Raw genomic sequence first — 143,621 nt, forward strand, 5'->3', positions numbered from 1 at the left:
TACACTTTTATCTCAAAGCACAGTTTGCTTATAGCAGGTGGTAGAGGCTGGCTGTATATATGTTCCCTGTTCCCGCTTTAGAGTGTAAGGCCATTTCTTCTGCTTCTTCTTGTGGCTGAAAACAAGCTGGCTCATGCATAGTCCAACTCTGCGTTCCCATTAGTAGAGATAAAGAGTGAAAAAGAGGGTTGTTACCCACCTCCTGCTGTTCAATGACACAAAACAAGTCAGTGCTTAATGTGCAGATGTGCACATCACAGAAACGTTACACCAGAAGAAAATCATACAATAAACTCTACTGAGCTGTTGGAGGCTCGTCACTTGCCAGCAGGGCAGACCCTTGGCAGCCCTTGAGGGGAGCTCTGCTGTGGTGTTCCTCTCTGCCGGAGACACTCATGCTTATCCTTTCTCTCCCTGTCTTTTGACTCTGCATTTCGAGAAGGACGACTTCGATATCCAACTTCAGCAAGGGTAGTTGGGCTGAGGTCTCTGAAAAACCACAAAAGTGATGGTTTATTTCCTTGCTGAAAAGCATATGTTTTATTCCACATCTAAGCAGTACTTAAGGCATGTGAAGCTCCCACCTCCCAGTTGGTTAAGTCCCATGGCTCTTGCAGAGGACCCACAAGTGCAGCTGAGACCTTTGTGACCCACCTGTTTCTGCACACAGGGCTGTCTCGCAGGTAACGAAGCAGCCTGGCTGTCAGCTAGCAGAGCTGCTGAGCAGCGCAGCCAGCCCTTTGGCGTGCAGAAACCCGAAGTGCCCTTGCATGCCGTGCTTGCAGATTCACTGCCTTTTGTAGGGGTTGAAAGACCTACTGAATCCAGACAGGGACAGAGCGCTGTCCTCTGGCTGTAATTCTCAGTTTGGGCACCCATATCTAAGACCAGGCACATAATGGCCTCTTTAGCCCTTGAGGGCTGTTCAGACCCTTCAGACTCCCTCACCAACTGCAGTACACCTTCTTGCAGAAGTCCAGCTAACTAGTAGTCTGGGGTTATGTTCACAGGTATAACATCACACATGCAGAAATAGTGTCTTCGGAGCATTTCAAGGCTTCGTTCATAGTTTTTCAGCATTTGTGATTTTTTTTTTTTTCCTGTTTACATTGTAATGTATTAATGTATGGTAGAGAGCTCAAAGGTGCTTTCTCTTGTTCTTCATTTAGGTCATGGCCCCCATGTGCTTTCAGCAGAATAGAGGAACACTGATTCCTAATGGCCTGACATTTGTCTGGTTGAAAAGAGACAGAAGGCAACACTGAGGAGCCAGTGGTAGATTTCATGTATATTGAGGCAGTCTGTGTGATGATTTCAAGTGCTGTTCGCGCATGAGTCATCCATGGAAGCTGTTCAATTTAGATGCAGGTCATCTTCTCCTAATGCATGACAAGCTACATATGGTCCCATAAGTCATACATCACGATACTTTCCTCTTTTGCAACAATATATAGTATTTTCAGTTCCAGTACATCATACAAAGAGATTCTTGTATGAAGCAGGAGTACAAAACTGCAGCCACTTCATACGTAATGGAAATTGAGTGATTAGCAGAAACAGGTTATTTTTCTACTTCCTTAAATGTTGCACTCCATTTGTAATGATCAGTCCATGTCCAATAGTTTAATAGCATTAACTACCATTAGTATTTAACCAGGGCTTTTTTCTCAGGTCTTCATAATTTGATTTAGCAGTGCTCAGGCTGTTAGGCATAACACATTTAATAGTGTCATCTGTTGTGCAGTGAGAAAAATCCTGAAGATTTAGTAGCCCACAGTAAATAAAAACGGAGCCCAAAGGCTGTGGATAAAGCCAATACTTTCCATGGAATACAAGAAGTGAAAGAAGGAGTCTTAAGCTTTAAAACACATGCACTCATCGCAGTGTGCTCGAGAATGAACACTCATTGATAGCACTGGAGTGCTTGCTTTCATTGCAGTGCTAATTCAAATAAACCACTATCCAAGCAAACTCATCTTGAGATAGCCTGTAATGTGTGTCAACACAGTAAGACTCTAGAGCTGCACAGTTACACTGCAGAGTAGCTGAGATTGTACCCTCATCTTGCAAAAGTGATGACAAATCTGCATTAAAATATTCCTTTTTTTCTCCCTGCCGCAGCTGATATCACTTGGTGTCATTGAAGTCTGAATTGTGTCTGAGCGAACCTGTACTGGTGACACAGCTTCACCTTCTACAGGGGGGGAAGGGCTGACCGTCTGGGTGTAGGGACCTCTTCAGCTGGATCTTCTGGTGACAGAGTACTACCATGGAACCACCGCCTGGTGCATCAGTGAGGACAAGCCTGGGAGCTCATAGATAACTGCAAAATGAGCTTCTATACTGTGTGCTGTCAGCCTGCCCCTGCCCTCGTGGGAAGTCCAGTACTAACACATCTGTATCTTTGCTTCTCCCTGCCCCCTCTGGAGTGTACTCCCTCTTTTCCCCTGTCTTGTGTGAAATCCCAGGATCAACCGTCTTGTGTCTCTAAGGATCAGTATTTTTTGCCAACCATGGCTCTTCAGGAGCTCCAGGTAGTTCAGCATCTTTGAGACTTTCCTTCTGGGGCTGACGGCAGCAGGCACACACAGTGACTCACGTTTGGTCAACCCCTGCTCTCTGCAGGGATGGTCTAAATCAGTTCGGTGAAATAAAGTGATCAGCTGGTGCGCAGAAAAGCAGAATTGTGCCCATTACTCACGCTGAGCTTAAAGGAAAATGTTGGTCAAAGGTCTTCATATCTCAGCAATAATCTCCTAGAAACTCTGGTTGATAACATCTTGTGCTCACTCTTTCCTCCTTGTTTTCTTTTTTTTTTTTTTTCTTTATACAGTATAACATAGCAGTCTCCAGGAGAGATTGTACCATTACAGGCTTGCAGCTCTGGAGCAGGTGTTTGTTTATTGCTTGGTCATTGAAAACCGCTGTGTGATTGTCTTTTTTTTTCCCCCCTAAAATACCATAATTTTTATTCCTCCTTGTTAGGAGATATGTTAAATTGTTCAAAGGGATATATTAAAATATTCACTGTAGCGAAGGTTTAATGAACAGAAAACTTTGCACTTCAGAGTGGCTTTCCTAATGCTTAGATTTCCCCTCAGTATCTGAGCAGGGTCTTTGTCTTCATTTCTGCTTTGTTCTTCCTCCTCGTCGGGGCCTGCGTTAGGAGTTCGCTCGGAGCTGCTGCTGTTAGTCAGGTCCGGATTGAAACCTTTGGGGGTCTTGACTTAGACGGCAGGATCAGCTGCCTGCCTGAGCCGTTTCTGTGGATTCATGGGCCACTGTGATCTCAGAAGACCCAGGCAGGGTTCACATACTGTTGACCTGATCAGTGGTGAAAGTTCAGGCTAACACGTTAAAGTACAACATGACTTACCCGTGCACCTGCCTGTGCATTTACATCGAACAGTCCTAAGGCACCTCTACTGGCGAGAAGCTAGTGGGCAGGATCAGCAGGCAGTCTTCCTGACAAAATAATATGTCTGAGTTCTTCTCTTCAGTGTCCCAAAGAATTTTAATGCCTCATGTGAATAGATGTTATTCTTTTTTACTTTGAACAACTGATTGATTTTTTAAATGACAAAATTTCTCACACCAGTTAATGCATACTGGTTTTTGGGTTTGACTGCAAAATGCTATATTTGCTTGCTTGCTTTTTTTTTTTTTTTTAAGCACACTTGTAGGATATCCTGTTTCACAGACCAGGCTGGCAATTGGAAGCAAATGTGTTTGTAAAACAAACCCTAAAATCTGCAGAGTTTGTAACAGAAGCATGATACCAGCATAAGCACTTCTATCAAAACACGTGGAACAACTGTAATAACCTTGAGTTCTTCACGAGAGAAAGTAGCAACAGTTTATGAAGCATTTTAAATTCGTTTATTTCCCTTTTGAATCAAATTTAGGTCTCCTTCCTCTCCACTAATATAAAAAAATAATGGGACTGGACGTGAGGCAGTTGTTCTAGACAGTCTCAGGATAAGGACAGTCATCTACAGGGAGCCGGTCTGTGGCTTTTTCCCATACAGAACAGGTGTGTCACAGGGGGTTTGGTTTCAAGTAAATTGAAATTTCAGAACTGAAAACTCCTAACAAGCATGAAAGGCAGCAAAAATACTAATTAGCTGCTTTCTCTTTCGCAATAATAGACTTGCAGATTTCATACCTATCACTGAAGACGCCCAACTTCATTAGCTACAGGGCGACAGGAGGTAGAAGAGATCAAAGCCAAATTATTTCTTTGCATTATTAGTCAGGGATGCAACATCTGTCAGGAACAGAATGTCTGATAGTGCTCGCAGGTATTTCTGTTCTCGGTTTAAAAAGAAACCAAATGGTATACTCAGTCTTATACTCTTATTCAAAAAATCCTTAGGAAATTTTTCATATTAAAAACTGCTACTTAACTATTTTTCAGTCCGTAGAATGAGTCATTTACCACCAAGAGTTTAAAAAAACCCCACAGACTGACAAGCTTTCTAAGCCTACCATGTTAGTACATAGCAAATTAGATAAAATCAGTAAACATCAAACTCTTTCACAAGCTTGCTTTTAAAAGCTGGATTTCCTAACTCCGGGGAAAAAACATTGCCCCTGTGAATGCCAAAACACAGTTCTTTTTGTCTTCTCTGTAATGAATGAGGAACAAATGGACACGTTATCCCTGTGGAAGTTGTCACAGAAGTTAAGTCAGCAGTTAGGGTTGTGATTTTGGAACTTATTTTACTTCATAATATGTTTACTGTATTCCAACCCTGCTCATTAATTAGAGATGTTTAGGGTACGTGTGACTCGCCAGCTGTACGGTCTTGCCTGAGGACATGGGATTTTCAGATTTTTTCAGCAGTTGAACTCCAGTTACTACCAAGGGATGGCATGAAAGGGACTTCCTGGAAACTGTTATCATCTGAAGGGATGGAAGGTAGACTTGGATCTTATTATAGTGAGTCATGTCTGGAACAGACGTGAAACAGTCTATGAGGAACTACCTCCTGCCCCGGCTAAGGCACAAACGCTAGTACAGCATAAACAGATCGCTTTTTAAATGGCATTAAAAGCAGCGTATGAGACCAGCATTGTGCAATTTACACTAGCTGGCTATTATTTGGGGGCTGAAGTTTCCACTTTTCCTCAGGCACGGTGTACAAAGGAATTGAATCAGTCACCCTCCGTTCAAGGGGAAATAAAAGTCCATCGTCCTTCAGAGGACCTCGGGTTTGAAACCTTCTTGGTTAAAAAGTCCTCCCAGCACAGGACCCATAACAGTACCTGGGTCTCTGCAGAGGTAGTAGCAGCATAAGAGCTGATGACTTAACACAAAAAGGGGAATTGCAGTTATTAGTTATTAGTGGCTGTCTTCACTGGGAGCAGAAGTAAGGAGCAGCTAAAACCGTACAATTTTCCTGTACACTTTTAACTAGGTAACGGGAGCCGGAGTTGGCGTGTTCTTGCATGTATTTGCTATGGGTGGAAAAGGTGCTGACTCCCGCATCTCCTTGAAATCAATAACGTGGCTCCCCTTGTCTTCAGGGGGAGCAGAGGCCGAAGCTGCAGATGCTATAGGATAATTATAAATGAAACAGAGAGTTGCAGTATGCAGTAAACCCCTGCGTGGCTGCGATTCAGGAAAGCACTCGGTGTTCTTTGTCAGGGGAGTAAATCATGTAGCAGCAGGAGACATCTTCAATGTTTTAAATGCTCCTCAGGAAAACTAAACACAATTTGGACTATGCAGAATTATGTACTCCATACCTTCATGGAATTTTTCCACCTTTGAAGTTTTTGGGGTTTTTTTTACCACAAAAATAAGCTTGTTCCTTCTTTTAATGTGTTCCAGTGTGCATTTGTTTCCACAGCTGATCACTGAAACCCCAAGAAGGCAACAGCTGTTATGAATGTATAATCAGACTGCCCAGCTAATTAGTGGTTTTAAATGGACTTGGGGCTTTTTTCCCCCCTCTCCTTCTTGTGATTTCAGTGTCAATGACACTGTTAAGAAATTCCTAATGAGGAAGACTGTTATATAAATGCTTCGTAAACTAGGTCTTCTTTTATATTCAAAGCATAACACACAATTAAAACGCACCATGGGCAGAATCATAGCTTCATTTAACTCATCTCAGCCTACCCACTCTGTGCTGAAGTGAATATATCCTGCTTTTCATTTGATGTGTCCTGTTGTGTTAGATGTACCATACTGATCTAAAAATGGTAAATTCTGTGGGTTCCCAGAGTTGTTAGCAGAGCCAGACGCTGCATGCATGCAAGACATGGCTCCACACAGCTCCTCTAGTTAGAAGGAAAAAGAAATGTGTAAAATGATCTCACTTGTCCTTTCAGAACAGGTTTCTAATCCATTTCCTTGCAAAAAAACCACTGAAAATAAAATTTTCCTATTAAAGTTGTCAGACTATTACTCATTTTTTCTGTAACATTTCCCGGTTTATTCATGGTGTGATTACAGTTAATCAGGGAATAACACTGCAATCTGTGAGGACTTTTTAAAATTAGTTGGAAATCATTACTTTTAAAAAACATTATTTAGGACCACTTCTCAACATTGATTTTTGAAAATACTGATTTTTTTCAAGAGTTTTTCCTCCAAAATTATGGGTTTTTTTAAGAATGCAGTATTTAAAGATAGAGTGTTATCTTTAAGAATCACTAACCAGAGGCTGAAATCTTCAGAAAGCCTTCCTCTGATAACCTCTGCCAAGCAGTGCTGGCAGGTAGGGAAAAATAGAATCCAAACAAAAAATGGAAACCCTGCAGATTTTTTAAAGCACGGCAAAATGTTTAACAGTTTGAAGTGTAAAGGAACCTAATTCCTTCAGTAATTTTTAAGGCAATATATATTTAAAGTAAATTTTTGGTTTTCAGAAAATGGAAAGGTTTTAGAAATTAGGAACCTAATTTCTTTGGTAATTTTTAAGGCAATATATACTTACAGTAAATTTTTGGTTTTTAGAAAGTCCTTCTGTATTGTGTGTGATGTTAACCAGACTTAGAATACAGAGTTATTTCACTCCTGTTTACTGCTGGGGGAGAAAGGCTACATAAGCTTCTGCTTACCATACCCAGGCCCCACAAGCCATGAATGAGTCTCCCTATAGAAAATGATTACACTTGCTTTAGAATCTCTAATGTTTCTGAAACTGCTAAATACTAGTTTATTTATTGCCTTCTGTTTTCTGAGACTTTAGCACTTTCATTTTCCATGCTTTGACCTGCAACCCTGAGAGATGAGTAATTTTTAAAGGGGAAGTGGAGTTTCTTCACTGACCACATAAATGCAAGAGCTGGGCTTTTATGAAAGGTGACCCGAGATTATGAAACTGGTGATGTGCCCATCCAAACTGGTGTGGCTGAGAGGACAGCCTTAGAGCATGAGAAGTGCCAGGTGCTAATGAACAGAGTGAAGGGAAGGTAAATAATTCTGAGCTCTGGCAATCCATCCCAGCAGCCAAGTATCTGCATCCAGAGTTCAGCTTAATTGTTGCTTTTCCTTGCAGGTACCAAGCAAATGTTTTCCTACATGTGCCCTTTTTTTAAACGTGATTGGCTTGTCTGTATTGCTGGGCAGAGATTTACCTTATTTACCTAAGGTGAGTCTATCTGATGATTTCTGTCCACTTACCACCTGTACCTTCCTCAAAACTCTTCTTTTTATGGTCTTTTAGATAAAGATTTGGTATTTATGTGTCTCTAACTGTAAGGTTATACATTTTTTAATATGCTGTTGGCGTGCTAAGTATATGCAGTAACAAAGGTACACACACTCTGACCTGTATGCAGGGGCTAGACTTGTGGATCAGAAAGGGAAAGAGCTTTTCCTTTCTTTTGGAAGTGATATCCCAGCTGTTGTCATTGCAAATATTGGAGCGGTGCCTCTGTAACTCACTAGGTAAGCCCTGCTGATCGATTAGCTAAGCTGTTTGGCATGGACTTTGATTAACTTTTGTTCAAATTTAACTTTCTCCTGGAAAACCTAGCTGTTTGTTTTCTGTTGTTGCTAGAGTTGTGGCTAATAGATCTACATTATAAACATGAATAAATAAACGATTGTATTGATATGGATTTTTGTTTGGCATCAGCAAGCTATATTCATGACTACTACCAACAGCTGAAGCAGCCAGATGTGTGTGTACGTGCGTGGTTTTACAACCACGTAGGCTTTTGCACAATAAATCCATCAGTGCTGATTGCTTCCCTTTCTCTAAAAGGCCCTGCTTTTTCACTTCATTTTGCTGTCTCTAACTCTAATTCAGCAAATAACTTTTAGTAAAATCCTAAAGAGTAGGACATTTGTGACTTATATAATTTAATGCATTAGTCACAAAATAGCAGATGAACTTGTTAAGGGTGAGTCATGACTTTATTGCCTGCATCTTCTAGATGTAAAATGGATCTTTGTGGGTTGGGGTTTTTTGGCTTTTTTTTTTCCCTCCAACCTTTTTTATTCTGTTCTGAATGACAGATGCCTCATCTGTTTTATGGCTAGGAAGACATACTGTTTGAAAAAGGCACCTGCTTTCTTGCCGGGTTTAGTCTGCAATTTTTACTGTGTTTGCTCATTACTGCCTGTAAAACCTCACCCTTTTTTTTTTTTTTCCTGAGCAAGTTGTAAATATGATTTCAATATACATCATGTTTAATGCAAGGCGACTCTATCTCACCATTTTTCAGAGTGCCTTGTGCACACCTTGCAAAGCAGGGAGAGCACCTCTAGATTTGGGGGGGATCCAGCTGCCACTGGTGGCATATCAGAGCAGAGCTGGGGAAGCATGAGTGGTATGGTCTCTCACTGGCGGAACTTTCTCTTCTCTGGAAGGCATAATTTCAGTTTCCAAATTAAAAGTCATTTTACAGAGGTTTATCACCTTGGGGTTGAAACGGAGCCCGCAGCTTGAAATTCAGCCTTCTCTCACAACACTGCTTTGGAGTGTGGCAGCTGAAGGCAGTGATTGCCCTGTTACCCCGACTATTTATTTCACACATTTACCAATGCACTTGTACGTTTCTCAGCACCCAAAGCTGCACGTAGTGACTAAGCTGTTGCAACACCCTGCCAGCAGAACGAGAGGTCTTCCTTCCCCTCTGCATCCCTCCCGCTGCCGAGTCCCCAGATCTCCCTTCTGCACGCTGCTACTTACGGGACCGTCAGGGAGCTGGGGCAGCTGGTAGCACAGGGCCAGAAGAGGAGGAAGGAAGGGAAAGCTTGGGCAGGGGAGAAGATGCCGTGCCCTTTTGATGGTTCTAAGATTGTCTCATGCCAAAGCCATAGGGCATGTGGTTTCACCCCAAGTTTCACTTTTCCCACCCCATGGGTGATTGATTGATGAGCCTTTCACATTGCCACGCAATACAGAAAAATGTTTTTTTGAAGACTTGGGAAATACAGCTGGGTGCTAATGAGATTTGAAGGCATGTGATGAAGGCAACTTCTCCTCCTCAGGGGAGAAGTTGTCACAGTTTCTTCTCAAGATCGCAGACTTTTTTTACAGTCCCCCCAGATACACCCTAAAGCCAGAGGCAATGTAGCTTCTTCGTGGGTTAGGTCCAACAGATCCCTCAGGACGAAGTCTGTGAGTCAAGCAAGCTCTTACTCATTTCCATGGGCATGCCAAGGAGTCTGTTTTTCAAGGCACATGCCTTCCAAGTAGTGCCATCAGAAATAATTGTAAGTGATGCAGCGCTCCCTTCAAAACAAGCCAGCATTTGTTAGTCCGCTGGACAGGGCTGGCAGTGTCCTTTGATTAGAGGCTGAGTCAAAATTCAGATTATGCCTACGAATGCAGGACTAGCCACGCAACAGGCTTTGCTATTCCCAGGAAACGTCTGGCTGCTTTCTCTCCCTCTGTGTGCCTGTTCTTATGCATCTTTGCCTGCTATACTATGTCCTTTTAAAATTCAAATTACTGTAATTACTCCTCGGTTATCAGGCCTTCTGTTATCTCCACCATGGTGTTTTTCCCTCAGGAAAACAGCCCATTCAGCTCTTGACAGACCATTTCATACCAGCCTGCCCTGGGTACTGTTTGCCCACTGCTCTCTGCAGTCACGGCTGGTGATGAACTGTTTTCCCACCTCTCCCCTGCCCCCTGCCCGGAAGCATGCTGGAAGCTGGAGAAGCACAAACATAGTTCAGAAAAATAATGCCCAAAGCCTCTCATGCCTTACTGAGAGTTTACATAAGGGTGCATAAGTTTTGCATAAGACAAGGAGTTAAATATTTCCAGTTAATATATGCAAATGGCACAACACTGCAGGAATCTGCAAGCGATCAGCTGCATCCTTGAAGACCAGAGCCTGGGGTGCTGAGGGGAAGAATGTTGCCCCTTGTGCTTACATACAGTTTATGGACTTTGTGAAGACTTAGTAAAAAAGGTGATGTTGTTAATAGTTAACCAAGTCGATAACAAGATAGGAAAACCTGTTAATGAGTGCGGCTAGAGCAATCTGCAATATGATGCATGATGTCCACATGATACACAGACATATCCCAAGGAGAAGTGGGCAGAGCATCACAAGCGGCGTGCAAGGCTTCCTGACTCACTGCACAAATAATAGTCAGGGGAGTATCACTTGGAATGATTCCTTCCAAAAACCAGTGTTATATAAGGACAAAATTCACTCTGGTTGTGGTAGGTTTGATTTCATCTTTCTCTGCCCACCCTCGGGGTGAGAGCAATAACTTGTGCCAGGGAGCCCTTGACTGGGCAACATCCAGGTCCCTGCATGTTGTGTTGACTGGACCCTTTCAGTATGCAAACACTACGTCATAGGGAGCACAGGCAAAGAAAACTGGTTTGCCCTGGGATGCGGCCCTATGGCGTTCAGTCATTATCCCCATTTCAGCCCTGCCTCTGAAGAAGGTGGCTGCTTTGCTTATGGCCACGGCCTAAGGGCACTTTATTCCCTGCTTTTCCATGAGAGAGGCAGATCAGCTTCTCAGAGACAACCCCACTATCTGTGCCACGTTTGTGCTAGCCCCGCCAGCCTGTGCATCACAGCAACATTTCTGCTCATTAGCAGGGCATAGTTTTGAGAGACCTCTGAATCGTCATGGGCATCCTCTTCTGCAGGCCCGGGGAAGGGCTGCCGCTCCCTCCCGCCTTTCACCGCCTGTCTGTGGGCCTCACTCAGCAACAGCAGCTGACGGTCTGTTCAGAGGGAGCTTTCACATCTGTCTGTAACCATAGTGACCAGCTTGGTCCCAGTGGTTTGGGTTTCCAGGAGCTAGAAATGCAAGTGCATGTGTAATGTTTCTCTTCTGTGGCACCTTCTCCCTTTCTGTAAAGTACCTGCATGTTCTCCTCATACTATGGTCATGCAGTACAGCAGACTTACGGAAAGCAGTTCCCCTCGTCAATTTTAAAACACTTCTAGAGCCTCTTTTTTATTTGCAAAGGAGAATCACTTGGCTTCCAAAGTATATTTGTAAAATAGCATGACTTCTGTGACCATCCTTCATCCGCTGGATTTATATAAATAGCTTCGGTAAAAAAAAATACACGAAGGATTACTAATAACAATCATCTTAAAAGGTATCTGTCTCTTCTTCCCTTTTGTATTACAAACTGCGCATTTGCTGGGTAGTTTCCCTTTGCATTAAGAAGACTCAATACTGCTGCTTGGCTTCCTGCCACTTTTTGTTGCTTAACTCCTTTTGATAATTAGCAGCTCTACTGTTTGTTAGGTTTGTATCAGTTTAATGAGGCATCTCCACTGGGCACTGTTAAATCTGTCTCTCTTGAGCAGCACTCCTCATGTTGACTGATGAGTTTCTCCTGTCTCTGCAATCCCGTTTAGTCAAATCCCAAGCATCTCAGCCTGAAATGTAGCAGTCAGGTTACTACGTTGTAAGTAGCGCAGGAAAGTGGCACTCCCCATTCCTCCTAGTCGGAGGCTGACCCCGTAGCCCCCCTACTCCCATGCATGAGTCCAGATCCCACAGCAACTCCTGTGCAGGGAAAACACCATCCTGGCCACTGAAGGCTTTGCCCATCCCTGGGGATCTGTGGGCACGGTGGCACATGGGTGAGCCCCCAGCCTGAGAGAGACACACTGATATAAACCTTTTGAAGAGAAGCTATATAAAAGCACCAACTTCTTTGCAAATTATTTGCGTAATGAAGTTAGAAAGTTACTGAGTGTCCGAGTGACCAAATGAGGTGATGTGGGTTCTGCTGGGGCAAGGCAGCACAGCCTGGAGAATTATTTTTCTGCCTCTTGAGCTCTGTTTGGGCTGTTAGGCTGATTATACTTAGTCTGTCGTGTACACAGCTGCTATGGGAATACATATTTACATATTCGCTAAAATAAATATACCAGCTTTGATAAATGCATCTCTTTTCAATGAACCTGACCAGCTAGCATAAATTAGTAGATGCTAAAAGCAGAGATATTAAGTAGAAATTTCTCACTTTGTGTGTACAGTAGATGCCAGTAAACTTGTCACCTTTGCCATGATAGTGATACCTATACCGTAAGCGGTCTATAGGCTATAGTCTATAGGCTAACACAATGCTTGCACTGTGGAGATGGAGGAAAGGAGGGGTTTCCTCAGGACAGTTAGATTTAAAAATGTGAATTTAATCCTTAAACAAGACAGAGCGTGTAGCTGTCACACAGGCAGAGCTCCCACCATCCCAGCGATCTGCAGCTCCTCGCTCCCCTCGTTGTCCAAGGCTCAGTATTGCAGTGACAGAGCAGCTCTGGCCATGCTGAAATCTCTCAGCTTCCATGGAAATGAACTGAAGTGGAAAATACTAAACACTTTCCGAGAGTTACTTGACACTGCAGGCTGAAGCTGTAGCAGTCTGTCTTTTATTTATCTTTCATTTGCATGTTGGCCGTCTTGCTGAATGGACTGTGGTGTGTACTTACGCTAAGGCCACTCTGAATCACTCCGGCATTAAGATGTCCCGATAACACCTCGGTCTAAATGAAGGTGCACCTGCGTAGTGGCTGTATGGTCTGCAGAGCCCAAACTACGCTTGATCATTCTGAAAGGCTGGGCCCAAACCAGCACATGCTGCTCCTTTGCTGGGGGCTGTCAAATAAAGGCGTTCATGAAGTGACAAGCTAGAAGTTACCATAAAATCTGATAAATGGAAGGAGGAGGCAAAACAGAGAAAGCAAACCTAATTACCTGCACACTGTAACTGGTCACTGGCATTCTTATATTCCCTTCAGACAACAGATTCCTTTTCAAAGAATAGACATACAGCTTATGATACCTGATGCTCGCCACAAACTGGAAAGTTTGGAAACCGAACCTCAGGGCCTGTGCCTACTGAAGTCTGACTAATGCTTTCTGTCTTTGTTACACTTACTTGATCCACGGTTCAAATAACAGCTCAGAAACTGACCACATAATGTGATAAAAGGGAGGTTTGTCTGTATCAGACATAACCTTTGCGTCTCTTGTGCCCAGTCTCTCCCTGGGGGAACTGGCGTAGCTTGACAGGACATGAACGATAAAAGAAATGAAGTGTTTCCAAATATTTTACCCATCCAAGAGCCATCTTTGCTCAAAGTTACCCTACTGCTGTTTTCTCTTTATTTTCTACCAACATTTACAAAAGGGGTTTCTTTTTATGTACATTTCAGGGAGCCTTTTTTCGTAGACCACTTTTAGGCAAACTCACTAGCAGGCAAGTGCATAGCGGAAATAACACATACGATTTAACCAATGTTAAAGTCACATGCGACAAATAATGAATTATGGATAGTAGAAGGCAAAAGAGAAGTCACAAGCCCAATGCAGCATTTCAGTCCTGTTTACAACTTCGTAAACATCGTAAACGATGGTGCTTAGATTCAGATCTTTGCTTATTTGCCAACAGATTGGCAACCTTTCAGGTTTCTGTGAGCCAGAAAGGAATGTCACTGATTTCCCTTTTCTAGTTCTTCCTCTCCATACCTTCCTTTCCAGCCTAATAAAAGCAAAAAGGAAAGAAGAAAACTAAGAAGATAAAAGAGACAAAGAATCAATAAATGTCCTTTAGCTGAAACTTCAAAAAGAGCAGCCACTAGCCAATGCACGCTGCAGGGGTGCCACCAGAACTGCCAGGAGTTGCCACCTTTGCTGAAAGACTAAGCACACAGAAGAAGCAGCGGGTGCCTGCGAGAGGCAAACGGCTGCAGCACCTTCGCCCCGTCCCCCGGGGCTCCGGAGCTGAATGAGGCGCACAGAGAGCCCTGCTTCTGCTCTGTGTGTCTTGTGGTTTAACGCACGGCTTTGCTTTCCAAAAGCCTCCATTTAGTATTTCTCACAAGTGTTTACGATCACATGTATTAAATTCGTATGTGGGCATGGGTAGAGGAAACACAAAGCACGTTTTGATTAGTTGCAGGAGAGTCTGAGGCTTGGAATAAACATATCACCTCAGAATTTGTCATACCCCCTCGTGGGGACCAAGGTTCTGTCTTTTATATATAGCAATCAGCCAAAATACATAGTTGTTTGCTTTGCGCCTTCTGGCACAGAAATTGGTGTGATACTGATCTAACGCCATCTCTGTTCAGGGTCATGCTGCTCAACATCTGCTCTGCACGTGCCAGCCTCTGTCTCCCTGGCACCAGAGGCAGAGCCGGCTGATGCAGGGAGCTCATTTAAGCAGAAGCAGGGAGGCAAAACGGGCTGACGTTGTGCTCGGACTGTGCTGTGTCCCTGCTTACCCCTGCTGCAGGTCGGCTATCGAGCCAAACTCTTTGCCGTCCCTTTCTCTCACTCCCTTCACTTCCAGCCAGCTTAGCTGCCTGTTCTTCCACTTGTCCTTCATCCATGGCTTGCCACCTTCAGCCTTTATTTCCCACTCTACCTCCTTTCCTCCCCTGGATAAAATTGCGATGGTCTCTTGACTGCTCTCTCCTCCTACCTTTTACCAGCGGACTATCTGCAGCACAAGCCCCTTGGAGCAAAGGCTGCCTTACTGCCAGTTTGTGCAGTGCCCACCAGCCCATGCCCCGTGGGAGACAGCCCTGCCTTCCTACCCGCATGGATGCACCCACATGGATGCACCAAGGTGGTTTTGGCCCCTGCTGCAGATGCTGTCTCTGAGATCACAGCTCACAGGGGAGCTGCCTGATGATGAGCATCTTCTTCCAGCGGTAATTAATTCTGTGACAACTCCCTTAAGTCTTCACCGCTCTCTTTTACCCCACCTCTGCTCTTCTGCAGCTCCATGGCTGTTCCACGCTACACCTCCAGCTGAGGAAGGCGCTCCCTGTTCTCCTGCCCAAGCCTTTACAGGCTCGGTGGCAGCCCCGGGCGTGATTTCCTCACGCCCCTGGGGCTGGTGATGCAGAAGTGGCATGGGAGGAGCAGGGACAAGCCACCCTGTTTCTCACAAGCGAGTAGAGCTGTCCCAGGCTGGTGGCCCCTTTCTGCTCCGCTTTGCCAGGCTGTTGCCTGCTGCCTCCTCACCCACCCGAGGTGAGGGAGCTGCCTGCCTCCTGCAGCAGCCCCGGCTGGCTCAGCCTGTCGGAGCGGCACTGGGAGACATGAGACACGGGCCGGCATCGCCTCCCCAGTGCCTGCTGGCATTGGCGGCTGCTCGTCACCTGTCTGCCGGCTTCTGGGGCGCGACGTGGGCCTGAATGGGGCTTGCCAGGCTTGCCTCCGGAGCCCCATGGCAGCCAGTGCCACAGAGATCTGGGGGCTGCCCTGGGGCTGAAGGGGCACTGAGCCCCACCGCAGGCAGCAGAGCGGAGTCTCGTTCGCCCAGGCTCGGGAAGACAAAGCAGAGCGCTCGAAATTTCCAGGTGTCCATTAAATCAATTTGGCATCCATTAAAATCAACCAAGATACTGTTTTCCTGCTGGGGTTTGGAGGGGGTCTTACAGCAAAGAACAATGCTGGGGATGGGTCTGTGAGGAGTGGTCCCAGAGGGCCGATGCTCACGTAGAAAAGGCAGAAGGATGCCTCCCTCTCTCAGGACCTTTCCAAAGCACTTTCCAGTCCTTTGCAGGGACTTTGCAGTGGTTTGTCATCCTCCCTCTGTAAGCAGCAGCCTGGCTCTTGCTGTTACCCTGGGATCATCGTCACCTCCGCTCCCTCGGTGTGGGGACATCAGAGGTTCCTGAGGGGCAGCTCCTCCTACCCTCTGCTCCAGAGCAGCCAGCAGCCAGAGGCAGCAAAGCTGTCCCCTTGTTCCTGTAAGAAGTGAGGTGAGCCTGATGCCTGTCTTGCACCTCTGCCACACGGTTGATTTTCAGGATCCCGTACCTTGTACCTTGGCGGGGCAGAGTCTCAACCCTGAGCTGCCTGGGCAAGGCGCTTTAACCCCCGGCTCGGAGCAGGCGGCCACCCTCCGAGGTGCCTGCCCACGGAAAAGCCACAGCAAAGTGAGCCCAGGTACTGCTCGGAAAGGCCGAGCAAACCACACTTTATCTGCAGCATTTGCTTCTTACTCATGACACGATGCCGCTCAGCCTGTAGCCTTATTGAGTACTTTAGGAAGACGAATACTTTTTGGCAGTACCAGCCGGATGATCCATACCTATTTGGAGGCAAATTTCATCCTGGAAAGTGCGTGTGTAGCTAGCTGCCCGAAAGGAGACAAAGGCAAAGCTTTTCGCTATTACACAGAATGATTTTCTTCTTTAAAATGATGCAATTATAATGAGCCTGATTCACTACCTCTCTTTAAAAAGTCATACACCTTCAGAGGTAATGATCTCTAAATTTTAATTCCATTTCTAAGTGACTTGGTTTGACCTGTTTTGCTAGAAAAAATAATCCTGCTCATGAATACCATCTGCCCATTCAGACTGCTTGTGTACTAAATAATATCTTCAAGGCTGGAGCTTACGGCTTTAACTATCACATGATACATAGTCCCATGCCTCTTAATCAGAGCATCAAGTGATTTATTCAATGTGCTTTTTTATTTCCTGCCACGGCCTGCCCTCTCAGAAGTTTCCAGCAGCTCGAGGCAGCCGGAATCCACGCTCAGGGCTGTCTCCTTTCTGGCTGGCAATGCTTTTATAAGCGGCAGCGCTTTCTGTGTGAGCTGGCAGTGTTTCTCCCCTTGCAGACTTCCCACAAGGTGGTGAACGGTGTCAGACAGAGCATATAATCCCACAGCAAACGCAGCAAGACCACCACTCCCCCACCCCCCCACCGCCCGCCTCCAAACACTGCAAGCTGCTTTAAGGCAGGAGGTCACTTATTTGCACCACACCTGGCACAACATGGCCCTGAGCGGGCCAGCCTTTAGGCAGCATCGCCGTGTAAGTGTTATTAGATTGGCAAGATGGCATGAGTAAAACAACTTGGTGTTTCCGTGTCGCACTGCTACAGAAAAGCTCAGCCTGTAATAGATTCAGGCACTGGCGTTTCTGTATTTCCACGGCTGTGACCTGCAAATGGCATCTCAGGTGTGGCACTGGATGCTCACCCCAAGCTCGCTTGTAAGCTGAGCAGCTGCAGTGATTTAGATGCACTCAGAGCATTCATATAGTCAGATTTTCTGCTGGAAGTGTAACTACACCTAGTTACCCAAAACCTGATCCAATCACCAGACTTTAAATCCAGTGTTTTGTACATTAAAGGTGCTCCTGACACTTTGCAGCTCTACTGAAAGGACGATTCAAAGTTCTATTCAAAGAACAATTTGGCCAACAATGGAGGAATATTACGGAAAGCAGGGAAAAGAGAGATTGTTGGGTCCCTACTTTTAGATGTTTGTTTTGTGTAGGACAGGGTGCAGTGACTTCTTATTTCACGTCAGCTGTAGCTGAGGTTTATACCCCAGACCCACCTTTTATGTGAAACTGCCGTTTGCCACCAGCGCGGACTCACTGCGCATCCAGCAGCGCGCCAGGCAGGGATGGAGAAGAGGGGATCCTGCCCGATGGTGTGCGCTTCTTGGTGGGTCTGGGAGGCAAAGGTTGGAGGGCAAGGGCATGAAGCGAAGTTAGAGCACTAACCAAAATTCAGCCTTCTTCTAGGCTTGAAGGACAGACCGTGTGCAGGGAAGAGGGCATGATGCTGTGTTCCCGTGGGAAACGTGTCTCCAAACACATGGCAGGTCTTGGCCTGACGGGCTAGATTAATGACAGGCAATGATATTATACCATGCTGACTCAAGGGCTCCTGGGTAGGTCCTACATATAAACTACGTTTCCCTAGCGTTGATCACAACATGACCTGTCTTCCATCACCTCTGGCACTGATTTTGGTGGTAGAACCACTGATGACTTTCCCACTGACTAACTCTCCTGGAGCATCTGTGCCACGGTCAGAGAACAACAGGCTTTCCCTCTCCCTTGGATCACTAACAGACACGTTTCTGCCTTTCCTTTCTGCACTGTAGGCCTGCCTTTTTGGGTCAAAGTGGTTTGTTTGTGAAAACTTTGCTTGTGAAATCAAGGGCCTCGCCACATTAAAGATTTGGCATAGTGGACAGAGACCTTGAAAGCATTTTTTCCCATCTTAAAAGTTCTTATAATCCTGTAAGCTAAGGAAGGACGTCACTCCCTCTTTCCTAGGGCAAACAGAGACCAAAGCAACCGAGGGAAAAATTGAAAACCTGAACATTGGTCTCCTGACTCGTAACTTGCAACTATAATCACAAGACCATCCTTCCTCCCACTTTAGTAATAAAAAGCAGCAACCAAAAACAGAACGAAATGAGACAAAAATGTTTCTTTTTCATTGGTAAGTGCTTAAATATTAAGATTAGGGATGTGGGCTGCTATTTGGTTTTATTTTAGATCAAGGTGAAGTTAAGGAAGGGATCTTCCTTAGCATCTCCTTTCAAAATGGGTATCTCCCTGACTGTAGGTGCACAATTTGATTCTGGCCATTTTATGAAAATGACAGCTTCGACCTGTGGCTGAGTTGCACTGTGTTCATCCTCCGAGCAGAATAGAGGAGCTTTGACATTGTCCAGGGTCAGGAGGGAGGCTGTTCCGAGGGCAGTGGAGCATACAGCCGAGGATACCGCCCCCAGCCTTTCTTGACTCTCAGATGACGTTCTGCATGTTTGTGTTTTAAGTAGAACATCACACTGGCGCTGAAGAAGCAGAGCCCTCCAGGATGAGTCATTTGTGTATCCTGTGATTGTGGTTTTATTTATCAGCCTGCCAAGATAAAGATTAGCAGCCTCTGAAGGATGACTAAGAATTGTGATATGTTGCAGCAAGATCAGCATCAGCTGTCTACGTTGGTATTATCTTCTAGTTGGTATTATCTTCGACTTTTTGTAATCTTCCTCATCCATCTCTTAGAGTTGTTGTGTTAACAGAAACAGACATCTAGCTTTCTTAAAGGGCCTGGCATTGCTATCACCGGCCGGGACAGCATTGGTGCTACTGAGGTGACACTTCTTGTGACATCCAGGGTGTTAGGGCATGATTTCCTGAGCATGTTCAGGACGAGTAGGATGTGTTAAAGCAGCTGGTATGCAGCCTGCATGCCACAGGGGAGAGCCTCTGGTCTCCAGTATTGCCTTGTGAAAAATTCATATTCAAGAACGGACCTGGTAAGCCAGCACTAGCGTAAGCAGCCCTGACCTTGCTTGTGCATGGTAAAGACATTATTCCAGATGCCAGGGCCTTTCTTCTGTCTCCATGGTGTTCACGTCAATGCTGCCTATAGTCATGGTGACTTGGACACCAGTCCCAGCTACCTGAAGCAGCAGCCTCTTCTAATTTTCAAACAGGAGCCCTGTTGTACAAAGGGAGAGGGTGGAGTGCCATTATAACCTGCTGGCCTACTCAGTCCCCCAGTGCCAGCACCAGTTTAAAGTCTTTTTCTTAGAAGAGGGATGGAGGTAAATGATCAGCTTTCATTTTCCGCCGGTCATGGATAGCTGGGAGATAGTTGAGTTGATTTCAGGACACACCAGAACTGTGTAGGGAGAACCAGAGATTGAAAGATGGCTCCTGAAATTCATGGTGTTGTCGTCAGACACCTTCAAGCAGCAGCCTGATGGGCTGCACCTGAAACAGCTCTTTGCAATGTCTTTTAGATCCAGACTCTGGCCATAAACTGATGTTCCTGGGTCCCAAAATGAAGGATAGCAACTGCAGAACTGCCAGATGGGAAAATTAATGTAACTGTGTCCCCATCAGGAGCTTAGCACTGCTGCATCACAGCTTTGCCAGCTGGAAAAGGAGCACGGGAGTGGCCACCTGAAAACTTCTGTTTCCCTCTTGGCAGTATCCCTCAGACGGTGGCTTGTGGCTGGGAGACCTGCAGCAGCGTTTGGGGCCGGAGGTGAATAGTGCAGCAGCACTCCAGGGAAATGCAGGTAGATACGCTCCTCAAGCAACCCCAACAGGGACTTTAAACCATCCGTCTGACCTTCTTCCCCAACAAACGCTGGAGAGCTGTAACTTATACCGATGGGTGGTGGTGCAGATGTTGGAGGGCTATTGTCAAAGGGCTGGGACATGAGTATCACATGGCTGGACACACTGCCTACAATAGTAGCCCATATACTCTCTTTCCACTGAACTACACTGGAGCTATTGTTACCATCTTGCTGAGCATCTGACTGAACATATACAACAAACACTGATGAGAATTACTTCTGACCGCTTGGGTAACCACGTATAGTTTACTTGTGTTTTCAACTAACTCTCTCAGCAGGATGAAAATTAGTAGAAAGTGCTGAAGAAAATGGCTGAATAAATTTCTGGAGCCAATAACTGATATCTGATACCAAGCTTTCCTCAGGAAAGGAGCTGGAATGCATGAGTCAAGTAAAAGTTATTTAGAGGTACGATCACAAAAAAGTGTAATGCAACAGTCAGGAGATCAGTACAGAGAGAATCCAGCAGCCTGTCAGGTAACGGTAATTGTATAATGTGGTATTTGCAATGAATGCATTTAAAGGCAAATATTAGCCGACCCTTCTGATAAAAGATCGGTTTTATTTTTCAGCCAATGCATAGGCTTACAAGCAGCGTAAACCAAAGCTATTCATAGCTGTAATATACTTGTGGGAATCCCAATCATTTTCTGTAATAAAGATAGCCAAAAAAATACCTAGTGCAATAAAAACTGATGATCTATGTGATGTTTTATACCTCATTAATGATTTGGTAGACAGTCTTACCTTCATTCAAAGTGAGTAATATGCAATTTATTTTCTATTTGTTGCCAGTATAAAATACTTGGAAAGAAAATCCCAAATACCCTGGGCTGTGAAGTATGCACAGTACTAAGCTGAGCTAATGAGAACATCCTGCAACTAAAAAAAGAAAGAACAGTCTTCTGCGCATCAGGAATAACAAAAGGAGCGAGAGCTATGATCATATTAGATTAAGCTGTGCAGCCCCTTACTAAGTGCTGATCAATAGAGACGGATTTAGAAACAAACGTAAGTCATTTCCAGTAACAGAAGCAAGCGGAGGGCTCAGAAATAGCATAGCAACAAACATGTTCTGCCTGGAGGATGCCATTTCCATCACTCCGGCTCCACTGCCGTCAGCGGTGACACACGCAGGCCGTGGCGATGGTACCCATTCAGTGCTGAGTGCATGAAGCATTCAGGCTTCTCTGTTCCCAAATTACACATATTTGCAATCTGGCCTGAGCAGAAGCGTCTGTTCCAAACTGCACTCATGGCAAGATTTATGTCCTACCTGGACCAGAGCCAGCAAGTGACAAACTGCCTTTGTACAACACGCACATAGACTTGAAAGCCTGATGCTCTCACTCTATGTCAGAGGACCATTTCCAGACTTTTGGATGCTGCAGACCTCTGGACCTTCATCACGTGGTAGTGCTTGTCTTCCACTATGTTGGGCACACCATCAGGGTGAGCAGGATCTAAACTCTACCATGGCTTTGGACCTCTGCGCTCCTGCTCAGCATGTGGTTCCTCCGCCTGCAATAGTCACTTACCAGAGTGAGAAGACCCCCCTCCCCACCGCGGTACAACTGCATGGGTCCTGGGTCTTCCTGGTGGCCTAAACACACCCTGTACCAGACCTCCAACCCTATGGGCACTCTGGCTTCCCGCTCCATAGGCAAATGATAGCTCAGTAAGTGAGAAGAAGATAGGCTTGTACAAGTTTCTGACAGACCTGTGCATAGCTTAGACGGCACCTGATGCACACAGCTCTAGGTTACCCTCACAGCTCACTTCAACCTCATGAATCTGGGTTTTCTTCGGTTCATATCAGTCCTTCAGTGAGCCCAGAGGCGTTCCTTTCCTTCTTGAGCTGGCTTCTTCTATCATCAATGGAGGGCAAGGGAAAGGGGCACTTTCAGGGGCCAGCTCACCCCACTTATGCAACATACATAATATTATAACATACATAAATAAGTATTAGGATGGACTGATTTGTCTCCTGGAGGTTCTTATCTCTCCTCACTGACTGTATAAGAATTTGTTTTAGACTGCATGTCTAATTTATTGGGGGGAGAAGTTAGATGAGACAAACCTCAAACCCTGTCTGCCTATTGCAGATGTCCGGCTTCCAAGCAAAACTCCAAAGAGCCATTAAAACTTTTACAAATGCCCGGGCAGATGTACAAACAGATTTCCTGGTCATCTGATGAGATGGAGATACTACGGCACCAGCGCAGGAATTGTTTTAGGTTTCTGTGTCAGACAGAAAATTCCACTGTAGTATTTCATAGCCTCCTGTGCCAGGTTTTGTCTCTTTGAAATTGAGAGGCAGCTTTCTCTTGGTATAAGAATAGGAAGGGCTTTTATATCTGGAGAATTTCCAAGAGCTTGCCAAAACTGAGAAGTCAAATTAAATAGCGATTACATGTTTTCAGCAACGTCGCACTGGCAGTGATCTGTTATCTTCTTCCTTCACACCAGCTGCTCCTTGCACAGAGATTGCCTGAGTTACCACTCAGAAAACTACAAATCTGGAGTAAATCTTCTGAGGTTCAGGTGATGTGGGCCTGGTGACTATAAATGCAGACTCAGGCACAACACAAGTGTGCGCAGCCAGCACCTATGTTGTTTAGTGAGGGCATGTTTAGCACTTAGCACAATCTTTTTAGCTGCCTGCATTGTTTACTCACCCTCCTGCACCATTGACAGAAAAAGCCTGCAGGAATCCTTTTTGCCTTTCTTTCTTTCTTTCTTTCCCTTCTTTTCTTTTTTTTCTTTTTTCCTTTTTTTTTTCCCCTCCAGCAGCACTGCAGACACAGCAGCGCAACCAACTCAAAGCTCTGCCTTCAAGGGGAGGCTTGAGACTGGCATGCAGACTGAAATCCAAGTGGACGGTGCTGCCCTTCATCTTGCCGGTGTCTGTCCCCCTACTCCCTTGTGGTGGCACAGTACTCATGACTACGCTGTCAAACAGGTCGGCAAGCTGATCTGGTTGAAAATTTGCCCTAGAAAAAGAGCAGATTGGTTTTCAGCTGGGTCAGTGGGCTGATCCTGCTGACTGCGAGGTCAGACAAGCACGAGCGCTCCCCTTCCAGCACCTGGGCTTAGTGAAACCGTGCCCCGAGATGTAGCTGTGACTAGGCAGGAAGTAAAAACACCAAACATGCCCAGCAAATATTTGAGGCAAATCCCAAGACCATATCGTACTGACAGGAGAAGACATAAAGGTAATTCAGTATAGGGTTTATATTCATATAATTGTAATGGGTAAATTGGCATAGTGATATGTGGCAGGGGCACTCAAAGAAGCAGTCTAAACCATCGATTCTTCATGAGAAACACAAATATGACATTGACAGCTCATCTCAGTGCTCGGGGAGCTGGTGACCTCTCAGTTCTGGTGGTGCTTTTGGCACCTGGCTGCTGCCAGCGCCTTCCCAGGGCAAAGGCACTGTCCTAAAGGCTTGGTGGCTCCGGGTCTCCCCCCTCCCATTTAACTGAAACCAGCACACCGGCGTTAGCCGTGAGAGAGCTGGTGCCTATGCAGGTGGGATCAAGTAATTTGGTGGTTTAGAACAAACATAATTCCTTTATTGTGACTGGAATAAGGGGATTCTGGCCTTGCTGTCCTGGCAGATGAAAATTTAGGAGACATCTAAAGCTGCAGGCTCAGATGTATGTGCAGATTTTGATCTGCATGGTTTGATCACCTTTTTCTTTTTTTTGATGTTGTGCTTAGAGAAACATCAATTGGAGACCAGAAACTTTTCTTTGATAATCAGCTCAGATTTGCTCATTGAAGGTTTTTTTGGCAGAACAGGACAGAGTTTTGAGTTCACGGTCCTCTCAGTTCATGAATGTGGCCTTAAGACTGAACTGTTCCCTTTTTCTGTGCCTATACACAATACTCAAGCAAACACAATGGAATGGCATATTGGAAAGCTTTTAGCCTCTTGCACCACTTAGCACAATCTTTTTAGCTGCCTGCATTGTTTACTCACCCTCCTGCACCATTGACAGAAAAAGCCTGCAGGAATCCTTTTTGCCTTTCTTTCTTTCTTTCCCTTCTTTTCTTTTTTTTCTTTTTTCCTTTTTTTTTTTTTCCCCTCCAGCAGCACTGCAGACACAGCAGCGCAACCAACTCAAAGCAAAACAAACCAAAGCAACCTCCAAATTCCAAATCTCTGCAGGACAGGCTGCTTGTGTGAAGCTGAAAAGGAGCCAGAGCATATCAGCAAAGAAGCTGTGATTTCATCCAGCAGCCTGACAGAAACTCCGAGGCTTCACTGCAGCAGTTTGTGCAGACGCAGCATCATCCCTCTGACTGGGTGCGTGTCAAATGCTAGCAGAGGAGTCCCCAGAAGGAGGATGCCCATGTAATTCTGTGTCACTGTCCCCTTGCTTTTTAGTTGCAACTCTCTGAGGAAACCAGGTATGCTCTACAGGTTTTTAAACAGTTTTTATTCTTTAGGATGATGCTGAATTTCCAAGGGAAGGGTAAGCTGCATGGGGAAATGGGGAAGGTTGATGAGAGAAAGAAAGGTCCCCAAGGAGGGTTATTCCCCTCGACGTGGAGCGATGGCAGTCAGGTTTCTTGAGGGAGGAGGTGCAGGAAAATCAGCCCGAGCAGAGGTGGCTGGGGGACTTGCCTGGGGTGCAGGTTGGCAGGGATTCTGGCGAGGCTGGCATGAGGGCTCAGGGGTGAGTAGCAGCTGTCACACGTGCTTTGGTGCTTGTCTGGGGACTGATCGGAACTGGGGGCTGATATTTGTGATTTGGATTCTGTGAGTCAGGTCAGCAGACAGGGAAGAGCCATGGGCCAGGTGGGGAAGAAGGTTTGGGATGGTGTGGGCTGGGCTGGGGAAACACTGAAGATTATAGCAAACCCGTTTGCAGCAGTGTGACTCTGGGGTGACTGCTGAAAGCAGGAGAGTAACGCTGACAAAACTGTGCACAGGATTTGGCCTTATAATGCAAAAATGAGAAGAGTTGGCAGAGGGCCTGGAGGGGTGCTGGGAGCCAGTCTCTGGATATATAAATGCTTGTGTTTCTAAAAAAGTCTGTGCTGGTTGCTAGATAGATGTCTGAAGCCCTAGGAGCATGCATCACCTTTCAGAGGAAACAAAGAGGCTGTTGCATTTCAGACAGTCTCCTCACTGAATTATTTAATGCAACTAAATAACTACAGAGCTCCACCGAGTTACATAAAACTCCGAAATTGCCTCATTCCCTTGCCTTGAATCAATGCTCTTTTTCTCTTTCTGAATGCTGCATTATAGCATCAAATGGTGGCTTGGAGCAATGCTCAAGATACTTGGAGAAAGAACAGAAAACATAGTAAGATGAGCATGGAGGGGAACTGACATAACGCTGTCAGAAAGGTTCAGACCGCTGCTGGTCGTGGGGAAATGACAGCATCTGAAATAGAGCATGCTTTGTGCCCTCTTGTTTCTTCCAAGCTAGTGCCCGTCCAAAAATGCTAATCTGGAGGCAGCACCACCTAAAGAAAAGCAGAAAAGCACAAAGGCTGAGTGTTGTTACAGTGACTACTTCATGTGCTGGGTTTATTCCAAAGCAGGCGATGCAAACCCTGTGCACCATCCACACCACACCGGCTCCCTTCTACCCTTTTGCTTGCTCAGCATCATCATTCTCCCTGTCAGAACCCCCGGCTGTGCCAGAGCCGAAGCTGGTGTACGTACCAAGAGGGAACCAAATGCCTCTAAATGTCCATTCTCTGGAGTTGCTGGGCTGGGGGGAGCAGTTTGTCCCCATTAGAGCATCCCTAAGAAAATGTCCCATTTGCAAAGCCGACAAAAGCTCCCATGAACACCGGGACAGGTGGGGGACAGGCACTGAACCGGCCTCTCACCTTCCCTGACACCACGCCAGTACCTCCTGCACAGGGGGACAGGCAGCCACGAGCCCCCCAGCACCAGGACAGCATTGGAGAGCAGCTCCGTGACTGCTCTGTGCTTGCTTCACCCGCAGCTAAGGAGCACCCCGAATGCTCCTTAGCATTGCATGCATGGAGGTGGGTTACTGCTTCTGAAGGTGGAGACATCCAACGCTCTAATCAGAAAAAAAGTGTCTGCAAACAGTGAACATTTACCTTTGCTGAATTACCTTTCCTTTTCCAGCAAAGATAATTCACTAAGAAATTCATGGCTAGACTGGAAACAACAAATTAGATTGCTAATCAGAAATCACAGGGAGAAATGCAGTATGAGTCTCATGCAGGAGCAGAAATGTTTTGGACAGGTTGGTTTGTTTATTGTTAAGTAGAGTTAATATATTTGCAAAAATCATGGTCAGTTTGCCAGAAAATTATTATCTCATAATTTAGTCATAGTGTTGTGATTAACAACTTTGTGTTGTTGATCTGGCTTATGTATTTTCCTTTAAAAAAAACCAACAAAAACTAATCAATACAGAGTGACATCCTTTTTTTTGTGAAAGACAGAGTTTTTCTACTGAATCTTTCTAATGCTACATTGACTGTAATGAAACTCATGAAGTTTAGAAAGGCCCAGCTTTAAGAAAAAAAACAAAACAAAAAGAAAGACAGATTATCACAATTATCACAAGAAATGCTTTACGTTTATATTTTGATATCTGACCTGAAGTGACCATAAAGAGTTGCAGAAATATTGAACAAATTGGTAGAGACTATAATATGTAACATAATTATCAGGTGCATGAACATATGTGATATAATGCGGAAAAATCAGTGTAGCTTTTGTAGAAAAAAATATCTCACAGCTCTACTGGAGATTTTTGGGAGGAGGGAGGAGAGTGGAGTCACCAATGAAGACTCAGAAATCTGCCCTTGGGCTTGTGTTGTTTGACATAGAAGTTACCTGGAAAATGAAGCATAGTTTGAGGTGAAAGAGTTTCCTGGTGGTGAGTAACTCTAGGTAGCAAAAATGAAAGTCAGCTGAGAAAAGGATTTCAAGCTATGAGTTATTGGGTTAAAATGGCAGAAAAAAAAAATCAGTGGTGATAACAGCAAAGGGAGGCACCCCAATCAAAACAACCCTAACTCAGCCTGCAGAGAGAGGAGTGCTGAAGAGATGAGCCTTATTGCTTGGGTGGAAGAGAGTCCTGAGTTACGACACACAGTTTTATGAATTGTCAGCCCAGCGCTCAGTGGTGGAGGAGGAAAGGGTCTACAACATTAGGATTTTTAAAGGAAAGAACAGAGAGGAAAACATAAGCATAGTATGCAGGAAATGTACGGTGGACTCACATCTTGAATATTGTCTGCAGCTCCAGTTCTGTCACGCTAAAAAGAACAAGAAAAGGTTCAAAGAAGGGCAAGAAAGCTGAAGCAAATACTACACAGCGAGTGATTAAATAGTTTGGGACGCCAGCACGAAACAAAAGGAGCAGAGGGGAGATTTGACAATAAGTCTTAAAACCATGAGCAGCACAGAGACAGGGACTAGAGAGTGATTATTTCCTCTTTCGCAAAGCAGAAGAACTAGAGGAAGTCAAGAGAAAAGGGCAGGTAAAAAGTCCAAAACAAATAATAAGAAGTGCTTTTTAGCCAGCCGTGTAACTGAGCTTTGGAACGCTGCAGAGCTTGCTTGGTGCCCAAGCGTTACATGGGCTCACACAGCTACTGGACAAATCAATGGAAGAAAAATTAATCAAGGTCCATAAACCATGAGGACGCCACGTCTGTCCCAGCACATTATTGAGCCGCAGGCCGCTGCGAGCTGGACCGGGTACCACGTCCCCATACGCTTGTCCTGTCGGTGTAGCTTTCTGCAGGCAGCTGTGACTGATGCTGGGCTGAGCGGCTCTTCAGTCTGACCCAGTCTGGCCATTTTTAAGACACAATTGGAATTCATCAGAGAACTGAAACAGTGAAAAAAAGCCATGGAGGTATCTGCATTGAAACAAAACCAAGAAGTACACACACACACCCCCCTACACCCCCCCCCATCAAACCGAACAGCCATGAAGAATGGTTAGCTGTCATAAGAATAATGAGCAGTATCAGACTGTTTCAACTGTGTCCAGGCAAAATGAGTCATTTCTTTTTTCTTCTGAAAGGAAAAAGGAGAGAGATGCCAGGAGTGGGAAGAAGAGGGTGAAAGAATTCAGCATGAGAGCTTGCCTAAGCTTTACCCAGAGAAATATCAACTCTCATTGCCTCTGCTATACAGGCAACGGTGTTTGGATCTGCGCTTCCCAGATCTACCACTCTGATTATATGCTCCTTTGAAAGACAGATTGTTATCCTGACAAATTCTAGGGGATTACCTTTATTATGATATGAACAGATCAGCAAGTCCTGACAAAAATGTACCTATGGCAACAAGGTCATTTTCAGGGGCCTCCTCATGCTTTTGTGAATTACCTAACTTTGGTTTTGCTTTCTCTTTAGAAAATATCCACCCATCCTAAATGTTGCAGTCCAGTATTAATTCAATGTTTTAAGAAGACCAAGGCAAAAATTCAGAAATGGTGTATAAGTGGTGAAAATGAAAATCTACTAGGACTTTTCCTATGAAACGGTACTAACAGGAGATTTTTAAAATAATACTACTTCTTTCTATGAGTTAGCTAATTTTGTAGTGTTTCTTGGGAAAAAATAAATATAAGGTATTTGTTACTGTGAACTGCAGCTATGCATTTTGCAGTGGATTAGGAAGATAATCAGCTAGTCCAGTATTTTCGCATGGGCTGCGGATCCAGCTAAAAATAATGGTGGACCACATAAGGGCACATGAAAACTGCAGCCTGACATGCATTTTATGGAGATTTCACCTCAGTTTCACCTTTTGAACTCAGTTCAAGAACACATCCTCTGCCTGATCGTTTATTGTCAAACAGGGACAAGCCTTTAGACGCTGGTACAGGCACATGATGGCGTGTAACTGGAAGAGGCTATGGTCTGGTCTAGTTCATACATTGGAGAGCCGTGAGAAGGTGCAAATTAAAGTTCAGAGTCCTGTATATAGCTTTTCATACCATTTGCATTTCTCATTAGGCTTTTCCTTTCTTTGTAGAGGGAATTATTCTAGCTTCCATCATTTCTATGGAAATTTATTTCAATCAAGTTTTATTACATCATCCAAACTCACTGCAGTAAAGGCAATTTATTTCTCCCTCAGCGCACATTGCAGCTAGTGATTTTACCTCAACTGTTTTTGAGTAAACTTTAAACTGGATTAGTTCCTTCTAAATGGGAAAACCAAGGCTGGTCTTGTCTGATTCAAACTCACTGATTCAAATCTGACAATGAAAGTATTTTTTTAATTCTTTCATGTAGATTAGACATTGGACAAATTCCAGGGTCATACAGTGTTACAGCCAAGCTATGTGGCTACCTGCTCTTCCATTCTGGAAATGCGAACTAGAACCACCAGTAAACACATCCTTATGACCAGGAATTACCGCAATGAAAACTCAAGCATTACTGGGAATCAAGTTGTGCTTGCAGGAGGCAAGCCTAAACAAGGGTTACAAACAGCTAGGGAAGGCTTCCGTCAACTCCTGTGCTGTAAGCTCCTTTTGGAATGGCTCCATTTAATTCCACCTTTGATTTCTACCCCCTGAACGACACTTTCCTTTTCTCTCTGGTCTTTCTATACCACTGCAGTCAACAAGTCAAACATGAAGAATGCAGATATGAAATGTGACCAGCCTGGATTTGTTTGTCCTTGAATTTATCCAACAGCTATCTCCTCCAACATTGATCTGGAAGTGCATCTACTCACACTGTTTCTCCTCATGATATAGGCAGACCCACATCTAAACTAGTACATTTTCTTAATAAATCCCTCAGACCATTTGCTGATTCCCTAAGTGCAAAACTATTTCACTATTTCATTCACCCTTTCAGATTTTTTTACAGTAGCACAGGAAAAAAACGGAGTAATATATTTCCTTGGGAAAACAGACCATTATTCATTCCCTGCTGAAAGACTGTTCATCTCAGCTGACAAAAGATGCCCTTTCCACAAACCTCTCTGATTTAAGATTGTGGATTCAAGATAGCTCACATGCTATATGTATTACTCCACGGGTTTTATTATTGACTTTATTATACCATTAAAACATAGGTAAATTTTCCTAGACAGGTAAATACTCATTGGAAAGGAGCAAGGGAGAATCAGACTGTAGAAACGGCCCAAAAAATCTCCGCCTCACATTATCTTTGTGGTGCTCACAGCTGAAACTTTGAGAATGAGAGTAGATGCAGCCTTATGAAAAAGGTGCCGTGGGCACTTAAGAAGTTCTGGGAATGGACAGTGGCTCACTGACCCCTAAAATTTTGGAACCATTGACCTAAACCCACTGTCCGTGAGCATTAGCACCACATATTGAAGAAGTTAAATACCAGTGTGACTGTGCAGGTCTCAGGGCTGTGGGCTTATTCTATTGTCCAGGAGAACAGTAGGGAAATAGCACTCATATCTTTGTTTCTCACTTGTTTTCCATCTTACTACCTTCTGCATGTATCCAGGAGAATTATAGAACCAATTCAGGAACAATTCTGCCAAAAAAATTTATAGATTTCAAGTGAGATTCAGATACTGTTTGTAGAATAAAGGGAGTTATCAGTGAAAAACTGGAAAACTGAAACCCTCAGATTAAAACTGAACAACAGGCATGCTGTCACATCTGTAGCAGGAGCTTTAATTGCTATAATTAAAGAAAATCCACATAAACTGAAAGATAGGTTGCACTTTGAAGCATTCAAGTGAGAAGAACATTACTGGTCTGATATAATCTTTAATTGCACCTACTTATCTTTCTCAGCAATTTTTTTAGTCCAAACAGTTTATAAAGTTATTTTAGCATACACTGACAACTGCTTCAGTGCATTTCAATTTAAGCTATGGCTAGCTTCCCTTCCAAAGATTTTAATAGATAACTTGCAAAAATTCACTCAGATGTTTGCATGTGGTGGCCAATTCTCACCTGAAAACACTTAATTTCAGTAAAATTTATGCTATCAATCTGAAATGCTCCTGTTCTTTGCACTTTAAAAGCTAATATTCCAAGGGTGAGTTGATGTACTGTTGGCCATTGACTTCATTTTTATTGCTGCTGTTTCAGTTATGCCATGCAACCGCACAAGGCGATGTATGGTCTGCTTGAGAAAACCATAGACAATGCGTAAATGTCAAGCACCGCGTTGGCTCTGCCCGCGTCTTCTGCTGAGGAAAACTGGGCTGAGGTACCAGCAAAAAGCCTTGGAGTTACTGGCAGGCAGGAGTTTCATGGGAGAGGCCAGTAGAAACCTTTGTCCTCCTGCCACTGTCAGCCCCAAGGAGGGACACACATCCCTGTAGTAACCCTTATGCAGCTGGAAGATCTAGAGGAAAGACAAAACAGAGCTGTCTCTTCTTTTTGAAAAATAGGAAGCCTTGGTTTGGAGGGAGAAGAGACTTCTTTTCTTGGCTGCTGAGAACAAGGTGGCTTCATGTGAGCCTTGGTGTTTGCTTCAGGGCAAGGACTCCCCGAGCCCAGGGTTGGGAATTTGGGCTCACTTTCCTCCCCAGTAGCTGAAGTGCCAGCTGGGATAGGCTAGATCAAATCCTACCATGTTCTCCAGGAGTTTAAAATAAACTGGCTTTAAAGTAGGATTTAGTCTGCCTGAATTAGCAGCTAAGTGGCATCTAAACTCCAGGGTGTTGAGTGAACCCATTTTCCCAAAGTCCTTAAGTTCTCTGTGGCCACTGAAGAGAGCTGACTGCCCTTGAAGGGTGCCACTTGCCTCTCTGGGCTGAGAACCGGCCATCCGGAGGGTGGGCATCTAACTGGGGACATGGGGCGCCACTGGGGCTGTGCCATGTACCCTCGCTCGGCAGCAGAGCAGCGCGTCGGGCTCCTTGCCCTTCCTGCTTTTAGTGTAATACTGGTGTCATCACCTAGGACTCTTTTTTTTCCAGGGATTTATGACATTTTCAAGTGCAGAAGTATTGTCCAGGTGCCTAGCATCCAGAGAAAGGTGCTGTCTCGGGGCCTGCGCGGCTGGCCCTTGCAGAGGGGAGTTGCTCGCTTGGCTTGGATCAGAGGTGCATTTAGCCCCGTACCCGGTGGGGACCAGCATGAGTAACAGGTGCCGGGTAAAAAAAATAAGAAACGTGGCCGTAAACAGGGAAAGAATCGGAGAAACAGGGTATACAGGCGGATTGAAGTTCCTATTTGCCAAAGACTTAACCGCTGTTACCTCATGTGTATCTAAACTTAATTTGGCAGGTGGGTCCTGGGATCCCACTATCCAAAGCATTCCCAAGATCTGGCTCTGTCCATCCGTGTAATCCTTGCAGGCAGCCTGGCTTAAGTGTTACAAACCCAAAACGCCAGGGAGGTAGGCAGCAGGCCCTGGGACGGTGACTGAAAGGCGGTCGCAGAGCTGCGGCGAGCCTTCACCAGCCAGGGCAGCGGGGCCGGGGAGGCCTGAGGCCGCCGCAGGGATGCCTGGAGGCCGGGGCACTCCTGCACCCTGTGTGCCGCCTCCTGGTTTCAAAAACTGGGGAGGTTATGCCAAACCTAGGGGCGTGTGCGTGAGGCACGCACGCATAAACATCGCCTGTGACATACTGGTGCCCCTGTCAAGAAATGAGTCGGTGCCCCGGCCGTGCCAGGGGAATTCCTGGCGAGGGCGAGAGCAGGGACATGGAGTCAGGGCACGTTACTGATTTATTCGCACACATGAAGCGGCCCTGACGGGAGCCGACCCAGCAGCATGCCGGGCAATCCGCGCTGCCAGGCATCTCAGCCAAGCGCCAGAGCCCAGCTCTGCAGCCGCAAAGCTCGCTCCAAGAATTTACTTGGAGCAAATATCGGAGCGTGAACCCTTCCCGCTGCTGGCACAGCCCTTCCCCTCCGCAGCCCTTCATCCTGAGGCATACGGCCCTGCAGCCCGGCCTGGGGAGCGGCTCGCAGCGGGCAGGGGCCTGCAGCCGCTGGCAGCGATGCCAACGTGCACACCGGGCACACCTATGTCAGGGAGAGTGAGGGTGCTTGTAAGTGTTGACGTAAAAACCAGGGGTGGTGGGCTGAGGCGGCCCAGCCGTTAGGTGAGGGGCACCGGCCCGTTAGGTGAGGGGCACCGGCCCGGTGGGCTTCGGGGCAGGTGGATGGCCAGGGGGAGGGCAGGCAGAAGGAGGGCAGGCAGGAGGGCAGGCGGGAGGACAGGTAGGCAGGCAGGCGGGAGGAGAGCAGGCAGGCAGAGGGCAGGCGGGTGGAGGGCCGCAGGCAGGAGGGCCGGAGGCAGGCGGGCAGAGGGCGGGCAGAGGGCGGGCGGGCAGGCAGGAGCAGGCAGGCAGGCTGCCCGGCCGTGTGGCACCCGCGGGCGCACGCGCTTTCCCGCCCCGGCGCCGGGAGCGAGCGGAGCCGCCGGCCCCAGGCACCGCCGGTCCCCCCTCCCCGCGGCGCCTCCGCCGGCGCCCTCCGCCCCTCCCCGCCGTTGGGGGCGGAGCGTGGCGGCAGCGGGCGGGGCCCCGCGCGCCCGAGGGGCGGGTGACGCGCTACTGCCGGAGGCGCGCGCCCCTGCCCGGAGGGATTCCCTTCTCCCCGCCCCGCGCTGGGCCAGGCGGCGGCGCCGATTGGCTGGGGGTGCGCGCGTGACACCGCCCGCGCGTGACGCCGCCCGCTGCCCGCCCGCGCGGCCGGTGGTGGCGGAGCGGCGGGAGCGGCGGAGACAGGTGGGGCGAGGGGCGGGGCGGGGCGGGGCGGGCGCCGCGTTGCCCGGGCGACGGGGGCGGGCAGCGCGGCGGGGCGGGGCCGGGCTGGGCCGCGCCGGGCGGGACCCTCCCGCCATGGGCTGCCGGGACGCTGTCAGCGGGATAAGAGCGGAGCTGGCGGTCGGGCGCGCCGGTTCCGGCGGGGCGAGGAGTGGGTAAGGGTGGGGTGGGCGCCGCTGCGGCTGGGCTGGGGGCACGCTCGCCTGGTGCTGTGGGGCCGGGCGGGAGGCAGGCGGCGTGGTGGGCGCAGGCCCCGCCGCCGGTTTCGGCGAAGGGGCGGGCCGCGGGCGGGAGCCGCGGTGCCTGGGCCGGGGCGGCCTGTTTGTCTGTCAGCCGTCGCCTGCCGCCTCGGCGGTGTGGGGATGCCCGCTGGCGGCACCGGGAGGCGGAAGACGCGGCCGCCGGGGCCCGGCCCGGGGAGGCGGGAGGGGTGGGTGCGCGCCGAGGGCCCCCTCGCTGCCCAGGGGCCGGCTCCTGGTGTGAGCGGCGGGAGGGCCGCGGTGCTCCCGGGGGCCGGTGTGAGGCGGCGGCAGGGCCGCGGTGCCGCTCCCCAGCCTGTGCCCTGTGCGGGTGCGGCGGGGCTGTGCGGGGCCCCGCACGGCGCCGCGCTGCCGGCCAGGCGTTTGTTGAAGGCAGCAGATAACAGCTGAAGAAAAGCAAATGTAGGCTGTTCACGGAAACGCGGTGGCGTCCGTGGACGTGGAATACAACAGCTGCGGTGCTTCGGCACCTAAATAGCTTTTTTCTATTTACTTATTTATTTTTTAAAAATCTGTTAAAAGAGGTCGACAGTGGAGCAAAGAGAACTCCTCTAGGTATTCTTTGAGCATGGGGAGAATGTGTGAAGATACTCTTCCGAGGGGGGAAAAAAAAATAAAATTAAGAATTGGACATTACATGGTATCCCTGAATGAACTAAAGAGGCTGCCTTTTGCTTATCTATACAGTGAGAGAGAAGGCAGGGAAAGCAGGTGCATCCCTGGGTGTGAGAATAAAACTTCTTGTGTAAAAGAAAGCAGAGCAACTGAAGAAACTCAGAAAGCAGGTCAGATGACTGAATGTGGTGGCCTAGGAGTTTGAAAAGCATCTAATGTGGTTATAAATGGGAACTGGCAGGAGAAGAAAATCTGGATGGGAGACTTCCCCCTCCCCCCCCCCCTTTCAGTTGTAGTGCCACATGAATCAGTAAGACTTCCATATAAGCATCTAGAGGAACTTGAAGTTAGTGTCACTGACGGAACTGTACTGTTGCCTGTGAGGTGGTGGGACAACCTTTGACAGAAAAACCAGCAGGGAGATCAGTTTTAGTCGTGGGTATCATAAGCTTACGCTAGGTAGCAGGAAGGAGATGTCTGGAACACTTGCCCTTCCCGAAGGGAGGATGTGAATTTGCTTGCTTGGACAAGAGACCATGTCTGTGTGGAGCTTTTTATCGTAACGGGGCTACAGCATGGTCAGGAGTCAAGAAAATGCTGAGTCTCCTCTTTGCCTTTAACTGTAGGCTCACAGCAGTAAGTGCAAAGAAGAAAGTATCTTGGCTATGTAAGAACATCTGTGGTTTAGGGGCTCTGAGTTTCTGGTAGAAGTTTAAAATAGAGTGAAGATTGAGAATACTTTCATATGTTGTCATAGAAAAGGAAAAAATCAGCTTCTAGGGTATTTTATTTTATTCTTTTTTTTTTTCTTCCTCATTGAGCTTTGGATAGAGAATCTTGCAAGCTAAAAGCAAGGACCTTTCAGTGCCTTGCTTCTACAGGAAAAAAAAAAAAGATTAAGAATAAATGAGACCTCAGGAAGTCAGTCATCACTTGGTTTGTAAGACTGTATGCAGATTTCTTAAGAGGAGCTCTTTTAGTGTCACTCCCTTCCTGCTTTCCTTCTGTCTTTCCCCTATTAGTTTTTCTACCATACTCAAAAGACAGCTTTCCATTAAAAATGTTTAATTAATTGTAAGAAGTTTTTTCTGTTTAGTAACCATTAAATTCAGATTCTACTTAGAGGCTTCTTTTGCTTCTTCCTTTCTCTTAGTCCCTGGCAGGTTTTTCATGTGCTTCCAACATCAGTTTTCCATGCAGTGTAAGACAATAAGGAAAGAGATTGTAAGCATCTTGAACAATAACATAGGATCTGTTGGAAAGTAAGACACTTGATCTGTAAACATTAGAAAAGAGAAACTGCATTCCTAACACTTGCTGAAAGTAAGTTACTGCTTTTATGTAGTTCTTTTTACAGTTAAGCTCAAGGAGCGTAAGCAAATATTATGAAATATGAACAAACGTTTCAGGAAGCTATCAGTTCTGTGTTATTGTCAGTGATTTCTTTAATAGACCATGGTGTGTCTGTATTAATACACAATTATACACCCTTGCAGCTTGCACAGGGATCTAATTCCCTTCATATTGGAAGAATTTTGCCATTGTCATGGTGGTGTAAATAAGATGATGCACATAGATGAATGCTGAAGCAAAACTGGTTTTGATACCTGTCTTTTGCGGGCAGAAGGGGGCAGAGGGAACGTAGGGTGAAATGATTATTTTGTAAGAGGATTCTGTTGCACTAGGGAACACTTGCTGTCCAGAACATGCTTGCATGTCCTCTGCGGGGTGAATTTAAGTTCTTTGGAGTGAACAGCTGTCATCAATGAGACCTCACTAATACCTGTTTTATTCCTTTTTGAGGAGATGTCAGGCTGCATGGGCTTCCTTAGTGAAGAACTGCAGTAGCTGTTGCCTGAGATGTCACTATTTAATATTGTTGATTCAACTTTAAGGTCATCTTTTCTGTTATGTTTGCTGGAAAATTGGATTAGAATGTTGGAAAAGGATTGTAATATGCAGTGGAGAGGGCTCTATGTATATATGTCTGGGATTACTTTGACTCTCGCTTTCTTTTGCAGTCCAGAGATGGTTGTGAGAATGTCAGTTGCTTTGGCAAATTATTGCTTGATGGAGAATCATAGGCCTTTAGACAGTAGCAAGTAATTGAGCTGGTGTCATCAGAACTATCAGCCCCTGTGACAGCACCAATCTAGAGATGGAGTTTTTTAGACTGGGACAAGATCAGGTAGAAGAGATTGGTGAGTGCTTCTGTTTTGTCGCCTGGACTGATTTGTCTGAGCTGGCTAAGCTGATCGAGCAGCTTGTTACTGCTGAAGGGAGAGGTTGCCCTCCTGCCTTCTTCCCTTTGACAGTGACAACTGCCTGATCCCTCAACATGGCAATTCAACAACAACAAAAAAATCCAGCGGAAAAAACTAGTCATGAGTTGTCAGGTGGGCTGAGCTGTCTTGTGTAACAGCACCCTAGCTGCTCTTCCGAAGATGGGGGCTTTTGCTTGGACTCAGTAGCATGTCTGCTTCAGCTGTCATGGTCATTTCAGAAGATCTAATAAAGCAGCATTAGATCCAGGTTTTATTTTCTTCTGTTCAGATTCAAGCGTTGCATTTGAACATGTCTTTCAGTGACTTGTTGAAGTTAGTGCATGGGAATGCCTTGCCTCTGGATAAAGCACTCTGTACAGAATTGATGCTGGAATGTGGGAGGGGAAAGGAGAAAAAGATGCTGTGTGCAGTCCTGAAGCTTTTTTTTGCTGGTAGCTCTTCATGGTTCCTGTTTGCAGCCTGGGGTCTGATTAAAATCTGATTTTTCTGGCAAGTCAGGTTTTTTGGTACTAACTACTAGAATGGAAGTGTAAGTCTTGTTAGTGTGGCTTTTGGGTAACTGTGCTGTGAGCTGTGTGAAGATATAGCTTAAATCTGATGCTGAGTATGAGAGCAAGACAGAAGAAAATTAAATGCTAATTCATTAGTTCATGTATGTTGAAGAAGGAATAGGTATGTAATGCTGTAGTGAAGTCCTGGGGTAGTGCTGTATTTTGGTACCTGTAAGTTCTATTGTACCTTTGTTCTGGATATTTCTTTTAAGTTTCGCTAGGCTTTTTAGTCAGCACTGCACATTTCATTATCTTTCATGTTCTGTAGCTCGGATATTTTGTGGTTTCGGTCTATTACAAAAGAGCAGGGCTTCCATTCTTCTTCTTCTCTGACTTCCTTAGCTCTCTTCTCCCCTGTAAATAACTCCCCACTGCCTGCTGTTACTGTGAGAGCGATTTTGCAATGGCCACGTAGTGGATAAGCGCTGAAAGGGTTGTCTTCTGCACTTCTGAGCTTGTATAGTTCACTGCAGGCATCTGGATCCTGCCCTGTGGTGATTCTGTTTTGTGTGGGGTTTTTGAGCCATGTGGAGCTGAGGCACTGAGAGAATTATTTTAAGAGCTTTTGTGAGCATTCTGGATAATTTGAAAGGTGGGCAGTGGAAAGCAGAAGTGATGAATGGTGGTTTATGAGAGATGGTGGAAGACTAGTGCCTGTTAGACTGTTGGAGTGGTTGAGCAAGCATCTGACAATCTCAGCAAATCCTTACATTTATATGTTCTTTGACCTCTCTTTCTGCACCCAGAAAATTGAGCTTTTTTGACTTCAGTTAAAAACATTGCCATACTCCATGGAAAAGTAAGGGAGCATCAAATACTAAATATGAGGTGGGAGGAGAGGGTTCCTGCTGCTTCAGACTTCTAACAGTAGAGAAAAACCTTTCTGCTTTCCCAAGAGAAAAATGGGAAGATGAAATACCAGGAGAAATTACTGTCAGGTAGTGCCAAAAGCAAGGCTTCATTGGAAGCATTAATACAGATTTTAAATTTGTCCAGTTTTATTTTAGGAAACACCTGGCTTCCTCTATTCCTCTTCAGTATTGTGGAGGCATTTACTGAAAATTCATGTTCTTGGGGGGTGAGCAACTGATTTAGTTAGGCTTAATTCAGGGAAAGAGTGAATTAAGGAAAATGTGTAAGACAAGGAGATATTCCTGATAGTTCACAATTGCATTACAGGAGCTGATGGAAGTCCAGCAGTATACTTTTGTTATAATATTTTCAGTTGAAATTTGTCCATCCAGTTTTGGTTCAGTAATTCAGACACTGAAATAGCTTTAAAATTAACCAAAAAGTGCAAGTCTTTCTCTTTCCTATTCTCTTTCTATTGGAAAGCAAGAGTTTAGTAATCCTAGTTTTAAAGAATTGAAATCAAACATTCTTATGGCTTGCCATAGAGAAAACAAAGCAAAAGCCCTAAACTGTGAAACTTTGTGTGCTACCCAAGGTGTGTATTTATCTTTATATTACTTGCATCTTTCAATTTTAAGGGGAGATTTGAGTCACTGAAGAGTGTGTAGTTTCATTCCAGTTTCAATTAACAAAAGATCAAAGGAAAGCAGAATTTCCTTTAAGTGTCTGGATATATAGATTAAATGCTGTGTTGGGCCTTTTTAACTCCAGAAGGTACTTCTAATTAATCTAGACCTATTTTTAGAAGCCTAAATTACTTTAGTTACAGAGTCAGTTTGATTATTGGAGTCCTGCTAAATCCTTAGCATTTGCAGAAAAAAGGTATCATATGATGTTTGGTTACTGAACGTATGTAGCCTTCATCTGGCACACTTCATTCGTCTCCCCAGCTGTCTCTCAGCAGTGTAAAATCTTGTTTGTGTGTGCATGTGTGATAAGATCCCTAAACTATAGGTGCTTTAAACGTAAAGTTTGTTATTTTGTGCATTGTGGGTGGATTTAGGGGTTTCTCCAGTGGTTCACGATTTTTTTTTTAGTATCTGCCTACCTAGTAATAGGTATACTGGGAAACTTCATATTCTTAGTCATTATTATTATGTATTAAATATATATGAAATTAAGTGTAATTATTGATTATAGTTTCTCTGTTGGAGTCCATACTGCTTGACTAATTTCAAGTCCTGTTTAAACTTCACAAATGAAATAAAAATGCTAGCTGTTACTTGCATCCCTCCTGGAGAAAAGCTACCTGAAGTGAGATGTTACGTGAGTCATTTTGCTTGTAGTTTGCTTGATGGTTGACTGGGTCTTCTGGGGCCAGTTCAGTGCAAGAGGGGTCAGTGCAGCTGGAACAAATCGCCCCTCTGCAGAAAAGCCTGGGAGAAATACAGGGTCTGCTTCCCTAAAGCAACCAAATCCGTTGGCACTTTGTGAAGAAGCTGGCAAACAGCTTAACAGGAATAACAGAGTATGAAACTCTCAGATATTTAAGTAAAAAAAAATTAATACCACCTTCAGAATTGCTACCTGCTGTCTTGTCTGCATCTGAGTACTATAGAAAATATGGACTTCACTGACCAGTTTTAAAGCTCCAGAAGCAGAATTAGTCTTCTGCCCATTAATGAGCTCTTCTTCCCTCTGATCATTGATCTTCCCCTCTTATTTATTTGCTCTTAGTGGGTACTTTAGACACGATGCCAAAATTTGTCTCAAGCATTTTGCTTTCTCGTTTTAATCATCTACTAAGCTTTCAGTTTCAGGAATATCCCTTCAGCCAGAGTGCTTCAAGATACTGCTCAACATTTTTTTTTACCTCTTCTATTTCTCCTGAGTATTGGGTACAGTCTTATAAATTACAGAAAGATTTGTATGGCCCTCCAGATTGTGATTTGAGTGGTGTATTTGTTGTTTAAAATAATCTCCAAGTAGATGTAGTGTGGTCACAACTACAATGTTTTTCCTGGTTGTACTGGAGACCACGCGATCTGCCATACTGCAGATTAATGTAAGAGGGTATTCACAAAGTCTGCCTGGTCTGGTCTGTGTAGGGTCGCTACTGGAGAGACCCTGAACTTCTGATTTACTTTCTGTAGTAGACTGCTTCTGTACTTTTACTCCACAAAGTCTGTGGAGATTTAGTCATTGTTTATTACTGTGTAGCCATGGCTGTTGAGGCTTGCTTTGTAGTCTGTTTGTGGGGATAAGTATGGAACTTAAAGCATGGAAGAAGACACTTAGGACTATTACTGGTATATATTTTAATTTGGCAAAGAACTTGTTAGCACTGTGAGTAGTGCTTGGAACAGGTCTCGTGTGGGAGCTATGCCATTTCAACCTTTTCACTGCTGAATTTCTTTTGAAGAACAATTTACTGGTCTCTTTCATAGCTTATTTTCTGCATAGATTCTGCCTTGTGGTAGAATATTTGTCAGTTCCTTTCTGTAGTACCATGTGTTTCTTAAGGTGGTGTCCTCTGGCACTTTAGATAAGATCTGGAACAGATCCTTGTCTTCAGCTCTGCTAACAAAGCCTGTCTCTAGCATTTTTTTCTTGGTGTTGGTAACAGCTTTGTATTATTCAGTGCATTTTAGCCAGTTTCCGTGATAGCAAGCTATCTGTTTCTAGCACGGTTAATTTTGCAGTGATTATCTTTGAAGCCCACAGCTTTCCCTGCACCTGTTCTAAGGAATCTTTACTCTCTATGCCTGCCATGCACTGGTCTGCAATATGCAAATGTTAAATGAACTGGAATGGATTTAATGTGGCTAATAACTGTATTGTAGTTGCTGACTTTGGATAGTGTAAAACCACAAGCTAAGCATGAACTTGAGTATAGCACATGTACAGGGTTAATGCTTTACTTGAGTGTAGGTGGTTGGTTGAGAGCCTGTCTTTTATTAGTGCTGTACTTTTTATCTTGTAGATGAATCATCTCTCATCTTTGAACTTGATTTCAGGCTCAACAAGAATGCATTCCCAGGTGTTTCATGTTGTTTGACTAAATAAAATTCCATGTTAAGTCACGAAGCTGTTCCAAAGGACATGTGTGATATGCAGCTGGCCTGTGGGATTCCTTGCCATTAACACTGTCTCAGTGATGCTTCATCCAGACTCAAAAGGAGGAAACTGTTGATATCTGCTAACTTGTGAGGGGGATACAGACCTTCATAGTTCAAGGCAGAACCTCATAATTTGCTAAATTTTAGCAAGAACAACTTCTTTAGCATTGATTGCTTTATCTTTGTTGCCATGTTCTTAAAGAAGCACACATTTGGTATTGCATTGCTCTGTTCCATTGCGACAGCTCGCATTGGTCATTATCAGAGAGTGCTTCTTAAAACTTTGCACTAAAGACTCCAAAAAATCGTGATCTAATAATTTTTTCCAAATAAGGGTCAGATATATTAATTGGGTATTTTTATGTGGAAAATATGCAATGACATAAAAGTAAAATATTCAGCTGGCAGAAAAATAGCACATCTTATTTTCCTTTCCCCTTTTGTACATGATGGTACATGTTATCGAAGTTTTTGATACTGTGTTGTATGAGTAGATAGTTGGCCTTTACTTCTAGTCCCCAAGGTAATAGTACTTTCCAACAAGTAAATATCAAGCGCAAATAGGGTTTGCTCGTGCTATATGTATTAAATCTAACAAATTCACTTTTTAAGCATTCTGATATTACAGCATTGTAATGAACTCTACTTGTAAAAGCCCTGTCATGAATAAAACAGGTAGTACAAGTCAGGTTTTTTGCAAGTAGACTTCAAAATGAAGAACAAGTCATGATGTGAATACTTCACAATCAACTAGGGCAAGAAGTTGTAGTTTAGCTTAAATGTTGATTAAATACTGTTTGTGTTTCACTGCTGTGAATGTTTCAGTAGCTTATGGTGCACCAAAAGCTGCATCAAAAGTCACTGAATTGACTTTAATGAGACATTTTTAAAAATTACTCTCCTGACAAAGCAAACCAATTCACTAAGTTAAGCAAAGCTGTTGTACAGGATTATGCTAGGGATTTCATGTAAGGCATGGAAAGCTGTTGTCTGTGTTCCACAAGGTATTACATTGAGCATTAGTTGTTCTCACACCACATTTGAAAGTGGAACTAGGGTGAGGGGGTGATGTTAACCCTCTCAATCTCTAAAGCTTGCTAGGTTTGAGCAGTGTGTAGTTTGGCCCCTACCGTACTCTTGTACAGGTGCTGCTGCGTGTTCTCTCCCTGATTTGTGAGGCCCTGGTAAGCTGGGGCTGTTGCTGAAATCGTAAGTTTTGCTACTACCTTTGTCATGATGGGTGTCAGAAGTAGAATATTCATTATAATCATGATGTTTATGGTTTTAACATTTGGAGTTAGACCTCTAAAATATCATACAAAGTGCAACTTTTATTTGTAGATCTCTGGTACATTGCATGTATGTGGAAAAGTGCAGTTAGTTTGCATCTGAGCCAGCTTCCTTTTGGGGTACTCAGATGCTGCATCACTCGCTCTTTTCTTGCCAGGTTATCTCTTCTTGTTTTGGTAGTCCCTGTTTGGTCAACATTTTTAATGCAGTTTATTATATATTAATGTTGTTCTTGCCTTGGTGTCTGGTCACCTGTGTGTTGCTGCTAGTTGATTTTTTTTTAGTCAGTAGCAGTTTCTAATAAACTTGCTGTTTTGAGTTAATAGTCTCCATTGTCACTGTAGGACAAGCTTATACTCTTCAGGGCTGTTAGTAGATTTTCTGTTTAAGGGACTGACATCTGTCCGATACAGACTAATGAAATGACAAGTATCCAGTAGAAATACTAAGGATGTATTCATCAGACTTCATTTAATGGAAGTAATGTCCTAAGATTACACCTTGGAGACTGTTGAACAGGAAAACTGAATTGTGGGTAAATGGGATTATTTTTTTTAGTTGTATAACAAATTAACATATATATACAATATTCTTGTTTACATACATTTGAGTTGGGCTTCTATCATTCAGAGCTGCTGTTACCAAGAATTGTGCTACAGGAAAGTGAGATTCTAGAAATGGGCATGTTGGGGAGAGCAGACTTAAACACTTATGGGCCAGAATATATCATGGGAACCACATTAAACTCTAGCAAATACATTTTAAGTTACCTTTGAAAAAATGCACTTGCCAAACTAGGCAAGGGTAGTCTGGAACAGACTGTGTCCAAAGAAATTACCGATTAATTTCATTTCTTTAACTTTCAGAATTGCTGAGGCCTGAAAATACTGTGGCAAATGACAATTTGGGGGTAAGGAAGGGTTTGGGGTTTTTCTTCACTTACCTCACATTTGGTGTGGTGTACCACAGGTCTGGGTCTCCCTCAGAAGAATGACATCTCTGAAACTGTTTCTGAGAGGTTGACCTGCCTGTATGTGTAGTGCTACTTTGTATCTCTAGGTGCCTGTAGCCTTGGGTGTATTTGCTAATTATAGCTTTGACTTGTTTATATATATATATATATGATAGGTATTTTGGACAGTGCCTGTTTCTTTAATGTGGCCAAATCTAGCATGGCATTTGTCTGATCTTGTTTGCTTTTTTCCTTGGTATTCCTATTCTACAAACAGGAATGGTTAGTTTAGCCATCCATGTCGCAGTGTTTCTTGACCATACACAATATGAAAATGAGTATTTTTATTTAAGGACTACTTTTTCAGAAAGCACAGATATAATTCCTTAAAATACTTTTTTCAATGTAAGATACAATGCTTTCACATCCACTTACAGGTAGAAATTTTCTGCTTCTCAGGTTCATAGATTAAATTTTGTTTTAATACCTAGGCAGCAGAACATAATTAGACTACATGCTTTATAGGAGGCTTAAGATACCTGCCAGAATCAGGACTTCCAGACTTCAGGTATTGCAAGGCAAGCATCCCATGTAGGTGAGGTGAGTTAAATATACGTTTGATTTTACACAAGTAGTATTAGTAAGATTATATGCACGTAAATACAGTTGCATATAGAGCAACACCATTGCTATGAAGGTCTCAACACACTTTTCAGTGTTCATGAAAATAATACTTTTTTACCATATTGTGAACTTGACACACTTTTCCCTGGTTAATTAAAAGGATAGTGCATGTGTTATCCAAAAGTGCTAAGTGTTTTTATTTTTAACTTTATTCGGGGAGAGAGCCTCTGAATAACTTGTTTGGAAATCATACTGATCTAATGGATTACACAGAAGACTAAAAGCTGGTTATTGAACTCCTTGAGGAAATAAAGGACTTTGTCAGAAGTAGAACTGTGCCAAGAAAATTGATATCTACCCACAGTCTTATGATAAACTCTGTACGTTTTACAGAGGTTGCTTTTCAAGTGCAACCCAATGGCTGGAGCAACACTACCTCAGTATGTTTTAATAGGTTGTCTGCTTCTGTAACTCTGAATAGTTAATAAATAGTAGCAAAGGACAGCAGAAAGTGTTTGAAAATGTATGTTAGGAGGTCTTCTGCAGAGCTCGAGTGTTGTCTCAAGTATGCCTGTTTTTAGAATGAGCAGAACCTGAAGTGTCTTGGTTTTGCTCTTGTTTGCTCATGGTTTTGACTATCAGAGTTGTTGGACGGTTAGCAAATGTTCACTGCCTTTTAGAAGCTACACTTTTGACTGATTGCCTTGCATTGGTAAAACAAGGCATCAAAGTGTCTCAAGCTTTCTGCTGATGCTCTGCTTGAATTTCAGGTTCCTGTTTTCTTAAAGGCTTGTGTGTGGCTCCTGGCGTGTAACCTATTTTGGCAATGTCAGCTGGGTATTTGTTTCTAGCCTGTTTGAAGTTTTGAATGATATCAAAAGGACAGAAAAGCAAGAATGCAGATTTTTGGCAATGCGTTAGTTTGAGGCTTTACTTGCATATCACCACAAGTACAGACCTCAAGGCAGCACTGCAGGATATGTTCCAGTTTTGTTCCAGGCCATGCTGGATACATTTTTCTCTATCGCACTCTGTCATGCTCTGCTTTCTTTCCTTCTCCAGCTTGCAAAGGGGAATTAACTGTAGTATTCCCTTAGCTTTATTGTTAACACATTTCTTTAAACAGAAGGCACTCAAATTTGGTGTCTGCTACCAACATAAACTTAATTTCTTAAATAAACCTGGCAATCTGTGCTACAATTGCAAAAGCCTGTTATGGCCTGTCTTAGTGTTAATAACATGCCAGTGCTCTTCATTATCCCTGTTGTCCTCTGCTAACAGAAGCTTGAGCTTAAACTGAAAGTTTTAACTCCAAAGTAAATTTGATTAATATCATTATATCAACAATTATTTTAATGTTAAAATCATTGAGGAGGTCACAAGCATGTTCTCCAGAACATAAATGTTAAGTAAAAGTGATGAGGCTGGGTTAAGTATTTGCTAAATGGCATGAATACATTTGTACCATTTATTGGCCAGTGGTGACTCTGATTTCCATATACTTTATTCTAGAGAATGGGTAAAAGGGCTACAAGTTCTGAACTGGAGGCCAGAAATAACTGGATTGTACAGTGGCTTACAGAAACTATGGTTTTTTCGAAGTGTTAATACCTAGTAAAAATGCAGCTTCATTGTATTCTGTACTCAAAAGGACTTGCAGTCATGCCATGCTTAATCAGTGTTTGTCTCTTAGAAACAGAAAATAAATAAATTAACAGCTTCCTGTAGCTCTGTTCTCTACTCCTCTTTGCATGATCTGTAAAATACCTTTTGTAAGGTTTATTTTTCTTATGAGACTGGCTATCATTCCTTTAGTGGAGTAAGATACTCGTACAACCTGGTGGACAAGATGGCTTTTATTGAAGGTGACACGTGAGGTAGCAGGTGGCTCCTAGGTGCCATGTGTACGTTCTTAGGTACATTATTGCTTTGTTTTGCTCAGTCAGTCAAGCCTGACTATGCAGCTGTATGAACAGCACCCAGCAGTATGTTCATTTTAGACTGGTATAACTATTTACTGATGAGCCATTTGAAGAAATTTATTGACATGTACTTCACAACAAATAGAGGTGATTGAAGTAGTTTTGGTTTTGCTAGTACTATAAAATTAACATTTTAACAACTTTTTTTTAAAAAAAGGCTGTGGGGAGGCAGGTTTATTAGAGCACTAATTTGGGCTGCTCTGTGGAGACCACTACCACTCTCCTTTATTTTTGCTGTAGCACAACAGTTACTGAAAGTAATAATTTAAATCAGTATTATGGTATTTTTACTTCATTTGGCTTAATACTGTATTTTATTACAATGCTGCTGTAGTAATTTAGTAATTACTACTTCTTACTGTATTATTGGAGATTCCAGGCCTTTCTGGACAATGCATTGCTGAAAAGATAACCAAGTAAAAGGCCCGGTTCACTCCCATCTGTATACAGAATACTAGCTCAACCCTAAGCTTTTGTTGCATTTTCTTCATTCCCCAATGTCAATGATAATACTTGGTAATCATTAGCACTATATAAAGTTAGTTTATTCATGACTCACTATTCGAGACTGCTAAATTTGTCTTATTTTTAAGTTCCATCCTTTAAATTATATAAATGATATAATAAATGATTTATAAATAATAATGATAATAAATGATATATAAAATGATTTTGGCATTTTCTTTTAAAGGCTTAAAGTCCACTGAAGTAAGTACAAGGCGCTCCTATACTTCAGGATGCTCAGCTGGTGGTCAACTTAGTAGAAATGGAGAGAAGTTCGGAGAAAATAAGAGTTACAAATGCAGGAAATAGATTTATACTACAACAGCGAATAAATAAGTCCCTTGAGAGCTTGTGTAGAAAGGGGCCAGAGGGCGGATGTGATGCAGGTTGAATTCTGAGGATGATGGAAAGATGGGAATGAAGAGGGCGGATTAGATGTGAATGTCAGATCATTCACGGTTAAGTGATATTTTCTTAAAAAAAAGCTTGTGGGTTTTTTCCTTTTAGAAATAAATATTATTTGTAGGGATAGGTTTTTTTGTAAAATGTGATAATCATATACTTGTAGTGTGAAATGAAATTTAAGAGTATGATTTGTTAAAAAAAATTTTTAGGGCTAGCTATGTGAAGCCCTGACACATTGTGTATTCCACAGCTGTTGGTGTCCTGTTGGGACTGTACGCAGCAGTGGTAAACTGAGATTCTGGTGGGTTTTTTTCTGCTCTTTTATGGCTTCGTTCATATGTGATGTTTTAGGTTTTGGGCTTTTTCCTTGTTGAGGTGACCTGTCTGAAGAGAGCTGAAGGTACTCTTAATTTACTACAGGTGTTTTGTGTAGCATCTGCTTCCATATTACCAGGCACCACAGCAGTTAAAGATGTGTCACTTGAAACAAAAGAAAAATTCTGCAGTAGAGTAGTTCCAACTTAAAGCAAATTGGCTGGCATACATTCTTGGAGTGAGATGAAATGCTGTGCTGTGTAGGGTGTAGTATTGACGTACCACAATCTACAACGGAAGGGTGACAAGCAAGCTGAAACCTTAGAGGTGGGGGGTGGGTTTTTGTAAAAGCAGGGCATTTGCTTTGTTACAGCCTCAGCAGGGCAAGTCCTTATCGTTAACTTGAGTTCTTCTTGAAAATGCAATGTGCTTTTAGGTTCTCGGATCACTTGTCAGGAAACAAATATCACATATACAGCTTTTTTGGACACTTCCTAAGTATTTCTCAGTTATCCTTGTATTGTTGTTCTTTGTCTCTAGCTTCAAGATGGGATGAATAAGGAGGTTATCTGAAACTGTTTCCAAAGACATTTGTGCTGTCAGTATGTTTTAGAACTTAATTGCAGAAAAAGTAGGTACAACTGAAAAAAGCAGCTAGCACTTGTTGGAACAAGGCCTTCTAAAATAAGTGTTTCATTATCTAGCATGGTATCACTTTACATTTTTTTCTGCACTGTAGAATTGAGAGCATTTTAATTCCTTACCTATTAAATATTTAATTCTTGCATTAAGAAGACATGCTTGATGTCTTTTTGCATTAGCATCCACAAAACAGTACTTCATGGTACCACTGACGTTGCAAATTAGCTTGTTTGCTGCATGTGGTAATAGGTGTTAAATCCATGTAACTGCAAGCAACGCAGGAAACCTGGAGGCTGAAGTTTCAGATGGAAGGGCAGTAAACAGTGATGAACAGCAGATTGTTACATCTTCTAGTGGTCTGGTAGAACTGCAAACCCACTAGGTGCCAAAGCTATTCAGTTGGAACGAATTTTGAATGTTAGCCTTATCGGTAAGTTGGGTTTCTGTAAGGCTGTGGATGAGTTGTGTTGTTCCCAAGCATTCAAAGCGGGGGCAATTATTAGGAGCTTGCCTGGGGAGCCTACAGTGTTTCTCTCCTTCCTTAAGGAGGTCGTTCATGTCATGGTTGTGCTCATTGCAATTTAAATTTAAAGTTGAAGTTTTTATTTACTTGCCACTAGAGAATACAAAAATAATGAATGTAATCTTTTTCTTCTTTCTCTTTCCTGTCCCCATTTCTCCCCCCCCCCTTAACTGTGGGTATAATATGTGTTTTCTGAGTGGTGACCTAGACCTCTGTAGTTGAATGTTTTTGAGGCAGTTCTTGGTAACCACCCTTTGCATTCCCATTGATAGCAAATGATTTTTTGTCTCTTGACCACGTCTAGAGAATGAGGTTTTAATGTTTAGACGACCTTGCAACTGGAGCACCCCAGTTCGTGAATGCTTTAGTAAACATGGTTTGCACAGTTCATCTCTGTGTATGCCTGATGTGTCAGTGGATGTAACTTTTCAGAATTTTAGGGCTTTGTTAGAAACTGGACTCAGTTAAAATGTGCTTAGTGTCATAGAACACAAGTATTTTAACACTTCAAAAAAACCAAAGTTGGCAAAGGAAGACTAGTAAGTCCTGTTACCATTGAATGGCTAAGTAATTAGCACTTGAAGATTGAAAATGGTAGCAAGAAATGCTGAGAGGTTGTAGAAATAACCATTGCCTCTGCAATTATTGCTCTCTCTTACAGGAAACAGCAGAGAAAGTATTCAGCCAGTCAGATAAAAACATACATTAGAATTTAAAGCATATTTAAGGAGCTTTTCAATCTTGTTTAAGTAAATGAGTCTTTCAGGAGAATTTAAATAGCTTTTTCCTGTTTGTAGGTTTGATACACTCTAAAGATGTGAGGGGAAATGTAATAACTAGAAACCTGAAGTTTTAAAATAAAACAATTACTAAACCTTTTGGCAGTTTAGCTTCAAGCAAGGAATATGGGATGCTGAGGCTTTATGGATGCATACTCTCAATAGCAATAATTTTCCCTGAATTGTTACAGAATCTTCTTGCCCTTTGTGCAGTGCACATGAAGACAGGGCTGGTGTATATTGCTTTGTTTTTCACTTTTTTGCTGAAGCATGTGTTAGGGGTAACTGTCTTAGTATTTCTGCCCATTCTGGAACAACTTGGGAGATTGCTTTTCCCCAATATGATCTTAATCTTTTCTTCACACCTAATTACAGTTATAACGGGTAGTTTAAAGTATTTATCTTAGGGGGGGAAAAAAGCAGTGCCTGTTCCGATCCTCTGTTAGGATCGGAGGGGGTTAGAGGGGTAGGGAAGAAGTAGTAACTCTTAAATTGCTTTAGTAGACTGTACCAAGCAGATACAATGCTGTTCCTCTCTGATATTACTAATTACATCTTCCCCAGCGCTTAATGTATTAAAGAGCATTTATCTGTCAGGACAAAATAGAAGGACAGTTTAAAATGCATCTATGTCAGCACCTGACTGCATAATTCAATTTCTCATACTACCCATCACTTGTACCTAGAGCTGCAAGTGCTTCAAGTATTATGTATCAGGTAGTCATCACTAAAATTCGTACTGTTTCTAGAGAGAAATGTTTAAACTTGCATGACTAGCTCATTTTACATTTTAAAAACTATTTAACTTTATTATGTTAACTTCCCTTATATGCACCAATTATTTTCTCTGTAATGGAATTTGTTGTGCACAATCATAAGCTAAAAGCGCAAACTAGAGCTTTACAGCTCAAAACCACCCCCAAACCCAAGGATTCCTTAGAAACTTTAAATAGCTATCATAAAATGAGTTGTAAAACCAAAATAAATTGTCTATTTGTAATTATGTGTTTTTCTCTTTTTAAAAACAGGTGATCCAAGGGTGATATTTCCAGCATATATTTGCTTTTTCTTCTAGATAGAGGATAAATGTGTTAAGTTGAAAAAGTAATTCTGGTAAGAATTTTCCTGTTACTTCTGCGGTGAATGTAATTATAAGTATTCAGTCTTGCCGCTAAAAGGAGTTTTCTGTGCCATTAGTGCTAGTGAACTTGCTCTTCCTTACAAGATTTTATATTTTACCTAATAACTGCATGTGTTTCTTGATCAAGCAGTATTAATCCACCCGTTATATTTAAATGTTATATCGGAAGCTATTTGGCTCTCTTTTTGCATGTTCTGTGCTTAGATATGATGAAAATATTTGACTTCTGAGCATTTTGCTTCAGCTGTTCATACAGAAATAAAAGGAATTAAATATGCCACAGTATGCATTAAGTGGATTTTATTTGGATTAAATGTTCTTGTTTCTATAGCAGCCATTACAGATTTTTGGTTTTGTTTTGCTTTCCTCAGTGATCCTCTTGAGTTTTCTACAGCTGAGTCTTGCGTTTCTTGTCTCGTTTGATTTAAAAGTTGTTTTAAATGTTTCAACGTGTACTAGTGCTGAGCAATGGAAGAATTCTGTGGCACAAGGGAAAACAGAAGTAATTTTTAGAAGATAAAGCAAATAGATGAAGTGTGTGAGTGCCTTGTGTGCATTATCTGAAGTAAAATCAATCAGTTTGAGAATCAGTACCGATGCTTTTGGTATTTTCTCCTGAACATGTGTACTAGAAGTATATCTTGAATTCAGTGCTACAGCGTACTTAGTGCCATCCTCTCGGTTTTGCTTGAAGGAAAACACAGTGATAGCTGGTAAATCTAAAGCATTGTATTTCTGAAACTCCCACATTTATCTTAACTCATTATTTTTTTCCTTTTTTCCCCTTGAAACAGTCTGCATATTGTTAGAATACATAACGTGGTAAAAGGTGTAATGTGTTCAAATAAACTATTAAAGAACACTTCCTGTATAATGCTGCGTAAGAGCGGCCTGTTTTCCCCTTGTGCTTCAGCTGAAGAAGCAGGTGAAGGTTGAAACTTGCATTCAGGTTACAAAGGAAAGCTTCAACAGTTGTTGGCTTTCATTTATGCAGTGGGAGGGAATGCTGTGTGTCATGGGCTTTTACCTGACAGATTTATAAAATGAGTTTTTGGGGTTGTGAGCTGTTAGCTAAAGTTTCACTGAAATTCTCTAAGCTCATCCTTCCCATTCCCTTGCACCCTGCATTGATACATGGATCCCTCAGTCCATGCTTTGGAGGTGTATGATACAGGGAAGGAATGCTCCTCTCTTCCCCTAGTCTTTTTTTCCATAAGGAATGTATTTTCTGACGGATTTAATTTCTGTACTTACAGCTCAGACATGAGCAGTGCCAGTAACTCACTGGCACGGGAATTCTTGACTGATGTCAACAGACTGTGCAATGCAGTGGTACAGAGGGCAGAGGCCAAGGAAGATGAAGAAGAAGAAACTCATATGGCAGCACTGGGACAATACTTGGTTCAAGGCCGTGGGTTTATTTTACTTACCACACTGAACTCTACTATTGATCAGGTAATAGTTTTTTTTCTTACTTGGTTATAATTTTTGTATTGAGTTTTGACTGTGGGGATCTGTCTGGCTCCTGTTCTTCTTGGTGCTGGTTTTCTTGCCTTTTCGTGGTAGAGTGTATTACTTAACTGTGAAGACTAGAAATTCAAAAGGATGTGTTGCAGTTGCATTCTGTCCTTCAGCAAAAACAGAAAAATAGCTAATCATAAACCTGTTTGCCAGTTGATATTGATGGTTGTTGAACTTCTGACAAGGTAAGGCGTGTATGAAGATGAAGCATGGTAGCTGGGTGGAAAGAGGCAGTAGGTTAGAATTTTCAAAAGAAATGAGTGTTTGCAGAACCTCCAGCACAAACTGACAGTTCTGAGTTTGGGAAAGGTCCTCCAGGTTTAAGGCAATAAAATAAAATACGCACCCTTTTATTTTGAGTCATGAGATATGTTTTTATTCCTTAACTTGTTCTTGAACATAATAAGAAATTTGTAACTTTAGCTTGAGAGAAAGAGAGATCAAGAGATCACTTCAGGTGATCAGTTTACACTATTTTTTACATAAAGTCTAGCATGCACTCCTGTAGCTGCATATGTCCATTTTCTTCTCTTCTTTCTCTTTCTCCTCTCCGACACTACTGGATATGTACTAACCAACAGGTAGGATGGGATGCACGTTAGGTCTTTGTGCTTTGAAACTACAAATCCCAGTGTTTAAAAATAATGAGCCAAGTCAAACCTGGTTGAGTTTATTCAGCCCTTGTCCTGAGTGGGGTGAGCTGTTAATGTTGGTGAAATTCATCCTGGATGTTTGCTTTTCCTTAACGAGGTGACTTGTGCTAAGACTCTAGTCAGGTCTGCTGGCTTGGTTTTGGATTCCAGGAGGTGCACTGGCTAAACAGTAAATCCACAAGACTGCAATTATATGTAGTAGGTAAGAAGAATCCTTACTGCTTCTACAGCTGTGGGTTTTTTTAGGTGTCGCATGAGTTCTGCATAGTTGCTGTTAATGGAGGCTTCAGAACTAGAGCAGCTGGAAAAACAGCTGGTGCTCATGTCAGAAGAGAATGGGGGAGTCCATGTGCCTCTTCCAACAAAACCCTACTTCTGAAGTAGAAGAAAAAAGCTTGTAGCCTTCCTCATGCAACATCACAAATCAGCAATTATTTTCTAAGGAAATAGTGTTTTTTTTAAGAAGGTAGGGGAACAGGAATTTGATTGCTGAGAGTCAAATTCTGGAAGTATACCACTGAAATTCAAAAAATTGATATTTTACTTTTACCATTCTTATTGTGCTTTGAATGCCATATTCCTCATTCTCAGCAAGAGTAATTAGGAATGTGAATACCTTCAGTAGCAGAAGAGAATTCAGGGAATGACTTTGAAAGAGCTTAGTTTTCAGGTCTAACTGTATTGTATCAATAGCTCTAGGGTTTTTTAAATGCCATTTAAATTAGAAGTCTCATCAGACAAATATTAACTATTTAGTGTATGGCTATCTATATATAAAACTGAATATATTTGTGTTATATATAACCATTTAAATTGCTTATCTCAATGCATTTTAATTGCTACCATAAATTTTTGCAGAAGGATGTTGCTTCAGCTGCATATCCCTGAATGATGATAACTAACAAAATGCTCAAGTCAGCTTTTTGTGTTTGAAAATTCTTGATCTTTAGGACTGAAACAGTTCTGATAGTGCTGTCCATAGCACACATAAGGGAATTGTGTTTGAATTCTGTGCCTTCTGCTGTTCCTCTCTGCATTGTATTTCTTACATGTACGAGTCTTAGAATATCAATAGGAGTGAGGCATTTTTTTAGTGGTTTTTTTGTGTGTGTTTTTTAAGAGTAACCTTCCCTCTTTCCTCCCATATAACTTCACTTCTCTAATGTGAGTTGATAACATCAATTAATAAATGTAATCTTTTTTCATTTGCTTAAGGGTATCCCTTTGGAAAAAGTAGAAAACTTCCCATAAAGTGTGTTGAAGTTACGTTTTTGCAACGCAGAAGTTTCAGACTTGTCTTGGGCTCCATGTTGGCATTGTTTAACTAAACATGTTCCTTGCTTCTGACTTTTCTGGTTTTGTTCATTGGGTGAGGAATTCCTTTAAGAGTGATTGGATGAGCTTTGTATAGAAACAATTGCAGAGGTGTAATAAATATCTTAGATGCTTTCTGATTGGCTCTAGTTAATGATTATAGATAGCACTCTTTGCAGTTAGGTCACTTTTTCAGCACATAAAACAGCAGGAGGGCATAGGGAACTGCATGTTGAATAGGCTTGCAAAATAAAGGTCAATCTATTTTAGAAGTACAAAATGTTTTGTCTTTTGTGTTCTGCACATAGGAGCTGACATGTCGGGAAGAACTTCTCACCCTCCTCCTGTCACTTCTGCCATTGGTGTGGAAAATCCCTGTTCAAGAAGAAAAAGCAATAGGTATGTTTTAACACTTACAGTGTTAAGGACCTAAAAAGTGGTTTATGTATTACCACAGAGCCTAGGAATCCCTTCTAAAGAGTGGCAGTTAATTGTAGTATGTAACCCTCTTAACATAGAATGGAGATGTGGGTTCTGCAGAGAATTTAAACTGAAATACCAATGTTCTGTCAGCGTATGAGGAAGATCAAAACTGTACAGAGAAGGTAAAGTCTTTTGGTCTTTGTGAAAGGCAAAGCTCGCATTACTCTGCACCTGAACTTGATGGTGGTGAGACTTTTTTCAGATGATTTTGGGGGGAAAAGATATTTCAAAGAGTATGTGATAATTTAGCTAATGTGAAGTGTTTCATGATGAGTAGAAGGGGAAAACATACAGATTCTTCTTAAAAACAAAGTGATAACATGCTGACACTAGAGACACAATGGGACAGACTTTTTCTTCTGAAATTGAAGAAACAGGAAGTGGAGAACAAGCTTAAAGCCAACAACAGAGTATGAAAGAAGTGCAATGTTACCAGGGAGGCAGGCCCTGAAAAATAGAATAATACTGGATGATCAGCACTAGGCTGCGTTCCTTAGAACATACGACGTTCTGTGTCAAACTGATGTGCCAATTGAGGAATCAAATCACAAGGGTTCAACTGCCAAAGAGTCAGTTTAAAGTGAATTAAAGTGAAAGATGATACAAAATAAACTGTTCAGTACAAGAAGTGAACAGGAAATGGGAGCGATTTTTCCTTTGTTTCTTTGTTGGAGTTTGTTTTGTTTTGGGCTCTTGCATTTGTCTGATGCGTTCTTTTCCTTATTAGAGGATAAAATAAATAGGATGAAGTTACCTCTGTTTGAGAGGGTTCCTAAGGATTCTTACCTGAAGTTCTCCCAACGTTGTTTTTCTATTTTAAACCCCTGCAAATTGAAGGATTTTTTTAATGTTTGTAGACTGGGAGTATCTTTAAGTGCCAGTTTCATAGCACTCTTCTCTAACAAACTTCCCTGCATGCTCAGTTGCATCGTTCTTTCATGCTCCTGGAAGCATGATTGAATTGAAGGAGTGATTTGGTTATCTTATGAGAGCTTAGTGACTTTTCCAGGGTTAGTTTAAAATACTGTTGTATAAATAGGTTTTAAGACGTTCTGGGTTTGCTCTCTACATAATGTACAGTGTCTGCTTCTCCAAATTCCCTCTCATAGTGTCGGTGCAGTAAACATGATGTAGCCAGTTGTGCACTAAGAACTTTTTTCTTTTTTTGGGCTGACACAAATCCACCTGTATTAGGCAGCTTTTTTCATTCCCTGCAGGAAATACCCTTTGGTTGATGAAGTACTCCTGGTTAATTTCCTGCTTCCAAAGCAGGTGATGTTTCCTTCAGCATCACAATTATGACTTCATGGAACAGCAAGGCACAGTCCATGCTTGCACATGGAAGAATCTTTTCTTTCAGTTTGATTAATATTTGTGGCCATTGTGTAGGCTTTTAGGGTTTTGTATGGGGTGGGGGCTGTTATTGTTAACTATAAAATTTTTCGAAATACTGAACTTACTGGATGGTAGATACTTGCAGTTGTTTTACGCTAGGTGTTTTACTGCCCAAAGCATCCAGATACAGTTCTGTCACTGCTTAAAAATGATGATGGATTTAATCCAAGAACATAAAGAGTTCAGCTGCTTGCTTTCTCAACAACGTGATCTGAGTTTACAGGTACAAATGAACCAGTAGTACCTGCATTTTATTCCTCAAAATCTTCTTGCTGATTCAGTCAGATTTCAATTTTATATTTGCTATTTTATACTGTGTATTTGAAAGTGTTTTTTTGGCTTGGCTTTTGTGGGAATATTCAGCACCCTAAACATTATTCCTTTCCATCTCCCTCTTGCCCCTGAATATTTTAAAATTCATTACTTCTGTTTCTGCCTTTTGTGTTGGGAACAATTAATGCTGTTAATTAATGTTAAAGGCAGAGGTCTGTATACTTGAAGGTCTGCACTGTTTCTAAGCAGAGAAATTTTTTTTTTCTATCAGAACTAGTACGCTAACAATTCATGCATTCTAAGAGGACTGTGAGTTAATGCCCCCAGATCCTGTAGCAGCTGAGTTGCAAAAAGTGGCCAAGTTGAAAGACCACCTTTCCTCCCCTTAGAGTTTTTTATTTTCACTTGTTGTGGGATAGGGCTGTTTGGCAGTACTTATAGTGAGACTTTGAATATATCAAATGGTATATACAAAGTAAATATTGCTTAGAGTAAGTGTCTAAAAGTGCTTCCATAGCCAAGTAATAGAGGAGATCTCAGCTGGTATCCTGCTGATTCATAGTTTACTTTTGTATTAGTCTGTCTTAAGTTATCCAAATTTAAATTGAATGTAACTGGAGGCTTGTGGCTATATTGTTCGTTTATATCCCATCTGTAACAATCCAAAAGGCTTTCAGACTAAGCTTTCTTACCATTGCTTACCAAAAGAGTCCTTTCATCTACCTTGATACCATCATTTCTTAAGAGAATGGAAAAGCTGTGCCTAAAAAAAACTTATAGGAAACTTTCTAGCACATTCTTGTCTAACCCTAGTTAGAAAATGAGCTAATCTGTCTAGGCGTTGAAAATAGCCAGTATGGTTCCTAAATGTGAATTGTTGCTGGCTTTTTTTAATACTGAAAATATCGGGCATAGGTATATGCAAAACCATGACCTATTAAGATATGAATGTTTCATATTTTTAAGCTGGAAGTATTAAACTGTAAATATTCCTGAATATTCTTTTAATGTTCCTTTGTTATTCTGTTTCAACAGATTTTAATATACCCTTTACAGTAGACATATGTCTGACCAAAGAGAATAATTCAAGTTCTGTGAAATCTACTCAGGAAAAACTAGGCTTAGATGGAAGCACTCGTTCACCTCTTCAGACTTCTGTAAAACTAAATGCTCGATCTCAAAAAAGTGGACGTCTGCGCAAAACCACCCATCGTTACTCTGTGCGAGATGCAAGGCGATCTCAGCTGTCCACTTCAGATTCAGAAGGCAATTCTGATGACAAGACTACTGTAGTAACAAAACACAGACGCTCCCAGTTACTGCAGCCTTTTTTAACACATCCAGTTAGGGGCAGCTACCTTGTAGGGAGAAGTGATTGCCTACCTGCAGAAGCGGTACCAAATTCTAATTTTGATGCCCCAAATCCAGAAAGTTCCAGCAAAAATATTCCAGCACATGAGCTAAACCCAGGGATTCTGAATGAGCCAGTTGCAGGAACTGCTGAGAGCAACATGGATAACTCTCCTTTTGACTTATGCCGTGTCTTACTGTCTCTCCTAGAGAAAGTATGCAAATTTGACATTATGCTGAATCACAGTTCTGCTCTTTCAGCTAGCGTGGTGCCCACTTTGACAGAGTTCTTGGCAGGATTTGGAGACTGTTGCAGTGTTAGTAACACAGAAAATGAAGTAGTTTCTGCAGGGTGGACAGAAGAACCTGTGGCTCTGATCCAAAGGATGCTCTTTCGAACAGTGCTGCATCTCATGTCTTTAGACATTAGCAATACAGAAACAATGCCTGACAATTTACGAAGAAACTTAACAGACTTACTCAAAGCAGCAGTAAAAATCAGAACTTGCTTGGGAAAGCAACCCGATCCTTTTGCTGCAGGATACAAGAAAACACTACAGCAGCCAGTTCAGGATGACTATGTATTTTCTAGGTATCATCACAGAGCCTTGCTTCTACCTGAGGTCATAGAAGGGGTCTTGCAGATTTTGATCTGCTGCCTACAGAGTGCAGCCTCCAATCCGTTCTACTTTAGCCAAGCTATAGATCTGGTTCATGAGTTCATACAGCATCAGGGCTTTAAGCTGTTTGAAGTTACAGTGCTTCAGATGGAATGGCTCTGTATGAAGAATGAGGGAGTAACGGGGGAAGCCTCAGAGCATCTGAAAGCCCTAATCAACAGCATCATGAAAATAATCAGCACTGTCAAAAAAGTGAAATCAGAGCAGCTTCATCAATCAATGTGTACGAGAAAGCGGCACAGACGGTGTGAGTACTCTCACTTCATGCATCACCACAGAGATCTCTCTGGGCTGTCTGTATCTACTTTTAAAAACCAGGGTTCCAAAAACCCCTTTGAAACTGCTGATGGAGAAATTCATTATCCTGACAGATGCTGTTGCATTGCTGTTTGTGCACACCAGTGTTTGCACTTGTTGCAGCAAGTTTCTCTGAGCAATACCTGTGTTCAGATTCTCTCGGGTGTACATAATGTAGGAATATGTTGTTGTATGGATCCGAAGTCTGTGATTGTCCCGTTGCTTCATGCCTCCAAGTTACCAATATTAAAAAGCTTTCAACAGCACATACTGAACATCCTTAACAAGTTTATATTGGATCAGCTGGGTGGAGCAGAAGTTTCTCCAAAAATTATACAGGCGTCCTGCAATATATGTACTGTAGACTGTGATCAACTTGCTCAGCTGGAAGATGCCTTGCAGGGCAGCACTAGTGACACTGGTCTTGCATCTAGTTCCTCTTGCAGAGTTCAGGGAATTCTGCCTAGCACTGGATCTGAAGATATGTTGTTGAGATGGCATGCACTGGAGGCTTATCAGGACATTGTTTTTGAAGAAGACAAAGTACGCGGCATGCAGATTGCAACCCATATTTGCCACTTAATTCAAAAGGGAAATGCAGTTGTCCAATGGAAACTATATAACTGTATTTATAATCCTGTGCTTCAGAGAGGTGTTGAGCTAGCTTGCCATGCTCAACAACTTGGACAAACTACAGCTGATAAACACACACGTAGTTACCATAGCCAGTATTTGCCTTCTGAAGTACTTCAGATTTATTTGCAGACGCTCCCTGTGTTGCTTAAATCCAGGTTGGTTGATTTTCTGTTTTTTAATGGAAAACATGCTAATAACATGGAGAGCTTTTTAGATTTGTTACTGATCAGAACAGTTTTATTTGGGCTGTAGGGCAGCACTTGGATATCGCAGGGGTGGCAAAAAGGTAAATGCTTGAATAACGTAAGATGTAATCCTAGATTCATAAACCCCAGAAAGTGAGGGCTCTCTACTGATGGATTAGGCCTTTAACAAACCAAAATGTGTAGAAACAAATAAAAATCTTTGTACAATGTGACATGCTCTTTGCCTCTTGATTCCTCATGCTAAAGTCAGTCAGGAATGTTGTACGGATTGACATGTCACTGTTCTGTGGGGATAGTTTCCTGATTTGTTTCCCTTTCCCTTCTAGAATGGTCTTCTTAGAAACCAGCCACCTTTCAAAAATAAGGCTTGAGAGGTTTACTTGCTTAAGTTTCTTAATGTTACTTGTGTAAGTTTCCTAATTTACAAAATCCTGTTCATTTAATCATAGGGTTTTTTTTTAAAAGGAAACAAATGTACAAACATTCTTCCAAGGCATGAAATGGAAAATTTTCTATTTATTAGTGAATTGATGAAATAGTTGTGTAATACAATATATATTCAAAGCTTATTCAAAATATGAATGTGTCCTTTTGTGCAAGAAAGGTTCTGATCTTTTCTGTTGGAGTCCTGATGAACGGAAGTGAATTTATTAGGGTTATCTGGGGCAATTGTAAAGAATAGATCAGTATTCCAGGTCATGCAAACGATAGTCTTAATATTTTTAACTCTTACCCTAACCTAAACTGTATTAGGAACCATTAATTTTTGAAAGTGCACTGAATGGCAAAGAGGCAGGAGAAATAAGATTGAGGTTTAAAAAAGGGCAAGCTAGCCTATTTCCTTCTGACTTAAAGATGGGAATATACAAGTAAATGATTCATTTGATTCTAGAGTGTGTAACTCGGTTAAACTAAAAATCTGACCCTGTAGGAAGGAGATGGGAGGGTAAGGAAGGTGAATGTCTATAAGCAAATATCGTGCACCAAGACGCTTACAAATCCTTACCCCAAATTCTATATGAACTCAGTGTAATACTTGGAGTAGAAAGGAGGGGAAGACATACCTGGAAACAAATACACTGAAAGGTTTTTTAACATTGGACATCCTACTGTAACAATTGCATAAGAAGTTGTGCTTGGAAAGTTTTCCTGAATTCTGTCTTGAAATACATTGTCCATGTAATAATAGACATAGCTAGTAAAAAGTCTTAAAACTTCAAGTTTATTTGAGAAGGAATCTCTGCTTTCTGGTGAAATGACAGGACTGAATGTCATACATCATTGATCTAAATTTTAGAGGTAAATCAATATTTCCTGTATTGCATCTTACAAAAAATTGAATTTTCTACTACCAGATGGATGATGCTTACTTGGGATTCTAGAATACAGCAGACAAGTTCCTCTTCTCTAATTTACAGTTTACACTAATTCATAGAGATTACTGTAAACATGAACGGTCCTTGGTGTTGCTCAGGTGTGTAGAACAGGGTTATTTTTGGATGTGTAATCTGAACTACATGAATTTGTGACTAATTTATAAGGTAACTTATATGCTTTCTCTTGCAGGGTAATTAGAGACTTATTTCTGAGTTGTAATGGAGTGAATCAAATGACTGAGTTAAATTACTTAGATGCTTTAAGAAGCCATTCTTTAAAAGTGTTAGAGACTTTGATACTCTGCCTTGGTGATCAGCAGAAAGACCAAGCAATGCCAGAACTGGAAGGCCTGAACAGTGAACCAAAGGAGTCTACGTCTGACTTGCCTGCTTCTCTTTGTAGCCAGCATGCCGTTTCAGAAGTTCCTCAAAGCCTAAGCAAGTTTTATGCTGGCTTGAAAGAGGCTTACCCAAAAAAGAAAAAGTTTGTGTGCCAAGACATACATGTCAACACAATAAACCTATTCCTCTGTGTTGCTTTTTTATGTGTAAGTAAAGAAGCAGATGGTGATCTGGATTCAGCTAATGACTCTGAAGATACATCAGGATATGACAGCACAGCCAGTGAGCCATTAGGCCACAAATTGCCCTATCTGTCACTGGAGAGCCTTACTTTGCCCTCTCTGGAACATATTCACAGGGCTGCAGATATTTGGTCCATGTGTCGTTGCATCTATTTGTATAGTTCAGTTTTCCAGAGACAGTTCCATAGACTAGGAGGCTTTGAAGCATGCCACAGATTACTAATTCTGATAATTGAGAAACTTGCAAAAAATAAGGAAAAGGAGCAAGAAAAGAGGGAAAGAGTATTGAGTGAAAGCAGAAGTTCATATGGGAGTCCTCATGGTGAGCTTCTCAACAAGGATGATGGGACTCTTCAGTTGGCTAAAAGAAGGGAGGTGCCACAATCGGAGCTTGATAGTGCTGACAGTCTTGCTGGTGCAGAACAGCTGGTGCCTGAATGTGTCTCCTGTGACAGCACTTTGAGTAGGGAACATGCTTCAGTTACTTCGGTTGCCAGTCTTGAAGGGCTAAAGGCTACTGTAGGAGAAGAGACTGAGTGGGCACTTCAAGGTATCAGACTCCTAGAAGCTCTGCTGACCATCTGTCTACACAGTGCAAGCACCATGCAGCAGAAGATGGAAGTGGAGATGTTTCATCAGGTACTGTGCAACTTCCCTTAGCTTACTTTACTCATATTTGTTACATACAGTATTATTTTAACAGTAATTTAGTCAAAAGTAGTTCTTTTTAGGGATGAAAAATAAGCTTGTGCTCTTATGGTACCATATTTTTTGTGAAGTACTGAAAGCGTACAGTTAAATGATGTGCTCGGTAGCCAGGGTAGCGGTCAGCAGGCATGAAAGAATCAGTGTGGCTGGATGAACAAACTGGCAGTTGCTATTTCTGGGGAGGCGTTTTCCCATGTGTCAACTCGTCACTTTTTGTGTTTGGTAAGATGCTGGTAAGGATACTGTACCCCTCTGCTTGTTCTCAAGGTGATCTTTGTTCTCTGCTCTTTTGGGTTGGATCCCTGTTCATGCCAATTCCCTACTTCTTGGGGGCTGGGAGAGAGCCTCCCAGAGTAGCAGATCAATCTAGGCCAGATGAGATTTTATTTTTTTCCTTGTTTACTTTTTTGAATTGTATTTCTGGTTTATTTTTGATATATTTCTTATGGTTTGGGCCAGCGCTGACAATATGGCTAAGGGTTGAACTCAACATCAAATGCTGTTTTCTGAATTAGTGTATCTTGAATCCCAGGGAAGGCTGTGATCGTGGCAGATGAAGATTCTGTTTTTCTGCATAAAATTCCCCTAGCAGAGGAAAAGGATGGTTTCCTCTGACTACAAAGGCAGTAGTAGATGTTAACAACTATGAATTGCTGGCTGACAGTACCTGTTTTTGTGTTGGGTTTTTTTTTTCTGGTCAGTTATGGCCTGCTTTTTCTGTTGTGTTTTTTCCCCTGTGTAGTCTGCTTGTCCAGCCTCACATATTCCAGAGGGTTTCTGAGCTGGTAGGTTTGGAGCAATAGGAGAGTCTTTGGGTTTTTTGAAATAGTATTCAGTGGAGATTGTGTATAGCAGAGGAACACTGAAAGCTGCATAGGCAAGGTGTGAGTGTTAGACATAGTTACTTAAATACTGCATTTTTGATGATTGTTCTGAGTGGAGCGTGGTGCCTGAGAAAGAGGAATACTAGAGGGCACTGGTACTGAAAGGACACCTGCAAAAACTATTACTTAAACCTTAAAGGTGAAGTAATTCAATGTTCCACAAAAAGCTGTTAATTTAACGAAGACACCTTCACTGTGCTTTAATGTTTTAATTGCTTTCTTGACTTTTACTTGACAGTTTGTTACAAAAGCAGGAAGTATTAGGTACAGGAGAGAACTGGAAATTGGGGTTCTGTCTGGGCCACTTGCTATTTTTGTGAACTTGGACATGTTACCCTCTGTCTTGTTAACTCCTAATGTTGTGGTGTGGTTTGGATGCACTGTGTTCTTGAACCTGTTTCAGAAATGTTTGTTTTTGAAACAGTGCTTTTGCTTGGAATGCTTGAGAAACAGCATGTTGCCAGATTTTTTTAGTGTGCAGTTTGCTTAACCAACTAAATCTCTTGTCATGACAAACACGATAAATCTTTCTTATTGCAAGAAACTAGATGAAATGTGATGGCTTTAGTTGAGAAGTCAGATTAGTGTAGTTGGAAGAGGAAGTTCTTAAATGAAAGTACTAGACCATTTCTGTTAGCCAAAGCAGAACAACATGAATCAAAATGTTTGTCTTCCCCAAACCACAGAACACCTGCGTGGATGATATCTTACTTCAAATAAGAGAGCAACTTGCTCAATCAAAAGTGATAGAAACGGACTTGGCAAAGCCTTTGTTTGATTCACTGCTTCGTGTTGCGTTGGGCACTTTTTCTGCTGATCTGGATCATTCTGAAGAAAAAACTGAAAAGGTATGAAACACCAACACAGTAGTCTAATTCTGAATACAGCAAGGTGTCCTCAGTCAGGTTTATGTTGTTTGGTTGCTCTGGCAGTTGAAGATTAATTCTCTTGATTCTCCTATCTAAGAATGTAAGTTTAATGCTGGTTACTGATACAGTCCCCACATGTACTTCTCAGAGATGAGTCATACCCCAGAAAGGAGCAAGCTGTGTTATGCTTCATGGACATACCTGAAACTTAATGTTCTCTTCACTCTTTCATCCCACAGCACTGTGACAAATTCTTAAAGGGAGAGCTTCAAACAGGGATGTTGACTGACCTTAGTGGCTGCACACATCTTGGTTTTTGAGCAAAAGTCAAGGTGCATGTTTATAGTGATAGTGATTTTTGGAAACAGTTATTCTTAATGCATTGGCCACCTGCTTATCAGAGCTTTGGTCAGGTAGTTGGCAAGAACAATCCATCTTTGCCAAATCATTTTTTTTTTTTTCTGTAAGAAAGAAGTGTTCTTAAAAAATATATCAAGTGTTTTTGAAAGCATGTGATTAATCTATTCCTTTTACCATTGGGCTTGGAGAAAACAGGCATCTGGAAATTTCTAAATTAGTTGCTTTTCTGACTAAAGATGGTAAACTTGCCTGATGTCTTATACAGATCCACTATGCTGAAAAGGAGCCTGTGTCACAACCTGGAGATATTTCTGAAGAAACTGAAGAATCACAGTGCTGTAGTCTTAAACTTTTTGCTGAAGAGGAAGGATATGAAGCAGATAGTGAAAGTAACCCTGATGATAGTGAAACCAAGAATGAAGGTAAGTGTGAACTTTCTGAATATACAAAGCAGTCTTTATGACCTAGCAAAGCTTGTTCACTTGAGAAGGACAAAAGGAAAGGTGAGCATCAAAGACCTTTAACAGGTGGAAGCAGTTTAAGTCTTTTATTTCTAGTAGTGTGCAGTTACAGATGGAGAGATGATGCATATTCTTACTGAGTGTTACAGGAACTGTTTTGTCTTGGTTGTATTGATTTATGTGACTTCTGCTCTAAAGTCATGTTGTTCAAATGTATTATTGTGGTCTAGAAGCAACTTTTTCCAGAGATGCTTGTCAGTAGTTCGGAAATCAATGCTTGATTTTTTTTAAATTGAATATTATAACTGGTAAAAATGAAGTCATCTAATTACATCATAGAATACCAGGTTGGAAGGGACCTCAAGGATCATCTGGTCCAACCTTTCGTGGTAGAAGCATGGTCTAGACCAGATGGCCCAGCACCCTGTCCAACTGAAGCTGGAAATTGTCCAGTGTTGGGGATTCCACCACTTCCCCGGGGAGATTAATTCCGATGGCCAGTTGCTCTCATAGGGAAAAATTTTCCTCTTGTGTCCAATTGGAATCTCCCCAGGAGTAACTTGTACCCATTACCCCTGTCTTCTCTATGGGACTCCTTGTAAAAAGGGAGTCTTCCACCTTTGTAGCCACCCTTTAAATACTGGAACACAGGGATAAGGGCTCCCCTGAGCCGCCTTTTCTCGAGGCTGAACGAACCCCGTTCTGTCAGCCTTTCCTCTCACGGCAGGCTTCCCAGGCCTTTGGCCATCTTTGTGGCTCTTCTCTGGACTCGGTGCAGCCTGTCCACATCTGTTTTGTATAGCGGGGACCAAAACTGAACACAGTATTCCAGGTGTGGCTGACGAGTGCCGAGTAGAGTGGGATAATGGCTTCTTTCTCTCTGCTGGTGATGCCCTTGGTGCTGCAGCCCAGCGTCCTGACGGCTTGCTTTGCCGCAGCAGCGCACTGCTTGCTCATATTGAGCTTGCTGTCCACCAGGACCCCCAGGTCCCTGTCCACAGAGCTGCTCCCCAGACAGGTGGATCCCAGGCTGTGCTGCGCTCCTGGATTATGTTTTCCCAGGTGCAGGACCTTACTTGCCTTTAGTGGACTTCATAAGGTTCTTGTTAACATGTCTTCCTGCAGGGTAGCTCTCCCTTCTGAAGCATCCACTTCCCCACTCAGTTTATCATTGGCAAACTTGATCAGGGTACACATGATCCCATTATCCAGGTCAGTTATGAAGATACTAAACAGTGTTGGGCCCAATACTGATCCCTGGGGGACCCCACTTGTGTCAGGTTGCCAGTTTGAAAAGGAGCTATTTACCACCCTCTTGGTGCAGCCTGTCAGCCAGCTCCTCCCCCACTGCATGGACCACTTGTCTGGACCATAACACATCAGTTTCTCTAGGAGGAGGCTGTGGGAAACCATATCAAAAGCCTTGGAGAAGTCCAGGTAGACCATGTCCACTGCTTGCCCCTTATCAACTGAGCAGGCTAGTTTGCCGTTGAAGGTGATGAGCTTTGCCAAGCACTATTTGCCCTTGGTGTATCTGTACTGCCTTTTCCTAATCACGTGCTTTATTTGGCTTGTGATAGCTTCCTGATGATAGAATATATCTTTTATATTCATTCAGTGACTGATGGTGCACATCTCTTGCTGTATTCTGTGTAACAAATTCTGAATGCTAATTTGCTTTAATGTTTTTCTTTGTGCTGAACATCTGGATGCTTATGTTCTTGTATGAGGTCAGCCTGAGCAGTAACGGCCTTTGATACAACTGCATTCAACTGTTGTTGTTTACCAGTGTAACTAGGCTTTATCAACAGATACACAGCACTCAAAAACCATTTCTGGATTAAAAGCTTAGCCTGTAATATTTCCATGAAACATTTGCATGAAACTTACCTCTATACCAAGTAACTTAAGTAATGTTTTAGAGTCTCTCCAAGATGTTAGTGGAGAGGCTTAAATGTGGGGATTTCTTACTTTTTTTGGTTATCTTGCAGGTATTCTGCCATGTGTGTTTTTTGACTTAACTAAATAACTGCTTCCCCTGACATTTTAACAGAAAATCATTAATTTTAACCTCCTTTCTGGGCAGGCTTGGTGTTCTGTGTAGATGCTTGAGGTTCTATTACATCTATTTTATTGTCATGTTTCATGAATTGCATATTTCAACATTACTGTGTGTGTCCAGTTCCCAGGAAATGAAGGCGCATAGTTTAAGAACATGTAATTGGAGAACTGCATCCTTGCCCTTCTGTATTAGCAGGAAAATATGAAGCAGAATAGAAGATGATACTAACTTCTGAAGACTATTTTTGTTTTGTACCTATGAGAAGGTTGGAGAAAGCATGTGCTTGAGTGTTCTGCTTAAATCATGCAAACTGTATTCAGCTAAGTAAGCTTCAGTAAGACAAGTATTTTCTTTCAGGAGCAGACACAAAGGCAGAACCAGGATGTTCTGGTCCTTCAGGTTACTTTAATGACCTATCTGAAAACATCAATCAAGGAGAATTAATGTATCCTGAAATCTGCATGTTAGAATTAAACTTGCTTTCAGCTGGTAATGCAAGTTTAGATGTGCTTGCTCATGTATTCCAAAGCTGCTTGAAAATCATCAGCCAGAAGGAGAGAAATGCCACTGTACTTATAGAACAGGTAAAAATGTTATTAAACAAAGGCAACAGCTTACAGTTGTATATCTTTCTTCATTTTTATAGTACCACTATACCTAAGAGTGACCTCAGAAGTGTTCTTGCTTGTTATGACATTTGTAACACCTGAAGCAATGTAAATGAATGATGTTGTCAGCTGTGTTGCATTTAACAGAAACTATAGTTACTGAAAGATATTTGACCTACAAAGCTTTTGAGTTTCACAGTTGCCTTACCTTATCAAGAATGTTCAATCACCAGAGCCATAGATACAGATGTAATGACTGTCAGGCTGTTTAAAAAAAAAAAGGAAATATCTTCTTGTATAAGTATGTATGTGAACATTCTACATTTTTGTGTATTTAATATGGGGTTTGAGAAGCTCTGTGATGTATCTCAAATATTTCATACTTTTATTCTCCGTAAGTTTGTTCGAAATTAGTTATGTGTATGTTAGTGTCCTCATGATCCTTTGGAATTTCTGATAATTAGCTTCTCTTTTTGCCTTTTAATAACTAAATTGAGTATGCCTCTTTCGTGAAAGAGGAAAGTAAGATTAAGTAATTTAAGCTTAAAGTGCTTTTTATATAATCAATTGACTAAGAAGCAAAGTTAGTGTTTTACAGCTTAAACCAAAAACAGGGAAGGAAATTTCAGTACTCCAATTCTTTGTGTGAATTATTAGCTTTAAATTGCTAGTATACATGTATTTGTCTTTTCTGAACATATTAAATAATTGCAAATAATCTCATTCTTCAGTATAGTTTAGAAAGAGCAATCTATCAAATTAATCAATTTAGACAATTCGAGTTATCTTTAACTAGATTTTTCAATTACCTTTAAGATGTAGATTTAGCAAATATAAAAAATATTTCCATAAATTAAAGTAGCTGGAATTGACTTTAATTTGAAATCAATAGTAGACAAGAATTGATTGAAAGAAATTCTTAGTTCTTGAGCTGGTATGTATGTTGCAGATACCAATTTCCCCTATATTTTTTAACAGGGAGCTGTTAAACATCTTTTGGGAGGATTTCTCAACATACTGACACAAACAGAATCTAGATTTCTTGGTGAGTTCAAGGTCTAAGTAACTTAAATATTTTTTATTAATTTATAGACACTCAGTTTTAGTTCACAATACAAATGCAAAATTGACAAAGCAATTTCATGGGCATATGTGAATTTATGCAGCTGCTGCTTTAACTTGTGACAGGTATCCAATGTAGATACAGGGTTATTTCTGAGCTAGTGGAAATCTGTTATTTAAACACATGCTGACAGATCTCAAAATAATACTTGAAATCACAAACACTAGGGAAACGGTGTTACAAACACTGTTTGGAAAAATAGCAGCTATCTTGCTGATTGAATCAGACTGCATCACAGCACAAGCTTTATTTCAAATTTATTTGTAACACAAGTCTTAGTGATCTCTTGATTGAGTTTTACTTCTATTTTGAAAACAGGTAGCTAATCCAAGAACGTGGAAGCAAATTAAATGCTTGCTTTAAGGCAGCCTCACATAAAGAGGTTGCCCCATAGCAGGAGATGATGTAAACCCATCCCAGGACTTTGATCCCTGGCTTTGTGGGGAGAGCCTTTGCAATGTAGATGCTAGGTTCCCAGACTTTCAGCCTCCACGCTGCAAACCTAGGAGTGAGGCTTGGTGTAGCCTTCTAGATGCGTTCAATGAAATTTTGAATGACAGTGTCGGGAACTGCTATTGGATCTCTCTAGGATTCATCTTGTAATTGTTACTGCTTCCTGAATGTGAAATGGTTTTGCACAACACTCTGAATTCCAAGTTAATCTTTCTTTGTAATAGTATGGAATATGAATTTTTAAAGCTTTCAAAAAATACTTTTCAAGAATTTTGTCTCCTTATTTTTAGCATGTCAGATGGTGCTGGTAGACCTGTTAGTTTCCTTGATGAGTTCACAGACATGTTCAGAAGAGCTAACTCTTCTTCTGAGGATATTTTTGGAGAAGACACCTTGTACGGTATGTATGGAGTAGCACATAGCAGAATTTAGAGACTTAATGAGAAAAATGAAGAAAAAAATATCCTTTTCTGTCTAAAAGTTTTGGGGAGAGAGGAGACTAACAGTAATGTTCTAATGCATCAGAGCAAATAAAATTTGTTGTTGGAAGAATTCATTACCAAACATGAAAAGAAATAGAAGATTAGAAAAGAGAGTTTTGAAGTGTGGTTGTAGTCCTGGGAACTTTCTTCAGCACAAGAAAACAAAATTCCTCTTGAGGAGACTGACGTGGTTATAGATGGTGGAACTCTGTAATACTGTAAAATTTCAAGTAATTCCTTCAAAATTATAAAACATCTTGCTATTTCAGGAATGCTTTAGCAGCAGGAATTACCTTCAAAACTGTCTTGTGTTGGTTTGTGTAAGTCTGGAAACTACTGCTTGTGTGGGATATACTACTGAAATACCTATCTATTGGTTTGTGTGGGAGTCTGTAGAGAAAACAAGTGGAAAGAAATAAAAAATACTGCGGAGTCTGAAATAGTACCAAACCAAACAAGGAGACAAGTCAGTTTTTTTGAAGGTAGCTTGCAGTAATTGGCTAAGTAACTAGAGAAACTTCCTGGCTTTAGGGCTCAGCTAGTTGGTGATTCTGCAGTAACAAAGTGATATCCTGTGTGTGCATGCTTAACCAGCCTGAAACCTGTGGCAAAAGCTGTGGTCTTTTGAGGTGTAAGTGAACTGTTCGCATGTAACAAATGTGAGATAAGATTGTGCAATGACCACCTGCTGTGGTTCAGCTGATTCTTGTGCATGGTAACTTGAAGATTGGTCTGCCCTGACTAAGTCCCCAAAGCTGTGGGCCACAGTCTGTTGAAGTTACTGCTTGATGCTTTGTAGGCGTGTGTCAGTTTGGATGTGGAAGTCCACCTCTGGGGAAAACATGAATCCAAACTTAAATGAAGAGTGGGGTTCTGTTTAGTTAAATGACACTTGACTACATGGTGTAAACAGTTTGATATTTTTTTCCCTCATTTGTTTGGTTTATTTCTTCTAGGAGATACTACTCAAGGGTGTATTGAAGATTATAGAAACTAATATTTATATGAACCCCTTACAGTACCTTGCCTTCCCTTTGCTACATGGCACAAATTTCACTAGTTACTCTTCGCAGAAACCTGCTGGCACTTCCAACAGCAAAACTCCTGGACTGTTAAAAAGAGTGAAACTTTCACAGAGTAAGAAAGAGGCAGATGGTGAAAACTTGAGTCATCAGCTGCTTTCTTCTTGGCATGTAGCCCCAATTCACTTGCCTTTAGTTGGACAAAACTGTTGGCCACACATGTCTGAAGGCTTCAGTGTGTCTCTGTGGTTTCATCTGGAGTGTGCTCATGAAACAGAAAATTCAGCGGAAAAGGGGAAAAAAATAAAGAGAAGAAGCAGACTGGTAGCTGTAAGAGAGAACAGCTTTGACAGCACAGGTGAGGATATGGTACTGCCTGTTTCTATTGAGGTGACACTGAAGGATTCTGGTTACAAGTATTACTAATCAATATCCCATATACAGAAGGTTGGATTTTTTTCTTACGATGGATATTAAACAGCAGTGGTAATGTTTCTGATTTTTCTTTGAGTACTGTATCATATTTAAATATAAAACATTCCCTGCCTTGGTCCTTAAGCTAGATTAATACCTGCTTCCTTAAAAATGTTGTATTCTCATCGAATTTGTAACTTCAGTAAGATGTCTTTCTGCTACTTCGTGTTATAATGAAGAAAATATTAAATGCTGCAGCTGAAAGGTCATAGGAAAAGACTGATCTCAAGTTTATTTGGTCTTACGTATTGATGAAGCAAGTAGCTTTTGTGTTCTTTAATACAGAGCTAGTGCATCTTTGTGATTTAAGATTTAAATATTGGAGCTTCTACCTAAAAGGTGCTCTGAATGCACCAAGTCAGAGCCTGAGGCTGACTCAGTAGAAATCCTCTAACTTTCCTTGTGTGTGCCATTGTAAATGTCAATAGCTGTACAGCATTTCTCTGTTTATGCTCTTGGAGAGACTCTCCTGCTCTCAAGCATTTTTGAGCAGAATCTTCTGGATTATAATCTGTTAGAAGAAAAATTCCATATTTAAAATGCCTCAATCTCAACACTTTAAATACCTTTCATGGTATACTTTTCTTTTTTTTTATTGTATTTGAATAAAAGGAGGGAAAACCCAACCCTGAATCTTGGAACTCACTAGAGCTGCTTTTGTTAGGTCTGTGCTTTTGCTTTGTAAAGTAAAAATATTGAATGCAATATACACTTAAAGGGTAGTATGATTTGTGAGGAAAAATCTAAAAATGTCTTGGTGCACACTAATGCGGCCAGTTCAGCCTAGGAATATAATATGATATGGCGTGTCAAAGGCATAATTGAATTAGGGTGTATTCATGCTTAATGAACGTACATGGTTACAAACAAAAACACGTGAAGTCCTGAGTTAATATCAAGCTCCTGTGTTTAGGTTTATAAGGGACCTAGGTCTCAAGATAGTTGTGCATATTGGTCAGCTCACCTTAAGGAAAAAAACCCAAGCAACAAAAAAAACCAAACCAACCCACAGCCAAAAACCCCCCAACCACATATACAAAAAAAAATAAATCTGCAGTACTGGAACTATTTCCTTTCACATTTGGTAACTCGTAGGAAAGTTCTTGTTGTATTGTATTATAATTGTGTATGAATATGTTTATAATTCTAGAAGAAACAAAGACTGCAGGAACGGAATACCTAAGCCTAGGAGATAAGCTTGTTGAAGATGGCTGTATTCATATAATTTCACTGGGTTCCAAAGCATTGATGATACAAGTCTGGGCAGACTTGAACACTGGAGCATTCATATTTCGGTATGGTGTATTAGTCCAAAAGTGGTCTTGTGAACATATGTATTGTTACTTTCAGTAGCATCTTGCGGAGAATACTGGTGAAGAATAGAGAACTAATTTCTGTAGTAGAATTGTCTTTGCACACTGTTGGCAGCATCAAGTAAGTTTATTGCATACAGATCTACAGGTTTACTTGCTTAGTATTAGTTTCTAGTTTTGTTTTGTGTAGTCATCTATGAATAATTGCCCAAAGCAAGATCAGTCATGAATTGCTACCTCGTACCGCGTTATATTTCTATTTAAGTATTAATGGAATGACGCAGTAAATATGTGAAGCAAAAGCTTTTGTAGCTGTAATTTTTCACACTTTGGGTGTGAAAATTGCTGCTGTTAAATACTTACTATGACAATCTTAGTTTTAATTTTCTGAACACATTTTAGCCCTAATCTAGTTCTCATAGGTAATATCCTTAAAATAGATTTAAAGCTGCAGTTTTACACTCTATTTCAGTGTTCAAAGCACCTGCATTTTTTCAATAAACTGAATTTAACTTATCTGTAAAATTGAGATAATAACATTATCTTAAGTGTAAGCAGATTAATGCAAACAAGTTAAATAACTTAAGTTGAAACCTTAATGTGAGGATTTTCTTCCCTAGCTTATGTTGAGCACTCTAAATATAACATTGTGATCAAAAAAAAAAAAAAAATTCAGTGAAAGTTAAGGAATGCAATTGCAAAGTAACAGGCCAAAAAATGGCAGATTTGGGACTTAAAATGCAAATTCAAAACCACACACACACTTTTTCTTTTCTGTTGTTTTCATAGTATGTGCATGGATCCAAATGATGAGATGAAAGCTGGTCTGCTGGCACAGGCTGAATCTCCAGAGAATGTTTTCCTTGTGGGCAGGTGGCAACACTTGGCAATAACCTATCTGCAGCAGCCAGAAGGCAAAAAAAATATCCATGGGAAGCTGTCGCTATGGGTTTCTGGTCAGAGGTAAAGTATACATTAATTGTGCCTGGGTGTTTGTAATATTAAAAAGATGTTCTCTGATAGGAAAACATTGCACTATTTTGACACAAGCTGAAGTTATAGTTGAGTAGCCTTCTGGGAGTGGGAGAAGGGGTGTCTTATATTGCTAAGAATTCCCTAGAAATAGCCAGAACTGTCTTGATTGCTTTGAGAATTTTCAGTTCATACCATGGACCGGTGCAGAGATCGGTGTTTTTCTTCATCGTGAATATAAGTGAAAGGGGTAAGTACTACAAGACCTTGAGTAAGATCAAAAAAAAAATAATCTCTGGCACGAAGTTAAAGTAGGCATAATGTTTCTGGTTAAGAATCTGAATTAAGGGGGTATAGTTCAGGTACTGGCAATGTTGTTGTTGAAAGCAGGAATGAAGAGGAGATGGAGAGAAAGCAGTCATTTTGCTCCACTGAGAGAAATGGGGAAGGGAGAAGTTAAAAAATATTTCAGGCAAGATCTGAACTGGCAGTGGGAAGTACTAATTTCTTCAACTGAAAACTTAAGGTCCTCGCTCCTGAATGAGGTACCTGATACTAGGTTGGGCCTGTGCCTGCATGAAGTTACATCAAAAGGAATTTTTGAAATATCACAGTTTCTTTCTTTCTAAAGTCTGGCCTATGAAGGCTTCCTTTGTCCCAAATATGAAACAGGTGGTCAAAAAACTGTGTTGTAAAACAACCAGATGCATCACAAAAAAAATTCTTCACTATTCCTCCAGGATTTGGTCACTAAACAGGCAATGTTATAAAGACAATCTTAAAACTAGCTAAGAAAAAAGCTGTTGCGCAGTTGTTCTTCCTGCAGTTACACCTGAAATTAAGTATAAAACTTCTTTCACTTTGGTCTTGAAATGACATGGAGTTAACTGTTTAAGCAACTTGATTTCTTCCTGCCCGTTGTTCAGCCTGTGCACGCTGATAAGCGATAAAGGCTAAATATGGAGATCTTGTGGTATGTTTAGTTTCCCCTGTGTTCTGTGCATGTGCAGTTAATGAGGCCCCTCTGCATATAGCTAGTTGCTAACTTGCTGATAGTTGGGCTCTTCCAGGAAGCTTCAGATGATCATTACAGTCCAATTGGTCTGTTTGTGTAAATGTACATAAGGTTAATGAGAAGTTTTCTGAAGGCATCAGGCTTATTGCCAGTGGCTGTGCAGCACGCTAGCTCGGACAGTGTTCCCTGGTATAGGCAAATCCTCAACATGGTATTTTCCAGCATGTGTGAACCACAGTTTTCATGATGTGCATTAGTGCATATTCAGAGGTCTCTGACTTCTAGGAATAGTAGAAATTCTTGAAAAATTGTAGTATTTTAGAAGTGTGTATAGTGTTATATATATATATAGTTTCTTTGAGAACAGAGAGGATGGAGAAATTTCAGGTGTAGGGAGATCTTGACCATATGGCAACTGTAGTTGGAACTCTGTTCTGTGCAATAGTTGAATACTTAGATCATTATTTAACTGAGTTTTAAGGTGCCTAGAAATAGAGGATGGCTTTAGTAATTTAATATTGATAACAGCGTGGTTTCTCATCTTTTAAATATTACAATCTATTTTAAGCCTAAGCTGAATACCTTAGGTAGCAATTTTGATCACTTAATACTTACACTTGTTTCTTTATATGTATTTTTAGGAAATGTGAGATTAATTTAGATTATGCGCTACCAAGGAAATCAAGTTTATCATCTGACAGTAATAAAACATTTTGTATGATTGGCCATTGTACATCATCTCAAGAAGAATTGCTTCGATTGTCGGGTAGATGGGATCTTGGGAATCTGCTTCTATTTAATGGTACATTTGTGCGCTTTTTTCTTGAATAAATCTTCATTTCCTCTTCCCCCTTCAAGTTCAAAGGCTTAACTTGATATTTTTCAACATGCCAAGCTTTTACAGTAAAAGCAACAATACATTCTCTACCAGCATAATGTATCGGGGAGAAAGTATGCAAATTTTTCAGTATTGGGTACTTCTGCCACTGTTCTCTTGCTTTCTTTTTAGTGCTGTGATTGGCAATTCCAGTTACTTTGTTTCTTTAAATCTCTTTAAATACTGTCTTGGGGTAGGGGATGGAGGGGTGGTGGTACTTGCTTTGGTTTTTTGCTTTTTCTTAAAGCACACAATCTCTCCCAGCTGGAAAATTGATTTCACTTACCTGCTTCTAAACTACCAGTTTCAAATTACTTAAAACATAGTAAAAAGCAAACTCCAAATGACCAAATACTGAGTTAAGCATGCTTATTTCTGAAACTGCTGAAGTTATTTTGGGGTTTTCTTAAATGTATAATCTCTTCCCTTTTGGGGAAGTTTTATGCAGGACTTCTGGGTGTTTGCTTAGTGCTGAAGGCTGGAACCTTGCTGGTCATCATCTGACATTTCTTCAGGTGCAGTGACCCGGTCAGGGCTACTAAACAAGTGAAATCAGTTTGTCAGGGTGTGTGGTGTATGCAGATGTTGTGTGTAGGTACAGCATATTTGTGCAGGCCATAGGAGAGATGCTTGTCATAAATGTGAGCTCCACCTGGTGAATCGACGTGGTCTGATTGCCATGTGCCTGCAGCCAGCAGAACCGATGTACCCAGAGACTGTTGGCTTTACTGCTGTACAGTTGTCACGTACCCATACATCACAGACTTGGGTCCTTCTGAATGCTTCTTTAGAATTTGCATTCTCACAAACAGTTGACCTGCGACGTGCTGTCTGGAAAGGGGAGGAAGGTTCATTTCACCTTCTACTTCCTATATATTTTTATTTTTTCCTCCTTGTTAGTTGTAGTAAGCTTTTATTGTTGTTGCATCATTCTTGGTCACTTTACCCAACTCTCCATGATGATGTAGCATGTTGTTGCTATCTGTACTCTTGCTACGCTTGGAAAACTTTGCGGAGGCTTGGATAGATGTTGTTGCCTTTGCCACTGAATTGATCCGGCCTGCGATGTGTTAAAGTCACTGATCTACAGTAGCTAATAGCAAGCGCCAGCTTGTACTATTTCTCATCATCAGGGCCTACAAAAGCCAGCTAGTGATAATCTTTGTAAAGTCTCTGATGCAATCCACTAGCCAATGTATGAATGTTGCTTTATTATATTTTAAAAAGTGAACAGCTGCTTTTCTGGATTTTAGGTGCAAAGATTGGACCGGAGGAGGCATTTTACTTATACACATGTGGGCCAGACTTCATATCTGTAATGCCTTGTAAATATGGCAAAACATTGACTGATTGCTCTAAGTACATAAGTAAAGAGATTCTGCAATGTGAGCAAATGAAGGAGCTCTTCATGGCAAAAAAGGAAGTGGATGTTGGGCCTTTAATTGTAAGTTTCTACTTGAAAGTTGTTCTTAATTTCTTAGAACTGATTAAGCAACTGGAAAAGTTTCCTGCTGTCTCCTGAAGTGCTTCACTTTCTCAGAGCAGGAAGGAGCAAATCCAGTTCTCATTAAAATCACTGCAGGGTTCTTCCCACTTATTTCAGCGGGAGCTGAACTCCATTCAGGGTGGCCATTGCATCTTGCTTTAGGTGGGATTCTGACAACTTCTAGGTGTTCCAGCATCTATAATACTGTGTATTTAATCTATCAGATAAGCAGGCACTTCCAGATGCCCTAGGATGAACACATAGCTCTTCTGTCCATTAACGTAAAGGTAGCTAAGGACGACTTAGTTAACCTTTTGACATTAAAACTGAGAAAGGTTTTAGCTGCCTTTAACAGGAAACAAAAGGCTTCATCCTAATTCTTTGAGGGTTTTGAGGGAGTAAGCTGGCTTCAGGTTTGGCTGAAAAGTCTTTTTCCTGCTGGCAGGTCTTAGCTCTTACCTTTCCTGACTGTAATAGCCATGCCAGATGCAGGTGTCACCATAGTTACACTAGAAAATATAGAGCTTTATCAGTGGAGCCTGTTATATTTGGGGAATTGTCTTCATGCACTGGTAATTTCTGCTGTATGAGTCGTTTCCACTAGGGGGATTTTTGTAATCTTGTTCTACAGTAGCGCTGTAGGCAAAAGGTCATTCTGTCTGGATGTGATCCTTGTAAACAACGGTACTAAATTTTGAATATGTTAGGAAGGAAGGAATGGAACAGTGAAAAGCCTAACAAATCAGTCATGCATCTTTCAAGCTTATTTTGCCTTACAAAACACCAAATAAAAGAGAGAACAACTGTGTGCTCGAGTGAGGAATTAATCTCTACACTTTTGCATAGAATGGAAGTGCCTTAAATGTAATTATTTCTCTGTTTTAAAAAACCTCCCAAATGTAATCATTGCACGTTTTCTGTGAAAATGAGTCTGTTAACTTCCACAAGAGCTTTAGGTTTGGTCTAAGTCTCTTCATCAGTAACGAAAGCTCTTCTATTGAGATCCTCTTATGGCAAAGCTGATTAAAGGATAGACGTAAAACAAAATTTGGAGAAATTCTGAAAAAAATAGCAGATAGCTTCCTATTTTAGACTTGCCACTTTAGAAGGAGAAACAATTTGCCCAGTACCTCTGTATGCTCATTTTCTTTCAACCTTGTAACTTTTCTGCAAAATGGTTGTAATTATTCTTCAGGTGGTAAGAGGGGTATCCTTGGTGGTATTTTTTTAGTGTTTTCTTAACTTTCTAAGCTGTAGCTGTTGCATACATTTTCTAAAATTTAGGAATCCTCTTGGGTTTTAGTGCATATGCATCCACACAAAACTTAAGAGCATGCTCATGGTACAGTAGAAATGGGCTGCCAGAGTTGCTGCTGCTTGCTGTTAAGTAGCTTTTGCATGTGGCTTTTTGGTTTTTTGGGGGTGATGTGGTTTTATATTAAACTTCTTTGGAAAAAAAAAAACCAACCAAACCCAACCCATCTTATAAGTTTATTTCTTTGATTTCAGGAGAGTCTTGCTGTTGTTTATACCACATGCTGCCCTGGTCAGTATACCATATATGAACCTGTTATTAGACTGAAAGGTCAAGTCAAAACTGTACCTTCTCAGAGACCTTTCAGTTCAAAAGAAGTTCAGAGCAATGTATTGGACTCTCATCACCTGAAAACACTTCAGTCTGTTGAATATAAAACTCTTCAGGGTATACTACATGAAATCGGAGGAACTGGTGCATTTGTATTCCTCTTTGCTAGGGTAAGAGGGCTGGAGGAGGGGGGGGTCCATGTATGTGTTCTCCCATATAAAATTTTCCTTGGATCTTGGGTAGCAAATCACGTATTCTAACTGCCTTGCTCTAGTCTGCATGTGATTTCTTTTTTTCTTAAAGAAAATATGTAGAAAATACCTGTGGCTTAACACAGACTACACCATGCAGGTTGTCTTAAATTGGAAACTTAAATCTATTACCTAATGTTTTTTATAGTATTGCTAGAATGTAAGGTGTGGTGCTGCATTCTCATTTAGAGATGGGGCTCTTAAATGTCAGGAGATTATTTTGGGGAGTGATGTAGAACTTACTATATTTTTGCTCTCTAATTTTTAAAGGCACTTAGTTGCCTGTCTTTAGCACTTTAAACACAGGATATTCACAATGCAGGTATGGATAAATGTAAAACTACACAGCATGCAGAGCTTTTTTTATGGAATAAATAGTAGAGAGCTTTGAGACAACCGTTCACCCATGTTCAAAAGCTTATCCTAAGAAAAACTGTGACTTCACAAAATATTAAGGTTGTCAGCTTTAACTTAGTTGCTACTTAGCCTCTCCCTGTAAAGGTCACAGTTAACATTTGTGCTAGGAGTCTCTGAAGGACTAAATTTAATTCAAAATACTAATAGAGGCCTAAAACTTGCGTGGTTTGTGTGCCTTTGGCAATGGTAGTGTTATGAAAGGTATGTGGAGGGCAACCAGTGCACATGAGGCCAGAGGCAGTCAGGTGTTCAGACATTATGAACACATTATGAAGACATTGCCTGCTGTAATTTTAACATCGGTAGTGAAATCTAAGGAGAAGATCTTTATTCATGTTATTGTATTATGTAAATTTATGTGAAGCATGTGCTACATATCCTGCTGTAGATTGTGTCAGTAAAGCAAACAAATGATAGATCAGCTGTCAGACGATACAGGTATATGTGTGTATAACTAAATGCAGCAGAATTAACAAGTACACAGTAAGGAAACCTATAAAAGGCAACCACATGGAATTCCATTTATGTGAGAGCTCCTTCTTGTATGTTTTTTGGTAAAAATACTATTTGCTCTTTCTTGGGATTTAAGAACTGTAGGAAGCAGAGAGAAGAATGGTCCATGCTCTTCATCTACAAAATTGCTTGTCTCTTATGAGCAAAACAAATCTTTAATGTTTGACACTTCCAGGTAGGGATAGTCTTAGATTTTCAGGAACATCAATTTAAATCTTCCCTTAAACATTTAGGAAACATAATTTTCCAGGGTGAACAGAGTTTATTCTTAGTGGCTTATGTATTTCATAACCTTGTGATTTTGTACTATGGCAAGAATAAATTGGTGCCTTCTACTTAAATTTTATTTAGAATGGACTTTCTCCTTAAAAAGGGATTCTTGTAATGGGACTACTTTTCCTTAGCAGATCATAATTTACCACAGTAGGAATTACCACTGCAGAGAGAATATCTGCATGTACATATAGGAAAAAATGAAGGTTATGGACATAACCTCAAAATCTTTAAAACAGATTTAATCCAGAAGCTATAATTTAAGTCTGCAACAAAGCATTTTTTCTAAATGTGTCTCATTTAAACTGTCTTATTAAATTTGCCTTTTCAGGTTGTAGAGATTAGCAGCTGTGAAGACACTCAAGCTTTAGCGCTACAACTTATACTATCTTTAACAAAATACAATCAACAGAGGATACAGGAGATGGACAATTGTAATGGCTATTCTATGATTCATCGAGTGTTGATCAAACCCAAGTGCATTGTTGGATTTTGCATGCTGAAGGTAGCGCTCTGTAAACCTGATACTTTGTTCAACATTAGCACAAATTTATAAACTTCTCTGTGATTTTTAAAGCTGTTTGACGCTGTCTTCACAAAGGAAGAACAGCGATTTGGAGCAAGTTAGGGCTAGGAATGTTTTGCTTTGAACTAGAAACTCTTGATAGGTGCGGAGAGAAAAGTGTTGAAAGACCCTGATTTCAGGAGATGGGGGGCAAAACCCAACTTTTTCTGTGAGCAAAGATCTTCAAGTAAGCTGAGACGCATAAGCAATTAATAAAAACATTTGAGCATGCTTGAAAATCTTTTCCAAAAAAATTGTGCAGGGGTGTTAAAAGAACAAAGCCTCTTAAATATCTCCAGTGGGGTTACTAAACTTGGTAACTGTTTTCAAAGCTGACCAGATAGATAGAAGCCTTCACTTGGTAGTTTGATATATCTTTAAAGATTTTTTGAAAAATTGGATAGGACTACTGCTGTGTGTTTGACACTAAAATTTTTTCCCCCTCTTTAAGACTCTCCTTGAAGGATGCTGCAGTGATGAGATTCTCTGTATAAATGAAAATGGGCAATTCATGCTTGACGTGGATTCTACTGCAGTTATCAAAGATGTTCAGTTATTAGAAAAGCTGCTGCTTGACTGGAAGATATGGTCTAAAGCAAAGGTAATTACTTTCGTTTTGGAAAGATGTGAAGTCTAAAGGTCAGTATTTTAAAAACAGAGAAAGTACTATGAGGTCAGAAATGAATTGCTCCAGTTAAATGTCAGTAACTACTAAAACTTTCTAAAATTAGTGCTCCTTATTTTTCTTTGAATAGCTGGGAGTAGCATCAAGCTCCCATTATCTGATGCAGGTAGCATGAGTGTATTGAATTCTGTAAACAAAGTGTACATAAACAGCTTGTCAGTTGAATGGATTAATTTTTTAGGGAAACTTGTTACAACTGAGGAAGCCCTGCTTCCCTCTGGAGTTGCTGTTGGAAATAACCATCCAGTGTTAATATAGTAAATGGCAGGCAAAACCAGTTTTAGACAAATACTTTTTTTAGCTTAATTGTTAAAAAGCACTTAATCTTCTGTGAGCATCACTTTTCTGATAGTTTCTAGTTCTGATCTGACCATTTGCAGATAAACTTAGTCTTTTTCTTAGGTGCAAAACTGTCTTGGTTATGTTCCTGAACAATTTTGTTTTCTTATTCTCAGTGTGTAGATGGAGAAATACATTTCTGAAGCAGTGTTCCTGTTTTGTTTTTCCAGCAAGGTGTATGGGAAACGCTGTTAGCAGCTCTAGAAATCCTGATCAGAGCTAATCATCACCAACAGATGTTTAACATTAAACAGCTATTGAAAGCGCAAGTTGTACATCACTTCCTGCTAACTTGTCAGGTTCTGCAGGTACCTTCCCTCTGAAATCCTACTTTGTGCTTGACAAATACTCAGGTTTACTTGGGGCAGGGGAGGGCCGGGGATGACTGAATGATACAGGAAAAAACTACTTAACTACTTCAGCAGACTGTTCTCCATGCTTCCAGACCTCTTTACAGCAACACCACCTGAGGAAGATGAAACTGATGCTACTGGGTGCTCTGTTTACTGCTGGGCAGAAGGGGCAAGAGATTTTAACCATCTAGTATTAGTTGAAAACGCAGGCGTGAGGTTGCTTGCACAATCCATGCATGAGCAGAGGCTGAAATGAACTGTTGTTATCCCAAATCTGAGTTCTTCCCTCAGTGTGTAAGAGCTGACCTACGCAGAGCAGAGATTTATTGCATGTCTGCGCAGAGATGGGTGCTAGGTGGTAAATCCATAAAGCTAGCACAACTCTTAACACATGGTTAAACCCTTTATACACTTTGAGTGCTTGTTTGCAATTACATTTAGTCACACTTAATTCTCACCGGTTCTTAAGAGCATCACCTTCATTTGAAGGTACAGTTCTCTCTTTTCACCCTACATGCTCTGTGGGGAGGGGGCTTTGTTAGTAGGGGGCTCTCCTTGCTTGAGGTTGAATCTTTTAGTATGCCAATTAGTGTAGTTCACAATTAGTTCAGGTAATTTTCTGTTTGTCTCATGAACCATTTGCTGCTCCTTGAGCTTATCTTGTTGCCCCAGGTTGACAAATTTATGGTGTCTGTTTCTTCCCCCAAGGCCATGTTTCATTAACTGTAAGGATTAATAACATCCTCTGTTTCTCAAATTCTTTCTTGTTTTTCACTATAGATATATACATACTTCTTCTTCCTTTCTCTTTCTTCTTAAAGTAGATAATTCTTGTATCCTTGTGACCTTCTTAAAAAGACCTGAGATGTCTCATAGTAGTTCCAGTCTTCATTACTGGAAGACATGGGTACTGTGCATGCAGGTAGCAGAAACTGCCTGTTCTCTGTCTCACCAGAGCTAACAGGGCAACTGTCCTGTGGAACTCGGCCTGAGCTCTTCTCTCAAAATTCTGATCCAGTAGTAGCTTCATTCATGGCGTGGGGATAGCTATTCTAAAAAGGGCTTTGGGGAAGTGCTTCAACCCTTTGATAGACACTTAGGAACATGATTTTTGAAATGGCTTCCTGCTTATAATACATCTTTATTTGTGAAAATAGGTATTGTAATCCCTTTTTTCTACGCTGTATTTTCTATCTGAAATTCCTTTCGTTTTGCACTCTTACCACATGAAATGCATTTCTTGTTTTTCCCTCTCTTAATGATTTTTTTCATGTGACTTAATTTTCATTGCTGTAAATTTTGAATGTCGTCTTTTTCATGTGATAGTTCCCTACTTTTGGAACTTATTACTGGTATAGTTAATTTGTATATTAATGCAAATGCCTAGATACAGAGTATTGTATAGTATTTTCTTTGTCTTTTGCACGAGTACAAACACTTAATACATGCCTATTGGGGAAACACTTAACTTCTTAATTTAAAAAAACCAAAAGTACTAAAATTGGCCAACAATGATTTGCCAACTTTTTTAGTGATGGATTGGAAGGTAAAATGATATAAACCATTCTCTTTGAAAACCTCACTTAAATTAACTTCATTCAGTCTTCTCTTACAGCAGTCTCAGTTAAGGTGGTTGGGTACCAAAAAGAGGTGAAGTTTGGAGAAGTTAGGAGCAAGTTAATCATTGTGCTGCGTTGACAGTGAGGTTTCCCACAAGCTTCTTGAAGTCCTGTTTAAAATCATTATTCAGTTAATAGATTATTTCTTTCAAATAGCCAAAGTGTATAGAGTGCTTGATCAAATGGAGATTATAGGTATAATTACCAATGAAATCTCAGATGTGTATGTTTATAAAAATGGCTAATGAGGTGAAAATACACACGACTGTGTCACACTGTTCAGGAAGTTCTTAGTATGCTTGAGATGTTAGTATCAGCAACTGCTATAATTTCTCTGCAAATAGGTCATACAATGACAGTATAGTGACACTTCCAGTGGTGATTTGTGTCCTCAGGCTCCAGCATTTCAAGTCAAAGTAGTATAGTATGCAGAAGATCTTAATAGTCTAAGAATAAACTTGCATGATGTCAGCAATATTTTGTTTATGCCTGAATTTTGAATGTGCTGGACTTGGGTAACATTGAGTAGGTACAGTAACACCTCTCAAAGAATACAGGCTCTGTTACCTTAAGCCCTTTCTCTTGTCCTTTTTTTTTTTTTTTGAAATTGTTATGTTGTAGTAGAACAGACAACTCCTGTCAAAATAAAAATACAAGTAACTTAACAGTTGTACTGCTCTTCCTTTCTAGGAGCATAAAGAAGGGCACCTTGCATCCCTGCCTCGGGAGGTTTGCAGGTCATTTGTGAAAATAATTGAAGAAGTACTTGGATCTCCCCCAGACCTGCAACTGCTGACACTGGTCTTCAATTTCCTATTAGCAGTTCACCCTCCCACTAATACATACGTTTGTCACAATCCTACCAACTTCTACTTTTCCCTGCACATAGGTAGGTATATCATTTAACTAGAAATAAACAATAAGATAAAAATCTAATCAGAAATCAATATCTTAAAAAAAACCCTTTCACTCTTATGTGAGTGAATTCTATGCATATATTATTGGATTGCTATATTGTAATAGTTATATATAAAAAGTTACTGAACTCTTGGGACTTAGTAAAGTAAAAGTAATTTACACTACTGAGAGACATTACAGTTAGACTTAGTTTGCTTGGCTTAGTTTGAGAGCTTTCTTTCTGTCTACAGCCAGTAATGTCTCTAGTGGTTATGTATTTAACTTTCTTTAAAGTTTGATGCTGCCAAATGGAATGGATAACGTTAGCTGTCTGTATGGACGCATTTGCCTGTAGGCAAATCTTAGAGAAAAATGTCTTAAGTTACCTGTAAATGGGGCTTCTTCAGAAATATACATGTCTGTGGTCCTGTCTCCATCTCTACTTGTTTCCTGTTACTGAATTCCTAGAAAAATAAAAGGCCTGAGGAGCATTTTTAGCAAATGATCAGTTGCACTGCAAGATGTCATTGGCAGGTACCGTCAGTACATTGCATACTGAAAGTACCGATGTGCTTTGAGGAGTATGGATCTAGGATGACAGCTGTCTTTAACATATCTATACTAGATTATAATTTTGGCAAAATAAGTGATGAGCTGTAAAAATTCTTTCTTGCTCTTTTAAAAAATGAGGAACTGGTAGATGTATAGTTCATGCTTTAATATTAGTCTTGTACAGCCTTGACCATAACCTACGTAAACACGGAAAGCATCATTTAAGTTTGAAATAATCTTCTCCTTTTGCAGATGCCTGTGTACCTCCAGTTTTAGTAATCATCTTCAAAGGCAATACAGTTTGTTTTAGCTCTGTCTGTCCTCTAATACCAATAGATGTAAAATTCTGACTGAGTAGAATGCACTTTTTGTTACCTTGAGCCTTATTAGGTGCACCTGTTTGAGAAGTCACCTGGTTTTGACATGGCAGAAAGTCAAAATTACTACTGCTTGTATGCCTGCGAGGACCATCTTTAAATACAATTACTTTATAATATCATAGTATTTTCACTACCCTGAAGTAAATTTTAAAGGTATATCACTACAACAACAAATTGTTTTAAAGTGCTTTTTCTCAGATGCTCATGAGTTGATATTTGCCACTAGTCTCCAGTCATCAGCTTGAAATGTAACCTGGCTACTAGAGTCTAAATATACCAAGAATGCGAACTTAAAAAGCTTTTATGTGACTTTTCCCCTTGTCCTTTCTTTCTAGATGGCAAAATATTTCAGGAGAAAGTTGAATCACTTAAGTACCTGAGAAATTCCAGCAGTGGTGGGAAGTCAATAGATAGTTCTGCGTTTGTGATTACAACTCCAACTGGATTTACAGCTTTACCACTTGGAGGTAAAACAATGCTGGCAAAGCAAGGGCGTTAAGACAGTCCTTTGGCAGATGACTAGAGTGTCTTGAAGTATTACTTATCACAGGTTTTTTACAAAGCTCCCTCTGCCCATTGGTACTTGATGCCTGCACAGCCAAATAAAAGGATAGAAGTGAATGTGCTGCTTAAACTGCTCTTGATTATCAAGTTGAGACAAGTGCCACGTTGATGGCTCAGGGAGTAAAGTGGACCAGACAGCTGAACGATTTCATTTGTTAAACAGACCTGCTAGAGATGTATGAGAATGGCTTATTAACCAGGCAATAGTTGAAATAGTGAGCCATAAGCAGCTCTCCTATCTGTTCAAAAAGCATTAAGCTGATACTTTTATTTGTGCATGATTGTTACCATCCATCTAAAGACAGTACTAAAGCATTGGTGTTTACTTGTACTGCAGGTGTATATATACTGTTCCTACATGACAGAGGATGGGAAAGTAGATCTTATAAAGAACAACTTAGATGCCTTGGCTAGATAAACTAAAATTGAATGGCTTACTAGAAACGGTCTCATTACATAGCGTGCTAAACAAGTTGAGGTCTATAAAGATAACTGCTTTAATAGCTTTTGAATTCAGCTGCTATAGATGCTGAAATAGTGTGAAGTTATTAGTTCAGGCTGTTCACTTTTTTCATTTGGCATGCTGTCAGTGTGATGGTTTTTGCATCATTATTGAATTAGATTTTTAATCATACTTTTTACACAGGTTTGCATAGGCGATCAATTATGTTTTAGCTCCTTTATTTATAGGAGAGAACTTGGGCATAAGCCTTTATGTTTATTGACAATAAGAAATAAATTTAAAAAAACCTGCACAATCTAAGCAAAGTTTACCAATATATACAAAATAGGAGTAGAAATTATTACTCTGATCTCTAAGCTATATTTTTCAGATTGTGTATGACTGCTATATTCTGTGTATCGACAATGTAATACCTCTTACAACTGATGTCTTGTTGCTGCTTTGCTTAGGAAAAGCAAATTGAGTCTTCAAGCACTACTTGAATTAAAACAGTGTTAGTTCAAGTGTCTTTGAATAAAAACAGTGATAGGAGGAGCAGACCACAGTACTAAATTGTGTATGGAATTAGTCATTCTCCCATATAGATTATATATGACATCTTACTCTTCTAAACAGAGTAACTTTTATATCAATAGAACCAAACTGTTATGAACAAAGATTATTTTTTTTGTGAAAACAGATGTTGGAGTGTTGTGGTTCTGAATTTGAATTTCTAAATTTAGATAAAATACTTGAAATGGTATGTTTGTTAGGCAACTTGCTGCCTGCATGTGGGTTTGCAATTTGTGGCACTACCTGCTAATATCCATGCCATCTTGGCTGTGAGATTGTTGCAGCTATATAAATCTTACCTGTTTTTGGAAGGCCGGCTTGGTCTGGCTATGGTTTGCTTGTGTCTATATATAATTTGTATATTTGTTTTAGATATATATATCACTCAAAAAAAAAAAAATTCCTGGTGCATCATCATTGCATTAGTACTAACTGGTGCATAGTCTTCAAAATACTTGTGAATGAACAGTCTCCTCTTTCTAGACTAATAGAAAGCTTCTTCTACCAGTCTGGTATACAGACTGTTTTCCATCTTAAAAACTTATTTTATGAAAGACATCTGTAATGTGCTCAAAGGTTGACTATTTCAAGTCAAAATGTGCACTTCAGAGGAAGCCCTATTAAATAAAATAAGCAGTGATTTGTTATAAATCTGAAGTGTGTGTAAAGCTTGGTGCAGAAGGGTTGGTGAATAGTATTGCAATGTCCTCTGAAACACTTTGGTGGATTGGAGCTCTTCCAGAAGAGCTCCAAATAAAGCAGCCTGCTCTGTTTGACTCTGCTTTGAACAAGGAGGTTGGACTAGACAGTCTCCAAGAGATGCCTTCCACCCTCAATGGTTCTATGATTCTGTACAAATTCCTGCTGAGGGTTGGTTGAGAGGTTCATAATATAAATCCAGAAACTGCAGTATATATGCAAAAATTACTTTGCATTTTATGTATCTTTCAGACTTGTGACTTGCTAAATATATGGCTGCATAATAGTTTACTCCCTCTACTCGATTGTCTGTATCTGAGCTATGCCAGGTGTTGAATCAGGTTTGTCACGTAAAATTAGCTTGGCTCATCACTGTGATAAATGCATATGGAGTGTAACATTGAGGGAAAAGCTTGTTTGTACTGTAAAAGGAATGCTAAAGAAATCCTTGTTTCTCTAGGGAACAATTCCACTGCTAGCGTGCAGCAGAAGATAAGCTCTCAGGCACCTAAAAGGCTTTGTAAAAGCTTGCCAGCATCTCCTGCTTCCTCACCTGAAGTTCTTCGAAAAAGACTAATTGAAAGAATGGGAAGAAGCATCGATGACTTGCAGACTATTGGCAAGCGTGACTACATTGATCTCCAGGGTAGAACTGGTTTTGTAGGAAGCTCGGGATCTGTAAAGAGAGTACAAGAAGAACTCTTTCTCAGCAGTTGTGAGTCTGCAAAAACAGTTTGTGACTCAGAGTTAACATCTGCTGAAACGTTTGAAGATATTGCAAAAGAAGAGTTATCTGAAAATGAGGGTAAAGAAGTAGATACAGACCTGAAATGTAATGAAGGTGGTGCTGCTGCAGCTGAGCCATCCCTACGTCGTCCAGACAATCTGAAAGGGCTGCCTTCATTTCAGAAGAGTCAGGGTAATTTTGCAGGTTTGGGCTTAGCGTTTTCTGTTCACGGAGGGTCATCAGCCATTGCTCGCTGGCCGAGCTTTGCTGACAAGAATGTACTTCCTGAAGACTGGGAGAGCCTTGCTTTTTCTTCATCTAATGAGAATACCCAAAAGCCATCTGAAAGCCCTGATGACAGGTAAGCAGATAAAATAATCAATTACCGGTAGCTCTCTATGACCTTTAATTTCACAATTCTTTGGTCTTGATTACTCTTCTACAAAAATCGGAAGCCTGAAAGTTAAGGGGATGTTTTCAATAGCTGTTACAAACCAATTCATGAAGCTCTTAGGCTCTAGAATTGTGGTGTTTCAATTTCTTGCACGATTTACATAGCAAACTTTAAAAATCAGGATTTTTTCTATTCATGGTAGGCATGGGAACTTGTTATGCTAGTTCACAAAATCTCAAACAAGTAGGTTCTGGTCAGATTATCCTTTTTGCTATCTGACATCCAAAAATGTGTGAATGAAGAGTGTTATTAGAGAATTGGAGAGATGTTTGCCAGATTTCCTCTTCCTCCTGCCCCCCAAGTGTAGCTAACAATTATGCGTTTTTTAATGTTTCCTGTTGTAGATAAACTCTGGATAAAACATATTCATCTGTTTTCAGATGTACAGAAGACAGTCTTGTGCTTATCTGTTGTGGATTGTATGACCTCTTACGTGGAGTTCTCCTAATCCTACCAGATGTCATGCTAGAAGATGTGATGGACAAACTTATCCAACCTGACTATCTTATAGTTCTTGTGAACCACCCATCTCCTCTCATACAACAAGGAGTCATTAAAGTAGGCCTATATAAAATGTTTTCAGCTGAAGTTGTGAACTAGCGTAGCTAACATGTTGGAAACATGAAGTTTTGTTAAACCTAGAAAACCGAAGCAAAAAAAAATATAATTTGAGTTTTAAGATAATTTTTAAAACATTAAGATTAAAACCAAAAAAACCTTACAAACCCCCCCAAAACAAAACAGACCACACAAACGTAGAATCTTTCAATAGATCACAGATTACATATATCTAAGCCAGAGGTCTTAAGAAGCATATGACATTACTGATGTAAATGAAAGCAACAATGCAGAAAGTCAGTGACTCTTCAACATTAAACATGTGATTCACTGTGTCAAATTAAGGTGCGAGCAGAGTTTTGACTTATGACATAGTTGACTTTCAGTTATTCTGGGAAGTCATCCACACATTTGTGGCCTGAACATGGACTTGAAGCTTCAAAATGTTTTCAGGGTTTTTTTTTTTTTGTAATATTGATAAGGACAGTGTTTCTGCATGTTAACATTATATAGGTGAAAAGCTTGAGTAGATCTGTATTTTAATCTGAAAAAGAATAAATTTATATGTACTTCTTTTATAAATCTGTTAAAGCCATACACTTGCATATGCACCAGAGTGCAGGATTTAACAAATATACAAAGCTTGGATGTATTTATGTATGCATTTTATAACTTAACGTGTGTGATTTCATCTCCCCTAAACTTTCCTAAAAGCCTGAGTCTTTGGATTAAAAGGATGAAGTCAGCTATTGTAACTGCAATCTACACTGCCCTTTGTTACAATAGTGCAACTGATGTTTGTAGTCGGGAATTTTAAAAATGATTTCAAACAGTTCAAATTACAGATGAGAAGTTTCAAGGGAGTTATATTAAATGCTTAAATCTTACATCATAATTATGCATTTACTTTTAGTTGTTGGATGCGTATTTCAACAGAGCAAGGAGGGAGCAGAAGGAGAAATTCTTAAAGAATCGTGGCTTCTCCTTGCTAGCCAACCAGCTGTACCTTCACCAGGGGACTCAGGAAGTTGTAGAGTGCTTTTTGGAAATGCTCTTTGGCCGCTCTGTTGGCTTGGATGAAGAGTAAGTAATGCTTTGCTTTTACATCCTGTAACTTAATATTTGAACTGCAAGCACTGCGCTTTGCTGGAGGTAAGGATGTGATAGCTTTCTAATTCCCCCTCTCGTCTTAGTAGTTGTCAACCATAAAAAAAGTTCCTTCGGAACTGTTTTGAAATGTTTTGCTTGTAGCTTTAATACTTAAAAGTATTAAACTTATGACTGTTGTAAGGCCCTTAAAGCTGTTTTCAAACAACTTCATCTGATGGGTGCTGTCAGCTGGGATCTTACAAGCCCTCAGCCCTCCTGAGGGCCTTGGAGGCCTTTGGACTTCAAATGTTCCGTAATCAATTTGACTCGTTCTATTCTTTCTGATTAGACATGAAACTCTGATTTATATCCTTGTAAGTTTTAATTACTAGTCACTAGACTTCTGCTACTGGATTTTGGTAGATGATTAAGGAAAAAGATCGATGCTACAGCAGCTTCCTTGGCTTGGTGCTGAGTTTAAATCCCTATTTCCTTTAGGGAAAATCCCACAGATAAGAGTGCTTGAACCAAAGAGCCACCTCTGTATTGTCAGGAAAGGAGATAATCTTTAAACACACTGCTACCTAAGTAAATAATATTTTTTTAGAATTAGTCCATGTACTTAATGATTGTACGGGGAGAATATGCATCTAAGCATAGTCAGCATTGCAAAAATCTTGCAAAAAGCTCCTTCTCAGCTGCTGCCTCTGCAAGATTTGTAGCCAGATTACTTCTGCCTGTCAGCCTGATCTTCACCCCCAAAAAACCACTCCTGCTTAATTGCAAGACTTAAACGTGGCTGCTTACGTTCTCCACTTTGGGGCTAGTTATTTCCTCAGGATTGATTATGGGGCTGGAAAGGTAGTTCTAATGTCTCCGGTTTTTAGGATTGTGAGTAACAGTCATTTGATGGGCTGATAACCTCGGAATAGCAGTGCAGTTTCTTAATGTACAATTAATACAGGGTCTGAAGCACCGTTCTGAATTTTACAGTTGCAGTAAGCCAGAAGCTGCCAAACTTCAACTTCCACGGTAATGGATATAAGATATCAAACCTGCTGTGGGTCAATATATTACTATATTGATGCCGAGCTGTGTCTGTTTGTCAGTTGTAATAACTATTACTGGAAAGATGAGTCATATTTTTTACACTGATTAAAAACCTCCTCTCTTTTAGTTAAAATTTATGTTGTAGGGAGTTGGTAGTTAGCCGAAGCTTCAGGCATAGTTTTTAGGCACTTCATTTCCTTGTGGCTCTTTGCAGTGTTTATTTTACTTTTATTTTCTTTAGTAGACTGGCATTGTTAGTGCAACGAAATGTAGGAGTTTACCAGCTACATCTTTGCAAAAATACTGGTGTAGGCTGGTATTCCAGCTGCATATACTAGTTGCATGTACCAGGTTGATATTTCAAGGATGTCACTCACTTATGTTTATGTTTATAGATTTGATCTGGAAGATGTTAAGAATGTTGGACTCTTTCAAAAATGGTGTGTCATCCCTGTTCTGGGTCTTATAGAGAACTCTCTGTATGATAATGTTCTGCTGCATAACTGCTTCTGTCTCCTGCTACAAATCATAAATTCCTGCTCAAAAGTTGCAGACCTACTGCTTGATAATGGTTTGCTCTACGTGTTGTGTAATACGCTGGCTGCTCTCAATGGACTGGAAACAAAGTGAGTACTGTATCTGTTGTTATAGTCCAGGCACAACCTTAAGTCTAGCAAAAATTACTCTCTTGTAGTTGTTCTACCTTCTAAAATGATCAGAGATCATGTACAAAATAACACTTTTGGAGGTTTTCAGCTCTAATTATGCCTGTAAGTGAAAGTTAATGTTTAGCTACTCAGTTCAAACAATGGAATATAAAATATTCTTTCCATACCTTAAACTTTCAAGTGAAAAGATATTCTAAAATGCAGGTGTCATAGTGTGTGCACTTTGGATGCTTTTCCTAATAACTCACCTGAACAGAAAGATAAAGGCCCAGGAGATGGTATCATTCTACTGTATTTTTAACCGGTGTCAAAACTGCAGGAAGATTCTCTCTTGTGCTGCCTGTGATTTAATATTTGAGATTTTGAGTAACTTAAATGACTTCATGAATTACAAACATTCTGTACTTTAAGAAAAGTTCTGCAGTGAAGGAAGGAGAGATGGGGTTTTATTAATTTCTTTAGTTAGTATCCTGAAGAAATAGACAGATTTCCTTTTTAGCCCAGTGTAGTTTTAGTTCAGCATAGCTGCAAAATGAGATACCCTGAGTTTTTGAGAAATACAGGATTTCAGACCTGTACTGTAACTTAAAAATCTGATAATACATCATTGCATATCCAACAAAACTTTTTTACAACTTAATGTTAGAATGTCTGAAAGGTTTGCAGGCATCCAGTCTGTCAAAGGTAACATTAAAGAGGTGTCTTTTATTACAATTTTGTAGCCTTCAGCAGTAATGTTTTTTTATGAAGTACAATAGAATAGGTATGGTTGGCAGAAGTAGCAAGGGGAATAGTAATGGGTCTTATTATGGGTTACAGTCTACTAGAATTGTCATGTCTCTGGTAACTACAACTTTGTTTGCAGCATTCCCTTGAATGACTACAAGTTACTTGCATGCGATATACAACAGCTGCTGGTAGCAGTTGCAATTCATGCCTGCAGCTCCTCAGGTTCTCAATATTTTCGTGTTATTGAAGACCTCATTGTGCTGCTGGGTCATCTTCAAAATAGTAAAAATGCAAGGATGCAAAGTAAGTTATCTGCTTATTTTTGGGGTCACGGGACTGGAGAAGTAAATCCCTTCCCCACTGAATTTTTGTTTAAATTAATATTCCTGCCGAGGGAGAAGGGGGAGTTCTCTGGTGATGGATCTTCTTTCTCTAAGTGGTTCTCAGAGTAGTAGTTTTCCTCAGGAGCCTGCCTTGTGGTAAAGAATTGTGTACTGCTAATCTGAACAAACAGCGACTGTAAAAGTTGATTAAGGGTATTTAAATGGAAGTGTTCTATGCAGTTTCATTTATTTTCATATATATGTAATTCATAGATTCAGTGGCTTTTCCATGAGAACTCACTTGTGTACTGTCTGTATCTGTGGAATAATGAGGTGACTTTCTTTCACTTCCATGGAATTGAGAGTTTTAAAGCTCTTGACACACTGTGTTCTTTTACTTTTTTTACAAACATCTGGTAAAAATTCATGGAGATGTATAAAGTATGTCATGTGTCCTTTGTATGCCTCTCTGTAGATATGGCAGTTGTTCTGCAGTTAAGAGTTCTTCAAGCAGCCATTGAATTAATAAAAACTACAGCAAACCAAGATGCTCAGGAGCAGGCCGGTTCAGTCCCATCATCTGCACCACATCGCACAATGTTTCAAAAGCGTAAAGGCATTGCTGGTGAGTAGCAGAAGGGTAGTATTCTTGTACGTTCTCCTGGATGTATTACTTTTAAACTGTAATTTTAGTGATACAGTGCATGAGTCCTGTTGCTTTGCTTTTTCTGTGGAGTTGCTTTATAAATACGTGTATTTAGAACAGTGAACATAGTGAACTCGTGGGGTTTTTGTATTGGGAGGAGGGAGTGGGATACAAAAATGAAACCTTGGTCATCTTATTCTTACTGCAGTGTCTAAAGCCAGGTATTACCACCTTTTGGGATTCTCTTCAATTCAAAAGTTACTTAGTAAAGATATTTTAAAAGTAATTTATAGGGTTTATAATAACCAACATCACAATAAGGAAATACCAAAATAAAGTTACTGCATGTAACTTGAACACAGCTCTGGTGTGGGGATTGCATTGTTGCAGAACTTTGTAATTAGTGATCATCCTGAAACAGATACCAGGCACTCCAAATACATATTTATAGTTAGGAATGCAAGATTCCTGGATTCCACTGTGGTTGTGCTCATAAAACACTTGTGCAGTTCTAACTTTTAGCAAGTTAGATTCACAAGTATTTGATAGCTTGTGAATCATTCTGTAAAGGTTTCAGAGTCTTCTGCCTGGAAACTGCTTTTGCGTATCTCTTGTATAAATAAAGTTGAGTTTATGGCTTTTTTTAACTTAAACCTGATGTGTATTTGAGTATTTTTTTAAATAAAATCACCAAAAACTAACCCAGAAACCACCACTATTATTCCCTGTTTCCTATGGGAATGCTCATCCTTCATATGGTGAGTTTTTGAGGCCCCTTTCTCTCAGCACTAGTAACTATAGTGCAAGTGTTTCTGTATTGGTGAATCTGGTAAGGCAGTGAAGATAAATAAAATAAAAGATAAATAAAAATAGATAAAAGATAAATAAAAAGTAGTTACTTCTTAAAGAAGCAAGTACAGTCAAGGCCCACCAGTTCATTTCAAGAAAATTGTAAGGGATATTCCTGTATGTTAGAAATAGTACTTCTATCAAAATTGGTGGTAATGGGTATGGTATGAAGTGTGTTTATAAACTGTTAATATCACTGACTCCTCACTTGTGCTGATAAAGCTACTTTCCAATATGCAGTAATTTTGTTGTATCATTAATTTTAATCATTTATCCTAATTATACAGTAAAAACAGGAATAAAAGTAACTATTTTAGAATCTGATTTACACAAATATGGAAGTTGTATGATAAATCTGGCCTTGAGACTAACTGATTTCATGGTATCACTGGGATTTTATACATTTATTTTCAAATAGAAAAGCTTTTAACAGGCAAACACCCAAATGACACGTTCCCTTCAATACTGATGTATGTCAAATGTTTTGTTTCTTTAAATGATGTGAACACTTTGAATGAAAGCAGTTGCCAAGTGATAAGTTTCTTGTGCGTTTTAGTAGGATGCTATTAATATTTCTCTACTTAAAGGCTCCAGAAAGTTTTCACTTGCTCAGTCTGATGCTCTGCTGATGAAAATGCGCTCACTAGCAAGTGAAGAATTCAACATGATGATGCAGCGGAGAATGAGCCAAGAAAATCCTATCCAAGCCACTGAGGCGGAGTTTGTACAAAGGTTACAGAGGCTGACTGTTCTAGCTGTTAACAGGCTCATTTATTTAGGTAGGATTTCTTTTTTTCATTTCTGTTTTGACAGAGCCAAGGTAGTGCTGTATGAAAAATGGCTTCTTCTTTTTGCAGTATTGAAGTGTTTGAGGTTGTTGAAGTATTTGAACATTGCTAGCTTAATGGATTTAACTGCAAAACATTATTTTCTGGGTGATTCGTGTCTCAGTATTACATAACTGACAATCTGGATACGGTTTGTGACTGAATGAACTGAACAAGTTGTTTTAATTCTGTGTTAGTCTGTTCATGTGTTAACTGCCTGAATTACTACCTGAAGATTTAACTCTGCTGAAGGGAGCATCTGCTCTCTTGAAATGCATCTGTTTGCATGTCATTGAAATGGCTACGTTTGTTAGTAAGACTCGATACCTTTGGGGGCTAGTTCAAATTCCACAGAAGCAAGAGAAAGAGTAAGTACGGTAAAAATAGTAGTAAAGGCAGTATTTGATTTAATGCAAACTAAAGGATCGTAGGATTTTCTTGCTTGAGATGGTACTGATCGATATGTGCCTCTTAAATTTTAAGCATCTACTGAAGAGTGCCTTGATGTATTGGGTATAACGGAAAACACAAGTCAAAGCAGACTTTCAGCATCCCAGCTGGAGGTTCCTGAAGAGGAAAGCCAGCAAGAACTACCTAGCAGAACAAATCCTTTTCTTAAAGAAATGTTCAAAATGTTGGTGGAAGGAGTCATAGTATCAACTGTAAGTAATTAGCTGTTGTCCACATTAAAACATATTTCATAAGGTTCGTTTACTAGGAACTTCTAATGCATGAAGACATCTGTCCATAAATGCTTTTCTTACTGTCTCTCAGCTGTGTCATTAAAAACTCTGTTCAGCTTCTCGGTTACTCTGCAGTTGTAAAATAACAAATGCATCTGTTCTGACTTTTACCTTAATATTTAGCAAAACTCTGCTTCTTGAACAAGTGCACGAAGGTTAAGTAGTCTTCTGTATAGTCCAGTCCACAAATCTGTTTTTTTAAACCTCAAGGTTTAAGTTTGTTGGAGCCTTAGCAAACAATCTGCGGTGTATCCACAGCTGATGGAGAGTTTCCGAGCACTTTGTCGAGAATATATTTTGGAGTTGGGAAGGGGAACTTTCTCTTTTTTCAGTTGTTGCCAAAGGGCTAAGTGCTCTCTTCTAGCATACAGGTGTTGGCTTTTCAGCCTTTCTAAGGTGGTCAGGTTTCACTTGGGTAATTTGAAATGGTTTTACTGGGAAACTTAACTTACTGCTTCTTGCCTCTGTTTCTCTTGCATCATCTTCATTTAAAAAATAGCTCAACCTGATTTTCTTTCTAGCTCTGGAAAACCAAGTTTGCTTGGTCTGTTATCTTATATCACGCCATACTTGCAATACTTTTCCAAGATGGCAGGTTTCTTTTTGTGAGCACAAGTACCTCAATCCAGTGCCTCATTTCCAATCTTCTGATATAATCCATTCAGAAACCAGTAATTAATGTAGAAGGACTATTCATTAAAATAACTAAATAAAAAACCCCAACCCTTTGATTTTTAAACCCTCTGCATAACAATTTTCACTCTTCAGATTGTATAGTCCCTCTAACTGAATATCCAGTTTAATTTGGAGTTGCATTCCTAATACTGGCAGATTTGAAGGAAGTTTATTTTATCACAATGAACAAACCCCTTTCATTTTTAGTAGAATGCCTTTTGACTTGTAATAGTAATCAGTAAACTGAAATCAAACACTTTATCTCAGTGGAGAAATCCTTACTAACTTACATTCTGATTACACGTACAGTGTTTGGTTTGTGATGTGAAAAACTTAGTGACAGGAAGCCCTGACCCTCTAATATGAAAAAATTGTTGCTTACTTAGGGCACTGGCAGAATGAGCACACCTAAGCACCAGTGGAAGAGAATCCTTTTGTCATGTAAGGATGTGTTCCGTACACAACTTGGGAGGCTTCTTGTGCACAACTTGTCTCCGGCAAGGCCCCTGCAAGAGAGAAAGCAGGCTTTGGAGATGGCACACGAAGTAAACCATCACGAGATTATGCGTGATTGTCTTAGCCCAACTTTGCAAGTAAGTCCAAGTGTGTTTGCGAGAAGTTTGTAAAACCTGTATTCAATTTTTTTTAATTTGGTTATTTATATCTGTGTGGCTGAAGTTGGTTCACTGCTGGTTTAGCAATGTTTAGTGTAATGACACTTCAATGTCTTAATTTTTTAATTTAATTTTAAAACAAAAATGTCACACAAAATGCCTCTGTATACCCCTGCAACTGCTATGTTATCCTGAGGATCGATAGTTTTGTAAGAGGCAAGATAGGATTATGTCTGGGTATGTTGACTCTGTAGCACATCAAACATCACATCTGCAGTGCAGAAACCAAAGGTGGTACTAGTTTTAACACAAAGAATTTTATTGAGGCTGCTAGAAGGTACTCTGAAACAGTACCTCAATGAAGGAATTACCCTTACCTTGGAAGTCCAGCTGCAGGCTTCCTGAAACTCGTAAGAGCTGATTGCCACTAGATTTTTAAGAGGCAGGCAGTCTTCAATTAAAGCTGATACTCTGTCTTTTCTTATTTAACCTTTAATTCTTAAAGTGGGATTGTATATTCTGTGTTCGTACATAGCTGAATAGTTTCTCCCTGCTTTTCTGGGTTTATCGGGAAAAAGCTTTTTTGATTGTACTGTTAGTACAAGTTGAGAGAAAGCAGTTCTTGGGTGAACCTATGACATTTAACGTGTTTCTGATCACATATACATTATTCAATTAAATAAACACTTTGACCAGTAAGAAAAGAGCTGATAGACTAGCAGTTGTTTCTTTGAGGGAGTATCATGTTGAGTGCATTTATGGCCTGTGTCTGCTTAACTTCATTATCTGTCAGCTCTAATTTGATTACTCAAACAAGGTGTGGCATTCTTGGCAGGCAAAATTAGGAGTCTCTAGCATGTAGTTCCTGAAGTATAAACAAGGCTATAGGAGCTGAGTACTTGGGAAAGAAACTTTGCTTTCCTCTAAGCTATTTGAAAAGTCATAAGATGCTGGGCAAAGTTTTACCATGTGGAGGATTAAATTCAGCATGCTCTCTCTAGTTTTCTTAGAGTTTGTCTTCAAACAGTAAAGCAGCTATTTTCTTCAAATCACAGGAAAATTAGTAGAAGAAATATGTCCAGGCTGACTAGAAAAGGGAATAAAGCTAGAGGGGTGGGTGGGAAACTGCTCAGTGTTGTATTGTGGAAATAAGAGTGACCATACATCTCTTATCCCTTCCCTTCTTTTCATCGTCTAGCATGGACCTAAATTGGTGCTTTATTTATATGAGTTAATGCACAATCACAGCGATGAAATGACCAAAGAAGAACGAAGAACAGCAGGAGACTTTGTGAATACGTTGAAAAGTTGTGGTTACAAATGCATTCCCCTGAGCCCACGACCAAAACCAGATCTAATAAAAGCTTTGCAAGAGGTTTGTGAATAAAAATTTTAATTCAAAAACTGAATATATTGGAGACAATTGGCTGTTATATGGGGTCAGACTTTTACTGCAGATAGTCGTTTTTCTTGCTTGGTGTGTGGCTTATGCTTTTTGGAACTCTTTGGGCTTTGAGTATTTGTCCCATACTCAGTGCTTCACAGCGAGCTCACATCTTGATGCTTCTTGTGAAGCATATTACTTATTACAGACTTTCACCTTTGCCTGGATTAAGCTAGCAGTATCTTTCACTGGCAGGAAAAAACAATTTTTGTTTCCTTGCGAAAAAGATCTAACACTGTATCAATAAAACTGCTGTAACTGAAATGAAATCTTGATGGTTTAAAATACTGTGAAGACATAAGCTGAACAGTTTTATCAGCCTTCCTTTTCTAAATTGGCATGTTCTTTAGCCTCTGCTTCCTTACTTTGTCCATTAAAAAAAAGATAATGTATAAAACTTCCATTTAGGATCAGAAGAAATATGAGATGGAAGAAGGTGTAAACAAAGCTGCTTGGGAGAAGACAATGGCTAACAACCGGCAAAAGTAAGTGCCGCCTTAAAGGGGCTGCAAGAACTCTGTAAGAATGTTCATCAACACCCTATTGCGGAGTTGCCTGTATGATTATTATAAATGTTTTTTCAAATTAACAGCCTTACTAGCTTTCAGTTTTTTACTTTACTGTTATAAAAACAGCTTGACTGCAGGTACCTGCATTTTGGTAGGTTGTATAATAAATGGCACTGCGTCAACTTCAGAACACTGAATCATTTCTTGCACATCTGGCATTTCACTCTTAGTTTTACAGCTGTTGTCTGTCCAGTCACCTCTCCTGTTGCTGTGGTCTGTGCAATGAAATGAAGACAAGTGGCCCTACAAATAACCTGATCCTCAATGAAGAGCATATAATTATATTCAGCATAGTGCTTCCGTGAGCTACATAGACTGCTACTTGGTGTAATTTCGGTAGCTTGTGGTAGATTAGGAGGTTCTTTTCATTAATTTACATTTCAGGCTCTGCTGTAAAAATTAGATCAGAGATGCACATGCAACATGCTTCAATACAAGCAACTGTAGTAGCTGTAAAGGTCAGCTTAAAGTCTGTCCAGATAAGGAGTAAGGTTTTACTAGATTGAATAACTTAAGAGATTTAAGCAGTGGTAAATTACTCTTCTTCAAATTTTTGTTGGAATGAGTACATTAATGAGTAAAGCATGCTAATATATAGCCATCGATTTTTTTGATTGGCTTGGCTTGTCTTTGGCCACAAGTAATAGCTTTTTTGAAGGCTAAGAAGCAGATGGTATTCATGAGGCTTGTGAAAATTATGTAGGCTAAGTTGCTCTGCGACTGCTTGTAACAAGACCTCTGGATATCTACTGCCAAACTGGTTGTATTTTATAACGGGTTTGGGTGTCTTGCCTTCCCTTTTCAGTGTGTTTATTTGACATATTAAAACATAACTCTTTTTTCCTCAGTCTCTTTCAGCGTCTGGATACAAAATCTAAAGACATTTCTAAAATAGCTGGAGACATCACACAAGCTGTGTCTCTGTCACAAGGAATGGAAAGGAAGAAAGTAATCCAGCACATCAGGGGGATGTACAAGGCAGAGCTGAGTGCCAGCAGACATTGGCAGGAGCTTGTTCAGCAGCTTACCCATGATCGGTAAGTTGTTCTCTCACCTCGGTGAGAAGGCGAGAGAGACACGCTCAGTGCCTAACATGTGCTTCTCATTCTGCTGAGGCACATGAAAAGTAGATGAGATTAAAATTGAAATTACTTTTGCTGATCATCTGATGGTTAAAGACTTGTAAATTCTTTTATTTCCCTATTTTTTAGGGTGAGTAGCCAAGTAGTTTTTCTATGCCATTTAGACAGGATTTTTTTGTCAGATACATTTTGCTGTACCTAGTATAGTGAAGAACGTCATAAAGTTTTCATATCTTGCATTACATTGATGGAGTAATAAAACATTTTTGGGGTTATGTTATTCATATTAGCATCCAGATACTGTATTGACTCATCTGCTTAGAGCAAAAGATGTTAAGTCTTGACAAGAAACCAAAGTAAGTATTGGATGTGTTGTATTGCTGGTTTAATCAGAATTAGTAACTTCAAGAGCAGTCTTACGGTGGTAGCTCATAAGTAGTCAGTCAGTAGGGTAGCTCATGAAAGTCAACTACAGGATTCGGTCTTTTGATATTTTTTCAGACATATTTGCCCAGTGTACTACTATGAAACTTCTGCCTTTCCACTATTTAAAGAAAAAACGAATGAACGAGCATATATGCTGCATTTGCAAAACTCTAACATAATCTGTTTTTTGCAGAGCACTCTGGTATGACCCAGTCTATTACCCAGCTTCTTGGCAACTGGATCCAACAGAAGGCCCAAACAGGGAGAGGCGCCGCTTGCAGAGGTGCTATCTAACTATTCCAAACAAGTACCTTCTCCCAGACAGGCAGAAACAAGAAGGTAATTGTAATGTTCAGGAATAAATCTGAATTTTAATGACTTACTGTTTAGTTTTGTGGGCCTTACTGTTTGCTTTTTTGTATAGGTGTGATAAAAACTCCATTATCTTACTTATTTGAAGACAAAACACATTCTTCTCACTCTTCTACTGTAAAGGACAAAGCAGCAAGTGAACACATAAGGTAAGATTTGGGTAACACCACCTCTTCCCACCTTCTGCCATTCCAATGAAACAGTTCTCACTTTTTTTTTCAAAGTAAACATTATAAAACAATCAAGGGAGATAAGAGACCAACGTCAAAAGTAGTAGGGTTTTTGCTATACTCTTAAGCAAAAGGTCAGCACTACCAATACGTACATTTTCTGAGTCTTAAAACAGTCTATCTCCATGACTTCAAAAATCAGTAAAAGAAAATACCATCTGGTGTGACATGGGAATGGGAATTCTGTGGCCTAACCTCATGAGATTTCTTTACTTAATTGTCATTTATGATATCTAAGACAGGCAGTGCTACTAGATCTGGTAGGTCTTTCCATCAGTGTTAAAAGCAAATAGTGTTTTCATCCTCTGCTTCTACCATTGTGTTACTCAACTTTTCAGTTGTGTCAATTTACCACCTGCTACAGGCACTAACACTGCCTAAAATAACAGCAGTGAACACGCAAAGAAATAAATACAAATACACTAATGTGCAAGTCTAGAAAGTTGAGGTTCTATTTTCTTTCACTCCTTGGGATTTGAACTCTTAAAGTCATAGTGTTGAAAAGTCGTTCTTAAACTGTAGCTTTTGAGGCTGTTAGTTTTAAGTATGTGCCAAAAGGTACACAAATCCATAAACAGTAATATGTTCTGAAATATTTCAGAGTTAATCGAAGATGTATAAGCGTAGCACCTTCTAGAGAGACTGCTGGTGAACTGTTGCTGGGTAAGTAGAATCTTCAGTCCTCATGAATATCTTTTTTTGTATAAGATTCTGCTGTATATATAAGCTTGGCTGATTTTTTTAAGTAATTCATCCGTTGCTGGACTTGTGGATTAAGATTAATTATAGATCAGTTCTGCCTTTCTTCCCTACTGTTTGCATGAGTGCTATTTCCACTGTAGTAAAGTCTTAGTTGCAAAGCACGTGCTAAAAATGTGAATGATAAATTCTATTTCTGTCGATGTTGCCCAGTAATCTTAACTCCTGGACGCTTTTTGTAACACTAAGTTATTCAACAAATAGTCATATCGTGTACCCTTTTGCAACTTTTTTTCCTGCAGGAAAATGTGGCATGTATTTTGTTGAAGACAACGCTTCAGACACAATTGAAAGTTCAGTAAGTATTAGAGCATATTGTCCAGCTTTAATTTTCCAAGCTATGACCATCAGTACTTTTTGTGTACTGCCACTGAGATTTCTGGAGTACTAGTTAATGTCCTTGGACAAGGCCAGCCAAACCGATTAGTTTGGGTTCAGTGTTGCTTCTGTTGCCCCTGGCTGTGGTGGAATCAGTGATGAGAGCAGAAAACAGGGAAGATGTGGGCCTGGGGCTGGGACAGAATGAGGAGGGGGTGACGTGGGGAGGCTTCTGCACCTTGCTGTCTGTTGCTCTGAGTTCATCAGCACGAGTGCACAGAACTTGCTTTGGTCTGCACCTGAGATAATTGGCCTTACTGGGAGCTGGAGCACAAGCAGAACAGAAACTCACAAGTGTATGAATTGTGCTGCACTCTACAGCATCTGATTCTGGTATTTTCCATTATAAAGGATGTTCTAGCTCCTCCCTTATCCTAGACAAGAGAGGACTGTGCCATGGCCAAAACCAGGACTGGTCTAATCCTTCTGACTTACAAAGGCTCTGATGTATTATTTAAGTTTATACATCCAGCAGACCTCTTAAAAAAATAAAGATATGGGTTATACTGTTGAAAGCTGTAAACTGTTTTCAGGGAGCTCTTCCTTGCATCCATTAACCATGCAGCTCCTGTGGTTTAAGATGTTACCAGCTGTTGTGCTGCTTTGTCCTTCATAGAAGTGTCAGAACTGGGATTCATGGCGAGGCTTTGCTTGCTCTGGTTGGCTGTCCAGTATTTTAGTGTAAGAGCCAGTGAGAATGTGGCATTGTGTGCTGGTGTTGGATAGGGAACTGGAGCAGCTGAGGGGTGTGCATGATGTTCTGCCCACTGCCTTGAGCAGGGTGGAGGGTGGGAAACACGAAGAAAATCACACCCATGTCTTAAAGTATAACACCAAAATTAGTTTGCCTTACAGTATGCTGTATGGTTATAAAGTGGCTGCATTGGAAGGTTTCTTGTTTGGACAATCTATCTAAAATAACTTTTTCAATTGTAAATTCTGCAGAGTTTTCATGGAGAAACCGAACCAGCATCATTTTCTTGGACCTATGAGGAAATTAAGGAAGTTCATAAGCGTTGGTGGCAGTTAAGAGACAACGCTGTGGAAATATTTCTAACAAATGGCAGAACTTTACTCTTGGCTTTTGATAATACAAAGGTAATGTGGCACTGCTATGTAAATATACATCAAAGCATTTTGCTGTGTCCTCATAATGTGCACGTTCTTTTAAGGAGACCTGTTGCATGGACTAATTAAATTGTGCCTAATAATACCTTTGAAAAACCTTTGCTCGGCTAGACTTCTAGACAAACACAATCATGTTGTAAAACACATCTGTCTTAAGACATGAAAGAATCTTAATAGTAAACGCTATTTATTCCATTACAGCAGATAATGTGGACATTTTTAAAATGAGATAAACTTACTAAGTCTTAGTTTGAAGCTTTTTAAATTATATGATTAAATCTATGGTATTTTCTTCTAGGTCCGCGATGATGTGTACCACAACATCTTAACTAACAATTTGCCTAACCTTTTGGAATATGGAAACATTACTGCTTTGACCCACCTGTGGTGCACAGGACAGATTACTAACTTTGAATACCTGACTCATTTAAACAAACATGCGGGCCGTTCCTTCAATGATCTCATGCAATATCCAGTATTTCCTTTTATACTTTCTGACTACACCAATGAAACGCTGGACCTAAATGATCCATCAGTATATAGGTAATATGAAATGTTTGGAACCGGTTATTTTCAAATATTTGAAGTCATTATCCAGTATAGCTTTTCAACTTCATTGTACTAAAATGCAAGCATATGTGAACGGAACTATTCACGGACAAGCCTCATCCATAATAACTTGGGCTTTTTACAATAAGTGGCTGCTTCACCTCGGATATTTCAAGTAAAATGCCTAGTATTAAGAGTGTGTATATTTAAAGGGTGCTCTGAATTGGACTTGACTTGTATACTGTCTTAATAGGGTATGGATAGTCCACAGATCTAAGTAAGAGCTCTATGTTTAAATCTGTGTGATTAATTTCCAGGCCAATTAGCAAAAAAAATTAAATAGAAAAGGAAAGAATATTGTAAACTATTTGGCCAGTTACAGAATCATATTGTCTTCATTGTGAAGACATCCAAGTGAATTTCCCACCTAAATAAGTAAAAATGATTTAATGTTTGTGTGCACAGAGGCTTTGCCTTTATATGATGCCTCTTGATTTGATGGAGGCACGTTGCATTTGCATGCCTGTGACTGTGCTCTGGGGTAGCCTGTGGCTCTGAGTTTGCCTTTAGCACTAACTAGAAGCGGCCTTTTTATTTTCTGAATTCTATTGTAAAGCACTATTGAGTTTCGCTTGTCCTTCTCATGATATTAAATGCATTATTAAATGGTGTGAATCAACATCTTTATATAAACGACAAGATATTAGTACTACTTCTGTTACAGAAATCTGGTCAAACCAATAGCTGTGCAGTCTAAAGAAAAAGAAGATCGTTATGTGGACACTTACAAGGTAATTTGGATAACTCTTTTGCTTCTTGCCTTTCCTGTGTAAAAATGATATGGAGGCTTCAATTTTCTTTAACATATATTGATGGGGGGGGGGGGGAAACGACAAATTCAGTATTTTGTCTATGGAATTCTCATTTCCAATATGCTACGTTTCCTGGGAAATGTTTTAAAACATGCTTGAAATGTGTGTGTGTCTGTTCCTGCACCTGAAATCAGAAATCAAGTTAGTCTTTCCATGGGATACTGCCACGGAGGTTAAATTAGTATCTTAAGTATGAACATACATACATACATATTTAAAGATCAGGAACTTGCTGCTGGTTATTTGAAATTACTTCAGTGGAACTGTGGCTATTCTTTGTTTGGTAAAAGAAAAGCTGTTTTTTTCAAGTACTCTTATTTTAACATGTCCTATTATGATTGCAGTGCTCTTTGTTTTGCTCTTTAGAATGTTTTAAAGGCTGTAGGAAATAACAGCATGCTGGGGAATGAAAGCATTTGCAGCTGGACCTTCAAATCTATGTCTATATCATCATGGTCTAGTGTAGTATTTGCAAGTACTGTTTTTTCCTTTTAATATTGAAAAGCCTGTATAACGACTCTGCTCTGTTAGAAAACAAGAGGGAAGGGGAAAAAAAGGGAAAATAATATATGGAAAACAGGCAAAAGTGGCTTAAGACTCTGGTACCTCACTGGCTTGTAAATATGATCACGTCTTTAGTCACTTAAAGTGTGCTTGATTCCAAATTGATTTTAAATGTATGTTCCTCTAAAAGTTTTAAGTTTTATTCCTAAACAACTTAGGCAAGCTCTTATTTTTGTTATTGGAATGCAGTCTAAGTAGGAGGCTTATGATTTATTTTTTTCCTACTGCTTTTCTAGTATTTGGAAGAAGAGTACCGCAAAGGAGCACGAGAGGATGATCCAATGCCCCCTGTACAACCATATCACTATGGATCTCATTACTCCAACAGTGGAACTGTGCTTCATTTCCTAGTCAGGCTGCCACCTTTTACTAAAATGTTTTTAGCCTATCAGGGTAAGGTTATTTTTGCTTGCACTTGCCTCTCACATCAGGGCCTTGTCCCAGTGACCCAGGAATGTGATTTGTTACTCTGTTTTAACATAGTTTATCAATTCCAAATAGCTGAATTCACTAAAAAGAAATCTGGTATGCTATCACAGTAGAGCTGTTCTGAAATTATCAAGCTAGACCATAAAGCTGTACATCTTTTACTTATACCTTGGTGCATGTACTATAAAAAGCTGACCTTCATTTGACTTGCAGTCTCTGTAGTTGAGATGGAAGAATTCTAAATGCTCTCAGCTAACTAGAGAGCAGTCACTTGGCGTTGCAGATGTGCAACAGTTATCTATCCATCATCTATGTAACAAATTTGGTTTGGATTTCTTTACAGATCAAAGTTTTGACATCCCAGACAGAACTTTTCACTCTACCAATACAACCTGGCGACTCTCTTCATATGAATCAATGACTGATGTAAAGGAGCTTATCCCAGAGTTTTTCTACCTTCCTGACTTTCTGGTTAACAGAGAAGGTATGCTAAAAGGATAACTGAACTATATACCCACAACAGCTGTACAGTAGAGCCTATGGGTTGAAACTGCAAACACTGGTATCGCTTGATTGAATATGTTAAGTTGTAGATGTAGGGAAGAAATCTGGCACGATTTTGTGGGGTATGCTAAAAACTGTTATGTAGGACTTAAGGGAAGTTTTCTCGTAATTATGTCAGAGGTGCAAAGGAGTTTCCTGTTGTCTGGTTTTTCCTTTTGAATGAGTATGTACAGCTTGAGTGTGTTTGGGGGGAATTGTTAATGGTGCTGCTTTGTTGATCAGCAATCGCTGTGCTTAATGGTTAGTCTTCACAGAACCGTAGGAAGACCTTTTTGAAGTTACTGTCAGCTAAAACGTTGGAATCCTACACCCCTGTTTCTAGGTTTTGATTTTGGAGTACGTCAAAATGGTGACAGAGTTAACCATGTCAATCTTCCACCCTGGGCTCGTAACGATCCTCGTCTATTCATCTTGATTCATCGTCAGGCGTTGGAGTCTGACCATGTTTCCCAGACGATCTGTCACTGGATTGACTTGGTATTTGGTTACAAGCAAAAAGGCAAGGCCTCTGTTCAGGCTATTAATGTCTTTCATCCTGCAGTAAGTATTTAAGCAGTGTGTGTGTTCGTTGTACTTGGTGGCATAACGGGGGAAAGTTTGGTCTGACTTGCTTGGAAAACATCCGGCATGAAGCAAGAACCCTTGCTTGTGAGGTGCTGAAGAATAAGAAAAGGCTTTAACTGTTTCAGTGAAAAACTCGTAAGATCCCAGGGACTGTTGTGAGACTTAGTGAATTTGTGTTTGTCTGTCTTGCCTTGAGATAGGCCTGGAGGATGATCAGGGGCTGAGACTTTCTGGATAGTTCTTTGCAGGGGTGTACAGGTATTGTGTTGGTGTATACCTGCTCCCATCTCACTGAAAAGAAGCCTTTCATTTAGATAGATTGTGCTGCCACTTTTGATATGCTTAAAATAATTCAGTTTGTCCTGAACTTTCCCTTCATATATGTTTTATGTTTTGTCCCCAGTAAACTTGATTTCAAATAAGTCTTTATTTAATGTAAAGCATTTCAGAGCTTCACTACTTAATTGTAACACGGATATGTTGGATGATATTCTTTAGCTTCAGTCCTTACTATCACAGAGTTTGCTCAGCCAGCCAGTCCTGTTTTCAAATGCATTCAAATGTGTTTGTGTGTGTTGTATTCGTTCTATAGCTGGAAGAGCTAATAAAACAGTAGTGTTTGGCAGCAGTGGCTTTTCCTTTTCAAGTAGCCATCCAAATGCTTTCCTTCCTCTTCCTTTTTTGTGCTTAAGTATTGATTTCATTATTACCTCAAATTTCAAATCCTAAGTTTGTGTGGGTGTGTTCATTGTTTTTTGAAGTGAAAAGGCAAGGCCTTTTTGAGCTGAGGAAAAGTATATCGTACATAGAGAGGCATGAAAAAGACAAGTAGCAAGAGAATTTCCACTCTCCTGAAATATGAAGGCTCTTTCACCCTCCCCACCCCAAAATAGAGCTTTAATGTGTTAATAAGAGGTATGAAAACAAACATTTTCAATTCCTTCTTTATCAGCAACCCTTCTGCTTATGCACAGAGCGAAGGGCTACTAAGAAAACCTCTGTGACAGAAATTAGTCACGGAGTACATGTAGGGGCAATTCACATGATAAATCCTAAAGTGGTAGTTATCTCCAATAAAGAAGTGATGACAACAAGGTTACTGTTCTCAGTAGCTCTTTAGTCAGCGCAGCTGTTGTGGGTTGGCTTCTGGTCCAAGTCTTAACCAAACAATGGAAGAGTCTGCCTCTAAACTCACGTGCATGTCTTGAGAAATCTTTCCCAAAGACAAAACTCAACAAGCTTGTTTTTGCCCCATCCTCTTTTTCCTTTTTCTTTTTCTTTTCTAGACCTATTTTGGAATGGATGTTTCTGCTGTTGAGGATCCTGTTCAGAGAAGAGCCCTTGAAACAATGATAAAAACATATGGGCAAACACCTCGCCAGCTGTTCCATGCAGCACATGTTAGCAGACCTGGATCCAGGCTTATCATGGAAGGAGAACTTCCCGCTGCCATGGGATTACTCGTGCAGTTTGCTTTCAGAGAAACCAGAGAGCACACTAAAGAAATAATATATCCAGTATGTCATTTTGAATTGCCAGATGGTTTAATTAACATTCATATGCTGTAATTATTCTACCCTTACATTTACAATTTCCTTCCTAAAACTGCAACTTTCTATCTATATTGTACTGTAAAGAAAATACACCAAATTAGTAAATTTATAGCAAAAGTTATTTTCATGCTTTGGTGTTATATTGTCAAACAAAGAGAGATCAGAATTTATCTGTTACAGCAAAGAGGTGTTGGAAAGCATTTAATATTTTATAGTCAGTGATGAATTCTGGAATCTGTGTGCAAACCTACAGTAAGTAAACACATACTGTGCTTTTTTCCATCCTCAAATTTTTCATTGTCTGTGGGACAACTCGGCTTTCTTCACTTCAGACGCTTGTTTTCCAGTAAGTCCAGTGAGAAACTGAATCCTTGCATTTAAAGAAATCTGTACTCTTTACTAAACTACCTGAACTACAAGCTTGCTATCTCAGCCCTTAAAGAAGTGGAAAAACTCCCTTAAAGTGAATAGTTTAGCTGATACTACAGTGCCTCATACTTGTCTGTTATTTTTAGAATACTTCAGCAGTCCTTACCATGTGTTTGCTCACAGGAATGTGATATAAATGATTCTCTTACTCATAAAATAAGATTTTCCTGAAAACTTTTTACGGCCTTTTAACTTGAACCTTATTTATGTTTGGTTTAGAGTCCATTACCATGGATAAAAGGCTTGAAGTGGGGAGAATACGTTGGTTCCCCAAGTGCTCCAGATCCTGTTGTCTGCTTTAGCCAGCCACACGGAGAAAGGTTTGGCTCTCTCCAGGCTTTACCAACTAAAGCTATCTGCGGTTTGTCCAGCAAGTTTTGCCTTTTGATGATATATAGCAAAGAACAAGGTATGAATGTGTGCTTATTCTCTACATGCAGAACACGCACAAGAATGAGCCATAAAAAATTAAACCTAATGCTACCATTATTCTCCAGCAAACTTCCCAAAGGTAGTTACTTCTGCCAACGATTGATTTGTAAATCCAGTTACAGTTTCCACACGTGTGGTATCTTTCCTGGAGGGTGGATTTTACTTGCAACTTTCAAAATTGCATAGAGGCATCCTGTAATTAAGTTGATATTTTTCCTTAGTGGTTGGAGCATGAGGATTTAACTTTAGAATTTGGCAGCAGATTCACTCCAAGAACTGAGGAACAGATGAAAAGAACATGTGGCAACAGAAAGGAGAATTAAAGGAACAGTTTTTAGAAACAGAATAAGGAAAGTTCAGTGAAAAGCAGAGGTGAAGGATCTGTTTTCAGAGAAACTCCTCAGAGGGATTCCTATTGATAATGTGCGGACAGGTTCCAACATCCTTTTGTTTTCTTCGTAACATATACTAGTGAAGATCTGGGGTTTTTATAAATCAATGGCTTCACATTTAGTCAACAAAAATACGTAACATTCTCCTTGAAGTTATGAACAATCATTTCTCTTAACAGGGAAGTGTTGTCAGCCTCTTCCCTTTTTTCTCCAATCCCAATAGATGCAATGTTTCTTCAAAAAAGCTTTGTCCAGGTTGCAGACTGTCTTTGGAGAACACGGAATGTCTACATGGTTTCAGAAATCTGTGTGTTCAAAATACAGTACAGATTAAGCCATAGCCTAACACAAAAGTTCTTATTGAGAAACTTTGGAGGTTTTTTTGTATTCTAACTTGTGGTAGAACATGGACCTGAGATTTTTTCTTGCTGACTCGGTGATCAACTCTTTGGTTGCATATGTGACCCAGTATTATATGCCTGCCTTCAGGTGTGAGAAGCATGCACAGTACTGATATTCAGTGGTCAGCTATCCTGAGCTGGGGATATGCCGATAACATTTTACGACTGAAAAGCAAGCAAAGTGAACCTCCAGTAAATTTTATACAGAGTTCACAGTTCCATCAGGTAAGAAAAAAAAAAGTCAGTCTCTTGGTCTTCAATTGAATATCGCTAGTTTAAGTGGTGGCCTGACTTGGCAGTAGGTAGTCTTGCTTTCATTTTTGAGATGAGCATCCAAACGCAACTGGTTTTAATCTGTTTGATTCTCCTTTGAAACGTATCCCTCATTGCTCCAGTGTGCCTCATTCCTGGATGTGTTCCTGTACTAGGTAAAGATCCCTTTTGAAGGCATTAGATATTTGTAGCTTTTTCCTCCTATGGAATATTGGTGTGGTTTTATAAAACCTTAGGTTATAAGCCAAGAAAAATAAATACAGGAAAAAATTATAGATGGCGCTCATCAGAAACAGAACTCCAGTTTAGGATTCCTCTGAAAAAGATTGTCGAAGAGATTGTTAGGGAACACTGCATAATCTCCATTACACACCAGTGGTTGGGGAGATTCTTCCAAAAGGATTTTGGCTGATGATGTGGCTGTATAGATCTAGGAGTATGCAGTAATTCACTGCTCTTCAGCTGTGAATTCTGGGATATATTTTCCCTCTTTACTTTGCTTCTGAAGTAATAACAAACATGACATACAGCAGGTATATTTTACTCTCTGATTTCTTCAGCTTAGGTATTTTACATGTTTTTTTCTTAGGATAACCACTAAAGAATCATTTTGACCAAATGCTATAGCATAATGGAAATAGCAGTAAGAATAGTTTCTGTTCTAATTTTTTCTGGGTTTGTGTTGTCTTTCCAAGGTAACAAGTTGTGCTTGGGTGCCAGACAGTTGTCAGCTGTTCACAGGTAGTAAATCTGGTGTCATCACAGCATATATGAACAGATTCACTAGCAATACGGTAAGTTCCATTGGATAGGATTTATATTTAAGGATTTCACCATATTCACTATTACAGTAATTTTTTTTAAAAAAAGGAAGTATGAGAAAAGGGGACTGTGGTGTATTCAGGATAATATTGCTAAAACAATCAAGTACTTGTTCAATATTTATTTTTTGACATTAATACATAGATTTATCTCAGCATATTTATTTGTGGATTTTTCTGAAGCTGTTCACATACTGCTAACCTTTAGTCAGCCCTCATCAGCTGGGTGCATTAACTGATCACAGATACAGCTCTGATTGTATTCAGGCTAGGGCCTGGACTTGAGGCTCTCTGGCACAATGAAGCTCCCTACATTAAGGAGTAACTTTTTCGGTGAAGGAGACAGCCGTTCATAGCCTTAACTGAAACTGGAATACATTTCCCCAAAATAAACAACATTTCAAATGCAGAAGGCACTTGGAGCCAGGATGAAGTCTCAGATGGTATATATAGTAACCACTAAGCCTTTTCACTTTGTCATGTTCCCCAAGGGGAAAAGCTGTCAGGAGGGAAGGGAGAAAAATAACTTGCATTACTTAATGCATTATTAAAAGACACTGAGATACTAGTAGAAATCGCACTGATACTATGTGGTAAATAAGCATATTACGAAATCACAAACAGAACTTGAAATTAATCTTCTGATTCAGACTGAGTTTCTGAGCTTCTGTCTGATTCTGTCCAGCAGTAATTTCTACTCTTCATCATTCTAACAAAGAGTTTGCAATGTTCTTGACAGGTCATTTTAGGTGTGTTGTCTATAGGATTACCCATAGCAACAACTACACTGGTTTTTCATTTAGCTTGATACAAGCGTCGGCAAACACTTTGTGGTATCGTATTCCCTGATGCTCTTGATTCACTACATTAGCATGGGCTAGAGAGAACCTTGGTGCAATCTGCTGTGCCTACCCAGTTTCCCATTTTCAACAGTGACAAACAGCAGATGCTTCGACTGGGAAAAGCACAAAAACATACAGTGATTTCTTCCTTGGCTTTCTCTCAGTTTCTGGTGATCTGCCACTCAGACTTTGAGCTCAGCAGCACTTGGGAGTTTAAAAAAAAAAATGAAGTAGAGCTTGAAGCCTGCAAGCTTCAGTCAGTTGGATATCAAGTCGGGCACCTTAACTGCTCACCAGAATAGTGAACTTGTAAATAACCTGTTCTGAAACTTGGATTCCAGTTTAAATTTCTTGAGGTACTAAAATGGAAATGCAATACACTTGCCTTCTGCAGTGCTAAAATGAAACTCTGGTAGTAGGGTTGTGATTCTTGAGTTCCCTCCATTTCCTAGGAACAAGTGGTGATTTTCTTTTTTTGTTCATTTGCACAGATGTTGTCTTTGAGACAGTCTTTGCTGAATTTCTCAGCACTGACAGTTTTACGTGCCCCAGGCAGACTGACCTTGTGCCAATTTTGTAGCTCCTGTTGTTGAGTCAGTTACCCAAGTCAGGGCTGCAGGGAATGCAAATGTGCTTCCCAGCATCTGTTCTGTATGCATCTTGTCAGCTGTTCGGTGATAAAGTGAACAGTCTGTTATAAAGCACTACTTGAAACATGAATGTTTTGCCCTGTTTCACATTTATACAAGTTCAGTGCACAGGCATAAAACAGATACGTTTTTAATTGGATATGGGAATTCAAAGGCGTGCTGTCAGAATTCAAAAATACCTTCATGTTGTACTTCAGATGCTCTGTTTTTCCTAGCCTTTAAGATGGTCAAAAAATGAAAGTGCTGCTTTGAAACTGATCTGTCTTGATAAGTCTGTAAGTTCACAAAAACTTCAGCCAAAGGTTTCTGGTTGTAGAAATTACTCCAGCCTTCACTTGCTGACTGTTCAGTTGTCTCGCAAACAGAAAGAGACCACTTCAGTGATCAGTTGGAGTAAAACTAGGCAGAGATTGTTTAAATTCTCCACTCAAGTGCTATAGGTGGTGCTTTGGGGTAACCAACAGAAAGACCTGGTATGTAAAGGTAGATACAGACCTGCATCAGATCTAGATACTGATTTTGTCATCTAAAAAACAAGTGGGAAGTAAAAAGGGGATAGTATTTTAGGCATGAAGTGTTTATTTCGTAACTCATTAGACCTTAATACAGTTGGTGCTAAAATCACAGCTTGTCTTACTACAGTATTGTTACAATAACCCAGTGAAGAATCAGCAGACCATTGCTGTTCGTGCTGTAGATAGAAGCTGCTACAGGTGAATCCTGCTTTCAGTTCAAGCGTTGAAATGCAGATCAACAGCAAACGTTTAAAGGAGATGGGAGGTGCACAGTAAAAGGGTTATCAAAATCAGTTCTTTGGAAAATCAGAAGTCTTGTTGTTAGGGAAGAAAAATTGTATATTTTTTTTCTTTAAACTGAGCAAGGATACAAGAAGGATCTGCATGTGAGATTGACTAGATACTTTCATAACTGCATCTTACTTGGATGAGATGCTCAGTAGCAAGAGGAAAATAGCAGGTCTTCCTGTTGCAAAAGTCAATACACTTTTTTGACAACACTATATAGATTATATTGTCCCTTGTACTGCAGAAAGACATGTAAATTTTCTACAAAGTAATTGTTAAGCATACGTATATTTTTATCTTGTCTTTTTTTACTTCTAAACTTTTTGTAGACCTGTTATTTGAATCTTGTACCCTTATGCAAAAACGCAGACAATGCGCTCTGACACATGTGCGGCAACAAGTAGAAAAATGTTCAGTTCTTTTTTTACAAAGTCTGTTCTAATGTCTGTACAGCAAGTTGTTTTAAAGCATTAGTATTCTGATTAAGAAGTTCCTTCAACTTAGCCAGTTTTCAGGAAGTCTGAATAATTTGAAATGATAAAACTTGAATAAGAAGTGTTATTTCAATGTTAAATTTGCTGCTTTAATTTTTATCTAGCAGTTGCTGTATTTAAACTTGATTTCCTGCATATTTTTCCAACTTGGCACCAACTTGAGGAATTCCCAGTAATTTACTGTACACAGTGATAACTGCTGAGCTGGGTTTTCCTTCTGTGTTTCTAAGTGCTTCCTCGAGATGCTAAAAATATTGAGGACTGTTATTTTCACTCTCATGTGGAAATAGCAGGCTTGCAAAAAGCGAATCAGCTGATTTCAAGGTGTGTAATTGAGACAGAAGTACAATAGTTGTTCATTTCAGTTCATCGGACCACGTCAGAACGTTTCCTGAGACTAAAGCATTGGAAGGAAAAAGTTGAACATTAATGTTCAGTATGGCTTATCACATTATAAAGCATTAAACATAATAAAGCATTAAGTGTTGCTAAACTGATGACATTAAAAGCAGTGGGAACCATTTTTTGAAATCTAAGAATTGAACTTGTCCGGAGGCTTATCCTTTTCTGAAAGATATTAATTCTCTTTCATGAGTTCATGTTTTATCTTTCAGCCTTCAGAAATAGAAATGGAGTCGCAAGTCCATCTGTATGGTCACACAGCAGAAATAACAAGCTTGTTTGTGTGCAAACCATATAGTATAATGATAAGTGTCAGCAAAGATGGAACCTGCATCATATGGGATTTGAACAGGTACAAATATATATGTAACGGGTACAAGTATGTATAACTATTTCCAGTGGCTGCCTTCTAAATACCCGTTTTCCATCTTTTGGGTATCTTTACCCTCTTAAAGTTAACTGAATTTGTTCTGTGCATTATCAATGTGAAGTCAAACTCTTACTGTTTTTTTCTCATGAAGGGTACTGAAATTCTAGAATGAATATGAAAAATACTATCATTGTGCAAAATGTTGATTGAAGTTAATGTAACTCTTAAATATTTTCCTCAAAGAACCTTTTCTGTGTTTCAGCCTGGGCTTTAGGCTTGTTCTCTTTATTTTCTTCAGGCTGTGCTATGTCCAGAGCCTGGCTGGACACAAGAGTCCTGTGACTGCAGTTTCAGCTAGCGAAACAACTGGTGATATTGCAACAGTCTGTGATTCAGGTATATTTGGCAGTTGGCAAAGTAGTTTTGACTTGCAGACCAAGTAAATAATGAGAATTGCTAGTAAAGTAGTTACTGAGTGTGTTAATCATCTGAGGATGCATTTGGTCAAATAGGAGCGCTTTTTTTTTTTACATAGTACCATAGAAGTTTCTCTAGAAATTACTAGGCAGATCTTTTGAGTAAAATGTAGCAATATAAAAGCTAACAGCTTGATCTCTTTATAAGGAGACTTAAATTTCAACACATTCCTGGGAGACCTAAACTCTGTCAAGTTGGCTGTTTTCATTTTAACAGAGATTTGTTGTCAAAGGTATGGCTCTTCAGGGAAGTACAGTGTATTAGAGTGACAGAATTTTTGTTATTCACTGTATCACTTTAAATGTGTCTGTACCCCTGGAAGCAAATATAGATTCTCCCTCATCTTATGTTAAAGCAGGTTTTTGTCCTATCGTGTTTTCCACGTGGTACCGTTTCTGGACAAGAACATTAAGACCTATTTGAGCAGTGGATTTTTGAGTATTTCATAAATCTGTATGCTCATTGACTTGAAGATTGGTTGAGTGCTACAAGACTGTGTATCTGTAAAGCAGGGCTAAGTCAGCGTCTATATATTTTGCTGTCTATAAGAATACCTGTGTGTATTAACTTAAGACTGCGAAGGGGAATAGGCTCTATCTAAATGACAGAATATTGTTCCATTGATCCAGGAAGGTAAAGAATAAGAAGGAAGAGAGCTGAACTTTGTTTATCCATATTGTTAGAAGGCAGTTATTGACCCAGTTCTGTCTTTGTCCAGGACAGCTTGCTTTCTCTTTTGTCTTGAGTAAGATAGGTCTTACTGAAGTGTCTTTTAGCCAGCTTTTCTTACTGTAGTCCTCCATGGACTGAACTGAAACTAATACTTGTCCAAATTGGGGGAGGGGGAAAGAAAGCAAAATACCACTGTCTGTAATACTAAAGGACAAGGGGGAAATTGTTCTGGCAGGTTCAGAAACCTAGTACTTAGTTTTTAAACTGAGATGGAGACTTTCAACTCCATTTCTGTAGCTCATCATAGTGGTTTGGTTTTTTTTTTTTTCTGGAAAGGATTGTGTTCTTTAATTGGCAAGGGATGGGAGCGTCAATCCCTTTTAAGACAAAGCAGTAGCTAGGCTATTGGTTCTTTGATAGAATCAAATGATCCCAGAAAACCAGGTAGGATAACTGTGCTTGCTATTTTAAGTATTTTGCTTAAAAATGCAAGCCAGGGTACAAGAACTAGCTGTTTACATTAGATAATATGAATTCCCCATTAGTGCTTCCCTGTTAGTACAATAAAAGTGGTCATTAAAAGTAAATTTGCATATTACTTTGTAAATACAACGTTCCATAAACATGAGTGGTATCTTCAAAATCACTGCAGTGGCTTGGTGGCCTGCGTGTTCCCTGCCACAAAAGGAGGGAAGGAGGTAATTGTTTATTTACTGTGGCACACATCGCTCGGTCATCAAACCTTCTGATCTTTCAAAAAGTCAAATTCTTTAACACTTGAAGATACAGTTGCATAGATCTAGTTGTGGTCTAGAGGGATTTTTAATACTCCTACGCTGTGTTCTGTTGCAGTTGGAGGAGGCAGTGATTTGAGACTTTGGACAGTTAATGGCGATCTTGTGGGACATGTACACTGCAGGGAAAGTATTTGCTCTGTTGCTTTCTCTAACCAGCCTGAAGGAGTGTCTGTCAACGTGATTGCAGGGGGGCTTGAAAATGGAGTTGTAAGGTAAGCATTTGAAAGTTGTTATTAAAATGCTTTACAACTTAGGCTTACAGCTAATTAATTTTTTTACACAAATATCATGCTGATATTTGGCTTTAAAGGTGGACAAGAAGGGTCCGTTTCCAATCCTAGTAGTTGCTAAATAAGTTATGCTTATCACTGAAACATTTGTAAAATTAAACGTGAAGAAAAATGACTCTTTCTTTCAGACTGTGGAGTACGTGGGACTTGAAGCCAGTACGAGAAATAACATTTTCAAAGTCAGCCAAACCTATTGTAAGGTAAAAAGATCTTAAGTATACAATAAATATTTTTTTTCTCAGGGGGGGGGGTGGGGGGTGTGTGTGTGTGTGGTGGGGGGGTGGAGGGGTGGGACACGACGACAAACAACACCACAACAAAATAGCTTTTTGTGTTGAATGTGGATTTGACATGAGAACAGGGGGTACACACCCATGTCTAAAAAGAGCAATGTAATCCTACTAATTATTCATGAAGCCAAAATGAGCGCAAGTATACCGTATCTGTAATGACAGTAATAACTAGGTTCTGCTGCTGGCAGATAGAAATTAGCAGGATTCCCTTGGGAACTGAACAATAGCTACTCTCCTTATTCTTAACGTTTAATATTTTTTCCTGGAATCTGTAAAAAATTATGAGATAACTTTGTCAGACTCAGACAAGAGTTTTTTCTCCCTCAGAAATAAATGAAAACACTGCATTTTCCCTAACCATTTTTTTTCTGATGCTGGAGGGAAACAGTAGAGAAAGGAGCGAAGGCAACTTAGATGAGCCTGGCAGCTGCCATTTTAGAGTGCTTGTGTGATTTTTGAGTCCCCGTGATGATTTATATAAGCAGAATTATTCCCATGACAAAGTGTTTTCAGCACACAAAGGATTGAGTCTTTGATATCCCCAATGGTACAGTAGTCTGCACAGAGGTCTTACAGTTATGCCAAAATTTTATCATCTTAACGTTACTGTAGTAACTAATAACTCTGGAAAAAATGTTTTGACCATTGCTGAAATATCATTTAAAACCCAAACCACTGATCATTTTTTAAAACGAACGCTTTTTCTGATAGCAGTTACTGTCTTTCTGTTACCTGCTTAAGAGGCGTATTGCACAAAGCTTGTTGATAATGATTTAGTAGCTATTGAATAATTTAAAATTTTCTGCTTAAATGAGACAGAAAATGGATGCTGACCTTCATGCTTTCTAACATTACCGGTGGCATGACTGAAGGGCTTTACTGCTGTTAAAGCTCAAGAAATGCCTGGCTGAACAAAAGTCCTATGCTGTACCATGAAATCTGAAGGATTTAGTTTCTGCCTCTGTCAGCAAGCAAGTTCAGAGGGCAGTGAATGCTATTGCTGAAAAGCCTTCCTTTCAGAAGCAGATGGGGCAGCCCAGGGAGAAGGTGGGATGCTGCTGCTGATCCTGCCCTTTGACGCTGGGAAGAAATGAGTACTAAACTGCATGGCATGTTGAAGTGCTAGACAAAGCTGTAGTTCAGCCTGTTTGGTTACAAAAATGAGTAAGCAGGTATATGCAAACATACTACTATGCTGACATACTCACTGGGTCTCCCCAGCTGACAGCTAATCTTTGTTGGCTACACTCTTACGGGTTTTTAATGTCTTCTAGCATGTTCAATAGCCAGACTTGATACAAAAGAGATTGTCGTCTTGTTTTTCAGCCTTACGTTTTCCTGTGATGGTCATCATTTGTTCACAGCTAATAGCGATGGAAATGTCATAGCTTGGTGTCGCAAGGACCAGCAGCGCTTGAAGTTACCCATGTTCTATTCATTCCTTAGCAGCTATGCAGCTGGGTGATGACTATTTTTGCTGCTAACTCATGTCTCTGATGCACTTTAAATCCAAAATAGATTATACTATCTTTTATTTAACTGGATTTTGAAGTAGTTAGAAGGTCTCTAGAATGACTGAATGGATTTAATAAAAGAACAGTTTAAGTTTGTAAAATTGTGTATGTGCATGCACAAACTTGAAGCGTATCCAGGTCACCAGGAAGCTCTGGTCATATACTCCAATACCAGCAAAGTGACTCATAAATGCTCCAATATACAAGTCAAAATGCTGCAATATAAAACATAATAGCATTTTTTAAATCGCTTCTTGAACAGAAGTATTTAAAAAAAATTTGATAATGTTTATTCTCCCTCTTATGTTGTAAAATATTGGCAGCGTAAAGTTCTGTAAATATCTGTTAAAATGTCAGCATATGTATATCTGATTTGTTGAGCGTGGTATAGTTAGCTCTGGGATAAGCAACCCAAAACTTAAAAATCCAAGACCACTTAAAATTGCTTTTTTTGAGAAGCAAAGAACTTAGTAGGTGCTTTTTGCACCATCTTATGGTATTGTAATGCTAAAAATTGACTTCCTGTTATCTTTATATTTGTGACTTTTGCCATCATCTTTGTTCAGTATAAGTCTTTACAACAGCCAAAATAAAATATTTTGTCTTAATAATGGGTAGACAACTTATGGCATCATGAAGCAATAGTTAGATCGTGTTTTGGTTTTGTTTTTTAATGTTAACTCCCTAAGTTAGTAACACCTAGCTATTGCAATTCTGTGGCAGGACATAAAAACACACGCAGCTTATCTTCCAGAGCTCTAAAAAGAAGGCACAGATGCGCTTCTGTTCTAGTGTTGTTGAAGTTCAATACACTGTAAAATGTTTGAATCTAACTGCTTGAATAATCAATGTTCACAGGCATCAGATCATTTGGAAGAGTTTACACAGATAACACTGTGCAAATAAGTTGTTTATTCCTAGGTGCTATTTTTTGAGGGGAGAAAAATAAGCCTCTATTGTGAAAGGCTTAACGAATTTGAATTCTTAGGCCAGATCAAAAAGTAACATTTCAGTTGATGGATTTGAAGACCTCTAAACCTGACACCATGAATGAGTGCCTACTAGCTGTGGGAACGGTAAGGCAAGAATGCTACGTGTGTCTGATGTAGTTACCTTTTTTTTTTAAATTGCATTGCTTTTTCATCACTGACATGTTCCGCTATTGCCATACAGATGACCTGCTGTCACTTCTCATGTTTAAGGTTAATCTGCCTTCAAAACACTGTATATGAAATTGTCAAGTTGCGATAAAGATGACACATACACAAGGAATCTTTACACTTCTTTTGAAAATTCCAAACAGTCTCAGAAATTCTTGCAACTTCCTGATGGAAGAACTTTTCAAACTAGAAAAACTGAAGAAAAACATTCTCATAGTCCATGACACAAAAGCTGATCATGGGTTCAATTAAGCAAGTGGCTACATACTGTATGAATTGAATCTTAAATGGTGTATATTGTAGCAGCATTGTATGGGATAGCTGCAGTCATGTTTTTCACTGTCTAAATGTTAATGTAAGGTCCAAATACAGACTGAAAAGCTTCCTGGCTTATGTTGAAGTGATGTGCTTTATTATTGAAGAGAAAAAAAAATACAAACATTGTGGGTTTGGGGGTACTTTTGTGCTCCCTGGTTTGGGGTGTTGCTCACAAAGGCTTATTTTTATAAAGTAGAATTCCACTTGTTACAAATCAATATGCAAAATTGCTGGCCTTGTAAAGAGTGCAATATTATATATTTTTATGTAAAAGTAAAAATTACTTTTTGAAGCAAGGAATATTTATTCAGCTTAACATTCTGGAACTCTTAAAATACATTGCAATAGTATCTGTGCATGATGTACTGAAATTTCCTGTAAATGTCACATTCCACACTGTCTTTGTATATATACTGTCACATTGTTGGGTAATAAACAGATCTTTGTACCAAATTGTTTGAGGTCAGAAATGTAATTTTGGTTTAGCTTCACTTCTCTTCTTTTAGAGATCTTTGCATACCTTGCTCCAGATAAATTTCTGCTAGTTCTCATGTCTTTTAATATTTTTAAAATCATGAAGCTTATGGACTACATCATGTGGCTGACACACGGAAGTGGGGGGGGTGGTATGTGAGATTGGAAGCGGGAAGCATATCACCTTGCACATGTGTGCACGTGCCCTTCCTTCCCGTAGGAGGTGTAACTAATTCGGATGAAAGCAGAGATACTCCTCTTCCAGCTGCTGCCTCCCTGAAAACCGGACTGAGCTAAGGAAAGGCAAAAAAGCAACTCCTCCCTGGATTCTCTGAGGGAAGGAAGAGAGAGGTGCTGGGTGGAAATTGGGAGACTGGGATCTCTGGAAGGCATCTGAGAGAGGATGCAAGGCTTTTCCTGTTGGAAGCTAGGCTTTGAGAGAGGTTCATGTGGCAAGGCCTGTATCTGATACCACCTGCAGGATTCTGTGGTAAACCCAGCCCATTTATGTTCTGATTATGGAGATGCGTGGTAAAAAACGCAAGTGGAGGCAATAGCCAGATACTCGCTTGTCATGGGAAGAGGAGAGGAAGTCTCCAAACCATTACTGAAAAAGGGAACCCTGATCTCGGGTTTAGAGAGCTACTGTTTACAGACCCATGACAACGAACAGGAGAAACAAAATCAGTCAGGCACTGTTATCGGTGAACTTAAACGTGACAAAATTTTCTGCAGGAAAAATGGTTTCTGTGAGGAGATAGATATCTTTCAACTTTTTCTCTGAAACATCAACTTACAGGATCTAGTCGGAAGAATTCCTTCATACTGAGCAAGAGCCTTGCCACCTCCCCCACCCCAGTTTCTTGAATTACTATGATTGCAGGATTTACTATGCATTTTGCGGAGAGAACTCTAGAGAGCAGTGGTGGAAAATACCACCTGGTTTGCTGCTAGCAAACTCTTAAGTTTACCTTTTAGGGTTTTTTCATGCTTTATTTTGTTTAAAGCTGTGTTGTCTTTTTTTTTTCTTCTTGCATATGCAAATAGAAGTGACACTTCTGTATGCTGCTAACTATCACAGAAAATATAGAACAAATACTATTTAAACCTCTGCTCACCTTGAAAAATATCCACAGGAACATTAGTTAAGCTTTTAAAGGTACAGGCAGCTCTGTTTTCTTTGCTACTGTAGTAATTTACAGACCAATGACAGATGACCTCTGTGTAGAAGTTTACTTGTCATTAGTGTTCTGGAGTGGGGTCAGAAAGCCACTGTTTTTGCATCTGGATTTCTGTAATAGTCTGTTGTGTATTTTATAATTTGGGCAGGTCACTTTTGAAAGAGGATTAAGATATATGTGTGACTAGTCTGATTAGAATCTCAAACTGTCCTGGGCTATCCAGCAGAAAGTAGTTGAGTAAAAGCGTGAGCTTGCTCACTGTTTCCAGCTTTGAACTAGCATTCCCAGAAATAAATAAATATCCAGATTCTCTAACACAATTGAATAAAACCCATATAAGTCTCATTAAGGCTAGTTCATGTAGATTCAAGGAACAGAAATTCATGCTAGCTGTTACAGGTATCGCATTCAAAGCCTGTAGGCTAACTCTGGTAGGAGACTCTTGTTTGTGGTAGAACATAGGAGTTTGCAGATTAAAAGAAAACATATCTACATAATACATGATGAAGATACATTTCAAAACAGCCATTTCCCCCACTTATATTTGTAACTTTTTTTGGTTTTTTTTTTTAACTGATTATTTGAACTGCCAAACATGTGCTCTGTGTCTGATAGCATGGAGCCTTTTGTAGAATGGTGATGCAATTGCATGTGAGGGAACCTTCAGCAGTGTGGGCCAGGTAAGTTTCCAGTCAGTTTCTGGAACTTTAAGGTAAACCGGTGAACCTACCTATTTACATTCAGTAATGTTTATCCTCTTCCTGATGCCTTTCCTTCTCCCAAGCCACCACCCTAAAAGCCATTGACTCAGTCTTTGAAGAGGCAGCCCTTGCTCCAAAGCACCTTTAAAAAGGGCTCTGCCCTGTTCTCTTTCATACAGAAAATAAATGTGACTTGGACGTGTATCTATCTGCTTTATTAAGATGGAATGAGAAAAAGTGCCGACAGGAGGGTAAAAGGAAAGGGTGACAAATGTTTGTCTTTCCAGAGGGAACAGCCACCTTACTGAGGAACAAAATAAATGAGATTGCAGTGATGGTACTTTGCCAATGTGTTAATTATTGGAGCAGACAAATATTTTGGTTAAAAATGTTAATTGGCACTTTAACTCCACTGACCTTTATGCTTGGCTTTCAAATGTGAAATGGAGAAGTATGTAAAAGCCGATCTATAAAGCTGAATCGTCATATTCTGACATACCAGCCTTGACAAGGTGAGCCCTAGCTCTCCCTTTTCCACAGTGATTCCTTTTGGGCCTTTTTTTTTTTTTTTTACTTCATCCTTCGTTTGTTGGGTGTGAGGAGGAGATAGGCACTATGGGTCGTACAGGCTTTGTCCGTTCCATGTTTTAGAAATACTTAGGTGATTGATTGACCCCTGGCGCCGGCTGGGCCCGGGCTGCAGCAGTGAAAACGGGGGGGCCCGCCCGCCGCTGCCCCGGGGGGAGGTAAAGCCCGCGGGCGGGCCGGGCCGCGGAGCCGTGCCCGCGCCTCGCCTCCCTCTGAGGGGCAGCGGCAGCTTCCCGCCCTGCGCGGGGCGGGAGGGGCGGTGGGGGGAGCGTGAGGCGGCGGCGGCCCCACCCCGCCCGTCAGCGCCGGCCGCGCCATGTGCCGCGCTGCCCGCCGCCTGCTCGTCGCCGGCCCCGCACGGTGAGGGCGCCGGGGGACACCCCGCCGCCGCGCCGGAGGTGTGAGAGAAGGTACCGGGTGGGGCGAGGGGGGACTGAGCCGGCGGGCCGCGGCGGGAGCGGGGCTGGGGGCGGGGGTTTCTCCCTCGCTGCGACGGCTCTGGTGACCGGGGCAACCCGCCGCCAGGCAGGTCCCGCCGGCCGCCGGTAAACAACGGTGCTGGCAGCCCGGCGGGCGCGGGGAATACCCCGTTATCCGCAAAGGTCAGCTCCGGCCTTTGGGTTTGGTTGGGGCTGGCTTCGGGGGGGTGTTGTCCGTCTCCGGGAAGGCTGCCGTGAGCCCGGGTGCCCCTGGGGCGGGCGCTGCCCGGCGCGCGGGCGCCTGGTCCCTCGGCGGGCTGAGGGGACGCGCGGGACGGCGGCAGCTTCGCCGCGGGCTGGCGCGCCCCGATGGCGGGGTCGGTGTGACTGCTGGGGGGGTCAGTCGGTCTGACTGCTGGCGGGAGCGAGGAACGTGCGGCGCTGGGAGCTGCTGCACGGCAGAACGAGTAAGGGAGCGCAGTCAGACAGAAAACTCGCAATAACAACTTGAAACGCATGTCTGCCCTGCAGGTGATAAAACCAAGCTCCTCGGTGGCGTGTTCTCTACACGTAACAATCTGGTTCGAGTACGTTTTAAACAAGATTTAAGTGGAATAATTCAGACTTACACGTATATTTCTTTAAAAGCTCACAACCATCTTCTGAAGTTAGCTGAAGAGGTAAAAAAGTAGGTAGGAATCGACTTTTTGTTTCAGGCTTTCTGATGGCTTGCTGGCCTGTATGTGCATAGAACCTGTATGCTAATGGTAAATAAATTGCACGAAAGGATTGTCCTTGTCAAATGTCACATCAGTCCAGCCATTGTTTCCTTAGGCTTTTAAATGTTGAGAAGCAAGATGATTTTTTTTTTTATAAAAGATGTGGGCATGGTGGCAGGAATTTTTGGAACTCGACAGTTGGACTGGGTGTAGTACCTATGATAAAAACTGAGTTGGTGAAGTTTGGCTGCTTTGCTGTTACACGATCAGCAGTAGTCGCCATATATATGGAATGAAAATTGTACTCTGTCCTTATCATAAACAACAGTCTTGGCTTCAATAATTTCTGCTTATGCTCCTAAGCTTTTTCATAGTGGACAGGATATAAAATTGTAGTAATTTTCTATTATTTCTTTGTGCAGCCATGGGATAGAGAAAGCAAAAGGATTCTTTTGCCTCCCTCTCTGTTTACAGAGCTGTATCAGGTGTGGTAAATCTTGGAGTAAAAACTGAGATAGCAGGGGCCGTTGTTCCTGTCCCCTTTGGCTCTTTGTGCCCTGCAGATGAAGGGGAAATTGCCTATGTCATGTGGATGGTGATGCTAGCACAGATAGCTTATGCTCTTAGTGCAGGGGTATTTCTGAAGTTTCTCTTACCTAAAAGAGCAACTGTAGAACTTACCTTCTTCTCCCTCACGCTTTTCTTCTCTTTTGGTGGTTTTTTTCGTTCCCCTAAAATTCCTTTGATATGCTACTTCTGCATCAAATAGCTGTGAGGCTGTTAATTTTGCTGTTTATATTTCTGGTGCATTTGCAAGTGGGTAACGAAATGTGGTGGTTCTTCTGCAATTTAGAATGTGATTCAAGGATGATTCCTGCTACTGTCACTGGGACTTAGTTGCATGATTGGGTTGACTTTTGTGTTGTGTTGCATGGTCCAAGAAGTACAGAGCTTGTGCAGAAGGTGTTTTTCAGAGTCATGAACTCCAAGGTTCTCTGGTCTAGTAATTTCAGATCCATTGCTTTAGATTGCTGAAAGAAAGTAATAGGCAGCAACTGGGTTTAGGGCTTTTTAGATTGAATTCTGCTGGGCAGTTTTTTGGTATGGTGTGTTAAAGTTATACTTGGAAGTGTTGGGGGGGGGGAGAAATTGCAGTGCAGCTTTTCATCCCTGTTGCTTGTAGAAATCTGTACTGAAGAGCTTGAGAATTATATTTTGTTTCTATGTTTATCAAGTTTTCAGGCTTTTTCTGCATTTTACTAACAAGTGTTTCTAGAGTTCAGTAAATGTAGGTTGTACTCCTTACCCCTATGCAAGGTCAAGCTGTATGTGCAAATATTTGTGCAATTTCCTGGGTTATCATAAGATAAGTTGGCGTTTGAAGTGCTGTTGGGTACAGTCTAGTCTATCCTAAAAACAAATAAGGAAAAGTTGTTCTTTGTGAGCATTTTCATGAACCTTAGAGATTAAGATCTTTGGTACAAATGAGTTGACTCCACCCAGAAAAAGATCAAGTTTGTGTGAGGTTAAAAAAAAAACAAAACCCCAGAAAATCCAGCTGGCTCGGAGGTTGTCGCTACCCAGCTTTCAGGAGCAATGCTTTAGGAAGCGGCTGGCTAGCACGGTGTGCCAGTCAGCAGAAACTACTTGGCTGAAAAAGGCCGCGTAGCTGCCGTCACTATTCTTTGTTAAAGCAATCAGCGTTTCGCGTAAAGAAAGGAGTCACAGAGACTAGATTAATGAGCTCAGTGCACTGCATAAAAATACACTGGATAAATGAGCCGCTATATAATCTAGGTCCGCTGGCATGCATCAGTAACATGCAGACTGCACGTAGTCTGATCACTAACATAGTTACTGTAACTACGGTGATTATCAGGACTTGTATCGATCAAACTTAATAGGGGGCTGCTGGAAAAACAGCAGGAATGGACATGAGCAAACCCAGCTGAGTAATTTCTGGTTCAAGGCTTTTTAGGTATTCTAAAAGATGGGGAGAAGTGAATTGCTTTTGAGCATCAAAAGGAGCGTGGCCAGCAGGTCGAGGCGGGTGATTCTGTTCCGCTGCTCCATGCCGGTGAGACCCCACCTGGAGCGCTGTGTCCAGCTGTGGGGACCCCAGCACAGGAAAGGCATGGAGCTGTGGGAGCAGGTCCAGAGAAGGGCCACAACAGTGATCAGAGGGCTGGAACACCTCTCCTGTGGGGAAAGGGTGAGAGAGCTGGGGCTGTTCATGTTGGAGAAGGAAAGGGTGAGAGAGCTGGGGCTGTTCATGTTGGAGAAGGAAAGGCCCTGGGGAGACCTTACTGTGGCCCTTCAGTACTTAAAGGGGGCCTATAAGGAAGGTGGAGACAGAGTTTTTTGTAGGGTCTGTGGCAGTAGGCCGAAGGGAAGAAATTTTTTTTTAATGAGGGTGATGAAAGATTGGACCAGGTTGCCCAGAGAGGTGATAGATGCCCCATCCATGGAAACATTCAAGGTCAGGCTGGATGGGGCTCTAAGCAACCGAGGTATTGGAGATGTTCCTGCCCGTTGCAGGAGGTTGGACTAGATGAGCCCTTTAAAGATTCTTTCCAACCCAAACTGTTTTATGATTCTGTAGGCAGCCCCACAGATACAATACAAAGCTAATTGTGCCCTCCTGGGGATCTAAAGGCCTCTGGAATACCTGACTAGTTAAAAGAAGGTTACTTAGGAGAGAGGGTCAGAGCCATTTGTCAGGTTGCAGCCTTAAAACAAACAGAGAGAGATCCCACAAGAGGGTTTTTGAAGGAGGTGGCTTCCAAACATTCCACGGGATGGTTGTTTAGGGATAGGGTGTGTAATAGACTCTTCTGTAATTATTTTCTTTTTTCTCTCCAGAGCTTTTTTTCTAAGTAACAATATTATTTCATGAAAGAATATTGAGGTTATTAAAGAATATCAGAGGTCCTAAGGAGAGCAGAACCAGATCTCAGCCAAAGCTTTGTCTGCAAAGAGGACCGGTTCATCGCAGACTGGTTTTAAAGTGAGTACAATTCTCATTGTCAACATCACTTCGTATGTAACTTAACTGATGCACAAATATGTACTGTATTTGCAGAGAGTGAGAGAAGGCAGAGATATATGTAGCTTGGTAAGTGAAATGTGAAACAGGAGAAATCCTTCTTACAAAGTTCTGGAACCAGAACTGTCTGTGTGAAGAAAAGAGATTAGATATTTGAATGAATGCTAAGCACTTCCAGAAATATGGTAGTTAAATATTTAAGTGCATGTAAAGGCCAGAGTAGGAGCAGGATTTGGAACAACAAATGTTTATGCTTCAGAGTATAAAGAAACCTCTTACTTGGGATAAGTGGAAATTTTCTCCAGTGGCTGAAACTCTCAGTGCCAGACATTTTACTTGTTAAAAGTTCTTTTTATGAAGCCTCTTACTCTGATTGTTTTCTGATATTGTGAAATAGTTTACCAGAGAAGGTACACATTTTCTTTTTTAAATTTTCCCCCGTTTGCTGTTTCAGAATATAGGTAAGGACATACGTTTGTGGCATTGTTTTGGGAACATGGTTTGGATTTTTTGAAGTGTTTTTGTGCCTGATAGCCTTTTCAAAATTCCGTGATGCTCTTAATTTCTTACTCAGTGGATACTTAAAAACTAGCTGGAGGTACTAGAAACAGTGTTCTTGCCAACTTTGATGCAGCCAGTGACAGTTCAAATTGTCTAGCTCTAATATTTTTTACGGGTTGAGTGAATGAATTGCCAGAAAAGCTTGGGAGATCTGGAATTCTCTGGACTGTTCATGGGGTTTCAGCTGCTTAATTCAGTTTAATTTAAATGTATTACTCAAAATTAAATTTGCCTCTGGGCTTGGACTGTGGCAAATGTACAAATGGCTCTGTGACTTCATTTAGCTTTGACTTTTTTGGCTCAGTGGTCATTAGTAGTCTAGCTGTGGAGATGATAAGAAAATTAAAATGATTCATACTTGGGAGGGTATCATTTTGTAAACAAAGATAAATGTGTTTATTCTTATCTTTATGGATAGGTCACGACTTAAAAGCTAGGGGGTTGAGTTGAACAAAAAGTCCAGAGATGAGCTGTAATTCAGAACCTCCTGCTTTTGCGAATGTCTCATATCCTTTCTGCTTGTCCACTACAAGTCACAACAAATGTGAAAATTGTTTGGAGACAGTTGGCTGTGGGTTTTTGTACCATACATGGCATTTTATGAAAAGCCAGTTCCTCCACATGTATTTAATCCTGTGCCTTGTGAGGAATATGAGTTAAAAGACTGTAAACAAAGACCAAGACAGAAAAAAAAAAGAAAAGAAGCTACTGTGTTCTGACATGATTTTAGATTAAGGGGGAAGCGTGCATTCTATTCAAGTGACATGTGTACAGAAAACCTGTTCTTTGTCTTGGCATGTATTAAAGCTCTATTTTTATTTGGCACAATTAATGTATTTTAAGGTAGCATTTCCCCTGCTGAGACTTACACAAGTGCTGAAAAAATTGTTTTGCCTCTGCAGGTTAGTGTTGAGTGTGGTTCCTCTATTCCACCGTCCCATTTTACAGCACAGGTTTCCAGTTTTAGAAAGAAGAAACATCTATCTTTGCCTTATCTTTGAACATCTGTGTTTTGTGGAGTCAAAGCAGTTTGAAAGTTATTCCTCCATTCTTTTTGTACTCTGGATTGTGTACTTTAAAATGCTTAAGACATTGTATATACTTTTTTTTTTTCTTACAAGAGCATTTTCTGTGTCCTACTTAATTTCCCGTTTTTATCTTATACCCCAGTGATTGGGTCAGGTAAGCTGTTGTGTAGTTCTAGGTGTGTTCACGTTTTGTCCAGAAATAAGTTGGAAGTACTCATTTTGAAAGACCTGAGCCTAAAACTCTTTTGGCAGCAATACAAAACGCCTCCTTTTTTGCGTTTTCTCCTACATCCCATCTGCTTCTCACACCCTGTGTCCTTTGCATCACCTAACTTTGTATTGGCTTCTAACACTAGGTGTTAGACTAATCTTGCTTCAAGTGCCACTTGTGGCATACCATATATACAGGATCATAGGCGAATGTTTTGGCTGATTGAAACCTCAGCACCTAAGTCTTATTAGGTAGTATAACTAGTCCAGGACTAGTCTAGGACCAGACTTGTCTAGGTCATCTGTATCTTGTCTTAGCTTTCTTTCCATGTGGGCTTAGCCCAACTTCTTATGACTGAAAAATAGTAACTGTTACTTGTGCTGGACCAGCGCTGCATAATGGTGTCAGCCCGAGGTCTCCTAATACGTAGACCACCTAGGGCATGTATGTTGTAAGTTTATTTGAGGTTCAGATGTAATCATCTTAAATAATTTGGTAACAGTGCTGAGGACCCCATGATAGCAAGTTGACTTCAAGCCCTCAGGGAGTAGCAATGCAAGAAAACCAAACGCTGACGTACCTTAAATAGATGTCCCTTCCCAAGAGCTGCAGATCTCTTAAAGTAATGCATTCCTGTATTGTATAGTATAGTGTACTGGTTATCAGTTGTCTTTCGTCTTCACCGGGGATGAGTAAGCAAAAAGTTGGAAGCAACTACGTTATTTCTTCTTAATCTGTTACTTCATCTCTCAACTCTTTAAATCTATAGTCAGAATTTTGACTTGTTCTCTATCTTAAAATTCTCTCCTGATGCTTGGTGAGAGCAGCGTGGCGTTCATTTCCATTGCACACATTTCTGAACTTGTTTTCATGTTACTAGGTGTAACTGGAGCAAACCTGCGTAATGGCTGCAAGGACTGTTTGTGAACAGCTGTTCTGCGTTGGCAGTCTGAACCAGGGCAACCATTTCTACACTGAAATAATGGCCATGTGCTCTGCATTTGTATATTATTTGCAGAATTCAGATTGAATACTGGCAGTTGAGAACACAAATATGTAATGGAATAAGGTGCCTTTGAACAAGATAACAGAAATAAATGGTGTCTGGTTTGTATTTGTGACCTACAGCCTGGCAGTATCAATGTGGTGGGTGAGGGGTGCTTAGATTTCAGATAACTGTCCTCTCACTGATTGCTGTATTTGCTACCTGCCCTTCTAAATTGTCTCAACTTTGTCTCTTCTAGGAAAAACAAAATGAAGGAACTAGTGGCAAACAGTACAACCAATATATCTCAAGCCAGGAAAGCTGTGGAGCAATTAAAAATGGAAGCATACATGGATAGGATGAAGGTAAACTAACTTAGACATACTGTTGATATTTTGAATTCACTCACTAGTTTGTGGTACAGCCTTCCTTTAATATTGCCGGAAGACTCAGTCAGCTGAAATAAAAAATAATATTTGTGTTGAGCTATGAAACAATATTCAGTACTGTGAATTAGTTATGTACTAACTGCTTGGTTTGATTGAAGTGATTTCTGAAGACTGGCTTCTGGTCTTCTTCTGTATTGAGTGCTTTTTACGTCTGTCAAAAGCGATATTTTGTGAAATATTTAAAATCAGCTGGCAGATGCACAGGTGCTCTTCTTTGTCACCTGTAGCTTGAATATAAGCGTAGCTCAGGTTTCTCAGTTCTCCTCCTTTGAGAACTGGAATAAGTCTTTAAGTATTGCAGTGCTTTTGAGTAACGATAAGCTGAGCTCAATTGCTTTGCTTTGTTTTGTTTTAGCACAGATGTCATTGCACAGAAGACATGTATAGTTGCGATGTTCAGCTATGATTCTTCACACTTGGTAGCCTGTTGTATGTGGAGATTTAGTTTTATCGTGCCTTTAATGTATGTAGATTATGTAGATTAAATGTTTTAACTAAAGACACTATTAAACATAGGTTCTCAACATTTTTAACCAGAAAAGCCTGTGGATTATTCTTGCCCATCATTCTGCATTCCACTAGGCTAAAATTTTGTGAATAAATCAAGCACTAAAAACTAGTAGTGCCATAGAAAGTTTTAAGAAAGCAATGCTCATCTCTTTTGTGCGTGCTCTCTCTCTATACCTCTGAAAATAAGGAATAATTATTTGGATGAAAAACCCAGCCTCTGCAAGTAAGAAGAGTTTAGAGATGGAAAGATTAGAATAAAAGGAATGGATTTAAATATCAGGTTTTCTGCAAACAACTGTAACTGAGTTGTTACAAACTATAACTGAGGTTACAAACTCACTAACACAATTTAGAAATGTTGTACATTAAATTCTTCATGTGATCTTAATCAAGTCTGTTTGTCCATCCATCCAGCGTGCTGAAATTCTGTATGTAGTCAGCATGGAGACAATAGTATATAATAACAATTTCAAAATGGTATCAGATCATAAACTCACTAATTAGAAAGATAGTATTTTATAATTCAGAAATATTAGTGCAATTCACATGAGTATTGCTTATATGAAAGCAGACATTTCAGTTGCTCCATTTTGTCGCAGTTTTTAGCAAGGTCTTGTAAGACCATTGAATTTGCAAAACTATAGTTTCTGTCTTGTGTAGTATCTTGACAAATTAATCACATAATAGATGCCTGTTCACAGGAACAGGTATTTATATTTCCTTCAGTAAGGGAAGGTTGGCCTCTTCAGTGTTCAGTGGGGTTAGTCCCCTGATTCAGGTCACATTGCAGCTGCACAAACAGCAGAACTGGCAAGAAGGAACGGGTGCACGTGAGTGGCAGAGGGAAGGGTTGGGAAAACATGGCCCAATTTATTAGAAGTTGAAATTGCTGATACTTAGTAGATTGTCTTAAACTTGCTTTTATATAATCAGTGGTAACATTCACATACCACATCATTAGCTCATTTATGCAGATAGCTTCATTAGTTAGATGTATAACATTCTTAATTACATATGTAAGAGAGACATAGGTTCTTTTTATAGTTAGTTTAATTAAAAAGAACACAGTTATTAGCAAGCGTGGCAGGCCTAAAAAACAAGATAGCTTGGAAGTGCAATTATTTCACCTCTCAGAACAGCTTGGGACCAAAAAGGCACCAAAGAAAATCTGATGTGTTTCAGTAGTCTGAGGGTTCCTGTGCTAACATAAACCAAAGACAATTTGCAAAATGTTTATGTCTTGATTTCTAGAATTTCTTTGAACAAGTATATGAGGGATTGTGAGAAGACGTCGGTTGGCTTTTTATTCCCTCAAGATCTGCTTTGCTTTTTGATCTTGAAACAGTTAAGTGTGTGTTTCCATATAGCCAAATTTTACCAAGAGACTTCCCAGTGGTTTCAACAGGAGACTTTGAGTTCTCAGATCATAACTGTAAAGGAAGAGAGATGAACTTACTTCCTTTTTTTGTGGTGTTTTGCATCCACTTAAACTAGTTAGACATTTAACAAAAGATCAGGGCTTTCCAAATAATTTAATTAAACACTGTTTTGCAAGTAGCTATAGCCAAGTGGTTATTCCCATAGTAGACAAGACCACATTGTAAACATTAAAAAGGTGCCTGTGTTATTGACTAGGGAAATCAGAATTTCCAGCTCATTTTTCTACTACAGAAGCACTTTGTTTTCCATGCACAGGAGCTGCTGTAAGCAGCAAGACTTGGGTCTGCTCAATTAAAATCTTTTAGTTACAAGTATGTTGATAGTTGCCCATTCCCCACTGTGTTCTGAATTTTTCAACTGATGTAAAATTGAAAATCGAGTCCTATAACCAGTCAGAGCAGCAAGCAGCACAGTGTTTTGAGGTTCCACAAAGGTAATTCACTGTTGAGCTGTGAAAGAAACAGAACAACTTAGAAGGGGAGGATGACGTTATTGGTGTATTGATCAGTGCTTGGAAAGGAGTATTACTGTAGTAGGTTTTTGTGAACTGTAAGAATCCCAGAAGGATTGTAAATTGAACCTGCCTACTTCCCTGCAGAAGGAACGGCTAGAATTAAAATGGAGGAGTAGGAAGGAGGAGGTGCGGGTTCCAAGCTAGAAAATATTAAATGAAATCAGATGAACAGTGGCCTCATGACTAGTAGAATAATGCATCTTCTGAAGACGCTAGGAGTAAAGTTGAGAAAGCAAAGATAATATTGTTGCTTTACTAGAGCTGTCCCCAGAATAAAGCACTATTTAATCTTCTCTTTGCAAGCAGAAAAGGAGTGCTCTGACATTTAAGAATTTTGGTGTATCAGGTGGAAAATATTCCTAACTGGTTCTGAATAGTGTTGGGAGATAAGTGGTGGGATTGCCAATAAATGTGCGTGAATCTCTTTGTTTTAGATGTAAAGGATAAGCAGAGTGGGTGTCATGGCAAGGATGGTAATTAGTCACAATCCGTGACAAGACAGATGACATAGTAATTGCAGCATTTTGCCCTGTCATTGAAGCTTGTAATTATTAGTGCAGCTAACAGGATTATATTCTAACTTTGGCTGTTTTTATCACCTCTGTTATTCTGAAATACAATGGTAAAATTCCACAGTCCTCCTGAGAATTCTTGAAAGCATCAGGGTTGAGTGTTTTGTTGTGGTTTTTTTTCTTCTGGTAATTTGACAAACCAGGTTTATTTTTCATTATACAGAATCATAAGAGTTGTATAAAATGTGAGGTCAGCGTGATACATACTCCATCCCCTCTGTCTATGTACTTTAGAAGATTAAAAAAAATGAAATGTTAACTTTCTACTAGAATTAATCAATCAAACTGGAGTCTGATTTTTTTTCTTTAGCCACTTCTGCAATATGTGTAAGTTACTTTGAATCTGCAGACCAAGCTGTATCGCGTAGGAGAGCTGAAATTGTCAATGTGTTAGCTTCATTTGAATATTCAAATTACATGTGTTTATTTTAATTCTTAGTAAGAGTTATTCTGAAACTGTCCAGCAGCATTCAGCTATAAATAACCCTAAGGGTGAGTAAAAGCTACGATAGAGTGGCCTTCATTTAACATCCTCCATGACACAAACAGGATGATCAGCACGTTATTTTGCATAGTAACAAACCACAGTATTGGCCATTAGGCAATCTCCACGTGCTGACATATGCTAAAGCAGCTGTCTCTGCTGTAGCCTTAATGCAATGCTCAATGCAGAGGTCTTCCCCCACTGTTGTTCTGAATAATGACACTGAGCAGGAAACTTGCTGGAGGCAGCATCGTATTTTGCTCTTTTTTTGGCTACAGTTCTGACTTTGCCAACACTGCTCACAGCCACAGGAACCAATGTTTTCATCGCTCCTGGAATGTGGTCAGCTATTGTAACTCCCGTTAGTGAGTGGTCATTACTGCACCGTGCAAGCCTAAGGTAGTCCACTTTTAGTGAAGAAATGGCCATAATTCACTTTTATAACTAATGTAATCCTAGTAGGAGGATTTCTCCTCCCCAAAGCTTTTATTTTTTTAAAGGATGAAAATACACGGCCTAGTACAGGTTTAGTTTGTGACAGCGTGCTGAAATGTGATCGTGTTCCTCAGTTCCTTGTTGCAGGTTTGTTTTCTACTAAATTGCGCTATGGCTTGTCTAAGAGCAAACTAATTTGTGATTTAAGCACTGTGATGTTGAAGAAAGTGCTGGCTGTGCTTCGTGGCATTCCTACCAGCATTAGAGGACAAGTTAGGTGTAAAAATTTATGTTGTGCTTTTGCTAGTGAAAATCCTTTTTATTGTTATGTGATGGCAAAGCACAGTAATATGTAGAGAAACCTATAGGAAAATTTTACTCAATGGGTTTATCCCTTCTGAGAATGATGATTCCAGTTGTACTTCTCTTCCATCAGATGAAGAGCAGTATACTCGGGCTGATGTTGCTTAGCCATATGTAGAGCAAAGAAGACAGTTATGGGAAGGTCGGTCTGTTGAAGTCCAGTGTTGGTTCTCTGCTCTTGTAGGGTCAGTCTACTCAAAAAAATTTGGTGGTTTCATGAATAAAATAACTTATTCATTAGGTTGATAGTTGGAAGATGAAATGTACTGGGCATCATTAATAAACCCTGTCTCGGTGCCCCAGAGAATCAGACTAGCTCTCCATTCGGCTTTATGGCAGTAACGTTTATGATGACACAGCACTGAAAATGTCATTGAGCTATTTGTGGGCACCTGTGGCTCTGTGTTTAGCTTGCTCTGTTTGAATGCAGGAGTTCAGGACCAGCTGTTAAATTAATCGGAGCATAGAACTGCCTGAATTTGACAAGCAGCTGAGCTTGAAGGATGATGGAAAAGTGAAAACATGTATGTTAAACAAATTTTGAGTGTACTAGTGATTGCCATTACTTGAAAGTACTTCTCCAAAATGCTGTGGTGGTTCATTCCTCCTGACATTACTGGAAACATGCTAACCTCCTCTTCAGTCGGTGCATTCTATACTAGTTCATACTTTGCTGAGGTACAAACACAGGTCCTTAGCAAAGAAGAGTATGCTTTCTGTCTTTTGATCTCTTTTGGGCTTGATAGGAATTTCATAGTCCATCTACATTGTGTCTGTCTTCGGAGAATCTGCTTTTTAAAAATTCACAAGTAAATTTAAATGAAAATTGGGAATATGATAGGATTCCTAAGTTTTCTGTTGATTACGGTTCTTCCTCTATTCTAGACATGCCTTCACACCCTAAGCCTCGTTATTCTGTCATTGCTTAGCAAGTAGCTAACTGACATATTTCCGAAAAGAATTATAATCCTTTCTTTGTACTTTGAAGTAATTTTCCAACATTTTTGTTTGACCTGCTTCTCTTCTGAGAAGCACTGGTCCTTCTGAATATCAGTGCTCGTTCGCTCAGTTTAGCGCTCGGTCTCCTGCTTTGCGCTGGCCCAGCAATCTATTGTTCACCATAGTGTCTGCCCACCCTTTTGTCTTACAGGCCAGTTCAATGGCAGACTAATTTTAAGTGAACTAAACATCTTTGCTTCCTCTAGGTACTTTATGGGTTCGAGCATTCTACAAAGGCATATTTTTAGAAATAAAGTCAGTTATTTTCTTCCAGAAGTTAATTTAAATTTCATAATTTGAAGCCTACTACAGGCTGTACTCATGCCAAAGCAAGCAGGGTGTGGGGAAGGTAAAGCTAACAGTGATGACACACCTGCTAGAAAAATACCAGAAATCCGATTTGTTTTTCCTCTTCACTATAGTTGTGCAAACATGCCAATTTCAGTGTTTGACTTGGGAGAAGCTGTCATGCTGGTCAGAGAAAAGGCTTTTTTGTAAAGACTTCCTGTCTAATTTTCTCAGCTATCATAATATTGGAAACACAATAACTAAACAAAGCAAAGAGATACAGATGGTGGTAAATACCTTGCTAACTGAGCAGAAAAAAACTTTCATATATACATTCTAAATTCTTGGGAAAAAAAAAGTCACAGTGGCCTAATGTTTACCATTTTCTGGTAAAAATCTTATGGCACAAAGCCGCAAAGATTACAAGGCTTCAGCTACAACTGAAATGTTTTAATATTCCATTTTTTATTTCGTGCAAAATATGTTGTATGCCAACACACTGTTATATTCTGTAGGACTTTCCAGTAAGTGTAAACCAACATTCTGAATTTAAAGACTTCAGAATTGTTCATTTTAGAAGTATAAAAATAGTAAGACAAAAATACTGAAGTAATGCTTAAGTTTAATGCTGTGAATAAGGTGCTACTTAGAATAACTTACTAAGCGGAAGGTACTAGTCTGACTTGATTGAAAAGAGCAATGTTTAGCTTAAATGAGAGCTATGACACATGATGATGAAGTGTTTCTCCCAATTTTTCATTTCTTTTAATCCCATGGTCATGTGCCTAAAGAACACTTTTTGTTTGTTTTGCATCCAGAGCAGCAAAGGGTAGAGAGGCAGCCTGTGGAAAACCTTACAATCGTGGGAAGAAAGACTGGGAATAGGAGTTGAAGCAGGCGGCCTCTACAGGAACACACGCTTCAAGGAGAATCCCTATTGCTTATGGGCCATCAGCATATACATGTTTTAATGAGGACATGCTCCTGACCTTCCTTCCGATGGAGAGCAACAACTGAACACAAATCATATAAATTGATACCATCTCATGTCACTATGTTAGATAAAATGTATTTAAGGATTACTAGGCCTAGTAAGAGCAAATTCAGAATTGTGGTCCCTAGTAATTTAAAGGACAAACCAATCGACTCCTAAATTATGATAGCCTCCATTATCATATGATATGTGAAGAATATTTATGCAGTGCGGATTGGTTCAGAATTAAGTGTTACAGTAGTTCTCTCTTTTCTTCTATTAGGTATCCAAGGCTGCAGCAGATTTATTGGCATATTGTGACGCTCATATTGGAGAAGATCCCCTTATTATTCCAGTGCCTGCATCTGAAAATCCCTTTAGGGAGAAGAAACTCTTTTGTACTATCCTTTGAGTCAGTTTTCAATTAAAAATGTCTTCTACTGAAATTTGGTATCAGTATTGCACGCTTTTGGTTTTAGCTTTTTTTTTCCTTCAGATATCAATATTTAGCTTATAATTACAATATTTTTAGGAGGTAGTACATTTTCTGGTAAAATTTTTTTCAAAAAATTCAAGGTAATCCTTATCTTTTGGACCAATGTACAAGCTTAATTTCAGTTCTTCATAAAGATCCTTTTGGTTTTAATGGAGGCATTGAGTACAGTATCAAGTGGTAGATATCTTTGCCAGTCATAGATTTTTCTGAGACCTAAATGAGTCATACCATTTATTGAAGCTATTTTTAACATTCTTACTTTTCTTCGGTAGGTGAATTTAATTCATTTGCCTTTACAAATCTATATCTAAAAAGAGTAGTGTGACCTTTCGTGAAGTAGCACTATTTAGGAAAAAATCCCAGTGATTTATGATGTTTGGAATGATTAGTCTTACAAAGTAAGTGGTGTTTATAAATATGTTTTCTGAAGACTGTAATAAACGACTACAGAAACAACCTTAGTAAAGCAACATTGTAACTACAGGAAAAATGAAGATGTATAGTTGCACACCGGGATTGCATCAATAAAACCGTAGAGAAACATGGCTGCTTGCATCTTCTTTTGGATGATAATGATTTAAATTAGTTTAGAAAGGAAACTGAACGGTAATATATCCGCTGTTCCTAAGGGTCTTAGTGGAGGGTGTAAATCTGCCCTGATCACTACAGGGAGGGGGATAGCATTTTCTAAGCAGCGTTTGGTGCTTTTGTCGATGAGAGCAAGACTTTACAGGGAGGGAGAGTAATGGTAAATGAACGTTTTTCTAGAATACACAGCGAGACCACTGTGCTATTAAGTTTGTAGATTTTGCAGCCACAGATTAATCATGAGATAAGTTATCAGCAAGTAATTTCTGGAGGTTCTGGGAGGTTTTTTGGTTTGACTGTTTAAAATGCAGTGAGAGGAGAAGAGTGAGGTATGGAATATGTCTGATCTGTTGCCTTCAATAAGTAAAATTAAGCTCAATCAAGGCATCTGGTGGAAACAACTGTTACATGATAGGCTTTTTCCTTTTTTTTTTTTTAATTCTCTTCCTTAAAAAAAAAAAAAGTGAAAGCTCCTCTCTGGTCTGGTACGTTAGGAGAGTTCTCTCGCTGCAGTAGTTTGTATGTACAGTGGGTCAGTGTACTGGAAGCATCGCTCCTTGGAAAAAATGCCTGTGAAGTCGGCCCCGTGTGTAAGGCAGGAGATGGTTTCCGTGGAAAACTGCACTAGTCTGGGTGAGCGGAGGCTCTGAACAGCCACCCATAATGCAGCATGCGTCCTCTGTGCAAACTCCTGTTTCGTTAGCATCTTAAATACCTGCAAGGCAAAGACCAGCTGAGCAACTGATGGCCCTAGGATATGCTAAAATGCTGAATTTAGATGCTAAAAAAGGGCATTTTTAAATAATAATAAATAAGAAACTGCATTTAGCCTGATGTGCACATACCTGCTCCAGCTTATTTCTAGCAGTTTCTGTTAATGTTTGTTGTACTGTTCTGTGCAGTGGCAATACAAGATGTCTGCATTCAACAGCTTTTGTTTTCTTTGCCAATCGACTTGGATAATGTGCTGCACCCAACTGCTTTCAGCTACCAGTCTAGTCACATGGGACAGGTGGCTTTGGGCTGTGGATCTGCTGCCGGCCAGATCATTCAACACGTGTGTCTAACAGAGAACTTCGATGTGAATTTAGTTCTTGTGATGTTATTCTGAAAAAAAATGACATTCCTTCTAACCAACAGGCTTTTGGGACATCTTTCATTTAAAGGTTTCGGTTTTAGCTTGGCAGCTGAAGACACCAGTAGTCTAGTAGGCGCAGAGCTGCTTCACAGTGCCGATTCTGAAAAACATTCAGATGTCTTGAACAGCTCTTGTCTGGGCTAGGTTTGCCCTTGGTTCCTATTTCAAAGTTTTTAGGTTAAGATTCCCATTCCTAACTTTCAACAAGAATATTTCTTAATGCATGATGTGTTCAGATTTATTTTGAGGGTAGAGAAATAGGCTTTAGCTAACAGAGTAGCTATTTTATTGACAGTGAAATAAAAATGGCCTTCTGAAAATATTTGTTAAAAAGGAGCAACAAAATGCTTAATAAGGATCTTTAGGGAATCCTTCCTACACTGTACATGATTTGGTAACTGCTCTGATCACCATGGCAACATTTTCATTTGTCCTTCCGCATGTATGGCTTTAACTGGAACAGCATGAGAGGGGAATATAGGGCATACGGCTTTATCCTCAAAGGCTTTGTAACAACTTGCGTTTGTGGCTCATCATTAACGTTCCAGTCTAAAATAACAAAATTGCCACAGCTTATTACAGTATTGCAAACAGCTTGCTTTCTGTTTCCAATTAGCTTTAGCATCTGAGGTCTTGAGATTGAAACATTTCACAGTAGTTTTGAGCATGGCTAGTGACAAGAGCTGCCTTTACAAAAATCCAGTAGTATTATTCAGGAGAGGGGAATGTAATTGTTTCAAAGTTAAGTTTTTTCTCCAAAATTTTTCTTCAAGTAGTTGTGAACATGTTGGACTTTTAGGGTTTTCATAGCTGGTTTCCATGTTGGTGGTTTCTTTCATCAGGTAAAAAATTTTGTATCTGTGGTTTCACGCGTCTAATTTTAAAAAAGGAAACACATGGACTGCCATAAATTGTGTATTTATTTTAGCAGATGTCTGTAATGGAACTGAAGAGGTTAAACCATGGAAACATAACTCCTTAGTGGAAAACAGGGCAGCTTTCTCTGATATCATTGGGCCTCATTTACCAGTTCCTTGAATGAATATATACTACTGGTAAATTACTAATTTGAAGGGGCAGGGGCACACACACCTGGAATATCAGCGGTTCAAAATAACTGTAACAGCTTTGGATCACATAAGAATATATGACTTAATAATTGAGAACACCATCAAAATACTGACTCTCTGAAGAGAATGGCATCATCTGTCTTTTTTGATGCCGGCTTGATCCACAAATCAACATTTAAAAGAATGCCTTTTTCTCCAATCCCTCCAAACCATGAAATGACTTTGTCACTATTGTATTTTTTGCTGCTTTGACCTTTGAGGTGGTTAAGTTAATCTGCTATTTATAGTTAAATTTCATGCTCAAACTCTACACAAAAATACCTGGAAGTTCTTGGATATTTTTCTAAAAATAAAAACATATTCTATCATGAAGTTTAGCATGATTTTTAAAAAAAGATGCCTTCCAAAATGTGGCTTTGTTTAAAAGTAAGGTTTCCTGTAGGCTGAAGCAACGAGTTGTTATTTTCCTCAAACAGTCTGATGTGATTCCCACTCCAATGAGAACAAGACCAGGCCTGTTACCACCCTAGTGTTGTTCTCTCTCTCTGTTTTATTTCATATGCCATTAGGCTTGTCGCTTTGTGTTTCAGGCCCTGAAAATAATGCAGGCTCCCTGTTAACAGTGTGAGTTGGGGCTGTCACCTGACGGAATGAGAACTTTGGAACAGAAGCTGGATTCAAGGAGTTTTTGACACGTTATTGGCGATCCTTTCTTCATACCCTAGTGCTTGCTGCTGTGATGAAATGAGACTTCCCAAGGGTAGATTAATGGTAAATTATAACATGTCAGTAGCACTTGTGGAGCTGGCTGTTTTGCATTCCTCAGATTAATCTCCTTGGTTTACCTTGAATTTAAAATGTTATCATTTCAATGCTAAAAACTGTTTCCCTCTATTACATACCCAATTCCCCTTCTTTGCTTCCTACACCATGTATTAGATTAGTAGCAGGGTGCTTGGCTGGTGCTTATTGGCAAGATTTTTAGTCTAGCCTCTACAAAATCATGGTTGAAGGAAGGGAGAAAAATGGAAGTTTAATTTAAGCTATTCTAGGTCACACCATAGATTAAAATAAACACAAGCTTTGCTGTCGGTGATACAAGGGTAAACACAGGAGGTGTTGCCAACTGATTCGGAAGGATGTCATTAACAAAGCATTTTTGCAGTGACTTGCATTAGGATCAGCTCCAGTGGAAGGAAAGAGCAGTTTAATAACAACGTTCTGTACAGGTGCATATGAAAGCCTGGAACTTTAATATAGCAGTCATTCATCCAGTTGAATTTCTGATTTCAAAAGAGTAACAAAAGATGTACTTTGGGAGGACCCAATTATATAGTTTTTCCTATTTCTTAATTGCATAGGAGTAAAAATCTGTATACATAATTCTCCTAGAAAATGCTGTAGTTACGGATTTCCTTTGGGTCTGCATCAGAATCTGGATTTGTTTCTTCAAGGAGACGAAAGAAAACTTGGGGGAGAAGTTGTTCCTAAGAAATAGAGGTTTCTTGTACTGAAAACTTAGAATACTTGGTCATTAGACCGACTAAAATAGTACTGCAATGAATGAAAAATAGTGGGCACAATTACCAGAATACACGCTATATAAAATGTTACAGGCATCTGCATATTTAATCTTTAGGAAGAATGATATTTGGAATAAACATTGTACATTAGCATCTAGTTGAATTCAGCTTTATGGCACTATTAAATTAAGTACAGCCATAAATACTAGAACTCGTGTGGGATCAACTTTTCTGTCTGTTAGAGGAAGATGTACATCTGAGTTTGTCAAGTACGTTTACACCACTCACACTTTGTGAACAAAACAAAACCCTAAAATAGGGTCTTTTCTTTCCCAAATTCCAAGTGGAAATTGCACAGGATCGTCTGTTACTGCCACCTACTGATAAAGTGATAAACAGCCGACTGAAACAGAAAAAACGCCAGTGTCAATTAGAAATGACCTCAAAGGAGGACTTTAAATTAATGCACACGCTCTCAGAAAGAGAGAGCCAGCGCTTCTGTTTTGGTGGTCCGTACAGTGTAAGGCATCGCCTGTCGCTGTGGTGCTGCCGGGGCATGGTTCAACCTCACGCTTCAGTTCCAGACTGCTCAGTTTAGGAAAAGACGAAAGTCAAATACATGATTTGGTTAAATAGGTCAGGTGTCCAGCTAAAAAGCACTTGGAAGAGTTGTGGAAATCTTTGAGTGCATCCATTGGAGTTGCTTTGTACTCCTTTCTTGAATTTTGTTTTCCAGTTTCACATGTGACTCCGCTGCCTGCTCCTCATCGCCGCTGTGCCACCACTTAGGCTTTTGCCTTTCGCTCCCCTGAGCAGGTGATCGGACTGCAGGCAGCTGGCAGGCCTGGCTCTAGGCCAGGCGGGTCCCCAGCACAGTGAGCACTAACCATCTCTCCTTTTTGCCTTCCTCTTCGCAGAGCCGTGCAACAGATTTCGCGTGACTGACTGCTGCACTATTCCTTCGCATTCAAACTTTGCTCCTGGCTGCTGGGGTTTTTTTCCAGTTACTGGAGGATAGTCCAAATACTTCCTCGCACCCCATGGGATAAGTAAGCAGCCAGAACAAAGCTTACACTTAGAATAGCATT

At 40.4% G+C, this 143,621-nt stretch overlaps 2 protein-coding genes across 5 annotated transcripts; both read left to right on the plus strand.

Moving 5' to 3' along the window:
• The first annotated feature begins 24,448 nt into the window (after window positions 1-24,448).
• LYST (lysosomal trafficking regulator) lies at window positions 24,449-121,231 on the plus strand. Of its 2 annotated transcripts, none has more exons than XM_037391496.1 (53): window positions 24,449-24,750; window positions 50,757-50,841; window positions 52,126-52,324; window positions 54,666-54,756; window positions 57,544-59,626; window positions 61,244-62,276; window positions 63,916-64,077; window positions 64,724-64,880; window positions 67,339-67,565; window positions 68,568-68,634; window positions 69,456-69,565; window positions 70,604-71,027; window positions 72,294-72,438; window positions 73,246-73,419; window positions 75,085-75,245; window positions 76,574-76,764; window positions 78,316-78,561; window positions 80,177-80,350; window positions 80,862-81,011; window positions 81,605-81,742; window positions 84,097-84,295; window positions 85,571-85,702; window positions 87,974-88,601; window positions 89,075-89,252; window positions 90,166-90,335; window positions 91,787-92,017; window positions 92,925-93,091; window positions 93,587-93,736; window positions 95,194-95,385; window positions 95,917-96,095; window positions 97,238-97,444; window positions 98,664-98,840; window positions 99,318-99,394; window positions 100,327-100,515; window positions 101,180-101,325; window positions 101,411-101,507; window positions 102,190-102,251; window positions 102,590-102,645; window positions 103,671-103,823; window positions 104,152-104,396; window positions 105,127-105,193; window positions 106,075-106,231; window positions 106,611-106,751; window positions 107,154-107,371; window positions 108,682-108,912; window positions 109,597-109,786; window positions 110,691-110,827; window positions 111,571-111,669; window positions 115,100-115,239; window positions 115,556-115,653; window positions 117,259-117,415; window positions 117,622-117,693; window positions 119,113-121,231. In XM_037391496.1, exons 3-53 carry the CDS (start codon window positions 52,133-52,135, stop codon window positions 119,249-119,251), a joined length of 11,406 nt encoding a protein of 3,801 aa, XP_037247393.1. In that variant the 5' UTR covers window positions 24,449-24,750; window positions 50,757-50,841; window positions 52,126-52,132; the 3' UTR covers window positions 119,252-121,231. The 2 variants fall into 2 exon arrangements, with proteins under 2 accessions (XP_037247393.1, XP_037247392.1); XM_037391495.1 differs by lacking the exon at window positions 24,449-24,750 and adding an exon at window positions 34,076-34,185.
• Window positions 121,232-124,001: 2,770 nt separating this feature from the next.
• GNG4 (G protein subunit gamma 4) lies at window positions 124,002-138,751 on the plus strand. 3 transcript variants are annotated; one of them, XM_037392112.1, is made up of 4 exons: window positions 124,002-124,132; window positions 127,723-127,867; window positions 130,951-131,056; window positions 138,002-138,751. In XM_037392112.1, exons 3-4 carry the CDS (start codon window positions 130,961-130,963, stop codon window positions 138,128-138,130), a joined length of 225 nt encoding a protein of 74 aa, XP_037248009.1. In that variant the 5' UTR covers window positions 124,002-124,132; window positions 127,723-127,867; window positions 130,951-130,960; the 3' UTR covers window positions 138,131-138,751. The 3 variants fall into 3 exon arrangements, with proteins under 3 accessions (XP_037248009.1, XP_037248011.1, XP_037248010.1); XM_037392114.1 differs by lacking the exon at window positions 127,723-127,867 and having other exon boundaries at window positions 124,008-124,132; XM_037392113.1 differs by lacking the exons at window positions 124,002-124,132; window positions 127,723-127,867 and adding an exon at window positions 130,610-130,709.
• Window positions 138,752-143,621: the final 4,870 nt, after the last annotated feature.

Source organism: Falco rusticolus, chromosome 6 (genome assembly GCF_015220075.1).
Source record: "Falco rusticolus isolate bFalRus1 chromosome 6, bFalRus1.pri, whole genome shotgun sequence".
Lineage (NCBI taxonomy): Eukaryota > Metazoa > Chordata > Aves > Falconiformes > Falconidae > Falco > Falco rusticolus.

Bases quoted from the DNA above. Each gene is read 5' to 3' on its own strand.
- GNG4 (XM_037392112.1), top strand. From the start codon at position 130,961: ATGAAGGAACTAGTGGCAAACAGTACAACCAATATATCTCAAGCCAGG. The intron at 131,057-138,001 runs GTAAACTAACTT...TTCTTCTATTAG, and splicing joins CATACATGGATAGGATGAAG to GTATCCAAGGCTGCAGCAGA.
- LYST (XM_037391496.1), top strand. From the start codon at position 52,133: ATGAGCAGTGCCAGTAACTCACTGGCACGGGAATTCTTGACTGATGTC. The intron at 72,439-73,245 runs GTATGGTGTATT...TTGTTTTCATAG, and splicing joins ACTGGAGCATTCATATTTCG to TATGTGCATGGATCCAAATG. The intron at 92,018-92,924 runs GTGAGTACTGTA...CTTTGTTTGCAG, and splicing joins CTCAATGGACTGGAAACAAA to CATTCCCTTGAATGACTACA.